The sequence below is a fragment of the Podarcis melisellensis genome (assembly GCF_964234715.1).
Source record: "Podarcis melisellensis genome assembly, chromosome: 5".
NCBI lineage: Eukaryota > Metazoa > Chordata > Lepidosauria > Squamata > Lacertidae > Podarcis > Podarcis melisellensis.
This window is the reverse complement of record NC_138537.1, coordinates 61,727,464-61,871,642: the sequence shown is the minus strand read 5'-3', so window position 1 is coordinate 61,871,642 and position 144,179 is coordinate 61,727,464. Positions and strand designations below refer to the sequence as shown.

At 40.4% G+C, this 144,179-nt stretch overlaps 1 pseudogene across 3 annotated transcripts; it reads left to right on the top strand.

The window, feature by feature from the left end:
• The first annotated feature begins 55,867 nt into the window (after positions 1 to 55,867).
• LOC309370744 (heparan sulfate glucosamine 3-O-sulfotransferase 1 pseudogene) lies at positions 55,868 to 139,005 on the top strand (annotated as a pseudogene). Of its 3 annotated transcripts, none has more exons than XR_014173481.1 (4): positions 55,868 to 56,424; positions 103,581 to 103,712; positions 117,086 to 117,261; positions 136,781 to 139,005. The product of XR_014173481.1 is annotated as a heparan sulfate glucosamine 3-O-sulfotransferase 1 pseudogene (transcript). The 3 variants fall into 3 exon arrangements; XR_014173482.1 differs by lacking the exon at positions 117,086 to 117,261 and adding an exon at positions 74,759 to 74,839; XR_014173480.1 differs by lacking the exon at positions 117,086 to 117,261.
• The last annotated feature ends 5,174 nt before the right edge of the window (positions 139,006 to 144,179 follow it).

Here is a 144,179-nt window from a genome sequence, read left to right as displayed (position 1 = left end):
TGTTTTAAGCTGGCAATGTGTATGCAGCCAAATAGTCCGAGAAAGGATATTCTATTTACTTCCTCTTCTGTGCCTCACGGAGAGCCCAAGAAGTCTGGCAGCTAAAGGTCTGACCTGAAAGCCTTTTAACCCCTCCAAGTTGCTTTTAAATGTTTCTGTGCTCATTCTGCTGTCCTGTCCTTTCGTTGAGGATTAAGTGAGAGTTACTTCAGATCTGTCGTGAGCTTTCTGAATTGACAAAAGCAGGAGGGTTTGAGTGGCAGAAGTTATTCGCTCTTTTCCAAGTATAGTCACCTCCTCGAGGTTCCCAGCATTTGCTGTTTTCGGGAATTAAGAAAGTGAAATCCACATTCATAAAGATTACAAGCTTCACAGCTATGTATTTGGGGTGCCTGATCCTGTCAGTCATCCCCCCCAATAGAGGAGGAAAACTCAGAACGATGATGTCACGTCCAAAAATCTCTTTTGCTCCACAATACCAAGGGGGAGAAGAGAAGTGATGCAGCTCTACAGTTCTGGGTGATAGCCATATGTCTCATATGGTGTATAATTTTGCTGCTCTGAAAGCAAAAAGCAAAGCCAAGATCAGAGGCAATGGAGGAGAAATGAAGCTTTAGGAGGGGGTGATACTGTGCTGAGGATTCTATCCAGAATAGGAACAAAGAAAGATTACATCTCCATGTAGTTCAGTATTGTTTACACTGACTGGCAGAAACTCTCAAGGATTTCGTAAAGGGGGATCTGCCCCTTCTAGCCCTAAATTCATGGGTCTAATAGGTGTTAGAATTTAATCAATGCTTGGAGCATTAAAACCAGGAAATAGTCAGATCTTGTGTGTTAGACACATGTGTATTAGGACAGACCCGTGTGTATTAAGCTGTGTTAGACACTTGTAAATCCTGCAATCATCAAGTGTTAGAAGTTAATTAAACTAGACACATTTGATCCTCTGAAATTAGCATGTGTTGAGGGCTAATTAAGCAAAGCTAACTTCCTCATGAGGTAGGGCCTGGGGATGAGCCATTAAAGTAGAGCTTTCCAAACTTTTCATGCTGGTGACACACTTTTTTAGACATGCATCTTTTCGCGACACAGTAATCCAGTTTTGCTAGCAAACCAGAGGTTAAATTAACCCCTTCCCATCACTGGGAAGAGAGCAGGGAGAGTTTGCGTGACACACCTACACACTGCAACTGACTGCAACGTGTTGCGACACAGAGTTTGGAAAGCTCAGCATTAAAGGAACAAAATAGATGAAAGGAACTCTGTAAATGATGGGTAGGGCCCCTTCCACTCCACAGATAAACCCATGTGAGCTAGGCACTTGGAGGAGGGAGTTTTGTGACCAGGATAAGCAGAAAGTAGCGGACAGAGAAATAGCTGTGGACTACTTGAATCCAGACTGTGGCTATGAAAGATGCAAGACTTTGGGGGGGGGTATACCGTATTTTTCGCCCTATAGGACGCACCATCCCATAAGGCGCACCTAGGTTTTTTTTGGGGGGGGAAATAAAGGAAAAAAAATATTTCCCCCCCAGGCGCGGGGGCGGGGGAAGCCTGAGCTTCCCCCGACCCCAGCCACCAGAACAGGCAACTCTCTGCAAGCGGTGGGAGCCCGGTGCCGGGCTCCCGCACCTTGCGGAGACCTGCGCGAAGCCTGGAGAGCGAGAGGGGTCAGTGCGCGCCGACCCCTCTCACTCTCCAGGCTTCAGCGAAAGCCTGCATTCACCCCATAGGACGCACACACATTTCCCCTTCATTTTTGGAGGGGAAAAGTGCATCCTATAGGGCGAAAAATACGGTAATTCTGAGGACCTACCCATCATAGGCTCAGGTTGTATATGTGTGTAAATAAACCATATAACCTAAAGACACCACAGTCTCTGCTATGCCTCATTGCTCAAAAGGAAACATAGACTCTGGGTAAGCGTGCCTGGAACTCTTACAATCTCACACTGCTGTGGAGATTGGAGTGGTGTGTAACAATATATTGTGTGAGTAAGGCAATGGTTTCTTCCAAGTAAGATAAGGGTATCTTAATTGAAATAACACATCATACTTGACCCTTCAGTTCAGATTGTTTGAGCTGTTCTTAGCGCACCCTGAATTGCTTTTTCCCTAGTTGTTTTTTATACCTGAGCTGGAATAATGCCATGTTATTTCTACTACACTGCACAGAAACCACAGCCGAAATTTCCCCTCATTTATACCTGATCCAAGACTGTTGTGAAGTCCAAGTCACTTCAGTCACTAGGCAACAACAATGTAGCTACAACAAGCAACACTATTGTGTAAAGTATCTATGGGCTTCAACACTTAGGAAATAATACTTAGGAAATGTAATTGTTTCCGCCACACCCTTCCCCCTTTAAAAAGCCACATCCTAAATATTATGGGATGCATTCAACTAACGTTTACTCAAAATAGAAACACTGAAACTTATGGGCCTAAGACATGGCCATTAATCTCAATGGGTCTAGTCAGTAAAAGTTAGCTGAATACAACACAGATAATTTGGACTGGCAATAAAGAAATCACACACACACACACACACACACACACACACGTGCATGGCCCAGTAATGGAGAGTACATTATTTGCATGCAGAAGCTCTATTCTAGCATCTGTAGTTATAGTTTTAAAAGAACATTGATAGTACAGGAAGTGAATGATCTCTGCTTTGTGAGCCTAGAAAGTGACTTTTTAATCAGGGTAGCCCATTCTAAGATAGATGGGCCACTGTTCTGACAGTATAAGGTAATGTAAAGGGGGAAATGCATGTGGTTCACCTTTTACTGCTAACCTACTTTATTCATACTTTATATGAATATATACTTCCCAAAGGCAGATATAATTTGAGATTCACATCTCTCTGAATTTTGAGATGTGGTTAAGTCAAAAATACATCCTCAAAGGCATACATTAAGGGGAGGGGAGCTCAAAAGTGTGCATATTAATGAAAATAATGCACAACAATGTATTGTGTTGGGGAAAACTGCATGCAACAATGTGCATATTAGGCAAAAATAGATTTCAAAAATCATGTGTGCAAAAGAAATGCACACACAAATGTGTACACGCTTTCATTCAGACTTTTTTTTTTTAAAAAAGCACATGCTGTTAAAGAAATGAGGAGAACTAAAATTACAAGTGAGAAACTAAGAGAAACTGGCACAGACAGATTCATCCGTCTCCAGCGTAAGGCAACTTTATATGTTTATACACATGACACTTTATTTCAGTGTTGACACTGAGACTGTTGAACTGTAGCAGCACACAGATGACAAAGGTATCATCCTGTCTGTACTATGACATCATGTAGCACAGATAATCCCTTTCATCTAAGAGTAAGCTGACTAAAAAAAAGGTCATATCAGTGGAAATTAGTATGTCTTTTCAGCTCCGGTAATGAAATTTTATTTCAGCATAGTTGTAATATAGGTCAAGCAAATTAGCTGGAAAAGATAATTAAATATCATACTAGTTTACTTAAGCAGAGAAATACCAAATAAAAAATAAAATAAAATAAAATTCATCCTGCCTGTGGTTTTAAAGAAGGGTTGTTGTTTTTTTCCATAATGATTGCCTTCCTTCAGGGGCAAAAACCCATGAGTATCACCACAGTGTTGTGGAGTAAGGCCTAGAGCAATAAATGAAAAGGGGGGGGGGAGATATTCTACGAGAAAGAGACTGCAGCTGATAAATATTTGATCAGATACACAAATTCACACAGTTTGATAATGCCTGGAGGAATTTGCCATCATTTATTAACTTGCGCAATGTAAATGTACAGCACTATGTTTCTGAAGAAACAAAACATTGATAAAAGTCATTACCTTTCAACCCTCCCCCCCTTCTGCTGCGTCTTCGCTTGGGATTTTGCCAAAAATATAAGCGTCTGAAACACTGTCAGACTTCACACTTTGGCGGATGAAACAAGGGAGTCAAACAAAAGGAGCCACAGAATCTCAGTGCAAATCAAATCACCAGCATGTCTATTGTGCCCTGGATAGGATGGGGGGGGGGTACTCACACCAAATGTTTACTCTACACAAGGAAAGTTGATTGTGGGTGTAGCGGGGTTCCATTCAGTGTGCATTGGTGTGCAAAGAGATTGTGAAAATGTCCATTTTGATAGGTGCACACTTGGCAGCAATGTATAGCAGGTTCCTGAATGTATACCAAGGACACTGTGCATGATTCTTGCTACATCGCCGTATGCATGGAAAACGTCATCTTTAAAGAAACACTTTGCATGGAATAAATAGCCCACCTAGGCTTGTGCTTTTTGGAGTTTTATAATCAGAAAACTGCTGCTGTAGCATAGCTTCTTTGGGGGAAAGAATATCCTGCTGTAAATAAAAGGCTGGCCCTGCCATTTTGGGGAAATAATGATGCAGCCAAAATAAAATTTCAGGTGTTGCTAAATAAGCGAAGGATTATGACACTGTAAATTCCCAGAGAGGATACTCTGTGAGATTACACCCCTTGTTTGCCCTGGCGGGAAAAGTAACAATGGGAAAATGATCCTTATTACCGTATTTTTTGCACCATAACACTCACTTTTTTCCTCCTAAAAAGTAAGGGGGATTGTCTGTGCGTGTTATGGAGGGAATGCCTACGGGTGGCATGCCTACGGATTTTCCTCTTCTAAAAACTACGTGTGTGTTATGGTCGGGTGTGTGTTATAGAGCAAAAAATATGGTACTTCCTTATTACCTCCTTCCTGCTCGGAGCTCAGTCTGTTTCATTGCCATGGAAGTAGCTGGTGAGAATGGAGGCTAGCCCCACGCTCGTCTGAACACAACTCCATTTTAATTTCAACTCCATTTAATTTCAACTATGTATTTTGTAATCTAGAAGTATAATCTGCCTGACTTGTTTTTCACAGCTGCTTACTGCTGAATCGATTCTGAAGTAAACAATATTTTACATTACAGACTTCTGTGGGATTATTTTTTCAAGGGATAAAATGGGAACGATCCTGTCAGATAAATCATTCTGGATGATTCTTAATAAGGTTAAACAACCATTGTCCCTGCAAAGGGATGGTAATTTTAAACTCTGTAAACTGGATGTTAAACTCAAACAAGTGAGTAAAGAAGGATAGTTAATAAATAACAGCCTATCCTACCCTTCAAATCCACCCAACACCATTTAGATAGAGTGAGACAGCTGGTGGCAGATGCCAGAGGTGGCAGAAGTCTTCCACCCTCTTCCTTGAGCGCCCTAGAGTAGCCCGCTGTCCTCAGGTACATTGGGGATGCTGCTCCATTGCTATCTTAGAGTAATATTCCAATGTGCCAGTCTGGTCAGAATCTTTACCTGGAACAGAAGTGGAGCACCAGACAGGTATTTTCCATTGGGCTGTTCCAGATTAAATATGATTTAATGAAAGCATTTCTCTAAATTCCCCAGTAAGTTTTCTGGTGGCTCAAGTGGATGGGGGCTGTCCACGTCTGTAGTGAGGTGTTACTATTTGAGAAGGAATAGAATATATATATTTACTGTTTCTAACAAACAGTCCACATAATTTGAGGGGTGGGCACATGCTCTTGTATGCTCCTTGGATGCAACAGAGAAACTGACTGCACAGAAATGAAGGAAGTAGCGCTCAGAATGAGAAATATGCTCACAGTTATTGGGCAGGCAGATGGAAATCTGGAGAATACATTCTCTGAGCAAACAGTATATCCTCAATGGTTGGTCTATTAAAAAATCCTCACACCCTTAGGTTTCCCTGTCTCTCAAGGGTCATAATCCACAATTCACTCATTCCAAGGTGGTTTCATTTGACTTTCATAGGGCTGCTCTAGAATAGATGGGTGGTGAAGTGCAGCCAAGGACACTTACGGCTTAGGGGGTTGTGTCTTTGCCCATATTTTCAGTGAGCATCTGCATTAAAAAGACCTCTGTGTATACTACTCCGAAAATTGTTCACAGCATCTGATGCTTTTTCTATTCCCAATATGGAAACTTCCCAATTTATTTCAGGAGGGGTAAGGGCAAACTCAAGAAGCCTCATTCAGCGTGCTTCCTTCAGCACAAACCCGTAAGTTTAATCCCCTAGGCTAGAACTCAGGCGGTACAAATTAGCTGGTAAGTTGCCCTGAAGAGACAGCTAGGCATTTCCTTTGTGTGTCTTTAGAGCTTCCCTTCCTGAGCTTTTGCAGCCCCATAACCGGGGAAGGAAACCTTCAGATGCAAATTCTGTGCGAGGGTGACCTTTTCCATTGTCTGCTGTAGCACAATGGCCACCTGCGATGCAGAATAAATCACATTGTTGTTTATAGAACTCCCGTAAAACCCCAAGTGAACTACATTAACGTATTATTGCAGAAAGCAAGTAAACATACAAAAGCAGCATGATTGTGAGTTATGGCCTACAAAAGCACACATTTCATACAGAAAAAAAAGAGAAAGGGCTCTTGGGAGACTTGCCGAGACGTGGGGCTCGCAGGACTGCATTTATTAATTTATTGGTGCCAACGCATATAAAACAGACAAAACTTGCACTAAGCTCCAGGCCTCCTTGACAATGACTTACAAGCCTGCAGCCAGTTCAGCGTACAAAACTAGAAGTCCTCCATGCCATGGGCCAAAGTGCACACAAAATGCCACACAAAAGAAACAGATTTTGCCATGTTTCTATCATACCACAAATGGAGTGTGTATGTGCATGGGTAGATAATTTGCATATACCTTTGCTATCTTCCTTTGCTCCAGGTAAAGGCTATCCTGTTTCCAAAGGGCTCTTATTCCCTGATGCTCTACATTGTATTAATTAGTAGACAGAGTTATTAGTGAGTTATTAGTGCCATTTGGGAAGGCACTGGTGGTCTGTTATGGTCTGTGGACTGCTGGCACTGCTTTGATTACTGCTGCTTTGGAAATATGGGCTTGTTTTATCTGCTGCTATTGGGTTTTTACTGCTTCTGTATTGTTATTTTAATGGCTTTTTTATTTTCCTGAGAGCTGCCTGGAACACCACTGCGTGGAAGAAATGCAGTGTTAAATAAATAAATGGCTAGCATCTTGTCTGCATGCAAGTGATGGGTACAGGACTACTCTAGAGTCACTGACAGCACTGGTACAGCACAGCAGCTAAGAGCACGAGGAAGCCATTGATTCAGATCTCACCATTGTCATTAACTTATCAAGCAGCCTTAAGCAGACAGCCCCCACAAGCACATTCATCCAATCTACAATTTGGCGGTGATAATACACTGGCCTACCTAACAGAGCTGTTGGGAGGATTACAGTTAGACCATGTAACATAAAGCTTTATAGGAAAGCTATGTATGTATGATGATAATGATGATGACCTTATGCATCAGAAAGTACCTCTCTGTGTTTATATACATCAAATTCATATGCACATCTATACTGTAGTATATCTTCTCATCCCCTATGTGGAAAGAAACTGGAGATGTAATGAGGTCGAGGGTATATTCTTTCATATTTGGTGGACCTGTAAAAGATTAAAAGAGTATTGGGAAATAATTTATAATGAATTGAAAAAAATGTTTAAAGGCACTTTTCAAAAAGCAACAACCAGAGTCCTTTCTGTTGGGGATAATTCAGACGGAAATTCCCAGGTGTCAAAAAAGGTCATTTATGTATGCCACTACTGCAGCCTGTGTTTCGTTAACCCAAGAATGCCAAAATTAGTGAGGTCCCAGCCAAAGAAGAATGGCAACTTAAACTGATAGAATATATGCAGCTTGCGGACCTAACTTATAGAATAAGAGAACAAGAAGAACATATGTTTAAAGATTGGAAAATGCTTATTGAATATATGGGGGGGGGCAATTGTGTACATTTGAAAATGTTGGCAGCATTAAGATAAATTCAACAGTGTAAATAAGCTTTTATGGATGTAATGATAGAATACTTAATGGTTTAGTTTATGTAAAATATGCAGGAATTTGTGTTATGCAAAGTGAACCATGGAAAGAGAAGAAGGAAAGTCACTGATATTTTAAGGTTGTTTAAATGAATATTTTAAACTGTAAACAGAATGTGTGTGTGTGTGTGTGTGTGTGTATACATACATACATACAGTCTGTGTGAGATATATATATATATGAGAAACTCAATCAACATCTCTTTATAGAGAGAGAGAGAGGGAGGGAGAGCTGCTGCATATGGGCTTGCTTTGATTTCATATCTTGGTTTCTAAGACATCAGCATATGCTGCTATTGTCTTTGAGATTTATTTACCCAGCCATGAGGGTTAAAAGCACAGCACATTTTTACATGAATTGCTCACCATGGGTCAGTGTCTATTAGAGGCATCTGACCTGCCTTATCCTGCATGGTGGAAGGCATCTGTACACTGACAGCATATGGGAATCGGTAGAAAATGGTTGTTACTATGCCAAAGATCTGGATATGGAACAACTGATTGGTTCAAAATTGAACTGGATATGGAACAACTGATTGGTTCAAAATTGAACTGGATATGGAACAACTGATTGGTTCAAAATTGGGAAAGGAGTACGACAAGGCTGTATATTGTCTCCCTGCTTATTTAACTTATATGCAGAATTCATCATGCGAAGGCTGGGCTGGATGAATCACAAGCCGGAATTAAGATCACCGGAAGAAATATCAACAACCTCAGATATGCAGATGACACAACCTTGATGGCAGAAAGTGAGGAGGAATTAAAGAACCTTTTATTGAGGGTGAAAGAGGAGAGCGCAAAATATGGTCTGAAGCTCAACATCAAAAAAACGAAGATCATGGCCACTGGTCCCATCACCTCCTGGCAAATAGAAGGGGAAGAAATGGAGGCAGTGAGAGATTTTACCTTCTAGGGCTCCATGATCACTGCAGATGGTGACAGCAGCCACGAAATTAAGAGACGCCTGCTTCTTGGGAGGGAAGCAATGACAAACCTAGACAGCATCTTAAAAAGTAGAGACATCACCTTGCCAACAAAGGTCTGTATAGTAAAAGCTATGGTTTTCCCAGTAGCGATGTATGGAAGTGAGAGCTGGACCATAAAGAAGGCAGATCGCCGAAGAATTGATGCTTTTGAATTATGGTGCTGGAGGAGACTCTTGAGAGTCCCATGGACTGCAAGAAGAACAAACCAATCCATTCTTAAGGAAATCAGCCCTGAGTGCTCACTGGAAGGACAGATCGTGAAGCTGAGGTTCCAATACTTTGGCCACCTCATGAGAAGAGAAGACTCCCTGGAAAAGACCCTGGTGTTGGGAAAGATGGAGGGCACAAGGAGAAGGGGATGACAGAGGACGAGATGGTTGGATAGTGTCTTCGAAGCTACAAACATGAGTCTGACCAAACTGCGGGAGGCAGTGGAAGACAGAAGTGCCTGGCGTGCTCTGGTCCATGGGGTCACGAAGAGTCGGACACGACTAAACGACTAAACAACAACATGTCAAAGATCATATTGATAAAAGAGGCACCAGTTTTCCCGCTTCAGCTAATAATGTGGGGGGGAAATGTGTAGATGAATAGGGGATAATGGCTCCATGTGCTTTCTTCTGGATCCAAATATTATATTTGTTAGTGGGGGGTGGTGGTTCTGTCTTTGAATGCTATACTTGCGTTAATTTTGGTCCACACTCTTAACTATCCAGGATGAGGAATGACAATAAAAACACAGGGAATTTCTGTTCTTGCTAAGGATGTACAATACAATGCCATGCATGTGTACTCAGATTTAAGTCATACCATGCCAAGTGGATCCCACTTTCATAGCACAATCCTATGTATATCTAGAGTACACCAGGAATAAGTCCTACCAGAGTCAATGGGACTCACCCTCAAGTAAGTATCTATAGGATGATACCCTAAGGCTAAAATCCTATAAATGTGTACCTGGATGCAAGTCCCACTGAATGAAATGGGATTTCTGATTAGACATGGATAGGATTGCAACCTAGGAGCCAGGGTGAAAGACATCACTGGAGAGCTTATTGTTTTCCTGAGTTTCCTTATGCAAAACAGTTGAGGTTTGTGACATGGAAGCTTGACTTGCTAAGCCAATACACCATACTATTCACAGTGCATGTTGGAAGATTCAGAAAAGCAAATCCTTCTTCTCATATAGTACATAGTTGAATGATGGAACTACGATCACCAGCTTGTCTGGCTTTTAAAATGGATTGGACAAATTCACTGTCCAATGATCAATGGCTACTAGCCTTGGTGGCTCTGCTCTGTGTGGCTCCACAATCAGAGGCAGAAATACTTCTAAATCCCAGAATCCCACAGGAGGGGAATAGCATTTTTCAGCTTGGTTCCTGATGGTGGGTTTCCCACAGGAAACTGAGTGGGCACTGTGAGAATAGGATGCTGGATTTAATGGGCCTTTGATCTGATCCAGCAGTCTCTTCTTATGTTTTTAGGTGCATTGTGTGCCACATGATCACTCCCTGTAGCATATCCATCCTGCTGGAAGATAAGCATTACCATCAGTGCTGCGGAAGTTAAGCCCTATATTTCTGGGGAAAGGGGTGTGCGAGAAATTATGTTCACACTCATGTGCATGCAGGTGTTCTGGATGCAGAAGTAAGCTTCAGGGTTTAGCCCTGAAAGGATGGGCTAATTTTTTTTATTCTGAAAGTGTGGCCCCCCAGAGAAAAATGTTTGACAACCACTCTTAGCAGCCATGTACAAATTTCACTTGCTGCTGTTGTCCCGTTGCTCTGGGACTAAAATGGTCTGCAAAGGAGTAGCTTGAGAAAGCCAAGAAACACGTGCGCACGGCCTGACTACAGAGCTTTCCAAGTAACAATTACATATTTCAGTTTGGATGAAGAGCGACAGTTGGTTGCATTGTTGTTGTGTTAATTATACTGACTTATGAATTTAGCTCTATGTAGGCAATTACTTTGTTGCTCTGTACAATTTTGTTTCTAAGGAAAAACATTTTTGTTCAGTTCAAATCTTTCCTAGCATTTTTCCAACTAAGCCTAGGACCCCCACAGGCAGAGAAATGCACGAAATTGACAGTGTACACTCCCTTTAAGTACACTACAATCCTCCAGGCTTGACCCACCATGATCCTTCTTCTTCCCTTGGATCAGAACAAGGGTTTTCAACCCCAAAGGACCATTGAAGACAGCTGGACATTACTGACCTCCCCCCACCCAGTTACAAAATGGTGGCACAGGTGCAGAGTCCATCACAACATGGTGGTGGACGGAAGTGGAATCTGTACAGATCCATTGGCAATCACTGACATAATTTTCTATTCATATCAAATCTATCTTTGGACATTGCTATTTTTTTCCATAACATTTTCCTTGTGACACAGAGTTCCATTGCTCAGCTTTCCAAGCTCTGGAGATATTGCCACCCTATTTTAGACAGAATTTGCTGGTACCTTTTTCTTACACATTTCCTGTAAGTCTTCTTTCACACTCAGCTTGTACTTTACCTTCCCTGCACCACACTCAACCTGCCAATTTCTTTTTCATCCTTTCCCCTCTGGCCCTTTTGCATTTACTTTTTTTGTTTGTAGCAGCTTTCTTCTCTTATCCCCACCTTTCTGTTCCCAGTTTTATTTACGGTATTTCCCCTTTTATCTCACTTTCAGTCACATCAACACCATGCATGTAAAGTCCACAGCTTCCCCTAAAAGAATCTTGGCAACTGTAGTTTAACCCTCTTCGAGCTATAATTACCAGCACCCTTAACAAACAACAGTTCCCAGAATTATTTGGAGGAAGCAGTGTGCTTTAAACATATGATATGGAGGTCCTTTGACATCTCTTCTGGCTCGTCTCCTTTTCCTTGCTGAAACTATTCTTTAAGCAGGCCTTAAAAGATCAGAGTCTTTCTCAAGCATCTTTTCCACTTTCAGATACAGTGATACCTTGGGTTAAGTACTTAATTCGTTCCGGAGGTCTGTTCTTAACCTGAAACTGTTCTTAACCTGAAGCACCACTTTAGCTAATGGGGCCTCCCGCTGCACCGCCGGAGCACGATTTCTGTTCTCATTCTGAAGCAAAGTTCTTAACCCGAGGTAATATTTCTGGGTTAGCGGAGTCTGTAACCTGAAGCGTATGTAACCCGAGGTACCACTGTACAGAGTTATTGTCCCCCAAGAGAAATCTAATTGAGTCCTTTCACTTATTAGGACTGCAGTGCCAATATTGGAAGCTGGAGAAAATGATTTCCTGCTTGCTCCCTATGTTGATAAAAGGACCATCCCATTCTGTAGCCACTGCCATTTGAATCAGCTGAAATCTTTGTCCAGGGCAGGAGGCTCGTCTTTGAGGGGAAGACATAAATCACTGCTGAGAGCCTCCCATTGCAGAGTAATTGCAAGGAGCTTGAATATGTTTTGCATGCACTCTCGCATATTTGTAACTAAGAGTCCCTGCCTCAGTGATTTCATGATTTAAGGCAATGCACTTATAATTGTTTATCTTAGCCTAAAGGTAAAGGAATTGGTTTTTTCCTTCAATACATTCCATTAGCGCTGCTAGTGCATCTTCTCTCCTAGCTTTTGTAGACTGGCATTATTTATAGCATATAATTTTATTATGATTAATCATTTACACAGCCTTTTTCATGTGTTAAGCGCCTTACAATCCATAGCACGTTTGTCTTCACAACAGCTCCCTAAAAGTCCGCCGTGTTTCAAATTTACAAAACAGTAACTGAACTTTTGGCCCTCCCGGTGTTGCTGAACGACAACTTCCACCAGCCCTGGCAAGCATGGTCAATGTCCAGTGATGATGGGAATTCACAGCAATGCCTGGAAGGTCAAAGGTTCTGCACACCTGCCTTAATGTGATAATTTGCCCAGGGCCAGCCAATGAGCTGAACTGTGCAAGCTAATAGCATAGCAAGCCAGCTGCCGCAGACATCTGCATAGACGTAGCAAGGAAGCAAATGTGTAGCATTACAGTTGTACCTCGGGTTACAGATGCTTCAGGTTACAGACACTTCAGATTACAGACTCCGCCATCCCAGAAATAGTACCTCAGGTTAAGCACTTTGCTTCAGGATGAGAAGAGAAATCGCTCAATGGTGGCACGGCGGCAGTGGGATGCCCCATTAGCTAAAGTGGTACCTCAGGTTAAGAACAGTTTCAGGTTAAGAATGGACCTCCAGAATGAATTAAGTTCTTAACCCGAGGTTAAGAAGGGGGAACTGTTTGCAAAAAATGTGCATCTGTTGTGGGGTGGCAACCTCATAGGAGCACATGTTTTTTGTCTCCTTTTTGCTCTGCCTTTACAGTTATAAGCAAATATTATTTTTATAAACAAACACTCATTGTTCTCTTTGCTCCAAAGGAAATGCACTTCTCCCTTTTTAGGGATATGGAGGATGCACAGCAAGATTCAACACTGAGGTGGGGGACTAGTTCCTTTCTCACAGCAAAGCTCATATGAACAACAATGCAGGAATCATCGTTTTACATGCTGCTTATGAACAGCTCTTTGGTTCTGTTCTGGACTCCTTCAGGTCAAGATGTTCTAGCAAGCAGTCCTCTGAAGCAAACTCTGACTCAGCCAGTGAAATCAAATGGAACTTCTCTGATTGCCATCCACCAAGCATCTCTTACAGCCCAAGGTTCACTCAGGAGGCTAATGAAATATTTCATATCTGGAGATGACTACACCTGGGTACAACATTTCTCTCAGATGTACGAAAGGGAAATCACCTTTTACATCCCAGTGAAATATGTTGCCTCCCACTGGGAATATGAGCTTCTGTGCTGGTTATATGTGCAAAGCTGCATTCTGAATGGTAAAATCTGTACTATTTATGTCTGGGTCAGGATGTCTCAGGGCCTAATTAACAATGTGATTAGAAATTACTTTTTTTTTAATGAAATGTCAGAAACATCTCTCCTGGAGGTGGGGGACAGTTGTCATCAGCACAACAGTGGATAAGAGGGTATTTAAACATTCCCTCCCCAGTGGCAATCTGTGTGAAAATTGCCACACCGACCTGTGGCAATTAGCACTAGGGGGGAAAATCCCCCACTAACTCCAGCAATAAAAAAGCTGTAAAAATACAACTAATACAACACCATTTATTTATTTATTTATTTATTTATTTATTTATTTATTTGGTAAAAGTACAGCTAATGACCCTGGCTTATTTGCTATGGTTCCAAATCCTGCACCCCTTCCCTCTCAACTCATCCAATCCCTACAGTTGAAGTTGCTATTTAAAACACAGAACCCAAGCACTACAAATGCTTAGACTCCTTTAATGTTATATCAAGGTTGGGTTTCCATGATAAATTGTTTGGAGTGTAGAGACCAAGTGAAACCCTATTGTTTCCTTGAGTTACCTCATGACACAAGAGTCCAATAGGATTCCCTTTGCAGCTATGCTCTTGTGGCAACTTCCTATTCCAATGAGCTACCATTGTGGCATGTGGGAAGGAAGCTGCCTGGATCCTCCTGGTAAAGTTTGTGCTTTGAGCTTATTGTCGCATCACTTATCAAATAGACTTCTGCTGCTCCTCTTGCCTTGGTACAATTACTTTTTCCTGTTCTCTCTGTTTGTAGCATGCATAATACCCAGGGGTCAGCAAACTTTTTCAGCAGGGGGCCAGTCCACTGTCTCTCAGACCTTTTGGGGGTCAGAATGAATGAATTTCTATGCCCCACAAATAACCCAGAGATGAATAATAAATAAAATAAAAGCACACATTCTATTCATGTAAAAACACGCTGATTCCTGGACCGTCCACAGGCTGGATTGAGAAGGAGATTGGGCTGGATCCAGCCCCCAGGCATAATACTTTGGTTTATTATGGGTTACATTTCTTGTTGTTGTTGTTGTTTAGTCATGTCCAACTCTTCGTGACCCCATGGACCAGAGCACGCCAGGCACACCTGTCTTCCACTGCCTCCCGCAGTTTAGTCAAACTCATGCTGGTAGCTTTGAGAACACTGTCCAACCATCTCGTCCTCAGTTGTCCCCTTCTCCTTGTGCCCTCAATCTTTCCCAGCATCAGGGTCTTTTCCAGGGAGTCTTCTCTTCTCATGAGGTGGCCAAAGTATTGGAGCCTCAGCTTCACGACCTGTCCTTCCAGTGAACACTCAGGGCTGATTTCCTTCAGAATGGAGAAGTCTGATCTTTTTGCAGTCCGTGGGACTCTCAAGAATCTCCTCCAGCATCATAATTCAAAAGCATCAATTCTTCGGCAATCAGCCTTCTTTATGGTCCAGCTCTCACTTCCATACATCACTACTGGGAAAACTACTGCTTTAACTATGTGAGTTACATAGCATTCTGTTATAGCTTAAACTTCCAAATTTTGTGTGTGTGTGTGTGTGTGTGTGTGTGTGAGAGAGAGAGAGAGAGAGAGAGAGAGAGACTGTTTAGGGTCAGCTCGCCACCCCACCATCTGCCGCTGCCGGTCGCCTAAAAAGCTCAACAACTTGGGATGATTACCCCCCCCCCAGCTTCTTAAAATATAGCAACCCTATTTTAGAGAATACTGACTCAAATAAAAGGGGTTAGGGAGGGCAGGAGGGGGAATTGTTTCCCCTTGTTTTGGGGCACATGCCATTCTTCTACAGAATTGCCTGTGTTTCTGTTTATTGTGAGATATAAAAAGTAACCACAAGAAATACTCTTGACCAGCACTACCTGTGCTTGCAATTTAATCATGAAAATACCAAGGATTTCTACTGCAAATATTATTATACTGAAAACAGCCTTGCTGAGACTTAAACTGCTGCCCCTGGGGTAAGAGTAAGGTCCCCATGGTTTTATTAGATGGTGGTGCAAAAATATGGAAGTTTGACCATGTTCCGTCTAAAAAAAATACACTTTACCTTGCAATATCCTGAAATTTGCAGCGAAAGGCATTTGATGCTTTGAAATACTACCATCAGCTTCTTAGTTAAAAAACACCTAAGCAGACTATTTTCTTTCCTGAGACTCAGTTATATGCTGTGAAGTAAGCTATGAAATATATACTTGCATCCAGCAAGAACATTACAGTAATGTGCCAATAAACTGTGATTCTGCTGCCTTGATTTGATTTTTCTTTCCACAGCACGGTCTCTCTCAAAGGAAGACTGCCTAAGGCTTATGAAAGATTAGAGGTGTTCTTTAGGTTTCCCTTTTCACCTAAAAGGAAGGCATTTTAAGTGTTAAGAGCCTAGGGTCAAATAAATCCCAGAGAATGTGTGCATTTTTATAGATATTAGTAAAATCTTTAGTGCAGCAGTAATAAAAATGGAAGTAAAAAATTGTATTTTGTTCTCACCCGGCAATACAAACCACAGTCTAATTAACTTAATGTAGGAGCCGAAGGCAAAATTCTCATACATGGTATACTCCTATATTATGGTCTTTAAAATTATAATATGAAATATAGGTTGCATTATTCTTCTGACACACTATAGTTATCATTTGCATATGCTATAGTATCACTCAAAGTCTTAACAGTTAAACCTCGTTGTGTAGTAGGCTGTTAGCATGCAGCCCTCTGTCTTTCATTTTATCTGCAAATGAAAGATAGAAAGATAGATGATGATAGATGATAGATAGATAGATGATAGATAGATAGATGATAGATAGATAGATAGATAGATAGATAGATGATAGATAGATAGATAGATAGATAGATAGATAGATAGATAGATAGATGATAGATATAGATAGATGATAGATAGATAGATGATAGATAGATAGATAGATAGATAGATAGATAGATAGATAGATGATAGATAGATGATAGATAGATAGATAGATGATAGATGATAGATAGATAGATAGATGATTGATAGATAGATAGACAGATAGATAGATAGATAGATAGATAGATAGATAGATAGATAGATAGACAGACAGACAGACAGACAGACAGACAGATTTGGTGAATTGTTGGACCAAAATCGTATTTTCCCATGCCTGTGTTAATTTCATACCCTCTTTGTCAAATATTTCTGAAGACCAAATCATCATTTGAGCCTTATCTGAATTGATGTGCATAGCACCTGAAACCATTCACAATGTATGTTCCAGTAGCTCAGTCATTTGGGTTGTGGGTTCGAGTCCCACATTGAACAAAAAGATTCCTGCCTTACAAGGGGTTGGAGTATATGACCCTCCTGGTCCCTTCCAAATCTATGATTCTGTGAAAACTATAGCCATGCCAGCGTTCAGCATGCAAACAAAGCACATCTGCCTTAATTTGAGACACTAGTCTATACTGCTTAGTATAGTCTATTTTGGAATTTAGGACATTTTAACTTTCCAAGAAGAGATTACTTAAAAAAAAAAGTTAGTCCTTAACATATTTTAATACTTTCCCCAATATATCTTGACCCTCTTTGTGACTGTCGTTTAGAAAGCAATCTATCTTTCAAAGTGAATTAATCAGAATAATAAACCAGAGTGCAATTACGGAAAGTGGAGCAGTCCCTGAAATGTGCCTGTTGTTCAGTTTCCGAGACAACGTATAGCCTAATTCAAGTCTTCATTTTTCTTTCCTATGCATGTGGAATTACATTGTTCCTCGTTCTAAGATCCATTTCAAAATAAGCATACACCTTTGCTATATAGCCACCTTTCTTATGCCTGCAGAAAGGTCCCTTGATGGTGATTCCAGAAATGTGTTTTATAATCCCACACAGAACACCGTGACTTCCAACTGTTTATGCTACCCTAATTATACACCACATTTAGACCTTATTTATTTATTTCCCTGCCAGTGCCCTGTCTTCAGATTGCTGGTGCAGGCATTCTCTCTCACTGCATCTAGCCAAGTGATCTCTCCTGTGGCTGACCCACATTTGTGAAGCTCTTTCCCCTTGTGATTCATCAAAGTCTGATTCTAAGCATATTCTAGATGCTTTATAACAAGAGAAAACTTTTTTTTCAGGGGGAGGGACATCAATGGCTGGGGTTACACAAGCAAGGGAAAATTCAATTCATTTTAGTATAAGATATATTAAAGTCTGCTGTACCAGCCTGCCCACTGACCTCTGTGTCCTGTGGTGGAGGTTCAAAGCATCTTCTCATTGCCTGCATCTAAATTGTCCTGCTTTCCTGCAGTATTTTAACATATGACAAAATCTATTTTGTTTTGGCAGGATTTTGGTTTTCATTGGATAGGTAACTTGTTTTATCTGGTGCCTTTGTTTTATTTGCTGAAACGGTTTTATTTGCTGAAATTCTCCCTGTTTTTGTTATAATGTATTTTTGTAATGATACTTCTTTTCAGAGTTCATTATAATTATTATTGGCCACCCCAAGTGGTGTTTAAGGTCTGAAACAGTACAATATAAATCTCTGCACAAATAAATAAAGTGTAGGTCCAAAATGTGGAAAATGTTGACATTTTGTAGTGGTCCAAAAGCTTAGTGATACCTTCAGTGAATGCTAAGAGTCACCCAGCTAAAATTGCTTCTTTCCCCAGGGTTTGCTTGAGAAGCAGGAACTGAGAGAATTCTGACATTTGGGGAAAAGAATTGCCACAAATTGGACAGTGAATATTCATATTCTGCCAGGCTGTGAAGGCAATTAAGGATACAGTACATATTTCCAAAATGGTTAACTGAAGTATGTTCTCAGGTTTTATATAGTTTTGTGTATTTTTGTTATAAACCCCTTTTGGCTATTTTCTATGAAATGGTGGTATATCAATATTTTTATCAATAAATGGATCGGCCCACATTATATACTTTTTCTCTGTCACACTAACACTAATGTACATCTGCAAACATGTGATGTCAAGCACATCTATGCATAATACAAATACTCCACACACACAAAAATCATGCTCAAAGCAGCTTACAAAAACCCCCCCACATTTCAATACTATAAATATATCAAGATTACTTAAACAGCATACAGCATCCAGTAGCAAAAATAACAAGCAAGCTTCACAGATTTACCTCAGTCCTAGAAACATTCAGTATCCCTGTCCTTCAGCCACTTGCAAGACTTTGAAGAAAGAACAAGGGCTGAGGTAGCTGTCCCATGATCTTACATACTGACATCCCGTGCCGGATTTACGTATAAGCTAAACAAGTTATAGCTTAGGGCCCCACTCTCTCCCCCCCCAAAAAAAAAAGTTAAAGGAAAGAAAAACCTGAATGTACATTTCCAAAATATAAGATAAAAAACAAATAAAATAAAACCTACATACAGCAGCAGTGGCAAATGGCTTTAGATACCCATTAGGTCCATAATTTACCATATAGCATATATTCAACACAAAAAACTGTGACAAATTGTTGTTGACAAAGGACAGCTGGACATATAAAGGGCCTCATGAAACCTAAATCTGGCCCTGCTGACATCTATTCATACACAAAAGACATATACTTTAGATCAGGGATGGGGAATTGCAAGCTCATGGGCCAAATTTAGTCAACCAGGCCTGCCCGTTTGGCCCACGTGCTGGTTCCTCCTTCAAAAAAAAAAAAAACTATGCCCTCCATCATATGAGATGTTAGGTGTAGAGCAGGTAGAGAGTTGGCTAGGTTCTATGACTGGAAAGCAGGATTGAACTTGTGCACATTAGCTGAAATTCAGGTTGCCTCATTTCCTGCCCCAAGTCTGCAGAATTTTACCTAATCTAGCATCCCATTTCCCATCCAGATGCTTGCAGGTAGCTCACAAGCACGACACAATGGCAAGCAGCATCTCCCACTGTTACTTATGAACATCACCAGCCTTAGGTCTTTAAACCTAAATAATTCTTCTGAAAGGAATAGCGCTCTCCCATTACTGTCCTTGGTATACAAAGAAACAGAGGTCACATGCCTTTTTCCGTGCTTGAGTTCCCATTTTGTCTCCCTGCACCGAGAACTTTCAAGACCTATTCCTTGCTTTTGAAATTTCAAGCCTCTGGTCATCTTTCTGCTTCATGTCCCTAGAATTTTCTTGGGGCAAAACATCTCACTTTGTGAGATTTCACTCCCCCCTCACCCTTGTGATTTAACTCTGGGCTCCATGACTCCTTTTCTATTTACCTTGTCTTCCCTCCCACCCCTTTAATTCAGTCTGCTTCTATCATTTCTCAAAAGCACTCATGGAGCAACACTTCCCTAAGCTTGCAGTCATGCAGAGCCTGTCAGATCCTCCTGTTGCTGTTTATTGCTTCAGTGTTATTAAACCTTTTGGGAAACAGAATTCCAATTTAGGGGTTTCTTTTGTAAATGGTCTCCCCAGAAAGGGAGGGGGCTGAGAATCATATTAAGAATGCTAATAGAAAGGCAAATTAAATGGCATGTCAGATTAATTAAACTGTCATGCTTTGTTCAGCAGAAAGGATACCTTCTGTTGTTAATGTAAGAACATAAGGTGAGAGTGCTGGATCAGGCCAGTGGCCCATCTAGTCCAGCCTCCTGTTTTCAAAGTGGCCAACCAGTGAACCATTTTGGGAAGCCCGCAATTGGGATCTGAGTGCAGTAACTTTCTCCCCTTCCAGTTGGTTTCCCAGCAACTGGTATTCAGAAGCTTAGTGCCTCTGACAGTTTGTGGAAGGTTCTGGTTTGGCTTCTATGCTCGGCAAAAGCAATGAGAAGCTGGCTATAGAAGCCTCCCTGCATACTGCAGTTTAATATTGTAGCAAACCAGCAATGAAACCTTCATTAAAATGACTTGGGGGTGATTCGTGCTTTCATGTTCTTCGCTCTATGCCTCATTACTTGATCACTCAATGGTTGAAGATTCACAAATGAATGTGTGGACTTGCTGTCTTATCACTTGATTGTGCACTCAAAGGCACACAAAGTGGGGGACAAAAATACATTCATACATGTTTGAATAGAGCCTAGGCTTGGTGAGAGTCTGAGATACTGCAGCGCTGAAGGACTCTGGGAACTGTTGGGCAAAAATGAGCAGCAACCAGCTTCAGATTTATCAATGGTGATGGAAGATCTGGAGCATTCTGGGAATTGTAGCACCCAAAAGAGCAGCAGCCTACCTGAGATGCAATAATACAGGTGAGGGAAACGAAGCATTATGGGAACTGTAGTTCAAAACATGAACACTAACCATTTAAACAAGGAACTGCTATTTCCAGCAGAGAAAAAAATCTGTTCTGGTTTTTAAAGAAAACAATGGATACTCGACTCCTTTAAAAGAGGAATGTTTGTACTTAAAAATTTAAAATTACAAAAAACATGATGCAGAATTAATTAAAATACATGTACGTCTCAGTTCTATGCATGCTCATTCTGAAACAAGCACCACTGTGTTCCATGTCCTGGGCAAAGCACTAATATTTTGTGTGTACATGTGTAGATGCTGCCCATAGCCTGAGCAATTTGCTACAGCCAGGGTGAGAGGTATGGGGCAAATATTTCATTACCTTCTCCTCTGAGCTTTTCCTCCTTGCATTGATGAGAATTCCCTATTGGCCAAAAGGCCACACATGGTATAACCCTTCAACGCCCCCCTTTGGGAGTGAATCTTCCAAGTCATCTTTCAGGAAGCGGAGTAAGGGCAAATGCACCCCTGATAGAAGAGAGGGAACGATATTCCCCGTAAGTCTGTTTAAGATTGCAACTAGGCATTCACAAGATGTTCTGAATAAACACACATCATTTATTAAGTTCATCATATAAGGAATGGTCAGCTTGTATCCACTTCTCAATATTGTCAACTGTAGCTAACATCACTTTAAAAAATAAAATAAAATACTGTTTTTATTTAGCTAACATCACTTTTGACTACTATTAGCAATTCAGGTTTGAATATGTGTAATCTTGTATGGAAAAAGAAGAAGGTGCCTTTCTTTAGTTACTTTACAATCAGAATACAACAATGGATGCCACAGTGCACCTAGTAACAAGATTATTGATGTGCTTTTGAATGTTGTAGCTCTGATTTTGTTATCACATAGACATTATTTGGCAAGGGTTTGCTAGATTACCACACAGTAAGACTCCCACCTCCCCCAATGGAAAAGAGACTAATACATATTTCAGCCTTTAATGCATTTTCTACTAGTCTGGAGCTTTGAAACAACCCAGAACACCTCTAAGTAATTCACTTTTATGAATTCAAGCCTTTGACCACTCTTGATGCATAATTGGTGCATTTCAGCATGACGTACAGCTAAGGAATATGCATAATGCTGATTCATACCTTCCTTTTCCATATGGGGTTATAATGCATTCTCCCAAGTTTTGGAGTAAAGCTCTGAAAGAATTGCAGCTCTGAATGATAAACAATGGCGCCAGGTTCCATGGTGTGAAATTGTGCACTTTATTTGCATGGTGTGTAGGTAGCCTAGGGCAGCACAATGCAAGGACCTTCCACCCATGCCAGGAGCAATGTGCAGGTTTGGGCTTATGTCCTATTTCTAACTCATCATCTCAAGTCAGAATCTGCTCCAGGATTCTTTGAAAGCATCACCGATGTTCAGTGGTATCATGGAGGAATCTCTGATAAACTTCCCAAAAGCCCAAGGGTTACTTGGAACATATTTTGAAAAGCATTGCTTTGTAGGTCTCTAGAGCTGAGACAGGTCCACCTGCCCAATTCTGTGGGCTTTTCTTATTCAAGAACAGTACTCTTGGTTCCTGGACCATTCAGTTCTCTTCGTTCCTTATGTGTCTTCTTGAGTGCATCTTTCTTGGTTGAAATCTCTAGAGTCTGTGGGAACACGGCCTGAGATGGAGCCTATGTAATTTTGTGGAAACCTGCTAAAATATGAATACAATGGTACCTCAGGTTAAGTACTTAATTCGTTCCGGAGGTCCGTACTTAACCTGAAACGGTTCTTAACCTGAAGCACCACTTTAGCTAATGGGGCCTCCTGCTGCTGCCACGCCGCCGGAGCACAATTTCTGTTCTCATCCTGAAGCAAAGTTCTTAACCTGAAGCACTATTTCTGGGCTAGCGGAGTCTGTAAACTGAAGCATATGTAACCCGAGGTACCACTGTACTATCTTAGCCAAATTATTTAGAAAAGTCAAAATTCCCAACTAATCATGCAGTTTCTCATTTTGTGCTATTTTCCATTGCTTTTACTCTATGATAAGCCACCTTTGTTCTGATAAGAATTGTCTTCATGTATGAATATCTCACCCTTGCTGTATAGAAAGAATCTGCCTTGGGATATTTGGCTAACCTCTTCTTGCAGAATGCATCAATGCCCAGATTCACTGGGGAAACCAGGCTCTGTAGTTTGCTTTATTTAGTTTCTTTTAAAAACTTAACGTTCTGGAGAACTTTGATCTGTGACTAACAGATCAAAATGCCAAAAAATAAAAAAATAAAAATTCAGACATAAAACAATACCCAAGTTAAACTGAGTCTTAAGTCACTCCCATCCAAGTCAGTCATAATTCAAACACAACAAGGAATTAGGCAGAAATCAATTGGCCAAAAGGGTCGCGGGTGGCACTGTGGTCTAAACCACAGAGCCTAGGACTTGCCAATCAGAAGGTCGGCAGTTCGAATCGCCAGGACAGGGTGAGCCCCCGTTGTTCGTTCCCAGCTCCTGCCAGTCTAGCAGTTCGAAAGCACGTCAAAGTGCAAGTAGATAAATAGTTACTGCTCCAGCGGGAAGGTAAACGGTGTTTGCGTATGCTGCTCTGGTTTGCCAGAAGCGGCTTAGTCATGCTGGCCACATAACCCCGGAAGCTGTACGCTGGCTCCCTCAGCCAATAAAGCAAGATGAGCACTGCAACCCCAGAGTCGGCCACGACTGGACCTAATGGTCAGGGGTCCCTTTACCCTTTACCTTAAATTGGCCAAAAGCCTGTTTGAGCAGCCTCATCCTTACCATAGCATCATATAGTCGTGGGGCCTGACAAAACCTGACTAGGCAAAGCATTCCACAGGGTGGGTGCCACCCAGAAAATGCCCTAGCTCTAATTGCCAGAAGCCATGCCTTGAAAGGTCTTGTGATCTGGAGCAGAGCCTCAGATGCTGATTGAACAACGTAGAAAGCAACGTATGGAAGAAGCCGGACCTTAGGGTACCCAGGTCTCATGCAACTTGGTATTTTTAAAGGGTGTTTGAGGGTACCCATGTTGACCCTCACAAATTTTGGGCTGTTATTGCTTCCTACCTATTTCTTTGGATGTTTTATGTGAACCAGCTGTAGAACTCAAGTGGAGATGTTTAATAAACACCTCTGCTTGGTCTGGGCTTGGCACACCACAGTGAAGTGAGAAGTAAAATGAAAAATGCCCAAGTGAGACTGATATGGATCTTAATATCCATGTTGATTCAGATAGATGTAATATATGAAGCAGCTTTCAGTATAGCTGGCTTCATGAGAATACTCCTTCTAGCAGAACATCACTTATATAGATAAGTAATTTTTCTTTACCAAATATTAGGCCATATATTTAATGTATGATTAAATCTGAAGCCGAGGGAAAGGGCATGTCATGGTATACTGAAAAATGTCTTAATTTCTTATAGCACCAGCCATGATCTATCCTGAGGCAGAAGGTGGGAGGATCTTCTGCATCCATCTGTTCCACTGGGAGGTTATGAATTTGCTCTGCATAACTCATCTAGCACAAGAGAAATGGTTGGGAACAGCTCCAAGAAATTCTCTGTAGGCCTTCCCAGATGACAGAAAATGGGGGGAGGGATTTTATTCTTAGCTTTATTCTACTGATAGCTGTAGCACTGATCCTGTTGCAGTCGTTCTATGCCCATGTCCCCCAGAAAGCTATAGCCATCAAATGACAAAACAAAGCACTTAATGCAATCTGCAGTTTGCTGTCCAAATCACTAGGTTGGCATCCAATCACTCGAGTATTCCAAGTCATTAGATTAGTATATGTACTTCTCTGCCAAGAAAGCTCTTTGAATATAGTAATTAGCAAGCCCTGACCATGTGTATGTGCAGGGCAACTGTACAAAGACCTGGATTCTGCTTTGCATCTTTATAGTTGCATTTTCAGACACGTGGGCAAGTTGGTGCTACTCAAAAACCCAGGGTCCAGAAGAGTTAGGAGGCTGTCAGGCTTGACCATCATAAGAACACAAGAAGATTCTATTGCTAATCTCGATCAGCATCCTCTTCTCACAGTGGACAACTGAATACTTATGGAGAGCCCAAAAGCAGGAGATGAGTGAATTCTCCTCACTTGTGATTCACAGAAACTGGCATTCAGGGACATGCTGCCTTTCATGGTGGAGGCAGAAAATCATACAAACACTGTGCTCTTATGCGACTGACTCCATTGCAGGATGTTATTTCTCGTGATCTGCATTATACAGTGGTACCTCGGGTTACATATGCTTCAGGTTACAGACTCTGCTAACCCAGAAATATTACCTCGGGTTAAGAACTTTGCTTCAGGATGAGAAGAGAAATCGCTCGGTGGCAGCACGGCAGCAGCAGGAGGCCCCATTAGCTAAAGTGGTGCTTCAGGTTAGCAACAATTTCAGGTTAAGAACAGACCTCCGGAACGTATGTAACCAGAGGTACCACTGTAGTCTTATTCTTTTAAGTGCTTCTTCTATAAGAGAAGCAGTTTTTCCAAAGATGTTTACATTTACCAATTCTATGTTTTGTAATTCAAGTTCTTGGTGCAAGTGCCCCCCCTCCCCATTTGTATTCTAACCTGAATTTTTTAAAAGGTTGAAATGCGAGTGCTTTGATATGTTGCCATTTCTTGAATGTTTCGACAACTGCCCATGATGACATGTCATAAGGTGGCAACTGGGAAATATTTCAAACATCAAATACTATTGCATTAAGGTTATCAAATATTGTCAAATACAACTGCATATCAGCTACTGAACGCTATCAAATACTAAATGCAACGCACATCAAATACACTCAAATGCGAAAACTTTATTGCAGGTCAATGCAATATACCATCAGATACTAAATACTATTTAACATTGATTGCAAAATACTTAAACCAGCTATCAAATATTGGAATGGAAGTTTATTTGACGATCTAATACGGATGTCAAATGTCAGAGGAATATCGGGGGAAAACTCAACATCAACTTTGTGAAAGAGAACTTTTTGGTGGGATTCCCCCCCCCCCCGCTCTAGATTTTTCTATTATAATTTCATCATGTACAATTTGCAATGCTCTTGACACATATGCCATTCCACAATATGATGCCTGAAGATTCTGTGTGTACTCGTCAGTAATATTTCATGGCAGTGTGGGAGAAAACCTATTAACAGACAGTATGATTTATTTATATTCTGGGGCACATGGCTGTTAAAACATACCATTCTGCGCCTACTTCTGGATAGGTAGGTAGGAAAGGGCAGTTGTTTGCAATTGACCATTTTTATCTAAGAACGGGATAAGATCTCTTCAAGGTCTCTCTCCCCAAAGGCTTTGAATTGGATTTTGATAAAAGATCATGCTAGTCAAGTGTGCAACAAAGTAAATGAAAGATGTAAAACTGTGTTATTTATACTCGGCTTCTTAATGCCAGTTGGGTGATGAAGCAGCAGCAGTCATACAAACATGATGTGTTAAATGTCAGTCTTTTTAATTTGGCATTCGAGCAAGATGGTATTTCAGTGACATAATGTGACTATCTGAAATTCATGTCAACTGCCTATAACCAGCATGACTTAGCTTTAAGAGGGAAAAAATGAGTCATTTTCCTTACCTCTTCTAGTGTGTCTTTTAGAATGCAATTGACACTAGTTATCCTTGGGTATGTAACCATAGGGTTTAGATTTGAGAAGCAGAAGTCAAAAATCTTATTGCAAATTCACTGATACCAAATGATTTTGTGTGTGTGAAAATATGTTTTAAAAACCAACAATTTCTTGAACTGGGAGGGAAGGGTAACATCTCCAAATTTTTTGGAAATCGAAATTCTTCTGCCAGATTTTCATTAATTGAATTTGAACATCATCGCCCCTGATCATTGGCTGCATTCAGATCACGTCATTCCATTTCCCCAACATTCCTTTACTTGATAACCTCCACATTTTATGCAATCTTTCACATGACATAAAAGTCACTTTTGGAAATCTAGCGGAATCCAGCAGAAGTTTAGTGCATATTTCCATGTTGATTGCTTCCAGAAAACATCCATTTGCGAAATCTGTTTTGCGCTGCCATTTTCACACAGTTTTCATGGCTTATGCCATGTGATGAAATTGGGGGTGGTATTCAGGCAGGCAGAACTTGAATCATGAAAACCACTTGCCTGAGGCTCCGGGAGGGAGGGGCAACATTTGCCACATGGCGTTGCCACAGTGGGTATGAGAAGACTGCCATCTTCCAACAGAGCCAGGAGAGGAGATGGTAACCTGCTGCCACCTGCCTCCAGCCACAACAGCCTATCAGGTATGGGCAGGCCATGCCCACAAGGCCAACTAATGGCAGGGGCTTGAGGTCTGCACTCAGCCTGCCCCTGGCCTATTTAGGAGAGCATCCAGGTACAGGCAGCAACAGAAGCACACATGCACATAGAAAGTGGTGATTTGTCCAATTACATCCTTTGTTGTGTCGTACCACACTCATTGATGTGAATGAGATTTAGTGTGACATGGCACTATAGGAACCAAAAAGCTACAGTTCCATAATGTAACAGTATAAAGGAATGTTAGAAACAAGGACCGAAGCACTAGCATTATAACCAGGAAAACCAGCACAATAATCCCCATGTTTGAAAGCATTCACTGAGAGGTGTTGAAAAATCCATTGTATGGAAATGGGGGGGGGGGGTTGCTCCTATAAAGCCAGGATTTGCAATTTTCCAAGTATTATATGTGTCAGGTTTTGTCTTTCTACCTTGTTTAATAGACAAGATGTAGGGATATTTACCAACGACCAATGCAAAAGTAAGAAGCAATTATTGGTACCAGTGTCAAATAAATATTTGTATTAGTTTGGGTTTTTGATCTTATATATATCTCCAGTTCCTCCTCCCCCCATGTTTCCTAATTGGAAAGGAACATTCTGGTAGCAATGGCAATGCCCCATGTTGACTGCCAGGCTGACAGTCTCAGAGAACTCATGTTATATGATTGGAAATTGAATTGAGCACTGACCTTTTAAAGAATAGTTATGGAATATGCTTTCCACCCAGTTTAAGAATAAATTGTCCTCGAAATAAGACTTTACAATATATATGTTTTTTTCTACACCAAAGAATCAACAAAGGTCAGTCAAGCATACGCTTTGTACAGTTTTGTTGACCATGTTCACTACAATGGGTGACAATTTTCTTAGCTCCGGAGCTAAACAAAGCAATGGGGGGGGGGGAAAGGTTATGTCCTCTAGCCATGTGCCTCAATCCTAAATAGAATGCTCAGAAGTATTAGAAACGAGAGGCATATGTTTTCAAGCAATGCATTTTGGGCTGTGCACAGTCAGTATACAATATGATAGGATAGCACCGTAAGATTAATGGAGATTTTCTTTTATTTGTTTTTTATCTTGTATTTTAGAAATGTACATCCAGGTTTTTTTTTCTTTAATTTTTTTGGGTGCCCCCAAGAGAGTGGGGTCCTAAGCTATAGCTTGTTTAGCTTATACGTAAATCTGCACTGATTACTGTACAGAATCAATAGTCTGTGTACAGGATCAGTGTAAGGTATCCAGATGGCTCTAAGCCATGATGGGAAAGGAAAAACAGGATTTTGGTCTGAAAAGTGAGACGAAGATCTAATAAAAATAAATAAATAAATTCCCAGCTATCTCATTCTGAGCTTGTGAAGCAGAAAAATACTGGCTGTAATTTTCTTAACTTGGAAACTGTTTTAGCTATCCACATTTCATTTGCCTCTGGAGCATACTGTTTTACCAAGCTAGTAGTTCTTTTCCTATTAGGGAAATCTATTTATTTTTTTTGCTACACTGCAGTGAGATCAGTTCATTTAAAACAAAACTTCCCAACTTTGCCCAAGCTGATATTGCTTAGTGACAAATGGGTTATGAGTATTCTGGATATATGTTTCATTTTGTACAGCTGTCTAATATTTGTCTAGAACCATCCTTCCTTTTCAGCTTGAATTTACTGGTACATCAAAGCCTGGGTGGAATGAGAAGAGATAGTGCTAGCAAAAACAAGCTCTTGTTTCTGACTGCTCTCCATGTAGCAACTGCTACCAATCATTTGGAAGAAGCTCTGATGAAGCAAAAAATGTCACTGGTCAAGCATGTCTGAAGCACTCCATAAATCACAAATCCTGTACATTGAAAGAGTTTGTGCATGTACACCGCTACCCTTCCACTCACCCTTCAACACAGTAAAATAAACTATAATTTGTCCTCATGATTTGCATAGTTAGAAAGCAGGGAAGCCCACTCCTTGCTGCATGGAAACAATGGCATCTAAATAAATTACTATGATAATTCAATGGGTACAAAAATAGGCCATGTTATGCTGCTGATTGAAAACCCTTTTGGCACATATACCAGCTTTTGATGTTCATCCTGCTGCTCGTTCAGCTGATTACAAGCTATGGGTAACTCTGAGCATTCATATAAAATCAATGCTCAGGGAAATAGGATCTTTATCGTAAGTAGCCCTAAGCACAGTTCTTGCTGAACTATCAGTTCCATCCTCAGGTAATATTGATTCCAGCAGTTGATGCAGCCACCAGAGGTTTGCATCAGAATCTTGAAAATCTCAGGTCTTGCTGTGGGGGGAAATGGAAATCATCTTTCTAATCATTCTTGAGAAAATGTGAGCAAAAGCTTCAGAAGTAAATCAGACTGGTAAGGAATATAGGCCCCAAAGCTGGAACTAGGGATAAAAATAGCTGTTTATTTGTTTATACATCCTTTCCAGCGAGTGACCCAAGGGGTCTTGGTTCTGTGTTGTCACATATAGGATTGTGCTAAATCCTGGGTTCATGGAAGCAAGGGTTGTCAATGGCTAGTAGCCATGATGGCTTTTGAATACCAGTTGCTGTAAACCACAGGAGGGGATATGGCTCTTGTAGCTGAATCCTGCTTGCAGGTTTCCCACAGGGATCTGGTTGACCACTGCAATAACAGGATGCTGGACATTGGCCTGATCCAGCAAACTCTTCTTATGCTCTTATGGGTGGTTAAAAGTATTATACTCTGCTAAATTCCAAATCATAAAAATATAAATACAAAATGGCACCCTAGATAAACAATCTCAAAATAGCAGGCTAAAACTGTATCTAATGATCTCATTAAAACCACCAGTGGAAGAATACTGATATGGAGATCAGACACAAACTAATACAGAGTAACTTAACGTAGCACGAAGTAACCATCCTATGAACACAAGGATTTCTGATTGTGCAACAGGATATTCCCCCCCCCCCCATATTCCCATTACCTACATGCCCCCTAAATCTATTTGGGGTTCTTCTAACCCTCCAGAGCAGATTGGAGAGAGGAACTCACAGAGGAGAAGGAGGAGGGGACAAAGTCCCATTGCACAAATTCTTGCACTGAAGGGATGAGTGAATTGGACACCTCTCATAAAATCAAAGGCCTTCTTTAAAAAAGAAAGCCTTGCCATCTCGCAGAAAGCTAGTAAAGAAGGGACAAGACAGACCTCCCTGGAGAACAGTAGGAGCCAGCATGGTGGGCTAGCACTGCAGAGCTGCCCTCCCAACACTGGCATCACTGCAGCTATCTGGGTGGTGCTGGGGCACAGCAGAACAGCAACAGAGTCAGCACTACTCAGATGTACCGATGGAGTCAAACCAACATGCCCCATTGAGCCTTAACCTCACATCACCCGGCTGTGCCCCAGTGCCTTCTAGATAAACTGCAGAGATACCAGTGCTAGGTGGGTACTGAATGGGAGAGAGTGCCACAGTCCCTGAACTACTACCAAGCAGATAGGCAAACCACAGAGGTAGATGGGCTACATAACAAGGGCCCCCCTCTGCTTTTAGAGCCTCCATATATGATCACAGACTGGCAGACTTCTCTTAGGTTCTTATTACAATAAGTTCCTAGGAATATCCTAGGAACAAAGTGCGCCTGGTGGGAAACTCATTCCAAGCTGTACTTTGGAATGAACCTGGTTCCACCAGCACTTTGCGCTGCAATGAAGGTTACATAACAAGGTAACATAGAATGGTATGCTAGGTGCCAAACTAGATATTATTTTCATCAAGGAGTTTGCTCTGAGCATGTAATTTTTATAGCTCAAATAGTAGGCATGGGAGCCCTCATCCAGTTTGGGACCCAGGCTTGGGGATCCTTGGGGGGGGGGGTTAACCCTATACCTACTGCTGGGGTTCCCCACCCCTGCTATTTCCAGGAGGAAGGAAAAGATTGAATCTAGTGGAATGCCCTCCCATCAGATGTCAAGGTACTAAGTAACTATACAACCTTTAGAAGACATCTGAAGGCAGCCATAACTGGTACATAGACCTAGTTCATGGATAACACTATGTCAAGCATACCTTGCTTGGTTTTGACTGGAGAATGTATTTACCATTTGAAATTTGCAAATCTTAGAGGAAATCTTTTCTTTCTTTTTTTAAGTATCACTACTGAAAAGTTAACCAAAGCTCCATCTCTGGAAAATAACATGGATAAGGTCAAATAATCAAACAGATTATTCACAATGTGTGATCTGCTTTAAAATTAGCATCTGACCTTGGGGCACAAATTTTTCACCCTTTTCTAGAAAACAAACCAGCCTTCTGATGTGGTTTTATATAAATGCAAATGAGCTCGGGGGGGAAATAAATTGTCCATGTATGGCATGTTTGTATTCTAACTCATATGTTAATGATGTGCTAATAAATGCCACAACACATATTATATTCTCACACCAGAGGCTGACAATTCTGCACTTCATCTTTTTCTTTTAGTTTGCAGCTATTTTAAAAACAAACAGATGCAACTTTAATACATTCTTCTATCAAGTTCTCTGCTTGATTATGACAGGTAAGCTTCCGAATGTCAGTGGTATTTGCAGTTTAGTGTATCGCACACCAGATGCATGCAGGTGAGGGACAAGACCCGCTGCCCTCTTGTGGCAGTTTAAGCTGACGAAACTGTGTCATTAATTTTGCTGTTGCTTGTAACTGAAATAGCCTAGCAGCAAAACAAGGCATGCGTGCATAATATACAGAAGCACACAAGAAGAAGGAGTATGCAGAAGAAGGCCCAAGTGTGGTCGCAAATGCAAAGTGAAAATTGATCAAATAATTGGGGTGTTGGAGTCATGCTGTTGTGTGTCCTCAGATGTGTTCGTATTGTTGAACGCTTTCAGAAACTTGTTGCCGCATGCTTCTAAGGCCCCATGTTAGTCACAGATGGCCCAGATTGTGAGAGGCCTTGAATCCCCCAGAAATACTCTGCTGGACACACTATGAAGATGCAATGATGTCAGAGGAGAACTGGTCCCTACTACTGCCACTGAGTTCTTACTACTGTTTGGTCAGGCTCAGTTTTATGCCATTTGCATTCCAACCATCTCCCTACCTGCATTATTACTCTCAGTGATCCAATACACCAAAAAGCCAACTGGCCCCTGGAGAAGATGCTTGGGAGGGATTGCGTTAGCTTCCTGAGACATCTCCAGGGTGATCAGGGCATCAACAGGAGTGTCAACCATGTCAACCAGTAGAGACCAGTAGAGTCCATCTGCTTCTGGGGTATGAACTATGCTAATGGGTCATCTGCTCCTGCAAAGAGGAAGGGCCACTGTAAGTCTAGAGTTCAGCAGGAACTGATTTGACCACAACAAAGGAGTTACTGAAAACCCTGTCCTCCTTCTGGATGAACATCCTTCCAATATACGCGTCAGGGAAGTGACATGCTGGGAAAGCCTTGAGGCTGGCATTGCATCCACGATGTCCTGGGGTGCTCCAGATAAGGAAGTCTTGGCATGGATGCTGAAGTCTCCCCAAATCAACATCCTAGTGGTCTTCAGCACCAAAACCATCTCCATCAGTTCAGGCAAGAATACTGCTGCACAGTGGAGTGGGCAGAAGCTGCAATCTGTCCCAGTTGCCCAGCCCAATATACAAACACTGAAAAGTGGTACACAATCCACCAAGAAGCCTAGAGATGGGGATGGAGAAGGATGAGTGGAATCCTTACAGAATGCAGCAAAACACCACCACCACTTTAGGTTTAAGCTGATGGTGAACTGAGTGCCCAGGTAGGCATAGTTGACCTAGGTCAACTGCACCCTGTTCGTCCACTCAGGTATCTGTGATACTTGTCCTCCATTGCATTCAGTACAGCACCACCAGGCCCAACAGCAGGTTGGCAGAACCACCATGGTCAGCATATTTAGAGAAAGGAGCAGTTAACTTCTGAGAAAGAGAGAAGGGCACCTATGCTTCATCAAACTAGGTAACGGTCCAAATTTCTCCTCTCCCTCCTTTCCATTCACTGAGGCACTCAGCACCATTTAGGCCCCCTTTTCTGAGGGTTGGGGAAACTGAGCCCTTCCAGATGTAGCTCGACTTCAACTCCCATCAGCTGCAGGCAGCATATAGTCACTGGTCAGGGATGATGGGAGTTGGAGTCCAACAACATCTGGAAGGGCACAGCTTCCCTTAACCATGCTTTAAAGGAACAAGTTCATGGTGGAACTGAATTATTGGGGAGTGCGGCTGGAGAAACCCGTGGAGCTGTATGACCAGTGCCTATGAACAGAAATAGTCACATCACTTATCAAGTGGTAAGTTCCCACCAAGAGCATGTAACCATCCTGTATTATCCTGCCAGATTGTGAGAGAAATCTTTCAGCTCCTCCTGTGCTCCTACAGTTCTGATCTGGTGTGGAAATCTACAACTGGAATTGCTAAGTACTATAGATGTATGGTTGCAACTATTTACCTCCCAAAGTATACCATACTTTTGCAATCTGAACAACTGTGATAGAATGTGAAAATCAATATAAGATACCTCATTTTGAGTGTAGCGCAGATTAATAACAAACCAGCATAATGTGAAATGGGATTCCGCTCCTCAGGTAGATCTGACATTGTCAGACGTGAATAAAGATACTTACTGCTATTAGTGTAAGTTTCTTGAATGAAAACATTATACAAATACACTCTCTATTAAACTCAATGAAGGTGAAAAAATACCATTCAAACACACACAAAGATACAACAGGTGGAAAATAAATAAAAAAACCAAACAAACTCCTGTCAGTGGAATTATACTGCAAGGTTTAAATAGAAGGTTAGCACTGAAAATACATCTACAAAGTACAGGATGATAATGTACTCTAGATTTAATTTCTGCTATTTCATCATTTTTAATGGAAAATGAATTAGGGAGAACCATGGCCATTTTTTACTATTTTGGAAAGAATCACCCAGTTCGTTAAACGAAGGAAATTTGGAGTGTTTCCAGACTGTCGTAATTTTCAGATGGGATTCAATCACATAGTGGCAAATTTAGGTTGTACGGTTAACAGTTGATTGGGAGGTCTTGCACAACAAATTTGCTTCCCTAAAAGATACTAAGGAAAATGGTGAGAAAATGCATGTGGAAGTGTGGGACAACACTTTCCTTCATGCTGTGTAAGAACATAAGACTGTAAAAGGAGCCTGCTGGATCAGGCCCATGGCCCATCTAGTCCAGCATCCTGTTCTCACAGTGGCCAACCAGAAGCCTGTGAGAAACCTGCAAGGAGGACCTGAGCACAAGCACACTCTCCCCTCCTGTGGCTTCCAGCAACTGGCACCCAGAAGCTTAACTGCCTCCAGCTGTGGAGACAGAGCATCTCCATAATGGCCTTTGATGACCCTCTCTTCCATGAATCTGCCTAATCCTCCTTTAAAGCCGTCTTGGTTGGTGGTTATCACTGTCTCCTTTGGGAGGGAGTTCCATGGGGTAATTATGGGCTGCATGAATGTCATCTAACCTCCCCACAAATAAATGCGTAGGGATGCTGATGAAACAGCCAACGCCATCTAATCTCCCTGCAGTGAAAATCAGGATGAATATTCATTAAACAGGTCATCTGGAAGAGTCCTCAGACTTATTCAAAGGAAAAGAAATTCTGAGCAGAATAAATTGAAATGATACAGAGAGTTAATGTAGGGGAGTCTAAAAGCAGATAACAGATCTTTTTCATTTAGTTTAAAGCAGGATTTTATTATACCGAATTTGAAACTTTCGTTTACTTGTCTTTTGTGAAACACAAATTTTGCATTGTTTTCTCTGAAGTATCCATGGCCAGTGGCTAGTACAAGAAAATTGCTGCTTGTCCATGTGACTTATACAATATTGATAAATTATAACAGGACGCGGGTGGCGCTGTGGGTTAAACCACAGAGCCTAGGACTTGCTGATCAGAAGGTTGGCGGTTCGAATCCCAGCGACAGGGTGAGCTCCCATTGCTCAGTCCCTGCTCCTGCCAACCTAGCAGTTCAAAAGCATGTCAAAGTGGAAGTAGATAAATAGGTACCACTCCAGCAGAAAGGTAAACGGTGTTTCCATGCGCTGCTCTGAAGCGCCAGAAATCGCGTGGCGGCAGTGGGAGGCCCCATCAGCTCAAGTGGTACCTCAGGTTAAGAACAGTTTCAGGTTAAGAACGGACCTCCAGAACTAATTAAGTTCTTAACCTGAGGTACCACGGTATGCTATTCTGGTGTTTTCCCCAACCCTGCAAAGCAGATTTGGGAGAGAGTGTGGGGCAGAAATCCTTGTACTGATTGAATGTTTACTTTGTAGTACAATGGAAGCAAGCCTTTTTTTTTGTATTTCAGGTTCTCTCATGCCTGCTGATATCTCCCTCTTGCACGTGGATGGTGCCATTTTCGCTACATAAGCAATGACGTGCACGTCCAAAACGTTGGAATTATATGGGGTGATTTCTGAACCTCTTCCTGCTCACCTCTCAAGGCAGAAACTTTCGTCTGTGTTATGAAGAGATTTCCCCTGTATTCAGCTGATCGGTATCTTTTCCATTGTTGATACAAATGACTAATAAATACAAAACAAGGTATGTTTTGCAGCATAACTTTATAACTTCCCCCAGCCTTGTTATCTTGAGTGTTCAGCCACCATTATCAGTTAACCTACATTTTTTCGAGCATCAGCGCTGAAATCCCTGTGACTATTTGCTTATAAGTGGCACATATTTAATATTTAAGCACTTTCAGCAAATCTTTGAGACAATTATCTGATAATGAGCAGCCCACATGCCAGCAAGCTAGTCTACAGTACTTCACAAATGCATGAAAATATTAACCTTTAACAAGGAAGAAAAAAGGCCACGCAAGCATCATCTCACCCAAAGTACTTTCAACAACTGAATGTATTATATTTACAGAAATGTCTTAGGCAAAGATGCTGTTTCTATAGAAAGTACCAAGTAGCTTTGCTACAATGGAATTTGCTTTGAAAACAAAAATAAATGAAGAAGAATCATGTTTCTAGAATACAGTTACGGACACAGATAAGCACACATATAATTCCAAAATCATGCCAGGTCATCTGTGTTCTTGTATTTTGAATTCCAGCAAATCAAGCCATTTTTATTTTTGTGGCGTTTGAACTCATTCATGCAAAAAATAAATTCATGCGTATGAACCATGGTTTATGTAGTCTTAAATCCAAGAAAACCTATGCTACACTGCAGCTGTAACTATAAAAACATGTGTGCCCTTATACAGAAAGGAAGTGAAGAGGGAAAGCTGTGCTTGCCTGTTACACAAGCTGTTAAAGGCACAAAACATCTGTCTGGCAGAAAAGCACTGCTGTATGCCCTTCTGAAAGCCGAGGGATTTAGGGGCCCATCCAGGGCTGGAAGATTTGCCAGTATAAATATGTCACCCTCACCTTGTCATGTAATTGATCAGAAAAACCTCCAGGTGACCAGCGTTGCATCCTCTTGGCTCAGCAGGCAACACAGGCAATCTATTTTAAAGTGTAATAACTGGCTGCTGTCTACCATTTCAAATAGTAGTATAGGTGTTTGTTATCCTGCATAATGGCAAAGCTTAGGTACAAAAAGGAGAGATGGATTTAGACTCGTTGACATAAAATCTTACTGATGCCGTTGAAAGATTCACAGGTACGGGCTACTTTGAACTGTTGAATAGACAGGCATGACTGTGATCTGATGAATCCTATCCTTTAATGTAGAGGTATGGGAATAAAGCCCAGAGGAAGAAATATTTTTAAAGAGGGGGTACACTGGGACATAAAAAGTATTACTGATTTAGATTATAAACACAAGTTTAAGAAAGCACAAGAATTCAGGGAGGAGCTGCCTATAAAGTGACTATTACTGGTTCTCCTGGGGACCAGCACCATTGGCTTACTCTAGAAATATTAAGGGCAAGTTGTGACAAGACTAAGGCTGCACTACAAATCCCCAATCTGCCATATTAAGGTTGGGGTTGGGGGGGGATCTGCCTGCAGAGTGATGATTGGGGCCCAATCCTAGCAGAGCATGATTTTGCCCTCCCTCGCTACCCCCTCCCCAGCCAGCATGAGAGGTGCAGGTGTGGGTGTTGCAGTAGCTATCCTGCTCCATCACACCCCAGTGCTGTCCAGCTGGGGTTAGGATGGCTCTGTAAGGCTGAAAGCTTATACAGACCTACCTAGGTGTGAGGCTTTCTCTTCTGGGATGAAGCCTAGCAGCTGCTGTTCCCTCTCTGAACAGTTAGCCAGCCGCTTGCTCCAATCGGCAGGAGAAAAGAGAGGGGAAGTTGGAAGGGCCTAACATGGCTTCATCCGCCATCTTCCCTTCCCCAGTTGCCCAGGCGGGCCTGTTCTGCCTTCCTTCTCCCCCTCTTCCAATTGACCTAAAAAGGAAGGAGAGCACTATAGGTGTGCGAGAGGTGTAGCAGGAGTGGGGGCATGGAAGTAGGTGCACTTCATTGATCACTGGCTGGCCTGCTGACTCACTAACTCTGACAGCAGCAGGAGTAATGAAGAAGAGGAAGAGGAAGAGGAAGAAGAAGAAGAAGAAGAAGAGGAGGAGTAGTAGTTTGGATTTGATATCCTGCTTTATCACTACCCTAAGGAGTCTCAAAGTGGCTAACATTCTCTTTTTCCTTCCTCCCCCACAACAAACACTCTGTGAGGTGAGTGGTGCTGAGAGACTTCAGAGAAGTGTGAGTGGCCCAAGGTCACCCAGCAGCTGAATGTGGAGGAGCGGAGACGCGAACCCGGTTCCCCAGATTACGAGTCTACTGCTCTTAACCACTACACCACACTGCCTCTGGTGTTGAGCAGCTGGGGTGTTGAGTTGCCATACCGTGGGAGCACATCAACTTGCTTTCCATTTCCATCCTAGGGGTACTGAAATGGCGGTGATGGGGGCTAGAGGAAGGGGGATGTCCCTTCCCACCTACCATGTAAACCATGTTTTCAGTGAGCCATCACCTCACCTCAGTGACACAGCAGGTAGGGGCCTACCCAGCAGAAGTAGCAGCAGGTAAGGAGGTAGAAAAATAGGGAAGTAAGGAGACATGATGTACATAGGTGTGTGCATGTCAATGGATTAATGGGTATGTGTGAGTGAGTGAGTGAGTGAGTGAGTGAGTGAGGGGTGTGCTTCTCTAGAGTATAACTTACCTTGCGACTGGTTCCACCCCCACCTCACCACCATTTTGTGACTAGCTCTGTTCTGAACCACCATTTTAATTGTGTGAAAGTTCAGCACTCCCAAGTGACCCCTCGCACCACAAAGTTTGAGAACCCCTGCTACCAAATAGAACAGTTTGGCAGAACAATGTGGATTAAGTCTTTATTTTCTATTTTACTGCATTTCTGAGTCGGCAAGGCATCTATTTTTCTTTGAACAAAAGGCAATTGATTTTGCATATTAAAAAAAAAAACTCCCATTGAGTTCAGCAGGAACTCACACACAAAATCTATGCAACCTTGAAGGTTACATAGATTTTTTTTTTTTAAGTTTGGAAGTTTTTTTTTAAGATGCCATTTGGACAGAAGGTTTTACAGAGGACAGCTGAAATAACAAACACTTAAGCAAAAATCCAAGGATATACAACTAGCATAATGGCTAACAGTGCAATCCGAAGTCAGTCCAATTGAATTCAGTGGACTTTGTTTCCATAAAAGTGAATAAAAGATTGCAGTCTAAGAGGCTGGGGAGTGAAAAGGAAGCTCCTGGTTTAAATCTCCTATTGTGGATTCACAGCATTTGAGTATTTCAAGCCACTCTCTTTTAGCCTTGGATTCCCATCTGAGGCATCAGAATAAAAGCTGTGAACTGCTTTACAGGGTCAGTGTAAGAAATGCAAAAATATAATGCACATGAATCACTTTGAAAGTGATCTAATTGCTAAGCATTGTCATTTACTTCAGAGTGAAGGAATAGGTAGCTCTTTGTTTGACTCCACAGTCCAAGGCAGTAAGGCTTCTAAATATCAGTTGGAAACTATGGCAAGGAAGAGCAGTTTTGTCCTTGCGTCCTGCCTGAAGGTTTCCCACTGGAATCAGGTTGGCCACTGTGAGAATAGGATGCTGGACTAGATGGGGCATTGGCCCTGTTAATATTGTCATTCTCCATTGCTGTTGGATCTTGTGATCCACCATTTACATTCCATTGTGATAGGAGTAAGAACGGAAGACAGACACTGTACTCCCATCCTATGTGCTTTTGTACCTGCTCTCCTTGTTCGTTGCTTTCGGACAGAGCAGACCTGTGTGAAGCTGCTGCTCACGCTAGCCAAGAAGGCTTTTCCAAGGCTCTCGTGTTCTTACATTCCAACTCCCATCAGGCCCAGCCAGCACGGTTAATACAGTCGTACCTTGGAAGTTGAACGGAATCCACTTCGGAAATCTGTTCCACTTCCAAAACATTCAGAAACCAAGGTGCGGCTTCTGATTGGCTGCAGGTAGCTCCTGCAGCCAATCGGAAACTATGGAACCCGCGCCAGACATTTGAGTTCCAAAGAATGTTCGCAAACTGGAACACTTACTTCCAGGTTTGTGGTGTTCAGGAACCAAACGTTCGACTCGCAAGGCGTTCAACTTCTGAGGTATGACTGTAGTCAGGGATGGTGGGAGTTGGAGTCCAACTGCAACATCTGGAGAGCCATAGGTTCCCACATCCCTGATTTAGTTGACACAAGACATGTCTGCCAAAAATATTCAAGTTAAGTTCACATAGCATGCTGCCTAATAGATATTTGTGGAGGTTTAATCACTGGCTACCTGAAGTGTTAGTGAGAGATGAGAGGAGCTGATAAAAGCTGGGGTCTCCTAGGTTATAGACCTGGAGAGAGAATTCAACCTCCTGTTGCAGACATGTATGGCCTTTACATTTGTCATTAAGGATGTCAGCTTTCACAGCATTCCTATCATGTGTGTGCCTGTGTGAAAGTGGATGAACTGGCAAATTCACAAGAAACAACAACACCATCAAACATCTAAAACTTCCCAAAATAGGGCTGCCTTCAGATGTCTATGGAAAATTATATGATTGTTTAACTCTCTGACATCTGCTGGGAGCTTATTCCACAGGGCGGGTGCGACTGTTGAAAAGGCCTTCTGCCTGGTTCCCTGTAGTTTCATATATTGCAGTGAGGGAACCACCAGAAGGCCCTTGGTGCTAGACCTCTGTCTGGGCTGAAAGACAGGGGTAGAGATGTTCCTTCAGGCATACACGGCTGAAGCCATGTAGGTCTTTAAAGGTCAGCACCAACACTTTGAATCGTGCTTGGAAAAGATTTATATACCACTGTTCTAATGCATTCAGATTGCTCACAGCACCTTATAACAGACATGAAAATAGTGGCTTAATTTTGGGAGGGGGAAACAGGACTTTAAACCCAGCATTTGCAAAATCTACCATGATCTGTCGTGAACATGCCCTGACACACCCCTTTCTCCCTTCTATCACCGTTGGCAAAGGGGGAAACTTCCATGGCTGCACAAAGAAGTGCCCATGGGCAGATATCCTGCTCTGTTCACAGAGCTCCATCTACACCAGCAGTGGGAGGAAGAGGGATCACAACAAAGTCCTATGGCCTTGAAAACACCATCCCATCATAGTGTTCCTGCAATTAGTGTTTTAATTAGTACTAAACACAAGAGAGAAACTTTGGTTTTTTTTAAAGTAATAGTTCACCTTTTTTAGGTCAGTAATGTAGTTTTGTTAGAACTTCAGCACCACCCCCAACCCCACCCGCAAATGTTGATGTCTTGTTGAAGGTGTTAGCAGCTCCAGCTTCTATTTCCAGATCAGGAGAATGAAGCAGATGGAGAAGGGGAGAGAGAAAGGCAGGAAAAGAAGAACAAGCGAGGTGAGGTGTTGCTTCACAGCGGGGAGGATTATAACAGATAAAAGAACTGATGCAAATGTTAGACAAGCAGGAAGGTCACAGCTAGTCACACAGGTAATAAACACCTTTATTTATTTATTTAAAAAAATCAAGGTAAGCTAATTCCACATCATTCCAACATTTCTAGGGTCTGCTTTCATGTCTAGAATTTCCAACCCATGCAGTGGTGTAGCGTGGGGGGTGCAGGGGGGGCCGGCCGCACCGGGCGCAACATCTGGGGGTTAGGGTTAGTGGGCGCAAATCCACGGGTTAGGGGGTGCAAATTACTTGCCTTGCCCCGGGTGCTGACAACCCACGCTACGCCACTGAACCCATGGCAACCCCCTTGGTTCCCAGTGAGGCCTCTCCGTATCCCAATTTTTAAAAAGATGAAATTGTGTTGTTGTTTGTGGAAGGTGCAAGGGATGCCTGGTTACTGCTATTTAATATGAATTTGCAAAAATCCAAATATCTATTTGCATATGTAAATCAATTTAATCATGTGCAAATTTCATAAAATTGATGGTTTTTTAGCATTGCTGTTGAGACGAAATAACAATCCCCATTTATGGAGGGGACACACACACACACACACACACAACCTGCTCTCACTCTCGCTCAGAATATATATATATATATATATTTAAATTAGGACATTTGAAGCCTTTCATGTAGCAATCATAGCTGTGAGATATTTTTCTCATTATCAACTTTCAAAGAAGCAATCCATGTGTTTCCTTGCAGGCAGCTTTGAACCTCATGACCTGTATTAATATATGGTTTGTTTTTCAGTCGGAAACTCAATATAGCTCAGTTAAGCTAAACTTGTTCTCTTGCAATCTAGCATGTGAAAAGACTCCGTGGCCGTATCCTTTCGCAGCAACGAAAGCTGTTTGTGGTTTAGCTGCCAGGGCTAAAGCCCATAGGACAGCTTTTACCAAGCTGGTGCCCTCCAAATGTTGCAGTGTGTGACTCCCATCAGCCCTAGCCGACTGTACTGCCAGGGACTGATGGGAATTTTAGTCCAAAACAAGGTTGGGTTAATGGTGGAGGGTGCCACAGGGAGGTGATTTAAATTTTTGTATCACCTTGTATCAGGTAGGACAGGATGCAAATGTCAATCAGTAAAGTATACCATCATGCAAAGAAGACCTCTTGCACAACAACTGACTTGTGTACATTTCATGTAGAAATCAGGCAATATATTTTCATATATTTTTAAGGGGATAGGATTGGATGGGTGGTCACTTACTATAAAGGACATTCCTTAAATCTTTTTTTCCCCCCAAAATACATTTGAAAGTCTCCCAAAAGATGTTCCGCCAAGTTCTGTCAAATTGCCAGCAGTTTTTAAAAGAGTGGTAGAATAATCTGAGTCTCCAGCTCTGGCCACTGAAAATAATTCCATCCCAAGGACATATATTGTTTTCAGAATCAAAGTATAGCCAGATTGGTGCATGATGCTTGCTTAGTTACTGTGAAGATGTATGTTGATCTGCTTCCTTCTCAAAGTGAAAGGACAAAGTTATTACGTAAAGGCATGTACTAATTTTGCAGGAAGGCCTTAAAATGACACCGATTTCAGTCAACTAACTAACTAACTAACTAACCCATTCATTGTCATTATTTCCCCTCCCATCATAGTATATTCATAACACTTCACAATTTCTCACATTCCTTTAAATTAAAATGGGTATATTTGTGCAGGAAGCAAAGATAAAGCCTTTGATCTAATGGAGCCTACCATTTACCTTTTGATATGCATTATTATTATTATTATTATTATTATTATTATTATTATTATTATTATTATATTTTAGGAAAGAGATTTCTTTCAAAATATACTTCTTCTACATATCCAGTCCTGTTGCCAGGATCTCCCAAATGCTACCACAAAGAAATTCAAGTCTTAAGCATGTCAATCAAATCCCAATTTTTACCTTTTAAAAAAATTAAACGATGGTAACCCAATCATGAGGGGACGCAGGTGGCGCTGTGGGTTAAAGCCTCAGCGCCTAGGACTTGCCGATCGAAAGGTCGGCAGTTCGAATCCCTGCGGCGGGGTGCGCTCCCGCTGCTCGGTCCCAGCGCCTGCCAACCTAGCAGTTCGAAAGCACCCTCGGGTGCAAGTAGATAAATAGGGACCGTTTACCAGCGGGAAGGTAAACTGCGTTTCCGTGTGCGGCTCTGGCTCACCAGAGCAGCGATGTCACGCTGGCCACGTGATCCGGAAGTGTCTCCGGACAGCGCTGGCCCCTGGCCTCTTGAGTGAGATGGGCGCACAACCCCAGAGTCTGTCAAGACTGGCCCGTACGGGCAGGGGTACCTTTACCTTTACCTTTACCTAACCCAATCATGAAGATAAAATGGGAAATCAAAATGGTGTTCTGTTTTTTCATGTGGGAACTTTCCTACACGTGCTAAGATTAAGCAAACAAAAGTCAAAACAAATAAGTTGAAGGGACAGTATATTAGCAGATTCAAAAATATAATCATTTATCAGTCAGCCTCTAGCCTACCTCACTGACTGATGGGCTCTACATTCTCTTTTCGAAAGCAGTAATGCCAGCAAGCTTTCCCTTTGTTCTCCGCATTTCTTTCTTCTGCAAGTATCCTTGTCATCTGTTACACCATAATGAATCTTTTACTTGATAAAGAGGATAATGATCATTCCCCAATGCCTGGATAAATAAGATTCCCAGCTTCAATTTTCTCAGCAGCAAAAAATTAATGTGGAACAGTTTTTAAAATAAGATATCTCTTCCATAACCCTCTCACACAAAGATGGAAATATGTGTCTCCTTCATGTCATTATACATACAGTCAGTCTTGGACTTAAATTAGCTCTTGTGAGACAAGGTGACCTCTGGAGAATCTGGAACAGCAGAACTACCAGTGGACTCAAAAGCAATTGAGTCCCCTCCTTCCCATGCCAAGGTAGAATCCTTCACCACCTGGATGGTGGGCTTGGGGAAAGTATAAATAAAAATGTGTTTCCTTATTGGAAGCATGTTTACCCCACTCACAGAGGAACTTACAAACATCAGTAAGAAGACAGCCGTCAGACTTCCAATTGAAAAGGGAAGGCACAAAAGGGAAAGGTTTGGGGAGGGAGGGAGGGAGGAAAAAGCAAACTTAGAATGCTAGTTCTTACAATAAACTTTGCAACAAATAACTAGTGTTTGTTTTCTTCCTGTCTCCCAAATCCCTTTTTTTTCTTACCCATAAAGAATGTAACAGGCAAGCAAACACAATTACACTGAAGAACTGAAGTGTGCTGCTAACCCTGGTTGTCCTGCTTGGAAAGATATGCCTAGATAACTGCAACAGCCCAGCCTAACAATGCAAAGGATGCTGCTATGATAATATAGGTCATCTCTCAGTGTGACTTGAAGGAAATCCCTCTCTGGCCTCTTAGTAACATGATAAAGTATAGTCTGGGTATGTAAACAAGACCAGCTCCTCAAGGCCCAACAGACAAACCCTAAGAACTTTGCTCTTTTTGCAAATCCCCAAAGTCTACTAACGTTCACAGTCCCATTACTTTTTACCAAGAGAGTTCATGTTCCTTCTTGCGATTTCTCCTTACCTTCCTGAGTCATATTCTCCAATCAGGCCAACTGTTCAATCAGGACATGCAATTTTTGTTAAGGATATGTGTTTCCTTTGTGCTTTCTTAAGATCCAGGCTGCAAAATACATCCTCAAGAGATATTTTGAAAGGCAGGAAAATAAGGGTTTCAGGTTAGGAGGAGAAAGAACTCTTGCTCTACTCCTGAGTCTTTCCACAAATAACGAATAATTGGAGGGGAAATCACCTCTAGCCAGGGGAAGTGCTTTGCCAACAAGACTGGATAATAATCCTTCAAGGCCTGCATTTGAGACCCTTCCTTTAAAGTTGCTATTACACTGCAATTATTGTATGATCTCCAGTCCCTTTCTATGAAATACCTACAATTGTATCCCACCTACACACCTCTGTCACTTAGCAGCATTAGTGACCAGGACATGCACATTGCTGCTTACCTCTTCATAAGGCTAATCACCATTCAAGTGATCCCATAAATATATATATATCCATAGACCTATATCACTCATATGAATTGTTATACTGTATACAGTATCTGATAGAGCCGAGAGGTGTCAAGTGCCCAACTATGTATCAATAGGATATGGACCTGAATATATAATTGGTGGTCAGACACAAGGTATGAAACCATGGTTTTGCTGCTCTGTTTCCTGTTCTGAATTCAATGAGCTCAGAATTGGGCTGGATCTAGACACATCAATGAAACGTTTCAGTTTAAAGCGTTGTGAATTTAAGCAGGGAAAACAGGGAGAGAAAAACAGGACTCCACACCGCCGTCTGGTGGCACAATGTTATATCGCACATACAACACATATAAATCGCTTTTTCTTTACCAACACTGCTTCCTCACTTACCATGACTAGAGGATAAGGACAATAAAGAGTACAGCTCATGCACTGAATATCCTTTCATTTTTAAAAAGTAGGTTTAGAACAGAAATACCACGAAATTGTGATTTTCTAAAGAGATGAGCAGGGGATCGTACAGACTGATATTATCCAGACAGCATACACCAGCCTGGACTACAATTTTCATCAGTCTAGTTGTAGACTAAATTTTAGACTCTAAAACATCTGGAGGGCACTGGGTTGGCCAAGGTTGGCCTATTACACCACATTACCATGGGAGTGCTTCTTGCCAGAATACACAAAGAGGGTTATAGATTGATGTAACATTTAAACCAAATCCTAATGTAGATGGAACCTCTGGGCAGCACTCCAAGAGCTTCTTCTCGCTACTATTATTCCGTTTGTTCTGGACAGCAATTAAACAGCTGCTACTGTGGCAAATCTTCCAGTGCTAAGCAACCATCCCTCTTCTATGTGTCCAGAGAGTGTTTAATGCCTTGTTTTCATATGCAAACAAAATTCTATGAGCTGTTACCCAAGGACTATCTAGGAGAAATTTGCTTGGTTTGCATTTCAGGGAAAACCTACTTAAGTATATGCGTTTTCCACACAGACCAAACAGCAGCTATCCTCTGAAATCCACACGTCTCCAAATTCTGCTCTGCAAGTTCTCCAACCAAAAATGCATACAGAAATGTGTGGAAAATGCACACAATAGTAAAAACAATGTACACAATAGGAAACCTAAATACACGAAAAGCATGCTTATGAGAATTGTGCACAAAAGTGTGCATTTTTTACTGAAAAATTGCAAACCGATGTGCAAACGGGGCAAATGGAATTTAAGAGTGAAAAAGAGAGAGAAGCTGAAACTGATAGATTCTTCACTCCTAGTGTATATGTGCTGTCTTACATCATTAGCTTGGTGTGTATGCAGCTAACACAAAGTGCTGGACTGGATCAGGAATATGGTGTAGAAGCAGGGGACTTTAACCCTTTGCCATCTGCTGGAGTTCTGGTTGGAATCCTGGCCACCTCTGCTATTTACAACAGGAGGTAAGCCTCTCATTGGTGCCAGAGAGAGCTTTTCTCTCGTTCTAAATAGCAGAAGTGGGCAGGAAACCCTTACCCACTATGGTACATAAATGGCTCTCCCCTTGCCAACTTTCCTTTAAAAGATGTTGTGTGCTGGGGCATCCCATGTGGCAAATATCTTCTCTAATTTGGACCTAATTCACTGGGGAAATCTACTCAGTAGCATGGTTAATTTCAGCAAATTGCACTGTACCAGTTCTTGCCTTCTTCCTTTGCTTATGAATAAATTAAGAGCAACAGAGCCACAAACAGGAAAGAAAACATAAGGCATCATAATGATACAACAATTGGCAAGAACATAGCCTGACATTGAGTACAGTTGGGATTCTTCCTTGCCAGTTACATTGAGTAAGCTTCAGGCACCTGATGCCATCTAGTCTGATCTTGTATTGCAAAGGCCAGTTCAGTTTCCCCTTGTTATTGAGATGTCAATGAGCAATGAAGAGACAGCAGAATTCTGCCTATCATAAAAGACAAAATCCAACCATATCTCATTGCAGGAGATAGATATATTCAAAACTGCCTGATGTTGAGCATTATTAACAGAATCTTTTATCCTTTAAATTGGTGTTTTGCAAAACCATCAGACCAGTTTAAAACCAAAGAATTGGCACATCTGTTAACAAGTCAAGTTCATCTTCTTACCCTCCTTGCTTTTCTCCTCCTCCTCTTCCCTTTTCCACCCTTTATTTTATTCTCTCTCTGCCTGTGTTTGTTAGGCAGTTAAATTTTCAAATAGCTACCCTCTTTTGAAGTGCTAATGTCAGCACTGCTGTTTCTGTTGCATTTAACTTTGCCGGCTGTCAGGTTTCACTATGACTCTTTTGTTTTGTGTTTGTTATTTTTTAATTATCAGGAGAAAAGCAACACAACAAAAAAGAAACTCTAATTAAGATTTGTGAATAAATGCTAAATCCCAGCTGCCCTACTACCTCAGGCTATGATCTTTTCAGATCTCACACGCAAGGAAGGTTGTGCCCAGCTAAGTAATTGGATTGGAGGCCTTACAGGGAAACCAAGGGCATTTGATGTGGAGCTGAAGATTTGAAACTTTTTAGCAGATATCATGTAGTCACTATAAGTGGGAGCCACTGAGTCCCTGGTTCAAATCCCATCTTAGCCATTAATGGGGCAGGGATCACAGCTCAATGGTCTACCTTGGCATGAAGAAGGTTCAATCCTTGGCATTGCCCACGAACAAGCAGCAGGTGATGGCAATGGCCACCACCACCTGCAAAATATGGAGAATAATGCTGCCCTCAGCATTTAAAAGGTAAAGGGACCCCTGACCATTAGGTCCAGTTGCGGATGACTCTGGGGTTGCAGTACTCATCTCGCTTTATTGGCCAAGGGAGCCGGCATACAGCTTCTGGGTCATGTGGCCAGCATGACTAAGCCGCTTCTGGTGAACCAGAGCAGTGCACGGAAACGCTGTTTACCTTCCCACTGGAGTGGTACCTATTTATCTACTTGCATTTTGATGTGCTTTTGAACTGCTAGGTTGGCAGGAGCAGGGACCAAGCAACAGGAGCTCACCCCGTCACGGGGATTCGAACCGCCGACCTTCTGATCGGCAAGCCCAAGCCCACTGTAGTATTATTAAGCTAAGCCTTAGAAACATAAGGATACTGTGACTGAGCTATCCCCCACTGATGTTAATAGATTGCATTTTTGCTGAGCTGTTCTCTATTGAAATGATGAATGTGTATATTGTGATTCTCTCCCTTTCTCTCTGTGAGTGCAATAAATATCCCAATTTTTAAGACGTGTGAGTGTAAATCACTAGGTAAATTTGCCAAGACGTGCTATTGCCAATGTCTAAAGATCTTAATTCACAAATCTCCTAGAACATGTGTATATAAAATATATGTCTGCTGAAGTTTGCTAACAGAATCCTACCTGCACTGGGGTGCAAGGGAAGAGAATTCTCACATATGCACTATGTTCAAGGGTCCTTACCTGGGGAAGCAGGAGCAGCACAGACCCTCTAAGCATCCCTATCTTCCAGGTGCAGTCCCAGATTTGCAGAAGCTGTCCCGGTTTCTGATTTGATTCTTGAATGTCCTGCATTTCCATAGGATGTCCCTCTTTTCAACAGTGAAATGTTGGAGGGTATGGCAGTGAAATGCCATTTGTATAACTTTTCTGTTGCCTCTGCATAGCTTTGCTTCTGCTGTACTACCAGTAACAACTATGCTGTAGGGTTTACATAGCTAAACAATACATCACCTGTGGTATTCAATAAAATCAGTGACATTTGGACATCGAAATAAGACCTTAGCCCCTAATCCAGCCAACACTTGGAGTTAATTTTGCTGTTGTGGTAGAACATTCATATTCACACTCAACAACGGCATAACTCTTTGAGCAGACTATTCTTCCAGCAGAAAGGCTATACAATAGTTATTTATATGTTAATGTGTATAGCACTTTGGGGACTTATGGATTAACTATAAACATGTGGTTTTATTAAAGCAACTATCATGGTATAAAGTTACTACATTAATCCACATTGGCAGGGAGTGCAAAGGTTGTGGTAGGAGCTGCATTCTAGCAAAGCAAGAAGTGTAATTCATGACTGTGCTATGCTGCTAATTTTCAGCAGCACAGAAGAATCTGCTCAGTAAAATGGAAAGCCTGTGATTGTGCTGTGGGCAATTTATCAGGGAGCAGCTACAATTCTCATTTGTTAATATTGTATGCTTTACAGCCCCACAGTAATCATATTGCAGAACTTCAGCATTTTCCAGTCTCTTCAAATTTTAATTTATTATGGAAGTTTAATCAGTTAGCTTGCTGCAGTGATTTCACAGAGGAACTGGGTGAAAAAGGTCATACAAGATACTTTCAGATCTTGTGACATTTTCTCAGGCTATATGGGAACCCACATATAGAAGTGGAGATAGAACCACCTTATATGACTGAAGACCAGGATCATTCATGGGGTGCATATTCTTCCCACATAAGAAACTGAGATTGCAAAAAATTGTCTTGGAATGCATTGTAGGATTGCAACTAGGACTAATCAACTGCAGGCTAATTGAAATGTACATCTTCATTCCCTTTGCTAATGATCCATGAATGAGAATAATAGGTCATGTTAAAGCAACCATTTTTGAGAAAAGGCCAGGTGTTATCTGCATTTGGTGCTCCGTTTTCGGACTATATCTCTTGTTTTCTTTTACTTCAATTGTTTCCCTCTAATAGCAAACTTGGCTTTCTGTGTGTGTGTGTGTGTGTGTGTGTGTGTGTAAACAGGGAACTTAAGGGTTCAAAACGATGACAAAACCAGCACAATGAGAATTGGGCGTGCTTAGTAGCCCCCGAAATGTTGAGTGTCAGGTCACATCCACACCAGATATTTAAAGCACTCTTATACCACTTTAACAGTCATGGCTTCACCCAAGGAATTCTGGGAACTGTGGATTCCTAAGGATGCTGACCTCACAGAACTACAGTTCCCAGCACCCTTAAACTACATTTCCCAGGGTTCTCCATAAGTGTTAAAGTGATATCCAAATGCTTTAAATATATAGAGTGGATGTGACCTCAGATGGGGGGGGAGCAGAGAAGAAAGTGGAAGTGGAAGGGCCCTGCTTCATCCCCTTATATCTTATGGGATCCAAGCAGAGGCCGTAGCTTGCCAGGCTCTTACCAAGAGCCAGTGGTGTAGCGTGGGTTGCCAGCACCCGGGGCTGCATGGAGGGGGGAGTACACATGTGCATTCAACTGCCCCTAATGACATCCAAGTCACCCAGGAGATCACAGTCACAGAGATAAAAAAAGAAGCGTCGTTCTGTTGTCTTGAGAGGTCACTCAATACAGCACTGTATTGAGGCAGCACTGGGTTTTGAAATTTTGCACCCCTAACCACCAGCCGTATGGACCTCCACCCACTGCTATGTCACTGCCTAGAGCACATGCTGCAGGAGAGATTTTACACTGCAGATTCCACCTGCTTTAAAAAAATTCCTTAATTTCTTACTTGACTCAACATTGAAAATCTTGCAAGGATAATTTTCCTTTAATGTTTTGCACTTGGGTGTGGATATCCACATATATGACAAGACTGGCACATGGAAAATTTCCACTTGGTTGGAAATGTACAGAACTTGGCATGTGCAGCAGCTGTCATTAAATAATTTCCACACACATGCAGTTTGATCAGCATATATCAGGCTACCACCGATAATATAAGATTGCATTTTCTCTATCCATCTAAGCTGCCCAGGAATGCCAGTTGGCATTGAGAGTACAGGGTTTATTTATTTAATTATTATACAACTAAATTAAAAAAAAAGCTGTTCAAAGTAGACTGTATGAGTTACAGAAGAAATGTAGGTTGGGTCAACCACCTTAAAACCTGCTGAAGCAATTGTATGTCTATTTTTATGGCACACACTTAGCCATTGAACTACATTCTCAGTGCAAATTGGATGTGAATTTGTAAAATCGGGAAGGATCTTTTTGTTAAAAAAAATGGGAAGCAGAGTAATTAAAGAACTGTGTGACAATTCTGAAATTGTCCCTAATTTGACAGCGAATGTCAAATTTTATATCATTAACATTAACCATTCAAGACAGGCATAAATCAACTCAGAATATATGTTTTTACTGGCATGCTCCCAGTATTTCCAGTCTGTCACTTTAATATTAATAAGACTTTCTAACTGGCTGCATGTCTTCTGTGGAAAACATTATTTCATTATAATTAAGAGGTCAAGGATTATAGTGCTTAATTACTAAAGAAACATTATACAAAATGTATTTCTCTGGAGGCGTTAAAAGGTTAGTGTTGTGTAAATGCCAACTGAAGTAGAAGCCAACCTCTTGGGTTCTGATATTGTAAAGTTCATCTGTCTTTTACAAAATCTACACACAATATTTAGATATCAGCTTGAAGATACAGAGCTGTGCTTTAGGAAACCTAGGCCAATATAGTGTAAATTCCACTAGCTCCCATTAGATTACATCAAAAATTAATTCCAAAGGAACACCCACATTAGGGTCTGTCACAAGATTATCTTGAGCAGTTATCTTTTCTGCTCAAAGTCCATACCAACTGAAGGGTTAACAAGGCTGATTTCACAATCTTGTGCATGTCTACTCAAAGGTTCACTGGAATTTATTTACGGATAAGTATGCACAGAGCTGCAGTCTCAGCTTATCTAGTCCCTTAAACTTTAGAAGAACGTCTTACTAAAGCAGGCAGGATGAGGGATTGGGGAAAACACCTTCTGAAACTAACATGTTGGTAGTGTGACCATCAGTATTATAAGACTTAGAGATGTGGGAACATAAAAATTCATTTAAAAGAAAAATATATGAGGAAGGAATAATTGAGAGAGATTTTTTCTCTCTTTCTTTTTCACCACTGAATAATGTTTGGAAGGTACTTGATGATAAGGTAGGGTTGGGAATTTGCAGCTCTGCAAATGTTGTTGGACTACAACTCCCATTATTCCTGACCATTGGCTATGCTTGATGAAGCTGATGGGAGATGGAATCCAGCACCATTTGGAGAGCCATAGCTTATCCATCCCTGTTATAAGGACACTAAAATCCTGTTCCCACTTGTTTGAGAGTAAGTCCCACTCAATATAACGAAGCTTACTTCTGAGTAGAAATTCAGTTGTTAGTTACCAAAAGCCAAACCCAGTGTAGGCTGTAAATCTGTACCTAAATAAATCATATTCCCAACCAACAGTGGTTCAGTCTTATCTGGTTTAAGTTTCAGCTTAATCATCCTCATCCAGCTATACTGTTGGTCTTTGATGCTGCTTCAGAATTTAGTCTGTTGCACCAGATAAAATATATTCTGTGGTGCCTTTGGTACTAGAGCTTCAACTGTATCAATTCCAGGTGACAAGATGCATCAAAGATGAATTATTCCTGTTTCCTTCTGGAACTAGTTTTAATAAGTCATAGTTCATTTCCCAACCTAGGAATTTATTTAAAACATTTTTACACTGCTTTTCCTAATAATTCAAAATGAATCACAGCATGAAATAACAAAAGAAAGATACCTTCCCTCTTGGTTAGTTCCCTGTAGCTGAATTAGACTGGTTTTCAGGGATTATCAACACATTATTCACACAATCATAGGTGTCTGGATGTCTGGAACTTTTCATACTGTGGTAATTCATCTTTCCAATGCTTCTTCATTGTCATGTTTGGTCAGCATTTAGAAACCAAATCTCTCCTGCTACCCAAAGCCATATGGTTTGTAGTTCGTAAGGTTCAGTTTCAGCTGAGAAAATATAGTTTTATGTGCAGAAGTCATAGATTTCCATATCCAAAAGAGGACAGGACTCCAGCAGCTGTAATGGTAGAGGGAATTTCAGCATATGGCCATCTTATTTCTGTACTTGCCTAACAGCATAAGCCTTTCCACATCAATTCAGGTGTAAGGTCCATTGAATTCAACATGGCCAAACAGGCCAAGTGGGGTTTACTTTGAGTAAACAGGCATGCAGACATATACAGCTGTGTATGGGATGTAGGGATGAGAAACCTGTGGCCCTCCAGATGTTATTTGTCTGCAACACTCACCACTGGCCTCATTGGTTGTGCCTTATGAGAGCTAGAGTCCAACAACATCAGAATGCCACAGGTTCCCCACTCCCATTCTAAAAACTCCTCCTAGGAACTTAGTTCTGCTGAAAGCAATGGAAGATATATCCAGATGAAGGTTTTCGTTAATGTGTTTGGCTTAGGGTGTGACTAAAGTGTATTACTGTATATGTATGCTTAATGTCTACAGCCATATTTATTCAGTTCTCTATCTCAGTTAACTTCATGGCTTGTAGATTTGTAGGACATCGGCTGCAACAAGAGGAAATTAAAGCAAAAATGTTGAGGTGGGGTGAGGAGTAAAAAAACTCCTCAACAGATTACACTTTTTTAAGTGGATCATTTAAAACCTTCTTCTCTATCTACAAGAATTTAATTGTCCTCGGAATAACTGCTTTCTCAAACTGGGTTTAAATTTAAGCTTTCAAGCATGAAATACAGAGTTTTGAATTTAACAATACAAGTAGAAGTGAAATTTGACTCTAAGATTTCAAACCATAGCTGTCTTTTCTATAGGAAACAAATAAAAATTTATATGAAAGGGCGTGGGAGAGAGAAATGAGAGAAAACTATAAAAAGCTAATAAATACTGTAGAGGCAAATATCCTCTGAGAGTAGTCCCTCCCCGCATCTAATTTTGTGCTTTTTGCTACCGCCTTACAATGGAATTTAAATATGCAATCATTAAAAGTACTTCACATGTTGCTAGACTCCAGCTTCCATCATCCCTGACCACTGGTTGTGGTGTCTAGGACTTAAGGGTGTTGGGAGCTCAGCAAACATAAGGAAGACCACAGGTTCCCTATTCTTGGCCAAGGTTGAATAGTGATTGGTTTGGGGGAGGGGGAAGGACAGCTGACAGTTACTGCAGATGCGGGTGGTGCTGTGGTCTAAACCACAGAGCCTAGGGCTTGCCAATCAGAAGGTCGGCGGTTTGAATCCCCGTGACAGGGTGAGCTCCCGTTGCTCGGTCCCAGCTCCTGCCAATCTAGCAGTTCGAAAGCATGACAAAGTGCAAGTAAATAGGTACTGCTCTGGCAGGAAGGTAAATGGCGTTTCCATGCACTGCTCTGGTTCTCCAGAAGCGGCTTAGTCATGCTGGCCACATGACCCAGAAGCTGTATGCCGGCTCCCTCGGCCAATAAAGCGAGATGAGTGCCGCAACCCCAGAGTCGTTCGCGACTGGACCTAACGGTCAGAGGTACCTTTACCTTTACCTTTACCTAAGTGCACTGCACTGCAACAGTTTTATAGCTCAATCGTATGCAAGTCTACTCAGAAGGAAGCCCCACAGACTGTAGTGGGAAGCGTGTATAGGATTGTAGCTTAGGTCAACCAAAGTTGCTGAGAAGGCAGAGTGCCAATTGTATAGGAGCTAAGACACTGGGACCTGCTTGCTGGATACCTCACACACAACCTACAAAAAGAAAAAGAAAATACTTTCTGGAAAACCAGCATCTTAACTAAGACCAGCAAGGATGTAGCTAGCAGAGAGCTTTTTCACAGTGTGGTTGCCGCTCCACCATGGACAATGCAATTGTCTTATAAATGGGACATGGAGGACCATCTTTTCCATGTATCTGAGACAGAAGAAGGTGGTACCGATGAAGAAGGTGTACCTTAAGGTCCACATGGCCCAGACTATGTTGGGCCTTAACTCTCATCACCAGCACTTCAACTGTGCTCACAGGAATAAGATGCTGAAAGACATGTTTGGCCATTGTTGTTGGGAACAGGGCCCAATCATCACTTTTGGGGGACGGGGAACAAACGTGCAACATGGCCACCCTCCCAAACACATTCTGCAACCCCACCCCATAATACACTCATGATTCATAAAAGTTTCTATTTCAGTTCTGAAATTAGGTTTTCTACATTTCTGAAATGAAATCGCACATTGAGTCCAATGGAGCTTATTCCCGTATGTGTGGGATTATAGTTTAAGTAATACTGCTACCTATTGACATCAGGCAGGTGCCTCCATTGTACTTATTCTTTCTGGTACCTGCTGAAAATCTTTGTTTAGGAAAGCCAATCCAAACCCGTCAAACGTGTTTTAATCTGGTTTTCAGTTTATCTTTAATTTCATTTTTAAAAATGTTTTAAATAACTGTTCTAACTTTTTATTTTACTGAGAATTTTATTCTTTTTGTAAACCGCTTTGAGGTTTTATTTCAATTAAGTGAGGGACACTTCTCCCAGATGTTTCCCTGACGCAGCGTATTCTTATTTTATGCCACGGGCGGGAAAGAGAGATGGGGGAACCTGTGGCTCTCCAAGTGTGGTGACCACTGGCCATGCAGGCTGATACTGAGGGGAGCCGGAGTCCAGCAACATCTGGAGGGCCGATTCACTTGCAAACACCCTATCTAACACTCCGCGCTCTTTCCTCGCTGACCGCGATCCTGCCTCTGATTGGCCGCCCAATTTCGCTTCACCCCCTTGACGAACCTTGGACAAATCCGCGCTTGCATCGAGTGCGAGGCGCTGCCCTCTTTTTCTTTCTCTCTCTCCCCTCACCCCCCCCCCCCGCAAGAGCCAAGCTCTGCGCTCGTTTCCCAGGAGGAGCCGAGGGCGCCTGCGAGGGAGTCACCTGCCCCCGAAGCTCCTCCCCTTTTCCCAGCCCGGTCCCGCCCTAGCCTTAGCCGGGCAAAGGAAGAGGCGAGGCGCCCCGGTGTGCGTGCGTGTGTGTGGCACGCGCCGGGCGCCGGCCGTCAAGTGCCGCGCGCTCCAGCTGGCTGGCGAAGCGCGAGGGCAGCAGCCGGCACGCTCTTCCCCTCCCGCTGAGCGCCAAGGCGGGAGAATGCGAGAGTCATGAATCCATTAATGAACTCCGCTCGCGTCGGAGTAGTTTCAGCGGGGACCACGCTCGCGTTTCCTCCGAGCCCTTCGCTTTCCCTCTCTCTCTCTCTTCTGGTCCCCCCCCCCTTTCCCCCAACCCCAGCACCCACCGCTTTCTGTGGTTCTGGTCACTGGGACTGATTAATGAATCATGAGGTGGCTGCTGTTAATGCATTTATCTGGGACAGACTGTACCGCAGCCTTCAGCCTTCACACGGCGGGGTGAAGCGAGCGCGCGAGAGAGCGAGGCTCCCGCTTTCTCGGCGGGCTCCGACACCTGCAGCCGACCCCGCTGCTCTCCTCGCCCGCCTGCCCGTCTCCCGCCGTAGAGACAGAGGAGCTGAAGAACCGCCGCTCTCCATGGCTCCTGAGGAGGTAAGAACGTCAAGGGTCTTTCTTTTTGGGGGTCTCTTCCCCATCCGCCCCCCCCCCAGGAAGGAAGCCAGATTTCTCTTCCAGGGAAGGAAGAAGCTGGAATTTCGAGGGGAAGCCACGGAAGGGGTGCTTGGCATGGGGGGCGTCGTCGACGCCAACTGCTTCCCTCAGGGTTTGGCTGCCTCTAGTCACGGGGAGGGAGAGGAGTCCACGTGTAAATGGGTCGCGCGGGTGTGTGAAAACGATGTCCGCTCCCCCCCCCCCAATAAAAAATAAAAATAAAAAATCCCTCCGCGGAGCCTGGCGCAGGTTGAGTTTCGACTTCTCTCCGCTGGTGCTGCCAGGGGACAAAAATACCTTGTCCCTTTGAAATGGGGATGGGGAAACCCGGGGCAAACTTGCGGGTCATTGGGCGATGGCATGGGGTGGGTGGGAGGCTAGGAAGTGTACTAAACGCAGCTGATGCTCTCTGACTTCCTGTTCCCTTCCTTACACAAGAGTAACGAAGGCTTGCCAATGAATCTACCTACATACTGGGAATTAGCTTGGAAGGAAGAGGGAAATGCCAGTTCACCTCTCCATCCCATAAGAATGACACCCTGTAGAATCATTTTATTTTTGGCGGTGATGCTTTAGCCCCCTCTCCCGCCCTGCAGATCTCCAGAGAACTGTGTTAAAATTCCTACTTGGGGGGGAAAGAGTGGTGCCGTTTGAAGTGGTGTCAATTGCAGGCTAACTAATTTAGTTTGCAGTAAGCTGCAGTCATTTGTTGCAAGCCTGGAGTGAGCGAGAGTTGTCTTTTCTAATCTAAGCACAGATAATTTACTTCACTTGCTTAATTTATAAGAGGTCAACTGCCCCCGGGGCAGTTGTTGTTGTGCATCCTGATCCAGTAGCTTAACTCCTTCCAGATGTGTTTTGGATGGGGCTGCTGGTTCTGCAGCGTGGGAAAGGAACTCTGCATGTGCTCAGATGTGTGCTATGCTTAGTGCTTCACGTGTTTCATGGCTGAGCCCCCAGCACTGAAATTAGTTTCTCTATTTGAGCTATGCTCTTCATTGAGCACCGATTCACATACATTAGTCCATGTAAAATGGGCTGCTACTTCTTTTTTTAAAAGTGAAATCTGTGTCAGACTTAAACTATAGCATGATTGTCATTAAATATGTGATGTGTTGAATTTCAATTGTTTCTTTAAAAGGTAATCATGTACATTCAAGCGCTCTATTCAGTATAATGGGTAAGAACTTGTAGACACTTCTAGAAGTGCTGTCTTGTAAAGCTGCCATATATTGTTCAATATCATCCTATCCATTTAATAGGTCACACTCCTTGTGTGTGTGTTTTTTTTATCATGCATTCTTAGTTCAGTTTGTGATTAAACTAAAATGGATGAATTTGGCAGTGCATTTTGCTTCTGGTTAAACTGTGGGTTCTTTTGGTGGTCTGACTTTTTGACCTGGTCATTCCCTTAAAATCTGTTTTACAAAGCCCATTGTATGGGGAAGGGATGGAATGTACCGTAATTGAACATCAGCAAAACTTGTGTTTGTTGTAATGGCATATTTTACAGAGAAATCTGCAAAGCATCTGTTAAAAGCAGTGGCACAAAACCTGTCTAAAATGAGCAATGTCAGTTCAAGTTTGTTTGTGCAGCTTTGCAATATCCAGTATTTATGTCGACACCTGAGAGAAGAGACTCTGAAAGTTCTTCCCTAGTGTTACAAAATCAGCCTTTATCTTGGAGCCAAATATGACAGCCAGTTCCTTGGTGTGACAGCAAAACCCATCCTGTCACCTTAAGAAGAAAAACTTATTTAACATGATCCATCTGATATGTCACCTTTGGTTGTGGCCATTTCTAATTCTTGAAAGGGAACCATGAAAGATGAACATAAATAACTGAACATGTCAGACAGTGTAATTCTTCCTAATTTCAAGAGGCTAGCTGCTAAATTATGAGTGCCATGTGTAACTACCTTCCTGAGAGTAAATTCATTTGCTCCAGTGGACTTTATTGCTTGGTAAATGTGGTTAGGATCAAGTTACAGAGTCTATTGTACAGTGCTAAACCTCCTTTCGGTTTGTGTCTGTTTAGATAGACAGCTCCCAGCTGTTTACAGCTGTACTTCACCAAGAGGCAAAATTACAAATAGTTTCCCCAAAGGACATTTTCAGGTTGCTCTTGATGCATTAAATATGCCACTATTACCTATTCATTGTAGACAATCCAGAATCTCCTTTCAATGTTTGCAGAGACAACACATTTCCCTTGCCAATGGTGGATGTGATGTGCTTTATAGCTGGGGAAATGCAGTTCTTCTGCCACCTTGCAAATGCATTGCTTGTGGCATCTGTCAGCTGTGGTCTATGTTGCCATAAACGATGGCTGCACACAACTTTCCCCTTCATGTGCCTATCATTTTGTGAACTCCAATTTTTCAGTCTTAAAAATGACCCCAGTGACTATGAACTGGTATGCTACTAAAGAACGTGTGAAGAGCCCTACTGGACCGGAACAAAGGCCCATCTAGCCCAGCATTCTGTGCTCACAGTGGCCAACCAGATGCCTGTGGGGAGACCCAAAGCAGGACATGAGCACACTGGCATCCCCCTGCACTTTATTTCCAGTGGTTGGTATTGAGTGGCATACTTCGGTGTTGGCATGCTCATCCAGTGGTGCTTTGAAAGGGTAAACTGCTGTATTTTTCTAACTGCCCCTGTTGTTTCTATTTTAACTGTAAGCCACCTTAAGTCAATTTCAGGGGGAAAGGTTGGATATAAAAATCGTTTATGTTACTGTTCTTGGCTTGGATTTTTCATTGTTCGTTTATGGCTGTCGCTCCCTTGCTTTGCATAGCCAGTGCTGAAGTCCTTATGGTGTGTGTGTGTGTGTGTTTAAAGTTCCAGACAGCATGACAATTTCCCCCTTTCCTTGCAACAAGGGTGAGTTGTCCCCATTCCAATCCATCATGCAGGGATGGGAAATTGGAACTGACCAGAGGACTGGATTCACAGCTGGCCAACCCTCTGTGAGCTACATTGATCAGTGGGTGGGGCTTCCCAACTGTCAATCACCTGATGTCATGTGGCTGCAGTTCCTAACCTCTGCGGCTACAAAGGAAGATTCTTTACAGTAAGCCCAATAAACAAGCACACAATTCTCCTCTGTTTCCCAGCTTTCAACAGTCAGAGGTTTAGCAATACCTTTAGCACCATTATTAACCTTGTGCTCCAGGTGCTTTATCCTAGTTCATAATTTTTAGAAAGTGAAGGAGGTTATTATTTCACATATATTGGCCATGCTGAGATGTGAGTTTCTGGAAGCCCTGCTCACATTTTTCTGTCAAGAAGGGAGACAAATCTTGTGACAGTGGGGGCATCCTGGAACTTTATCACTGAGAGAGGTGTTGTGGCAATGACATGTATGTTGCTACCTTCCTGTGGCTGCAGTGATGGGACCACTCTATGTGGGATTTTTTTTAAAAAAATGGGCCAGGGCTGTGTCAATCCAGGAATGTTGGGGTTCTTCTGACCTAGAAGACCATGCACGGGAAAGTTGCTAAACTCAAAACTCTGAATGATACCTGCAAAAGTCTTCCATTCATGTCTGAGGCATAATCTAGACCAGCGGATGGAAGGAACCTGTGACCCTATAGATGTTGCTGAACTACAGCTTCTATCATCCCTGATGATTGGCCATGCTAGCTGGGGCTGATGGGAGCTGGAGTTCAGTGATGGAGTTCAGAGGGCCATAGGGTTCCAACCCTTAATCTAGACAAACAGTTAATCGTGTGATAAAACTGGACCAGGGATTTTCTCTTGGGTGCACTTCTTGAAGTTCCCCTTCTTGAAGTGTGGTGTAGCTACTTAGGTTAGTAGCAAAAGGAACCATGTTCAAAATGGTAATCATAAATCCCACTGCACATGTAGAAGCTCCCCACATGTTCCCTCAAATCTTAACAGGGTATTTTTTAAAATAAACAAAATCACAAGTGGTGATTTTGTAGAACGTGCCCTTTGTTACTCCTAATTTCCCCTATCTAACAGTGGTGCAGTTCAGAGCATTGAAACAACATGGCAGATCACATGGGGTATAACAGATGTGAGGTTTGTGATTTGTTGTAAGCCAGTTATAATGAAAATCTTCCACTTTTGATGTCTCTGTGAGTTTTGCACTTAAAAAAAAAAGAGTCAGGATTTCATATTCACACACAATACAATGAATGTTCTTAAAGAATGAGGCGGATCACCCTACAGACACACAAGTTTATTCTTGTTTACCTCCACCCATTTCTTTCGTATCTCATAAATGGGTTAGAATACAAACTGCAGTTCTACCTCTCTCTGCTGCCATATTTTAATAACATGATTGTTGGTTTGACTGTACCCGTTTATTATGGTATTTAAAAGTTATTGGAACCCACTGGAAAAACTGGCCCTGTTTATGCTTGCTTGCTTGACACACACTCTCTCTCTCCTCTCTCTCTGTTTCTTCCCTTTTGCTGCTCTCCCTGCCCTAATGTCTGGCATGAGAATATACTTGACTCATTTGAGTTTTGTCTTGGTTATATTTGTGAAAGGATGAAACCCCTTAATTTCTTGCCTTTGGGGAAATTTGCTGTGACAGTGTTGGAGAACTTTGTAGCTATTGAGCTTTTCAAGAGACTGGAATTTAGTCTGTGAATTAAGTTGAGTGTGACTGGCATATGCTGTACTAATATGCCAGGATGGGGAAACTTAGAGGGTTTCTGATGCAGAAAGGGGGCTGAAAACTTATTTTTCTTATAGTAACAGAACAAAAAAGCAAACATGACTAGTTGGCTAATTAGTGTGCTTTTATTTTAGTGTTGTTTCTCACATTTTGTTTTCCATGCGAGTTAGAGCTCATTGGACAACAAGAATAGTGGAATATATTACCTTTTGTATTGTTGATCAATCCATATCAATACCTTTCTGTAATGATGTGTGACAAAACAGTTCTATCTTGCTTTATCAACTCTTGCAGCTTTAGTTTTGCTTGTCTTTTTAAATCTTAAAAACCTGGTGCTACATGTTTGCAGATGATGCATGGTTTAAAAGGAGCTGAGCAGGGCGAAACTAGCCACAACATTGCTCAACAAACTGTAAATGATATACAATTCACCTTAAGACTACCGGTCTGTTTGATATGATATGAGCATGTTCTCTCTAGCTATCTAGTTTTGAGTTGAACATTATTCACTGGTGCTTGGCATCATAAATTGTACGTCAGTATGTTTAGAGATTAACATGTCAGTAATATGTTTCTCAGGGGTCAGCTGCAGCCATACATTTTTTAAGAATTGTGTGTGCACAGAACCTTACTAGATGGCATCATCTGTCTTCAAACTGCAAACCTGACAGTTCAGGAGTGCTTAGCTGAGCTATTTACTCTTTGATAGCTTTTCTTTTTACTGTCTTACAGTATTTCAACTTCTGTTGCAAAACAAAGTTGTCTGCTATTGCAAACATTTCTTACAAAAACATATTAAGTCTGTGAGCATGTTAACTGTACAGAGTGCTCATTTGTAGGCCAGCAAGTCTGCACATGGGTTAGGGAGAAAATGCTTTGAAACTTGCAATTTAAGTGATCTCTCTTTTCCTTAGCTGCTGGTGCCTGCTTTTACTGGCACAATCTCCAAACCCTTGTTCACATTCATTTCCTTTGGTCATCATAATCCTGTGTTTTTAAAAAGGTTGAAATGCATTAAGTAACCTAAGTTATAGAAGCAGAATGTATACAAGATGCGGTACTCAGATTTTATAAAAAAAATATTCTTATTAGAAAGTAGGATTTTCATAACTTGTGGAGATTTTATAACTATATAGGTAAGCCGCCTTAGCAGTTAATGTCTATGCAACATTCTTTCTGTGTTTGTGTAACATTTTAAAATGGTTCTAGATTCAGGTAGGTAGCTGTGTTGGTCTGATGCAGTAGAAATATATATATGTACATATGTGTGTGTGTTTGTGTATATATATATATATATATATATATATATATATATATGCAGGTTTTGGTGTCCTCGGGTGTCTTCCCGTGTAAAAGTTGGGGTGTCTAGGCGACGTTTCGACGAGGTCTCACTCGTCATATGTATACACACATATACATCTCTCTCTCTCTCTCTCTCTCTCTCTCTCTCTATATATATATATACACACACACACACACATAATAAATTGTCAAGCAGCACTTTAGAGGCCAACTAAGTTTGTTCTTGGTATGAGCTTTCATGTGCATGCACACTTCTGGTGTTTCCTGTCATTTAGTGGGTTGAGGCAGGGAGACCCAGCCGTAAAGTTTCCTAGTACAGTACTGTATTCATAACAAACCATGAAACAACTGTAAGCCATAATAAGCTGTTCCTGAGCAAGCATCATAAAAAATCAAAGCAGTTTACAACAACTGTGTATGAGTTATAAAAGCCACATAAAAAAATATAAAACGTATCACCAGCTATTATAGAAACTTTGTAGCCTAATTGTCTGCATAAGACTGGCAGCAAAGGGAAGTTTTCAGCAAATGTTTAAAGGTCAATATAGAAGACAACTGCTGAGTCACTATTGGGAGACCATTCCGCAGGACTGCGCCAATGACACTAAAGGCTCTATTTCTTGTCAGTGTCAAATGAACCTTACTAACTCAGGGTTAAATGGAGATCATTCACTGTGGCGTGGCTCATAGAGTGTTGAATCAGGAAGCCTGATATAAAGCTCCCTCAAGGACCTTGGGACTTTTTTGCAGGCTGATCTATTTCATATGGTGATTTTGTATGTGTGTGTAGATATAGGGATTGCATTCAGTGCTGAACCAGTGGGGTTACGCTGGACCAGTGGAACTTCCATTCCCTCTCTTCTACTGTGCGCCGCCAAAATCTACTCCAAAGGGTGATTGTGAGCTGATTGTGAGGGTGAATGAGAGACTGGAAGGGACAGGATATGGAGAGGATGTCCCATTGCAGGCACAGAAGTCACTTGAACCAGCAGAGTTTCAGCATTGGATCCCTAGATATAGATCAGTGATGGCCACACTTGGCCCTCCAGCTGTTCTGAAACTACAGTTCCCATCATCCCCATCCCTGACCACTGGTCCTGTTAGCTAGGGATGATGGGAGTTGTAGTCTCAAAACAGCTGGAGGGCCAAGTTTGGCCATCACTGATATAGATGATATAGATGATGGGGCAGAAGAGAATACCATATGCACAGCTGTGAAATATCCCAGATGGCCCAGCTTGTATTTAGCCATTTAATGGAGAACTCTCCAAATAGAGAAGTCTCCAAAGAGGGTCAAGGGAAAGCCACTTTGGTATCCACTTATGGACAAGTGATGTGATGGAAATTTTTGGGAGGCTGCTAAGTTTAAGTGTTATCATGGTGCCTGATGTAAAAACCTTCAGCTCAGCCTGGCTTTCCTTGCATAGCTGAGTTCCTGGCTGAATAGGGGTGCTCGTGTTTATCTGCCTGCCTGCTTTAATATTAAGTTGTTAGGACTTTTAGCAGAGATGGGGAAGGAATGGATTGTATTTTTATGGACTATTGATTTTTGATCCATCCTTACTCTTGACTTTTGGATCCATCCTGTTTTATTAATATACAAGAAAATCTATTTTTATAATAAAAGGCTAAAATAAGGAGAACAGCTCCTGTTCTTAACTGTCTTGGCAGTGCTCTTTATTAATAGACTCAGCCTGCTTGAAGTAATGACTAATTAGCCCTGGGAATTTGGAAGCTAGTAATGCTACCGGCTTCCCACCTTCCATGGGAAAGCTATCATTCGGGTAAGAAGCCTCAGCCTCTGACACAGCCCTTGGAGCAAGGCAGCATAATACAATTTACCGTATAGCAGTGATATAGGCAGTTTTCAATATATAAGTCACTGTGCCCATTTTCCAGATATTTTGTCTCTATTGTTTCTCAGTCATAGCAATGCTGGTGCTGGCGCCTTTCTACATTACAGTGGTACCTCGGGTTAAGTATTTAATTCGTTCCGGAGGTCTGTACATAACCTGAAACTGTTCTTGACCTGAAGCACCACTTTAGCTAATAGGGCCTCCTGCTGCTGCTGCGCCGCTGATTTCTGTTCTCAACCTGAAGCAAAGTTCTTAACCTGAAGCACTATTTCTTGGTTAGCGGAGTATGTAACCTGAAGCGTATGTAACCTGAAGCGTATGTAACCTGAGGTACCACTGTACCAGCTTTTCAGGCTCTGTGGGTAGAAACACACCTTCTAAGTTGAGATACCCAGAATATGGAGCTCCCTCCCCCGAGATGTATGCTTGGACCTCCTCTTTCATCATTTCCGCTCTGTTTAAGTAAATTGTGGATATACGATTCTTAATTTTATTTATGAATTGCTTTCTGCAAAGCGTATCAAAGCCATTTCACAATAAAACAATCACATAAATAAAAACAGCTAAAGCAATTACACGTTTTAAAACAATTTAGAATTCAGTACAGTTACTGACTGTGATAAGAAAATTATCCACTTAGAAGGTTTGTTGAAAGAAGAAAATATTTGACAGGCACCGTAAGGACAACAAAGGCAGTGCCTGTCTGATGTAAAGGGAGAGAGCTCCAAAGGGCAGCTGCCACCACACCAAAGGCCTGATTCCTACATTCTGCAGCATGGACTTCTTGTTAAGATGATATGGTTTTAGGGCTCCCTCTCCTGCAGAGTGCAGTGGTCAGTTGGGTACATAAAGGATGAAACTCTCTTTTAGGTGTCCTGGTCTCAAGCTGTAAAGGCCTTTGTACACCAGCACCTTGAAGTTAGCTCAGTGGCTACTTGTCAGGGCCATGTAATTCTTACAGCAGCGGTATAACATTTTGACAGTATTCTGCTCTTTGAACCCCGATTTGTTGTTGGCTCCAAATTAACTGCTTTGTTTGCTGCTGGTTTGATTGTTTTTGTCGTATGATTTCATTATTGGTGTTAGGCACCTTGAGTACTGCCTAGGAACATGAAGAGCACTTAAAGATGGTGATAAAAATGGCTACCAAGGCGGAGTGAAAAGTATGTGGGTAGAAAGAACTTAAGGTGGAGCTCACCTATTTTACCTGTCCCTTCTATGACCCTCTGGGCCCAAAAGAAAAAAGAAAGTCACATGAGTCCTCTGGAATCAATTTGATGAGATAGAAGATAATCTTGCTGTGGGTTGGCTACCTTTTGGCTAACCAATTTCCTCAGATTACTGCCAAGGTAGCTAGCTTTTGTGCCGAAAGAAAGAAAGAAAGAAAGAAAGAAAGAAAGAAAGAAAGAAAGAAAGAAAGAAGGAAAGAAAGATGGTAGATAGAAGAGTACTTGAAAATTGAGAGGGGAATCTGCAATTCTTGTTCAAACAGAATGGGATATTTGGATGAAAGTCATTGTTTTTAGCATAAATCAGTGTATATACCAATTTATAAGTTTAAAGGACAATATTGAAGATTGGTAGAGAAGAAAATATGACAAATATTAAACCTGGGGTTTTGTTCTTCCATTTATTTATTTTTGCAGTATAGAAGTTGTTTAGTATACATTTCAGCAGGTGTGCTTCTACAGCATTACCCTTTGCAAAACAAGCTTTCTTCTAACTTCCATGAAATTATTTTCTTAGCTATAGCAGGAACAGTTTTGAAGACTTGCAAGAATAACTATTGTTCTCTCCATTGCTCTTTAAAATGTATACTTATTGCAGCTGCTCTCAGCTTTGTCTTCATGGAGTGATGCTGAAAGTGCTTCAGTACTTTGATAGACTTTTGTATGACAGCAGGTAAAAACAGAATAGTCTCAGTCAGTTCTTTTTCTGAGGCTTTGAGAAAGAACTTTGTGCAGCAGCGAGAGAGCCTTTGTTCTAAACACCCTGGAAGACAGTCCTGTCCTTTGTATTTCCAAGATTAACTTTCCAGCCATAACACAATCTTTCATAAATTATACTCTGTGAAAGTAAGTGAAGTAGGTTTTGTTGATACAAGCAAATGAGTAAGCTTTTGAAATGCTGACGAATGATGATTACATAGAGAAATGTTTCTTAAGTCTGCTTGTAATGTCTCTTCACAGATTCCTAATTTAGATTTTACAGATCACTCATTCTTTCTTGGTATATATGATTGTAATGTTCAAACCTCTCTGACAATAATGAGACCTGATCTAGGATAGGAGAAGTCCTGGTGCAGTGTGTGCACTGAACCAGAGGAAATAGGTCACATTCATGTATTGTAGGGACACATTTGAGTCCAGATTAAAATCATATCAATTAATAATCCCAAATAACAAGCCCCAGTTGAGCAGTTGCAACTCATTAGTCAAATATCAAGGTGAAAGAGAGCCTTGTATACATTAATGAACTTGCAGGACCTGAGGCATCAACTCCTACAAGGGTTGTTCATGTACAGTATTTTTAAAAAAGAATAGCTATATGGTCATCACAGGATAGATAGCCTTATAAAAACTATTAAGTTGTACATAGTGTATATTGTCAATGGACAACATGGAGTCTATGCCTTGTGCACCCAAATGTCACTTTTAACTTCGTTGTCAGAGACCTGACATAGTATATTTATAATCCATAGGCTCTCAACTGGTGCGTGAAGTAGTATGCAATGTGGGAAGTCTATTCTTTCCTTGACATGTAAGGAAACAAAAATAATTGGGACTGAAATGGAGGATAGCAATTTTTTTGAGGAAATTTAGAGAATGCTGACAAATGCAAGAGCACATGAATATGAATTGGAACTGGAAGGCGAAGGTGACAAGGATACAAAAAAACTCACAGTTGGATATGCCACAGGAAGAAAATGGTGAAAGGCAATGTACTTTTACTACAAGACCTAATAGAAGAAAACAGGAGTTATATAGCTATTAATTCCATGGTGGCAACCGCGGTTAAGAAAATTACTTGGCAAATCTACCTTTTAAATCTTATTATTGTCTTCTTTGCCATCATGTTTATTAGAGAATGTTTTACAGTAGTTCTCCAAGACTACAATCTCAGGCAAGTTTATCCCGAAGAAAACTGCATCAAGACAGATGAGCCTTTCTTTCTAGTCCCATTACGTAGGCTTCCATCACACTCTTTCTCTCTTATTGTATTTATACAGTCCTTTTCAACTGCTTCCATTCTCTGCACTGTTTGAACCTTCTACATTGCTGTTTGCATTCTCTTCCCATTTGACAATACACCTTCAAAAGTTTTTGTTACTTTAATTTTGGAAACATTTATAGTTCTACCCCAGCACACACACTCTTTTGTGTGTATTGTACTATAATTGCTTTTTCATAACTGTACTTAAATTCAGGACTGTTTTCCTTCTTCCTTGCTCGCTGCTTTTGCTTTAGATTTAGCACTTAGCATGCTAAAAAACAACAACCCCAAACCCTTCTTTTCCTCATTGAATTTGTCATAAAGAAGCATATTTATTTAGAAAGAAAATATCACTGCGTTTAATGGTGCATATTCCCTACAGTCTGCTTAGAAAGTTAAGCCCACAATCCTCAATTGTCAGTGTTCCCCTTTCTTCAGTGATAAAGACCCCCCCCCCGAAATTTTTTTATTGTCAAGGTATCATTTTTGTGTGTATGAATGTTGTGGGGAATGAGAGTGAAGGTTGAACAGAGTGAAGGGTTTACTTCTTCAACCCCTTCCCTATTATTGAATCCAGATAAGTTTTCCTGTTCACTCCAGAGCTTTTTTTAAAAGCAAATTTGTACCAAAACCTCCAAGTCCCCTTCTCTATCAGTCCCACACTCTTTGTTGGTTCATTTTGTTGCTAGCTCATTCATGCATGGAACACCCATTTTACTAATTTGGGGTGGGGGCAATAATTAATGCATGCTTTCTGAACAAGTCCTTCAAACACCACAGATCATTTACACACAAGTTACTTTATTTATTTGCTTATTAAATTTGTATGCCGCTCTTCATCCGAAGATCACAGGGCAGTTCACAACATAAAAATACAAAATGAGAAGACACAATACATAATAAAACAAAACCAAAGCAATACCCCCCATACATTTAAAAGGCCATAGACTGTTAATCAGCCAGAGGCCTGGTTATAGACAAACGTTTTCACCTGGTGCCTCAAGTTATACAATGAAGGTGCCAGGCAAGACTCCCTGGGTGCATAAACCAATCTGCACCTTGAGTGCCTGTTATAATAACCATATGTTATTAGTCGATGTTACCAATAAGCTTGGATTAATCGGAACTCTTCATGTGCCCCAAGACTCTGTATGTAATTTAGCTTTGCTTGGAGCAGCGAGTGCAAGGATAGTGTAATTGTGGTCAAATCAGAGACAGCAGGTATAGTCTAAGCCAAGTCTGATCCTGACAGGATGATGGTAAGCCACAGGCATGAGCAGGTCTTCATAAACCTAATTAACCCCCCAGAACATGGGGCCATATCCAATGCAAGGAATTCCCAAGTCCAGTAATTAATAATCTCTAGTAAATGATGGCTTCCTTCCAGCAAGCATACACCTAGCTAATTAAAGTAAGCACCCTGGCTAGCTTCTTCTGAAGAATCAAAGCTCACTCCTTACCAGGATCACAGGGATACTTGCTAAACACAACCTGATTTGTTACAATGTCCATGTAACTCCTCCACAACTCTTTGGCAGGAAACACAATTGCTATAACTCATAACCATACAGGGTAGCTCATTAATCATGTCTCTGTTATTTAATGTTGCACATGCCCAGCTTAGACACTAATGAGATCAGTTTGCAAATTTAGATTTCTGCCTGTAGATAAACCATATCCTATAACTAGACACCCTGAGTTTTTTCAACTTTTAGGACACATCCCTAGGTTGCTTTATACTTCTCCTTTTGAGATGCTCTGACACTGTTAATTGTGGCAGGAACATTCCTCTTTTTTCTCCAGCTTTAGTTAGCATTATCACCCTCTCCCTTGCCTTTTAGTCCACGTTTGTTGTTTTACCCAGGACTAGTCAGTTAATGGTATAGAGGGCTCCAGCCAGTGTCTTTCTACAAGGAAGTTGCCCCGTTTCCCCCCTAACTATTTAGGACTCCAGAGGCAAATATAAAATTTGGCCCCCAAGTTGGCTTTTCATCTGCCCCTTCCAGGACTTTGGCAAGGAGAAGGATTATCTTAACTTTAGTCTCATACAACACATCCTGCTGACATTTTCAAGTCCAGCTGTAGCCATCTATGAATTGTGTACAATAAAAACATAAAAACCTGAGTCTAACCTCTTCCTTCTTTTCCCATCTTCTCAATAGACAAGTAACCATTGTGTTCCATCCATCTCACTTCTGTCTGTGTTTGTGATTTCAGAAGTCTTGCTCTAGTGAGAAGCAAAGCTGAACTATTTGCATGTGAACTTTTAGCCTTCCTTGTTTATTTAATCTCCTGTTACAGAAATGCATGTCAGGCACATCTCTGCTTACAAACTGCTTAACTGTATGGTCTGGGCAGTGTGGGGTGGGTGTCCTTTACAATGTGTAACAAATAATCTTTTTATTCTTTCATATTTTAGTACTTGCACTTCAAGTCACAAAGCTGTCTTTATTTCCTGTCAGTCATTTGATGTAAATATATATTACACTAATAACAAATTCTCTAGTTCTTGTTAATTCCCTTTGCTTATTCCCCATAGCTTGTAAAATAACATTGGCATTTATTGATCACAGTCTAACTCTCCAAGTTTGACCATTATGATACTGGTATATTTTGAAGTAATCTTAGGCTGTGCAGTAACGTCAACTACAGGAGAGGCCCCCAAATTAGTACTTCGATGTGTAAGACATGGGTCCACAGAGAGAGAAGGAGAGAGAGCACTCTGGTAACATCAGGGATTTTCCAGTTAATTGTTTCAACAGGGAGAAAAGCTTTTGGTGATCTGTGTAGTGTACAATTGTATGCACACATGAGATTATTTTATGTTTCAAGCAAAGAAAGGAAGGAAACGGTGTTTTGCTGCTCAGATCAGAAAGAGTAGCCTTTCATTTCTGAAGATCATGGATATCTCAGTCAGTTCCTTTGTAAGGGAGAGAAAATAATTTAAATAAGAGGACCAGATGCACACCCTTCCAGAATATGTGAAACTAGAGAGATCTTGACAGCTGTTTTTTCTCCCTCATCTGTATTATTTTTTTGGTCATTGTATACCCTTTTTAAAAAGTGATAATAACCATATTTGAAGCCCAAGTGTTATTGTTCCAGTTCATTTCTCAGAGACTGTGAAATCTCTTCATGAATAAGCTGGAGCAGAGCTTCCGATTCTTCACTTCAATATCATTTTGTTTAAATGTCTGGAAACTGGTGCATAGTCCTTTGGGGAGAACAAAGAGTGTTGGTGTATTTGCTCTTTACAGCAGACAAATCTCTTTGGAACGTTGAAACGTGAAGAATTGGGGAGAAATGACTATAAGGTTGACAGCAATGGCAATCAAGTCTGAACTGAAGCACCGCTAACGGTATAGAACAAAGCAACTTCCAGTCTTTGATCTTTAGCCTTATTTTTCCAAACTAGAAAAAATATCTTCCCAAAATCTTATGAATGTATCTTGACAATGCTGCATTTGATAAAAGAAAATGCAGTAGTTTTCATCTGTTTCTTAAACAGAGGTGTTTGGTTGTGCATAAAAATAATAATCGTGATAGTGTTGTATCTGTATCTTTGGCAGGAGTCAATGGTTGTCAGTTGGCCTTGTTGGCAAAGCCAAAATTTGTGGTTGTTAGTGCCCCTCCCCATATTTCTTGGGAAAGGCTGGACAGGGCAATTCAGGCATGGCTGGTCACTGCTTCGCAAAGGTGAGTAGAGCACTTTTGTACAGCAACACCCAATGCCTGTGGTCTTTCCTTAGAGAAAAGTGGGCAAAGGGGGAGCCTGAGGAAAAGGCTTTGTAGAGGTAAGCATGCATTATTGGCACTGCTGGCCAAAGGCGGACTGGGTAGCACCCTTAGCATCTTCCCCACCTGCCACTACAACTTTTTATTGGAGGGAGGGTTATTGATTTGTCTCTATGTGGTTAAGTAATGATGCCTTCACCATATACCTGCTTAGCAACCTCCCTAGCCTTCCTCTCAACCTGGGAGTTGGCAGGGATTGCTACACAGCAGCTCAGATGATTCCACCCATCTTTGCATCTCTAGTGTTTAGGGGAAGGACAGTTAATCCCATTTAGAGGGTAGTGGCTTATTTGCCATGACAGAGTTATTTGTTGAATCCTGGTCCCTTGATTACTATAGGGAAAGCGCAATATTTAAGCTCCTACACAGCTACTGGTCTTCAGCAAGATGCAGGTAAATATGAAGTGAAACTAAACTTCATCCTTTTCCAATTTTTAAAGTTGAACTGCCTTGGTATAGGGAACTGTCCCCCTCATTATATACGTGGATGGTTCTATATAAGTAGTAATAAATCATTTCAACAGATGTTTGACCTACTTGTTCAAGAGTAGCAGCATGTGTTTCTGCTTGGGCATTATGCAAGCGATAGGCATTTGCTTATGTTGCATCACAGTACTGCACTTCATAAATTACGTATTAAAAGGCATGTTGCCACTAGCAGACAGTATGAGGCTTACAAAATTGTCAAGGTTGCAGAGGATAGAGTCAGTTGCCTATGTGTTTTTTTTCCTTGCTGTGCTTGGAAGAGTGAAAGATCGATGCAACTCAGTAGTGCCTCATTGAAGCTTCCACCTTGGAAACACATTGAGAAAGAAACATTTCTCATGACTGAGATATGAGAATTCTGTGTCTGGGGTAAATCATATATGCCTCCTATGGAGTGAAGTAGTGAGAATTGGAGTGCGGGGTCAAGTTTGTCTTTCATGGTCAGATTTGGAAGATGATGAAGTTGAGTGGAAACTTTGAAGCAGTTCTGATGGTGTACAGCTTTGATGGCACTCAGCAAATCATAACCATCTATAAGAAGCACAGTAATGTCACTGGGTTGTGTATTCTGCCATCACAACTTAGTTCTAAATATTATGGCACTCGATTTAAGAAAATATGGAAGGATAGAGACCCAAGAAGGCTTGGTGGAACATATTGATGCTGGCTGTAGTTCTTGAGGTACAGCCTCAAGCAGGGTTATGTACAGGCAAGTCACTCCATCTTTGCTGCTGTTTGCTTCTTCTCACCAGCCTGGTGAGAACTCCTGGGGAAAATATCTGGTTCTACAGCTTTCTCACCTATTTATCATCACCCGACATTCACTGGCCCTTTCTGGGAAGGGCAGACAAGCAGGTTCGTAGCAGTATTAAACCACAGTACTAGGGGCAGAGTACTCACCTGTAGTGGTAGAGGCCTTGATGAATGGCCAGCTAAACCAACCCTGCCATCAACCCTGCCAAATGTGTAGGAAGTGCATGAGTTGGGTTTATATGGTGGGTGTGGACAATCCCTGAATATTTAACTTCCACTGAAGGCTATTGAGCCATAAGTAGGACAACAACAACAATATTTATTACGGCCGTAGGCCCATACCGGTAAAAACAACACATAAATAACAGCTTGTGCACGTGGGGGAAAAAAACAGCCGCTAAAACACCACTATAACAATAAAATACTATAAGATAGAATGGCATACTACGCCTTAGTTAGCTTGTAGTGCTCCTTGGCGTCGCTTTTGGGTAAGGACAGCGACCAGGAACCTAGCCACTTTCAGGGTCGTATGAGTATCCTTATCCTGCAGGATTTGGGCATAAGTAGGACTGATTGTGACGTTCTAGTATGCCATGTTATTTCAATTGTTTCCCCTAGTTTAGACTGTAGAATCAAGTCCTCAGTATTATCAATGTGCATTATATTTTGTTCAAAAAAACAGTGCCAGGAAGAAAGAACACTGTATATTTGTATTCAAGGTCTTCAATTCTAGGAAAGCTTTCACATTTTAAAGTACATGAATCACAGGTGGTCTTTTGGGGTATCAGGATTTATTCTTAAACTAAAGTATGTGTTTAAATTACCCTGGCTGAATATAGCAAGTATGTCTATTGTTTAAAACTGAAATATGAAGTGACACATTTTTATTAGAACAATGGAACTTTACTGCCAATGCAAATCCTGTTTTCCTCTTCATTTCAGTGAGACATGCTGGTCCATTCTATTCTGGAGGATTACCCTAGTTCTGTTGAATCTCAGAGCAGTTGTTTCCTAGCCATAGAATCATAGAATTGTAGAGCTGGAAGGACCCCCAGGGGTCATCTAGTCCAACGCCCTGCAATGCAGGAATCTCAGCTAAAGCATCCATGATACATTTATGAATAGCTAATCTGAGTTTACTTGTTTTTACGTCTATAGTAATAATATATATTCCTAACTTTATTATTGGGTCCCTTTTATTTCATAACTTTTTAACAAATAAAGGGCCCCGGTTATATCCAAATAGTACCTGTACCATACCAATATAAATTTTCAGTCATGTACAAAATTGCTAAATAGCAAAGAGTACCAACAAGAGATCACCAGTAAAACGTCAATTTCACCAAGTTACTCCAAATGAATGGTAACTTCTAAATCCTTTGGGGAGAAGCTCACAATGAGAAATCTGTTTGAATGAACGATGAAGAACACTAGTCTTTCAGGACAGTTTGTTAGATGACATTCTTCCCGTTTGCAATGTCATCTTCTGTAACAATGTTGTTTACAATGTAGTGTATAAACACAAAAATGTAAAAATGAAATTACACACACAGCTGTGCTTTAAACCAAGTTGTCTGAAGCACTGTCTTTACTCTACCAGTCCAAGGAAAGACTGAATTCATTGAAGATCTCTTCTCAGCTGATAACTGCAGCAGTCTTCAGCAACCCATCTCTAGGGGCAATGTCTCATTTGTGCCATAATTGCATTATAATCATAAACATCCCACATATGTAAAAGAGACTTTGCTACTTGGACAGTTTCTAAAGCTGAAACACAATTGTTTACATTCAGACATACATATCCAGTACGTGAACATATATACACAAGATTTTAAACAACTTTTTTTTAAGGAAATCATTAAGAAGGCTAAGTATTTGGCTGCAGGAGCTCCCTGCAGCCAATCAGAAGCCATGCTTTGGTTTCTGAATGTTTTGGAAGTCAGATGGACTTCTGGAACATATTCCATTCGACTTCCAAGGTATGACTGTATTGTACTAAATTCTGGCGCTTAATGCAAAATATTCTAAGACACTTTACCTATTATAGGATATTGGTGGGCATCTGCACAAAGTACTACATTTAGATATAGCTTACAGTAAGAAGGGCCCCTCTAGTTACTAAAGGCTGTTTAAAATGTGGTATATGCTTATGTTGCTTGCAGTCTTTACAAAGCAGTTAATTAATCCTAAGTAAGCTAACATTTTTGCTTTGCAGAACATCATGGCAAATGTAACTTATATGATCCTATGCCCTTGCCCAGATGTATGTGCCAGGCACACAAATAAGGCTTTAAAGGTAAGATCAAAGCTAACTTACTTGAAGCTCCATTAATTCTGTATTTTTAGAACGTAGTCATTTACCCGAGAATTTTGTCAGCCGTTCTGATGCACTGTGCACGCCGGTGCAATCCTGTATAATCAAAACCTATTGAAAAAGGCTGCAAAGACCCTGTTCTCCCCCCGCCCCACCCTTTTAGTGACATTTCAGTGACATCTTTGTGATGTTTCTAGGTCCCTTCCAAGTTCGGCACAATTCACGTATACATGGTCACACACATATTGAATGGGGACTGCCTGTGTTGAGAAATACAGCTCCAAGGCCCAATTCTGGGTGATGAAGTAGAAATTCCAAAGTACCTGAATGTCATCTTAGTGATGCCACTGCCTACACAATCAAATTACTGAAGTAATCTAATAATTTGAATCATTGCTTGTGATATTCATGTCTGTTTAGCACATCTGTAGTAGATATAATGTAATAATATGTCATTGGTAGGAGAAAGAAATTTCAAAGCTTTATACCCTAGCCTTGGGGAAAATAGAGGAAAAAATATTAGGAGTCTCCTGCATTCGGAAACTTTTCTAGATAAGCCAATCATTCTAAATCTCATCAAAATATTAATAAAATCCAATTTTGATGGCTGTGTATGTAGAAAATGGTATTGTACCTTTCTTATACTTGCATGGTGCTGCACTGAGAAAATTGTCCTTCGATCCCATAGGGAATTGTTCTACTTTGCTCCTATAATGAAGTAGTTCCTTTAATCAAGTGAAAGCCAATGGGGATACAAAAACATCTAGCATGGTTTTATTTTGCCCAGTGGGGTACATTTTGGATTAACTCTGTCATGTACAACCAAGAAATGCAGTAAAAGCATTTTTAAAAATCAAAGTTGTAGAGCATATAGAGCTGTACCCCCCAAACCCTCCCAGAAATTCAGCTGAACTCTTTTAATCTAATCTTGAGCAGTGTTTGTGCTAAAATTAAAAAGTATTATTATTTTCCCCTGGAATACAGAATTAAAGGCAGTAGCAACAGCAAGTCTCATCCCTACCTCTGGGAACATTAAAACCTCCTTTCACATGTTGGAGAATGAATGGTAAAATCCAAAGTTCGATTTGGAACTCCCACCCATTCTCCCTGTTGCAATACTGTATTGCTGTATGGTTTCAGACATCAGCTTAACTTTGCATAGCAGTGCAAGGGTGACTATGTTTTGTGGTCTGTGAGTGTTTTGGCATATTGAAGAAACTAAGGTCAGCACTACAACACTCACTGCAACCAAGCACAACCCAAGCCTGATCTATTGGCTACAGCTGAATGTTTCTATTAAGCCTATTTTCAGCAAGCGGATGGGGAGAAAGCCTATGCAAGGGTATATGTGCCCTTCAATACCATGTTGGTGACCCCCCATAGAAGGATATCTATTCTGTGGCAAATGTTGCTTCCTTGAAGCCATTCAGGTATTTCACAATTGTGGAATATCAAGGAAAGCAATTGTGAATGCTGAAAGGATATGGTTTTCTTTATTTTCATATAATATGGAAAGCAATTAATCTGTTATATTTAATTATGTGGGCTACCACTTCTGTAGCACTAGTAGTGTAGTTCTGAGCTATTCTGCTGTATGCTCTCTCTGTCATCATCCTCCTGGGCCATTAGTAGGCTTTTCTGCTATGGCTATTTCACTAGGCTGCAATCCTATACAGACTGAAGAGTACCATTAAACTAAATGAGATTTATTTCTGAGTAGACATGTATAGAATTGCATTGTAAGTGTCACTGAGTTTTATTCAGTCCTACACCAGTGGGGTTCTGCTGGTGCAATGGGACTTCTATGTCTTCTCATCTTCCCAAATCTGCTCTGTGTGGGGGGGAGGTCCCCCCACTCCCCCCCCCCACAGATGGCCGCACCTCCTCTCCCCACAACCCAACTGAGCCAATGCCTAACCGACACCTTACAAGTTGTGACGATTTGCTAAGGGGTAGGCAAAAACCAAATGGCTAAAGCCAATCTGCCAAATGGAAAAACTCCTACCCAGCCCCTGTTCCAAAACAGGCGACCCAAACCAAAGCAATGCCAAGCGACTCTGCCTAAACTAGGGAGGGTGGGTGGGTGTTCAACGGTGTGAAGCTCCTTGCATCACACTGCTGTTTTTAAAGCCCCCGGGATCATGCCACCCACTGGCTATTGGCTAAAATCGCCTGGTGTGATCCCAGGGGAATGGCCAGGACTTCTTGCTCCTCCCCCCCATTTTAACCCTATCAGGTGAGCTCTTGGGTCCCACGCGCAACCAGGACCCTCTGTTATGAGGATCCCATATGACTGAGCCAGCCCATGACAATAGGAGAGAGCAAGGAAGTTCTATTGCACATATTTTATTTTATTTATTTCTTCCATTTCTATATCACCCTTCATTTGGGGATCACTAGAATACATATTTTACATGTTTATACATATTTTACATAGTAATAAACAAAAACAATAACCCCCCTATCACAGTTTAAAAGGCCACAGATTGTTAAATTAGCCAACGGCCTGTGAGAAGAGGAATGTTTTTGCCTGGTGCCTAGAGATATGTAACAGAGACAAAAGGTGAGCCTCCTTGGGGAAAGCACTCCACAAATGGGGAGCCAGCACAGAAAAGGCCCATTCTTCTGTTGCCAGCCCCTGGAACTCTCATGGAGCAAGCACATAAAGAAGGCCCTCAGATGATGATCGCAGGGTGCGGGTCAGTTCATATGGGAAGAAGCAGTCCTTGAGGTATTTGGAAGTCCCTTTTGCCATCAGAACTGCAGTGTTGGATAATAGACTATTGTATTCAGCATTCTTATGGCCTTATTTATTTCTTCTTGGGCTCTAGCCATGACACCCATCCCATTTTCTGTTGCTGCTTTGCCAGCAGTCACGTGGTTTCTGTGGAATAACCTCTTGGGTTGACTCTTGTCTGTTCTGACATGATTTCTGTTGATTACTCTGACTCGCTGCTGTGCCTTGCAGATGTCCTTCCCAGCTAAGATATCTGGGCTAGCTGACTGAGATACTTCTTAATGTATTCTGACTCAAAAATTGAAGGTTCAGATAGAAGGATTGAGAGTTTTAAATATAGACATCCTGGTTAATGTGTAAAATGTAGAAATCCGGGGAGACTTTAAAAAGGTATATATCACACCTAAAAAGGAAGCTTAGTGACTTAAAACAGGATCAATAAATCCTTTTTAGATAGAAAGGGAAGATGCTACTAAAGTTGCATAGGGAAAGCTTTTGTCTTTTTTATGGTGTTAGGCTTGTGGTACTGAAAGAGAGGCTTCCACGTTTGCAAATTCTCCTAAATTAGAAGGAGCAATGAAGTCACATTTCGAGTTGAAGAACTTCAGTTCAGGTTAATAGCTGCCATATGCAGTCTAATATGTAATGGCTCTTGGGGGTAAAGATTAAAGTGAAATATGTGCTTAATGGAAAGGTATGAGAATTGGATAGAAATGGAATATGAAAGATTGTGTTTTTTATATTTAAAAAACCCCATAATGTGCATTATAATTGCCCTGCCCAGTATGACTGTGAGTATATTATAGGTTATGATTCGCATTCGTGCCTCCTGAAGATTTACTTAGATTAGTCAGATTGTTACAAACTTAACCTGCATGGTTTATGGTTTGTGCCTTCACTTTAGTCAATTACTTCACACAAAAGAACCTTTTCCTCAAGAGATATTCTGCCTATCAATCACTACTAATTGCATGGGCTTGGCTAGGATTTTTGTTGGGGGGGGCAGGACTGATGTGATTGGTCAGTTAGTTAAGTATTTCTATTGTTTTACTTGACCTGGGCGGCAGGTGCCCCCCACCCCCCACCCTTGGCTATACCCATGACTAGTTGTGATGTCTTATTCTGTCTCCAGGATCAGAGGCAGCAGACTTCTGAATAATAAATGGTTGGGAACCACAGCTGCAACATAGGTATCTGCCCTGGTCAGACCATTGTTCCATCTAGCTCACTACTGTTGACACTGACTGACAATGACTCTCCAGAGTTTCAGTCAGGAAGTTTTTCACAGCCCTACTTGGAGATACTGTGGAATGAACCTAGATACCTTCTTTTTTTTTAAAAAAAAAAATATATATATTTTTTATTAAGGATTTTCTTGTTTTACAGAAGTGTAGTGCCTCGTATTTTTTTCTTCTTCTTCTTCCACGTAGCGTTTTTACAAATCTGTTTCATTTGTTGAGGCATTAGGGGGAGAAGAAAAAAGAAAGAAAAAAGAAAGGGGGTGGAGAGAGGGAAGATGGATGGGAGTGGGGTCGGGTGGCGGTGTTTCTATTATGCTTAATGTATGTAGAGTTTGGTGTCAGCGTGCTTGCGTTGTTCACTTGTGTTTCTTTGGTGGTGAGAGAGGTTGGGGTTGGCCTGCATGCGAAATGTGTGCTTTACTACTAACCCATGGACCTTTCCCAATGGGAGAGTGCTGCTGCATTCATGTACTGGCTTGTAGGTTTCCCATAAACATAAACTTGACCAGCGTGTAAAGCAGGATGTTGGACTAGATATAGGCCTCTGATCTGATCTAGGAGAATTGGCCTTATGATATTTTAAGGAAATTAAATAAAAGCCTTTAGATGCACACACTTAACTTTTTTGTTCACCTCTTAGAAATGTAAGAGTCAGTATCTAAAGAGCTGTATAACTGGTTCTTGTGGGTGGTAGGATATTGAAAACATGACAAAATACAACTAATATAAATTGAATAAAGTTGAAACCAATCCACAGATGTTGCTGGTGTCTACCTGTCTCAGGTGACAATGGAGTGCACCTCCAGGGGTGAAGTCAAACCACTGGAGAATCACAGTACCTGCTGTGTTTGCAGAGACCGGTAACTCATAATTGCTGTTTCCCATGTTGTTTATGCTGTGTTAGCAGAACCAAAGTGACGTCTCGGGGGTGCACGCTTTCGCAGTGTATATGGAAGTACTGGGCTGCCCAAATGGCAAGACCGTTCTCTTAACCTTGCTGATGTGATCCAAAGGAAAGCAGAGCAATACATTTGGCACCAGCTTGGCTTCAGCAGTTGTCAGAAGGAGGCATACAAGACACCATCCAACCTCCTTAGGGACTCTACTCCAGATTTGTGTGATATTTACCCCTTAGCCTTTTCTTCCCCTGAGGATGTCCCACAAGGCAGTGGGTATGGATTTTTCCTGGGGTTTGCTCCATGGATCAGTATAGCCACAAGGCAGTGAGAGTTTGGATTTGATTTTCCTTCTCCTAAATGGGCTACCTTCCCAGGTAAATCCACATATAGATTTATCCTAATACCATAGCAATGCTCATTCTCTGAGGCTGCAATCTTATAGAAACTGGAAGTCCCATTGAACTCAATGGTGCTTACTTGATTTGATTTTGATTAGACTCACATATCACTTTATACTTAAAAAAAACTCAGTGATTTGCAATGTGTATAGTACAACAAATTGCAAATCACTCTGAGACTTTTTTGAATGTATAATACAACAAAGGATGCGGGTGGCGCTGTGGTCTAAACAACAGTGCCTAGGACTTGCCAGTCAGACGGTTGGTGGTCCAAATCCCTGTGACGGGGTGAGCTCCCGTTACTCAGTCCCTGCTCCTGCCAACCTAGCAGTTTGAAAGCATGTTAAAGTGCAAGTAGATAAATAGGTACCGCTCTGGCAGGAAGGTAAACGGCGTTTCTGTGTGCAGCTCTGGTTCGCCAGAAGCGGCTTAGTCATGCTGGCCACATGACCCGGAAGCTGTACGCCAGCTCCCTCTGCCAGTATAGCAAGATGAGCGTCCCAACCCCAGAGTCGTTCGTGACTGGACCTAACGGTCAGGGGTACATTTACCTTTATAGTACAACAAAACACAATAAAAACATTAAATAATGCACATTATCAATACAGTAAACTTTAGAATAATGCATACTCAAACCCAAGTTAAATAACTTTAGCAATATCATTAATGTTGCCCATATTCCCATGCGAATAAAACATTTTTACCTGGCATAGAAATTAGTAAAGTATGCGTCCATGAGAGAGTGTTCCAAGGGTAGAATTGCACAGTAACTTTTTCTGTTTGCCTCTTCCTACTGAGGATATAATAAAAGGATTCTATTGTTCTAGGAATGAATAAGTCTTGTTGTCCTAGAGGCTTTTTTTTGTATGTAAGCTCATTCCTTACTCTGATGTGTCATAGTTTCCTGGTGCTTGCATCAATTGTAGGTAATTATCTATTTACCAGTATTTAAAAAAAAATCTGTACAACTAAATCTGTGCATCCCACAGAAATTCCACCTTAGGTTTTGGGGGTTGTTTGTTTTGACAGCATCACGCCACCTTCTCCAATGTGAACTTCCATGATGCATGACGATATATTGTAGGAGTCTTCATTTCAAAGAAGAAAATGCTGAATCCCTCAAGGCATTCAATGGCACTAAAGAAGCTCTTTAGTTTAAACCACTAAGAAGAGGATAAGACTAGTCCACAAAAATGGTAGGAACTCCTCCAATGAGCCTTAATTGTAACATGGAGTTGTCTTCTAGGCTGCTGCTGCTTTTTCAAAATATTGACTTAAACAAAATGGTCCCCACCTAGACTTCTGTATAGCTTGATAGCTGGAGGTACTTTGTTGCAACATTAGGATGTAGAAGGAAAATTTGTCACCTTAAGAACTGCTTGGTTTGGGGTTTTTTAATGGAGATTAACTCAATATTTTTGCTATATTAAATACACACACACACAACCACCACAAGAGTAGAACAATAGAATTAACACTTGTATAGGATAATGATTAATCTTGCATTACTGTAAGAATTGTTTTAGTGTAGAGAGGAAAGGGGAAATTAAATAAGATTAGAGAAGAGCAGGATATGTTTTAAAGCTAACTTTGAAGTAATTTGATCTTCCCACACACGCATTATGCAGAATAAAACTGACAGGGATCATAGCACCCTTTTCGTAGAGATTTTTTAAAAGATGAAATCTACACCACCTACGTTGCAGATCTGAGATGCTCCTGCTTGTTATACAAGAACTACCTAAATCCTTTTAAAGTCTTATCTTCAGCATTCTTACCCATAAATATATACATATAATTACTGAACAATAACACAATATGCATATATGTCAGTCATAAAAACAAATTGGAATGCACCTGTTTTACCATACAAAGAACCAGATTGGGTGGTAGAATAGTCTTTATTTGCTATCTACTTATTTTGCTGAAGAAGTAAATCTTCAGTGCAGTTATGTATTAGTAGTTTGCATCACAAACAGCAATTCCACAGATAGTTTATTCCCCTCCCCTCCAAAAAAAAAAAGTTTACAAGAATAGGAGGTAAACTTTTTGGTGTGCTCAACCTGGTTGTCAGGTTGTAGCTGGACAAGCTGTAGCTGGACAAGCCACAACTGGGGTGGGGGGAAGCCTGATTCTGTCACAAGCAGCGAGGCCAGAGACAGAAGGCATGGTCAAAGTCTGGCTGATGATCAGGTTACAGGGGATTTAGATAGGAATCACAAGGGACAAAAGCAGAAACATAGCTGAAGTCAGGCCAGAAGTCAGGCTCAGGAAATATGGTCTATATTACCAGTTGTAGTAACAAATGGTTCATACTAACAAACAGGCTTGACCTTGGGGGTTTTATATGTTCTAGGGTATGACATTGTGAAAGCAGGGCAAGGTTTCTGTCAGCTAATGCATTTTTGGGTGGAATTCTGAGGCACCTGAATATTGCTGTCCCAGGAGCTAAGATGCAAGAGATTGGCTGCTGGAAACCCTGTCTCACCTTATAGTAGGACCTGCTGAGGTATTTTTTTACTAACACTTGGGGTGTGGTTTGGATAGAGTTTGATAGAATTGTTTTCTGGTGGATTGCTTCACTGTTCATTCCACAGCATCACAAATTCAGGATCTTATACTAGTCCATGAAGATAGTCTTCTCCATATGTATGAAAGGGAATGCAAATATTTTTTCATTTTTCAAGTGATGCAGTGCAGCATCGTGTCTTCCCCTATGGGCATCACTTCACCACATTCAGAAACTAATTTAATAAAGCCTGTTGAAGTGATATTATTCTTAGTTTCTGTGGATCTGCAACAAAGCTCATTGCATTTTGTTTGGCTTCATACCGATATTACAGTACTCGCATTGTGTAAATGTCTCTTCCCCCTTTCCCCATTATATTACTTATATAAAGTATGCAAAATTATCAAATTATCTTAGAATTCTTTTATGAGAATGTATTAAGTTTTTCCTGTCTTTCCCTTCTCATAGTCATAAACTTGGCATACTGCTAATCCCTTTTCATATAAAAGCATTAAACCTGTTTGAGCCATCTGACTGCAGAGCAACCTCATTCAACCAAATGACCTTGAGGGCATTCAAGTCATGGATGCTCCTGAGAATTCCTTTCCTCATCTCCCTTCCAGCCTCTGAAGCTGCATCTTTCACTGGTTCTTAAATCCACGTTTGGGATGTGCTGCCTGTAATCCATAACTTGCTAAGCTTCTGCTTTTAATTATTCTGCTTATGTGGGCAAACAGAAACATTCTCTTTTAGCAGGAATGATGCAGTATGAGATAATTTGCATGTCTACATGCCAAATAGGAATGAATTGGATATCAAATTGGAGGATGGGTACACATTAAGTGGCATCAGTTATGAAATCAGTTTTATATCACTGATGATTTTTTCCACAAAACAATTTATCACATTATATAGGACTATCATAATTTTCTGCTGAGAATGCTTTATGCCCTTTTAATCCATTTTTGGTAGGTATTGGTGGAGGGCTTTGGGAATATACGGTATATTGTACTATATATTTTGGGAACATGTTTGCTCACCTTGCAGTTGGACAGCACTTAAGATATAATAACCAGTTTTGCATTATGGTTCCTAAGATCAAGGAGCAGATTTTTGTTTCTTGGGAGAATATTTAACATCATTTTGAATAAAGATTGTGCATTGATTCTTTCACAACTACACTGATTTCAAGCACTGCTTCCCAAACTGCACTGCTTCTTAGAATTCTCATGCACCAGATACAAGGCTGCTAGTATTTTCATAAGAAAAGATTTGCTAGTCTTTTCTAGCAGGAAAATCTTGCCTTGAATTTCTCTACCAAGGTAACAAATATCCAGATTGGAATAATATTCAGGTAGCTTTATTATAAGCATCCATACATACAGTGGTACCTCAGGTTAAGAACTTAATTCGTTCTGGAGGTCTGTTCTTAACCTGAAACTGTTCTTAACCTGAGGTACCACTTTAGCTAATGGGGCCTCCCGCTGCTGCCGCATCACAATTTCTGTTCTCATCCTGAAGCAAAGTTCTTAACCCGAGGTACTATTTCTGGATTAGCAGAGTCTGTAACCTGAAGCGTCTGTAACCTGAAGCATCTGTAACCTGAGATACCACTGTACAGTGAATTACACAGGGTGGCGCTGTGGTCTAAACTGCTGAGCCTCTTGGGCTTGCCAATCGCAAAGTCAGCAGTTTGAATCTGCACAACAGGGTGAGCTCCCGTTGCTCTGTCCCAGGTTCTGCCAACCTAGCATACCGGTGCAAGTAGATGGATAGGCACCACTGCAGTGGGAAGGTAAATGGCTTTTCCATGCACTCTGGCACTTGTCACGGTCCTCCGTGTGCCAGAAGTAGTTTAGTCATGCTGGCCACATGACCTGAAAATCTGTCTGCAGAGAAACGCTGGCTCCCTCGGACTGAAGGCGGAGTTGAGCTCCACACAACAAAGTTGAATTCGACTAGACTTAACCATCTAGGGGTCCTTTACCTTTTGCTTCTTGCAGATTCTTGCATCTTAAAACAAATGGTTTTCATCTTTTATTTAGTTATTGTCTTTCAGGCTACAGTTTTTATAGGTAAACTCAAACATTGATTGTATGAGAACAAATATTATTCTAAGTACACCTAAATAGTATGAAAAAATGACATGCAGCATTAGTTCCAAATAATAATGTTACAGTGTATTAAGGAAATAGATAACATTGCAAAAATGCAATAGTAAATGGACTCGTTGATCCAGGGCAATGCCTGATCAACAAACTAACATGACTATTATATAATTAATGAATCATGCCTAAGATCAAATGTGTTTCAACCATGTGGATTTTTCTCAGTGGTCAAAATATTTGTTTAACATGCAGCTTGCCATGCAAAATGTCGCTACTTGGTTAGTCTGGCGTGGTGAGCTAACTACCCATAACCACAAAATTTCAATGCACAAGTGGCAATCTTGATGGCGTGCAAGCTAGTGTAAAATATTGTTTTTTTCTAAAAGGTAGTGTTTTCCAGTTGCACTCCCTTTTTGGGATATCTTCCAGATGTCAGCTACCCACCACCAGTTTTAATAGCATAACCTTCTTATTGACACACAACCTTGTTTGTGCACTGTTTGTCTGGCTTTCACCTCACTGCGAACCTTATAATGTAAGCTAAAACACTTGGTTCAGGCATTCAGAATTCTCTTATGGAATGTCTAGTTTTCTCCACTCTACAGCTAACCTTTGGCTGTCCAGGTGTTTATATACTTTGGCTGAAACAGGCACCTGTTGAGATATTGGTGCAGCACAGGTTAACTAACCCTGCCCTACTTAAATCCCTGGGTTTCCCTCCCCATCTATACATATAGTTTTTCTCTGCCCTTTGGTGATTTCATTATGTTCCATGGTTTACAAATGGTGCTGACTGTCAAAGTCTATTTTCCTGTTTCTGACTTATTTTACCTTATGTTCATTTCCACTGCTTTTGTGTCTTGTAGGTTTCATTGTGCCAAGGCCCTCTCCTCGAGCCGTTACACCTTTACTATTTTTAAAGTTCTTCTTTAAATCCCACTTTTCCAGCAAAGCCTTTCCTTATTATCCCTAGATCTACCCAAATTGTGCTTCTGCTACCGCTTGATCCCCCATCCCATGGATACTATTGGGTTGTCAGTTTCTTGGGAATTGTCTTTCAGCTATAACCACTCTGAAGAGGATTGTGTTACTCCTTTAAAATACAGGTGGCAGCCAAGATTGCTGATAAATATATTTTTCAAAAAAACAAACCAGAAATGGTATCTTTGTTGCTCATCCTTGTGGTGAGCAAAGAGAAAATCTCCAGAGTTACCGGTACTTCACTGTACAAGCTGCCCCTTGCCAAGCATGCATGAAAGTTCTCATTCTGGAGAGCTACTGAGCAGTAGTAAATGCTGGTTCTTGTACACCTTCGTTCGTGGCTTAAAGGATAAGAAATGAAATTGAGGGATATCCCAAATGTTCAGTCTCATTGCTATAATCGTGTTAGCTGGGGATTTTTATTCACATTTATAAGGTACAAAAAGATATAGTCTGGCAGGACTTCCTGATGATAGTATGTCTTCTGGCAAGGATTCATTCCAAAATATAGGCTTTTGAAAGCAGATTGTCATTCCCTGCTTTGAGGGGAAATGTGCCCACAACAGAGTTACTAGGACAGTGTTTTGTGGGCATAAAATCAGAGGCAGAGAGAGAGAGAGAGAGAGAGAGAGAGAGAGAACCCTTTCAGAAAAGAAGCTTTTAATCCTTGATTAGTTGGCTAGGAAAATTGCAGACAGTTAATCTGCTGCCACCATTAAAAATTATGTCGGTTCTGACCTTTCATTTTCCTTTAGGGTAACTAGAACCATGAAAATTGGCTTGTCACACAGAGCTGCCTCCCTGGCCAAAGAGTAATACCCGTCAGTTTCCTTTAGGGATATGAATTTTTTCATTACAAAACGGAGTTACTGTGTACAGTTGTAGACAATGTTTTTAGTTTATAATTTCTTTGTACAATGCAAGTTTAGTTTTGTGCACAGTCAATGCAAAGGAAAAATAATAATTATACGGTCGTGCTGTTTACATTATCTAGATCATGAGCAAAGCACAAATTCCCCTTATAAGGAACATCCACTCAGCATCCATTGTAACACTGAGCCAATGATGCTTCAAGGACTAGAGAGGAAATTTTGCCCTCAGTAACATCAAGTGTCAAAAACGTACTAGATGTAAGAGTGCATCTAGGACACAAATTTCTACTTGGCATTCTTCCTCTTCTTTGTTATGTTTTCAGATGACTTAATATCAGATTTGAGCCTTGTTTTGTTGTAATTTGATTTGATGTGACATATATACATGAGGAAAAGAAGCAATTCACATTCTGCATACCTTGATAGTACATTTAAAATAGATATTAGGAAAACATTAGGGGGGAAATGGAAGGGCATGCTGCAATATTCTGGATCTTATTCTGTATAGCTGATTCTAGGTTAGAAATATTTATAGTGTAGGCTGCCTTTAGGAGATGTAGGCCTGACTTCATCAGTCATTAATAAAGATTCTGTACCTGCAGGTCACTACTATGGTGATGGAATCTTTCTAAAATAATATTCAAATAAGGAAAAGAACGAGTCAGCATTGATTTATCTGTGATACTAGATGGCATAATTTATTTTTCAATAATAGCTATATGAAGAGGAAATTGTGACCTTAAGACTATCATTTCCATGTGTGCTACTAATTTTTTACTATCATTTCCTTATACACAAACATGATTTCAGTGTAGAATCCAAAGAGTGACTACAGTGATGCACCCTGTGTTATACTATCTCTTAATGGTTCTGTGATTCTATCCATGCAGAGTAGGTTCTCTTTCTACAATTTATTTGCACATGTCTCTCACCTTTAAATTTGCAGGCTAGTTCACACATAAGTGTTCATTACTTGATGATTGCAATTTCAGGTGGTGTCAAGCCTTGACTTAGCTCCAAGGCAGGATGCAACTAGAGTTCAGGCTTAGGTTGGAAAGAGCTGGCAGGGCATTAAATTGAGTACAGGAGGTCAAGCACTGGCTCAAGAAGATGTGGGTCAAAGGGTACAGAGTCAGAGGCAGTTGAAAAGTTGAATTCCAAGGTAGCAGTAGATGGTTAGAGGGGCAAGAAGCAGATAGAAGATCAAAAGGCAAAAAGGGGTCATGAAAAGCAAGGCAACACAAACAAAACAGCAGTCGCTATGTAGTTTTTTTTTAGCACCTTTTACATTAGGCATAAATCTAGTCAGATTTAATCATATATATTCTTCTGCTTGTCTTAAATCATGTCCAGTATACAGAATGAAAATTCATATAGTACCATTTGTTAGGACAGTTGTCAGAAGCAGAACCATTTTAGCTTTGGTAATTCATTTCGAAAAGCAAAATCCTTTTGTGGTTGGCAAGAAAACTGAAAAATGTGTGAAGTTTGTGCCCTGAGCACTGATTCTCTCAGATGCAGCATTCAGGATGTAGTTGTTAGACACAGAAGATAGACAATAAACTTAAAATATAAATCTGATTGTAGTTTGGTCTACTGACATAGACTTTCATAGAGAGATATACATGTGATATAGGATTGTCAAATATTTAGTAAATTAGTTGATTAACTACACTCAATCTTGTTACTTCTGCTGTTCTGACAGTCCAGCTTCTTCCTCCTTAGAACTTTTTCTTAGTCTGTGTAGTTTCTATTCTATCCATCCCTGTACTGTTTTCTGCCTACTGCTTGTTGCTTCTGCCATCATGGCACCTACATGCACCCTTCCCAAATCCCACCCTTATTTACTGGCTCCCTTTTCCTGCTTCTTGTGAAACTGCTCCTCTTTCATCAAGAAAGTAATTGTCCTCCATTATATTTTCATCTCTTGATCTCCATCTATTTGTTCTCACCAAAATTCAACTCTTCCCCTTTAGATATTGCTTCTTCTGCCAGGCACCTTGCTTTGAAGACCACTGCAGTGGCAGCAAAAGCCATTACTGTCTTTCTAAATTGTAATAGTTCCAGCCCCTTTTCAGCCTTTAGAGTTTATTCTATACGAATCTACTCCTCCTTGTTGCAGTCATTCACTCTACTCCATATTACAGTCTTACCTTGCCTCATAACCCCATCTCTTATCAGATCTAATAAAAGGATGGTGATACTTTTTTACAATACTTTCAAGTGTCCAAAGCACTTTACGTGCATTATTTAGTTACAACACAACAGTGCTAAGGTATCATTCCTTACATTGCTGATTGAGTGTGAGAGAAGACAGAGAATGACTTGTGATTGCATGGCAGAGGTAAGATTTGAACTGAGAACATTGTTTCATAGTTCAGCCTCTTAGCCTCTATGACACACTAACTCTCATCTGGATGCTTGACTCACCTTTTTCTTTTTTGACAAGACCCCCCCCCCCAATTGTTACTTCATTATTTTAAGATTCTTCTCTGACCAAACTGCTCCTCAACCTTTGCCATGACTCATCTAATTGTCTTGAATTTTCACAAAGAACTGCTTGGCCTCTGTCTGATTCCTCATCTCCACATTAGTATAACAGTATTATACTCCCCACACTCTGTTGCTGGTAAAGTGGCCCTCAGTGGACTATAACCTTCAAGGTACTAGGACAACTAGGATATGGTATTTTTGCCATGCCTATAATCAATAAAATTTTGAACTTACCTCATAGATGCAAATTTTAAATATCCAGGATGTATTCAGTTGCTCCCTGACAGGGCTATCAAAATTATGATTCTTCCACAATGCATAAAAAGTTGTAATTTGATACAAATAGTCCAACAGATCCTGATTATTAGTAAACAGGATAAGTTTACTTCTCTCCCTGACATGAAGTGAGTCATGAAGTGACCAACAGATTGTTACAGGACGATCTAAAGCATGAAGAAGAAATAAATGTGCGAAGAAGCTAGGAGTATAAGTATTTTTTAAAAAACCTATATATGACTTGCCACTTCACATTCATTAACAATATTCATTTTGGAGGAAGGTGGATTCTGTAGCAGCCTGTGCCATATTAAAATATAAGTTTCACTTATTAGTATACAATAAAACAGCAATCATACCATATCTCTAGAATAAAATATGTGGAACTTTAACTGCTTTTGCTGGGTTTTAATATCCATGCAATTATATGAATAATGTATGCAAGTTGTAAATGCCATCAAAGAAAAAACTGATGCTTTTGCGTTTTCTTCTAACTTTTATCTCTGAAGAAAACTAATGTTAACAATTGTTTTTGAAACATCTTGAAAAAAGGAAGATCCAAATCAGCCATCAAAGAAGGCTAGAAAACAGTGTTACTTAGCCATATGAAAATGTTGCTGGATTTATTGCAGAAATTCTAAACTTACACATCAGGTGTTACCAGTTAAAAGATATCCTTCCATTTGTTACATTTACAGATAGGTAGCCGTGTTGGTCTGCCATAGTCAAAACAAAAAAAAAATCCTTCCAGTAGCACCTTAAAGACCAACTAAGTTAGTTCTTGGTATGAGCTTTCGTGTGCATGCACACTTCTTCAGATACGAAAAAGTTAAACACTGAAAACCAGTAGTTCTAAATCAGATTTAAGGGTACACCATTAAACTCTTTCACCATTGTTTAAATGCTGTTAGAGTTTATAACACCAGCGTGGTGTAGTGGTTAAGAGTGGTGGACTCGTAATCTGGTGAACTGGGTTTGTGTCCCTGCTCCTCCACACACAGCTGCTGGGTGACCGTGGACTAGTCACAACTCTCTGAAGTCTCTCAGCCTCACTCACCTCACAGAGTGTTTGCTGTGGGGGAAGAAAGGAAAGGAGATTGTTAGCCGCTTTGAGACTCCTTAAGGGGAGTGAAAGGCGGGATATCAAGTCCAAACTCCTCCTCCTCCTCCTCCTCCTCCTCCTCCTCTTCTAATATACAGATCAGCAACTGTTTGTTCAAGGTTCAAGCCTTAACCTCAGAGGAGTGCTACTTAGCTCAAAGGTTGGGAGCCTGTGGCCCTCCCGATATTGATGGATTCCTATCCTCAGAGTGGCTGGGGAAACTCAACCAGATGGGTGGGCTATAAATAATAATGTTTATTATGAATATTAATATTTATTATCATCCCATTTTCTGACAGGAGAGAATTTGGATACTGATATGTGATATTGCATTCCATGGCGGATTGGTAGTATTGGAACATTCAGATAACATTATGTATGAAAGAGAGGGTGAAAACACATGAAAATAGTCAAATCTGAAACATAAAGCACTGGAAAACTTAGAGGATATTGTCCCTTTTCAAAATGCTTAACAAGTGAGGACTCTCTTGGCCAAATTGTCTGAAATATGGCAAGGATGATGCAGTAAAACAGCACCTGAAAATTCAGTGTTATAAGGATGGAAAACTTTGAGTGTGGGCATCAGAAGAAAGGCTGGGTCTTCCCAGTAATCAAAGTGGAAACAAAACAAATGAGAAACAAACAACAATAACAAATGAAACAATAATGGAAGTAAAACAAAACAAATGAGAACTATAGCAAATGAAAGACAAAACAAATGGGAGTGTCACAAATAAAATGATAAATGAAACAAAAATGGTTTGACTTGAGGTGCATTTCCCTACAGCTGTCTCTGCTAAACTCTTTCTTTACCTTTTCCACTCTAAAACTGCATCAGCATCCTGTATGGTCCGAATACATATTTGTAAACATCTATTTGGAAGCCTATGGTGAGGCGGGCGGGGGGGGGGGGATGTCATGGGGATTCAGGGTACAGAAGTAGCAAAGAAAAATATTTAAATATTTACTCTCCTGCCTCTACTTATCCACAACAAATCAACCCTTCCTGAGGAGTGAGGGAATAGTTAGGTCTTTAGGAACAGTTTACTGGACAGTTCTCAAAATCTAGAACTATTATCAGTTGTCTTTTGCTTCTTCAGTCTTTATGCTGTGGTGCAATTGGCTGGATTAGGAGAATACCCTGTGGGAATTTTGCTTAATAAAGGCAAATGAATTACACTAGATTATAACGTACCTTCCTTGCCTGTCTTATTTGCTTGTGTAAGATTTTGAAATCACCAAATATCTACAAGTTGGCTCTTCACTAAGCCCACCCATACGTTATGATGGTGTTGACAATGTGAAAATTGTGTTCCCTAGCAGATCTGTCTCCCTCTCATGCTTTCTTATCTGTAATAGAAAAGAAATACAGCATTTGTCCATGAGAGAGAGGGGAGAATGTAGAAACTTAGTGGTAATTGCTACTGATCAGCTATTGTAACCTACTACTCATCCAAAAAATTTTTATATAGCAATGTTATCAGTTGTCAGGAAATTATGAATAAGAATGTTTCTGGAATACTTTCCAGAAGATTTTGCTGTGCTGTATCAATCAAAGCAGATCTAGTGTGTCATGTTTAGTTGATATATATATATATGAAAGCATGTCATGTTGATTTAAAATGGCCTATACAGCATATTAAAATTTTCTACAAGCTAGCAAGAAGTAAGTGAACTAGAATATATGAATATATAGGGAAATCAACACTTGTGTAGTTTTAACTTTCAAACAAATTCAACGTTTTATGTAGGAATTCCAAGTTTTACTGTAATAGTTCTAAATATCTTGTAAATGTAGGACTTCTGTGCTGGGCATCTTTTCTATACTTTAAAGAAACCATCTACTTTTTTCTGAACTCGATTAAATGTGCAGACATGATAACTCTTTCCAAGGAGATGAATACGGCCAGCATTTAAAAGGGTGGTGGTTTTCCCTTACACTAAAAAGTATTCACTTAGTTCCTTCTTTTGTTTTTTTGTGTGGTTTTAATTTCAGAAAAAGAGGTGTGTGGGTGGTGCATATGTTCTAGGAGCCTTTATTTGGGGGTGGGGTGACCTAAACGGGATTACATGTATTCCTTCATCATTACTAATCATTTGAAGAAACAATAAATTTCTGAAAATTTAATTATTTTTTGTAGAAAATCAAGCAGTGGGTTTTGTTTAGTTTTTTGAAAATGTGTCACCCTGTATTACTGAAATAAACACACCTGGGATAGCAATTAATTGTTTTGCATTTTATCAGTTTTCATGTCTGACTGTTTTCCCCTACTAAAACAAATCTCTATTGAATTTTGCCTCCGCGATTCACACTTTTGCGTTAAACTCATGCAAGCCTCCTGCTGCTTGGCCTTTACTTACTTGAGATAATAGACTGTAGGAGTTGATCAGGACAATTTGAAAGATCTGTGTTCAGCATAGTAGGGGGTGGCATAGACACTGAGGAACATATGAAACTAATGCTGTACATTCAGTTTCTTCTCTTCACATTCTGTCCTGCATTAACATTCACAGTTGGCACAACTAGCATGACAGAGCCTCAGAGGCAATTTTTATTTTCTGAGTTCAAGCAGCTGCATGAAACTGGGTTAAGCTATTACAGTTCTCTTGTTCTGCAACTCACCCCAAGGCTGGAAAGGCAATAATGGGATGACTTTGCTGGTCCAATTTCTGGTTCTGTCACAAGATCTTTGATTTCTTAAATCACCAGGACTATCGCTACATAAATTTTGGGAATACAAATACGCTGCCGTAGAATTTCCTCTGACAGGGAATGATAGAGCAAAATGAAAAATGAGGCTATGCAATGACCATGAAGTCCCACACTGTACAATCAGAATGGCATGCTACAGTTCTTGGTTGCAAGTGACATGGGGAGTGGCAGATGCCTGTTTGAATGCTTCAGCATTTAAGCAGTTTCCTGCATATCGAAAAGTAACCAGAGGGACAGAGGGATTACATGCAAACACGCCTGGCATAAGTGATCTGCCTAAGATGAAAGGTGGCAAAATATTTAGCCAAGTTTGGAAAGATCCTACCTCCATGCTGTGATTTCTGATACAGCAATTTAAGTGCCTTCTTCTTCTTGCACTGAAACATAACATTATCGATAACCAATTGGAAGCGCATAAGAACAGATGGAACGATCAATATGAGGATGGTTTGGAATAAAAATAGGCATTTTGGGACTATTTTCATTTGGACAGCAGCAGTTTTCCCTTAAAACCGACAAATTTTTATTTTACCATTTCTTCAGATATTTCTTGATCTGTTTTGTCGGTGGCAAAATGTGAATTTTTTTTTGAGATTGGGGGGACTTGAACTCCCAAGTAACAAAAGCATTTATGGCAAATGGGTATCTTATGTCAGATACAAATCTATTCTGTGTTCTCAGGCGTGGGTTAATGATCATTTCAGATCTTAAATAGTATGGAGGTTTGCCACTGGTTCAAAGCCAGGAGTTCTTCATTGAGCTTAAGGAGCACTGCAATTGAATCACAGAACATTAGGGCCACATCTGTGGCCCTAATGTTCTGTGATTCAACTGGTGCACAATGACCTTCACCTGATAGTGATGCCTTAAAGGTATTTCTGGTTTGCGGGGCAGCAGAAAGAGATAACCAACCTGATTTGTGCCACAGTGCAACCATGGTTTTCTGTCCAGGCCAATAGTCTATATAGTGGACCTATTACGCTGATACAGTTGAGCTGAAGCTTATACAGAATTCCTTCCCAAATAATACACTTCCAGGGTTTAAAAAAGATAGCCCCACTCTAATGTATCAAAGGCTTTAAAGGTATCTAATAACAAAGTTACCAAAGGATTTTTGAATGCTTCCTATGGTGGATAAGTATGAGCACAATATCAAAATTTGGCAGCTAGAGACTGTTCTGATCTGCAAGGACAAAGGAGGGTCTGGGTGTGCGGTTTGATGCAGGGATACCCAAGGAGGATGCTATTATAGTAATAGCATCAACTCTTAGCTTTTCTGTCAAGTGGAATTTTGAGAATTTCCGTACCAGTTTATATAGTTTACCATACCAGATTATGTAATTGTTTTAGAATATGTTTTACTAATTCTAAACAATTTTACTTTATAATTACATTTTATGCAGATTAATAATCCTTAAGACTAATGTACAGATGCCAGTTTGGTGTCATAGATTGCCATATATAACCAAAAGAGATGCAGTTTGGTCCCCAGTTACCACTTACTAGAGTCAGCTTAAATTATCTAGGTATATCTAGGTATATATCAAATTATCTAGGTATCATCTCTTTAACAAAAGTGTATTTATTCTCTCACATATAGAAAAATAGCATCCCAAGTTCAAAGTACATTTAGAGAAGTAATTACAATAAATACACTTTTGATTGTTAAAAATGTAGCTTAAATATAGGTATACCTCTGTTTGATCTATATTGTGATGACCTTGAATTTTAACAAATTCATTTGTGCAACATTTTATTGACACATGAAGTTTTAGTAGAAATAATTGGTTTCTAAGTAAAAATAATATTATTCATATATGATTATAAAGCACCTGCTTTCTTAAGCTTATCTATTAAAGAAAATTTAGTTTACAATCATCTTAGTGATAATTAAAGGACAACCACGATTTGGTGTGTAAAGCAAATGTTCCCTAGTTTTTTTGTAGTCATGCTTGCATAAGAAAGATAGCTTATGACCTGGGCATAAGGAACATAGTTTTCTTTTGTTATCAGCTTTCCCAAACTAATTGGACATTTGGAATGGGCTAGTAGGTTGAGGTCTGGCTCAGCAGCACCATAGAGTTCTCCCCGTAAAGGTGGGCATCGTTTCAATTATGATCTAACCCCAACATAGCTCCTGGAAAGGAAAGCAAAAGTCCTATGAAGAAGACTTTAAAATACCCTGTTGAATAGCAAACACCAATGTTACATTTCACACTTCACTTTTGCAACTCTGTTAAATTTATAAAAGATTTGCCATGTGGGTGGAAAAGAGGGTTACTTTTCAAAACTAATGAGTTAAAAGCCCCACTTGTCTTGCCTATCTTAGTCCCATAGTGACTAGTTATCTGGATTGTGGCCTCTGCCTTGAAAATATCACCAATGTCATTTTATTCCCTGGCATTTACATAGGAGCAATTGATATTTAAACCACACTTTAATATAAAAAGTGCTGTATTAGACCTTGCCACTACTGAGGTTCATTGTTCAAAAACATCTAGGAGCATGTCAGATATGAAGCAAATAAAGTTCAGTGTGACATTGGGGAGCTGCCTTCAGGTCAGTTCTGGTATTATGAAGTACTCGAAAAAGCATTACTTGTTAATACTTTTCACAGGTGCAAGTGACTGATGTAGATTCACCTACCAAACATTTATTTTGGCTTCCAAAAAAACCATAAAGGAACATTTCACATGGAAGCAGCTTAAATAGCTTTGCATTTATTTACTGTGCAAATACAGTATTGTAATACAAATTTCCAGGAAAATCTGCCTTTGATAGTCTTTGTTTTTTTTTTTATAAATATTTTATTAGGTTTTTAATAAACAAATTTCCACTTTCAAATACAAACTTCCATAGATCCAATGGACTCCCCCCATCTCCCGAGCACTGCATTCCCTGTGTAACCAAAACCTCAGCAATTTGTTAACTTATTTTATACATAGCAATATATCTTCCATTTTATCGTGTTATCTGATGTAAACATTTCAGTACAATTGCATTAATTTTTAATTTCCACACAATAAAAATATTTCATTATCTCACTTCTGTCTTATAGTGTCTTATTTATCAATTCAGAAATTTGCCGATACTGAAGCTATACCTTCCTAGAAAGGAGCATTTTTTAACATTCATACAACTTATAATGCTTTTTCAAGTAGTCCTTAAAATTTTCCCAAACTTCCTCCGTTTCTTCTTCTCCCGAGTCTCGAATTCTGCCAGTCATTTCAGCCAACTCCATATAGTCCATCAGCTGCGTCTGCCATTCTTCCATTGTGGGTAGATTTTGTGTCTTCCAGTGCTTTGCCAACAAAATCCTCGCTGCTGTAGTAGCGTACATAAAGAAAGTTCTATCTTTCTTGACCATCCTCTGGTCTACCATGCCCAGAAGGAAGGCCTCCGGTTTCTTAGGTAAGGTGAATCTCAGCACCTTTTTTAGTTCATTATGTATCATTTCCCAGAAGGCCTTCACTTTCGGGCAGGTCCACCAGAGGTGTAAAAATGTCCCTTCCTCTTCCTTACATTTCCAACATTTATTATCGGACAGGTGATATATCTTTGCAAGCTTGACTGGGGTCATGTACCACCGGTATATCATTTTCATAATGTTTTCCTTCAAGGCAGTACATGCCGTGAATTTCATTCCGGTGTTCCATAACCTTTCCCAGTCTTCAAACATAATGTTATGCCCCAAGTCCTGTGCCCACTTTATCATAGAGGATTTGACAATCTCATCCTGTGTGTTCCATTTAAGCAACAAGTTATACATTCTCGAAATTAGCTTAGATTTTGGCTCAAGCAACTCTGTTTCTAGTTTCGATTTTTCCTCCTGAAAACCCACTTTTTTGTCTGCTTTAAAAACTTCCTGGATTTGAGCATAATGCAACCAATCTCGCACCTTGTTTTTTAACTTTTCCATACTCTGTAGCCTCCATTTATCTCCAATTTTTTCGATTATTTCCCAATATTTAGGCCAGTGGGCCTCCATATTGAGTCTTTTACGTGCTTTGGCCTCCATCGGTGAGTTTTACTCTCCAATAAGTCTTTATATTTTGACCAGACCATGAAAATTGCCCTTCTGACAATATGGTTTTTGAACAATTTATGAACTTTAACCTTGTCATACCACAGATATGCATGCCACCCAAAAGCATTATCAAATCCCTCCAGGTCAAGGACATCGGTGTTCTCCAATAAAATCCAATCCTTCAACCAGCAGAGGGCTGCTGCTTCATAATATAACCTCAAGTCCGGCAGGGCAAACCCCCCTCTTTCTTTCGCATCTGTTAGTATTTTAAACTTTATTCGGGGCTTTTTGCCCTGCCAGACAAATTTAGATAGATCCCTCTGCCATCTTCCAAAACATTCCACCTTGTCCACGATCTGGAGGGCCTGAAACAGAAATAACATTTTCGGCAATACATTCATCTTTATAGCAGCTATTCTACCCAACAAGGAAAGTTTCAGTCTTGACCATGTTTCCAAGTCTCTTTTGATCTCTGACCAACATTTCTCATAATTGTCCTTAAACAAATTCAAATTTTTGGAGGTCAAGTGCACCCCTAGATACTTTACTTTTTTAACCACATTTAATTCCGTTTCTTTTCTGAACTCCTCTATTTCAGTAGTTGTCAAATTTTTTGCTAGAACTTTAGTTTTTTGTTTGTTCAGCTTAAATCCCGCCACCCGACCAAAGTCAGAAATTAATTCTAACGCTCTTTTAGTACTAGAGGCTGGCTCCTGTAGTGTTAATACCAAGTCATCTGCAAATGCTTTCAGTTTATATTGTTTCTCTCCGACCACAATTCCCTGTGCCAACCGGTCATTTCTGATCATGTTCAATAGCACCTCCAGGACAGAAATAAACAACAGAGGAGATAGAGGGCACCCCTGTCGTGTCCCTTTTTCAATTTTAAACTCCTCTGTCACCACGTTGTTTACTATCAATTTAGCTTTTTGTTCTGAATAAATTGCTTCTATTCCATTTTCAAACCCCCGCCCTACTCCCATCCTTTCCAAATTTTTCTTCATAAACAGCCAAGAAATGTTGTCAAAGGCCTTCTCCGCATCAATAAAAATCAACACCGCTCTTGTGTTTGAATTAATCTGTAAAAACTCCAAAATGTCGATGATGTTTCTTGTGTTGTCAAATAAATGCCTACCAGGGAGAAAGCCTGCTTGGTCCTTATGAATCACTTCATTTAAAACTTTCTTAAACCTACTTGCCAAAATATCTGCAAAAATTTTGTAATCCACATTTAGGAGTGAGATAGGACGGTAGTTTTTAAGTTGAGTTTTTTCAGATTCTAGTTTTGGGATCAACGTGATGAAAGCTTCTTTCCACGTTTCCGGTGCCTTCCTCCCCTCCATAATCTGGTTGCAAACTTCCAGCAATGGTTGTATCAATGAATCCTTCAATACCTTATAATATTTGGAAGTAAGTCCATCAGGTCCCGGAGATTTGCCCAGTTGAAGGTTCTGAATGGCGCATTCAATTTCTTGAGTTGTAATATTACAGTTCAGGATTGCTCTCATTTCCTGGGGTATTTTTTGTAATCCATTAGTTACAACAAATTGGTCCACCTCTGAGCTTTTTTGTGGCCTTTGAGAATAAAGTTCTTTGAAATATCTCTGGAAGGACTTTCTAATTTCATCGGGTTTCTGAACCATTCTCCCTTCAATCTCCAGATTTGTAACTGTGTTAAGTTTTTGTCTCTTTTTCAACTGCCAAGCCAACAATTTTCCACATTTGTTAGCAGATTCAAAGAATCTTTGTTTCATTTGTTTAATTTTCCATTCCACCTCTTGATTTATCAGTTTCGAATATTGTGCCTGGAAAAACTTCACTTCTCTCAATACTTCCTTTGATTTAGGCCTGGATCTCAGTTTTCTCTCTCCTTCTCTTATTCTCTCCAAGATCTTCTCCTTCTTTTCATTCCAGAGTCTTTTTTTAATCGTGTTCTGTTGTATTAGAAACCCTCTTATAACTGCTTTGCTTGCGTCCCAGATTATTCTTTTTTCCACATTTGTCTTTAAGTTTATTTCAAAATAGTCCTTTAAAACTTTTTGGGCCTTCTTAACAATCTCCTGATCTCTTAACAAAGCGTCATTCATTCTCCATCTGAACGATCCGGTTGTATTTAGTCTCAGTTCCATTCTCAAGGCGTTGTGGTCGGAGCAGGTTTTTGGGCAGATTTCCACTTTTCTGGTCTTAGGTGCCAGCCCTCTAGTTGTCCATATTTGGTCGATTCGCGTCCATGTCATATGGGCCTCAGAAAAAAAAGTTCCTTCTTTCCCTAGAGGGTTCTTGATCCTCCATATGTCAATCAAATCCAAATTGTCAGTCATTTCAAAAAAGGTTTTTGGTAGTCTGCCATCTTTCGTTATATTAGCACTTTGTGACTTATCCATATTCACTGAGGCGACACCGTTCATGTCTCCCAACATGATAATGTTATTGTAGTCCAAATAGTCCAGCATAATCTCGTGCAGCTTCTTAAAAAATTCCGATTTTCCATCATTTGGGGCGTAGATTCCTAGAATTAAAAACTTTTCTCCTTGTGTCTGGATTTCAATTGCCAAGATTCTGCCCTGTTCATCTTTAAATACAAATTTTGGGGACAAGTTCTCCTTTGCATAAATCACCACTCCTCTTTTCTTAACTTTATCCGATGAAATAAATTCTTGGCCTAACCTTTTATTGATTAACACTTTTCTGTGGAGTCTTGTCACATGCGTTTCTTGCAGGCAAATAATGTCCAATTGTTCTTTTTTCAAAATATGAAATACTTTTCTGCGTTTTTCTGGAGAATTCCCGCCATTTATATTCCAACTAAGAAGCTGTAGAGACATCCCGGCCTACTTCTTGGGTATCACAGTTGGGTATCTAATTTGTCGTCCTTTTCCGGAAGCTGTGGTGCCGGGCCGCCTCCAGATGGTATAGATCCTGGTGGCAATCCCGGTGGTGGAGGCCAGGAATCTGTAGCTCTCTTTTGGAGGTCCTCCTCGTTGTCGTGTAGGAACTTCTGGTGGTCTTCTGGTGTTTTAATTCTTACCTTCTTTCCTCTATAGGTGAATGACAGACCTTGAGGAAATTCCCACCTATAAGGGATTGCGTTGTATCTTAACAATTTGGCCAAGTCTGTGTATGTGGCTCTAAGGTCCAACAGATATTTAGGAATGTCTCTATAAATTTCTGCCCTTTTGCCTTCAACTTCCAGGGATTTTTTAAAATGTTGGCCTAATATCTTGTCTCTTTCCTCTCTTGTTCTCAAACAAACCAAACAGTCTCTGGACTTATCTTTCTTAACCGATCTTCCCAGTCTGAAGGCCGTCACAATCCTGAAATCTTTATCTTCTTCAACCCCCCAAAATTTAGAGAACAACTCCGTCAAGAATTTCTCTAGGTTGCCCTGTTCCAACTCTGGGACAGCCCTCAGCCTAAGATTACATTCCTTACTTTTCAGTTCCACCATTGACAGGTAGGCTTGCTGTTCTCCTACCTGTCTTTTCAAAGGTCTTACTTCCCCTTTGATCTCTTCCACCTTCTTGCACGCTTGCTCAGCTTTTTGATTGGCTTCCGCAGCTAGTTTGTAATTCTCCGCCGTAGCTCCTTGCAGTTTCTCAATAGCCTGAGTGTGCTGCGAAACCTGATCTGTTAACTTGCTGATAGTAGATGTAGCTCTATCAATTTTAGATGACTGATCGTCCACCTTCTTATTCAGAAGTGCCAGTTGTTCCAAAATTTGTTTCAAGACTGGATCAGTTCCTCCAGCTGCCATTTCTTCTGTAGCAGGCGTTTCAACTTCTTCCTCCTGCGCCGTCAGCACAGTTGGCACCGAGGATCTACGATGATGAATCAAGGTTGTTTGGACAAGCTGCCCAGCTCTCTTATCTTCTTTCTTTTCTTTAGCTTCCTCAGCTAAAGCTTCCTTAGCTTTAGCTGCTCTTGTTTTCGCTGGGCCACTCATTCCCCAGCTGCTGTTCAAGGTCAAATAGTCTTTCAATCCATGAGAAAGGCAAGCCCAGAGTATAAACAATTAAACCACAAAAAATCCCAATAGGATACAGTTCCCAGACCTCAATGCCTCCGCAAATCCACTAGGGGGGGTTTTCATAGGAAAGAAAGTTTCTTTTCCACCATCAAAGCTCCTATTTCAACTGAAGTCCCCAAGTTCAGAAAGGAGGCTTTCAGAAAGTTCTGTTTCAAATTAGTGCCACAAGGTAACGGAGAGGTTTCAATGACAGTATTAAAGCGATAGTGTATCCATCAATGCAACAGTTTATGTTAAGGAAAAAGTTTCAGCAGCCTGACAGTACTCCTTTACAACACTGGCAGTCCAATAACTCGGTTATCCCCTTCAATTCCACATCTCTTCACAGTAGGAGGAGGATTCTCTAACACAATGAACCAAAAAATTTACTTCTTCACTCTTTTCAATTTCTAAAAACACACAGTCTAATGCCCCTTCTTACTTCTTTCAAAATCTCTTTTTAGCGCTTCAGCCCGCATCGGGTTCTTTTGCTTTGCTCTGATTAGCAGGACCGGAAGGCGGACTTCCTGTTACTCGCCTCCCGTTTTCAGCCGAAATAGACAAATTTAAATTAATCCTTAATCAGTTCTTTGATGCCCCTTACTCACGGGTAGATTGCAGCCAATTTCGATGTTTTTCAAGAAGAAAGGTCGGCGCTCATCAGCAACAGCAGCGCGGCTTCACTTCCGCGAAAAGAGCGATGAACTCACAGCGCCGCTCCCCCGTTCACGATCCGGAGCCTCTTACGAGGTCCCTTCCTCGCTTCTGGGGGGGCTTCTGGCACCCGCCGAGTCCCACGGCCACAGGCTCGCTCTGCCTGCGGTTTGTCTGAATGGGTCTCCGCTTCGCCGTAGCGGACGACCCTTTTTCGCGGAGCCCCTCTTCACTGAGTAAAGAGGACCGCCATTGCCGTTTTGCGCCGCCTCCGGAAGCCGCAAAACATTTATTTTGGCTTCCAAAAAAACCATAAAGGAACATTTCACATGGAAGCAGCTTAAATAGCTTTGCATTTATTTACTGTGCAAATACAGTATTGTAATACAAATTTCCAGGAAAATCTGCCTTTGATAGTCTTTGAAGCCTTTTGAGCAGCTCTCTCTCTCTCTCTCTCTCTCTCTCTCTCTCTCTCTCTCTCTCTCTCTCCCCCCCCCCCTTGATTCTCTGAACTTTTGGCACAGCCACACATTCCAGCTATGCAACAAAGTTATGTGATTTGTGAGTTATGCTCCCATTTTACTAAATAAATCAATAAAATCTCTCCTGCAGTATGATAGAAAGCAAGCGTTCACTCAGAGATTAGGGTCTTATGATGATATGATGATGTATCTGATGTTCTGTTGTTGTTGTTGTTGTTGTTGTTATATGCTTGAATGGTGGTATTGAAATTTTAATCCTGAATGGCTATTGTCATGCTTAATTTACAAGCACATCACAACAGAATCTACTTCTCCACCAACTGCTACCAGCAGGTATTGACAATAAAGCCATGTAAATTCTACAGATGACTGCTGATATCCTTAAAGGAGCAGAAAAGCATGCTCTTTTTCAGCATCCCACAGGGTGGGGTGGCTTTGTATATTAGACTGCAAGTTTTTCTGAAAGATGCAGTTAGGAGATTGCTGAAATCTATTGCTAATGTTCTAACTGCTATTGTAAAAAATATCCTATCAACCCCATGTTGTCAGTTTCAAAATTGCTATTATTTAAAAAGGAATAATTTCTAGGAAACTCCAAGATGCGGGGGGAAAACTTACGTTGAATGATTCTGAGGAAATAGTGTGCATTTATAATCCTACTGTTGTGCAGATGATTTTTCATGCATCATGGCTGTACCCTTGAAGCCGCCGTTTTCTCATAATAGCAAGATTCTTTCTTGCCTACCTCAGTTGAAATTTTAATTGGCCTACTAAAACTTTCTCATGGGTAGAGGGAAACATATTTTTGGGGGTATTCTAGTAATCCTACTTAGTCTTGATCACCCACTAAAATATAATGTGGCCCATATATAAACTTCAGAATGGATATATATATATACACACACACACACACTTTTCCCCCTAAACCCTACACAAGGAAATGCTTAACATTTTTATCCTCTTCAATGCCTGTGTGTTAATATCCCAAGGCATATTTTAGCATATTCTTGCTCAGCCAGGATGCACTGTGCATTAAGACAGTGGGCGTTGCTCACTGAAAACAAAAGTTGCTAAATCAGATGTTCACATATTGTTGCTAAGCACATCACCTGGAGGATTTCCTCTGACCCAGAATTCTATTAAAGATTACCTTGCCCAGTAGGTGAGGGTTTTGTGGGGTATGTTGCTGTGTTTTAAGACATTAATGTGTATATTTTCCTTACAGGTCTTAATAAATTCAGAAAGAAACATTACTCTATGGGTTGATGATGTGATTTCCTCCTGTCACAGTACAGTTCCTGGAACAATTCTCTATCATTTCCAAGAGTTTCTAACAATTGCTACACAATAAATCCAGGTAAGCACACTTTTGAGCTGTCCAAATAGTTTCCCCCCATAGATTCACAATAATTATCAATAAAGTGTTAATTAAAAAAATCTCTCACACAGTGACATAACTGTTCCACATATTCTTTGTCTCCTGAATGGATGTTGTGTTATATCAGGGAAATGCCGTATGTAAAGCAGACACAATCAAGGATTGGTCTCTTAGTTCATACTTAGATTGTTCTCATCTGCAAGTGTCATGAGTTCTGTGGAGACGTCTTGGAGCAGGTGGTCAACTGTGGAAGATGACCGGGGGAAGATGGGGCAGTTTGAGCTGGATTACCTGAGGAATGACCTAGCACAGTGGTGGCCAAACTTGGCCCTCTAGCTGTTTTGGGACTACAATTCCCATCATCCCTGACCACTGGTCCTGTTAGCTAGGGATGATGGGAGTTGTAGTCCAAAAACAGCTGAAGGGCCAAGTTTGGCCACCACTGACCTAGCAGGTTGTGGGAGGAAAGACTGGAATCCCAGAAGTTGTTTGGCCCTGAAGAGGGGCCCAGTGGCCTGGGAGGTAGAGGTTCAGATCTTGGGGAGGGGCCAAGCCTAAAACCACCTGCAGTGGAATTGCCTCTGTTGGAGCCTCCTGTCAGTGAAGAGTCCCTTCTGGGTAGGCAAGACTTGGACTGCTTGCCTTGCAAATAGCTGTGCCCACCCTGCACTTTGAAAGGAAGATGCAAGGGAGAGATTACTCATTGGATCAATGTCTTAGCTTCCACTTATCCACGTATTTTAACCTCTACTGTAGCATGGAACCAAGACATTGTAACCTGACTTATGTATAGCTCATTAAGTATTGGGCAGCTGATCTTAAAGAGTTCCCATTCTTTGTCCTGTATTGATAACCAGGGCAGAAGTTTAGAGTATCCATGCAGTTTCATAGCAAGCTACTATAGCAGCATGTTGATTGCTTTGTGTTGCCATTTTTGCCACGGTAATTTGCTATCTTGCATCTCCACTTCCACAAACATATAAAGACGGGGTGTTTCCTTTCCTTCACTATGTGTCCAGTGCCCTATTGCCCTTGTCTACATCACTGCAATTAACTAATTAAAATCCTATTGTGCAATAATAGTAACCTTCGTCAAATTATATGCTTTGTCCTCTGCTTTTCTCCTGTTGTGCATTCATATGTTTATTTGAAATACAGCTCAAGAATAATGTCTCTTTTTTAAAACAAAAAACAAAAACCTCAAACTACTCAACCATCTAAATGTTAGATTATCATGCTGTTAGTGTGTGGGCACAATGCAAACCAAACATAATTGGTTTTTTTTAAAAAACCTAGAACTGATACATTAAGAAAAATATTCTTTCTTATTTAAATAAGAATGGTATGGGGGCGGAATAGAGATTCAGATTCTATTTTTTTTTTTTTTCCCCGATATAAATTTTTATTAGTTATTCCATGAAAAAAAAAAAAAAAACAAAGGTTAACACACAGGTAAAGGAAAAGGTACACAAAAAGGGATAAAAAAAAACAATATACAATCAAAATAAATAAAAAATACAAAAATACACAAAATTATTATTTTCTTAACTCTCCTAATTCGTGGCTATATCTTTCAGGACTTCCTTCAGCTTGGCCGCAAATCATTCGAAGCAGTAGATAGGGTTACACGTTTCATCGTTGATATTGCCATTATACCTACTTTTGTTCTCTATTTTCCTTACACAATATCCCATAATCTATCACAGTACATCTTTAAATCCCTTTAGCGTTATTTGCCCTTCACTTATACATTCCAGATAATCTACGTACTTTCCCCAGTCCTTAGTGAACACTTGGTCTTTTATATATCTAATTTTCCCCGTTAATTTATCGAGCTCTGCATATTCCGATAGTTTAACTCTCCACTCCTCCACTGTTGGGGTTTCCTGCTGTTTCCACCTCTGAGCTATTACAACCCTTGCTGCCGCGAGCGCATAGTATACCAATCTGTGATCTTCCTTTTTTATCTCTTGTCGTAGTATCCCTAATAGGAAGATTTCCGGTTTTTTTATAAACGTGTACTTTAGTATCTTTTTTAATTCCGTATATACCTTCTCCCAAAACTGTTTTATTTTTCGGCATTCCCACCACATGTGGTAGAAGGAGCCCTCCACCTCTTTGCACCTCCAACACTTGTTATCCACCTTGTACATTTTTGAGAGTTTCATAGGTGTCAGGTGCCACCTATAAAACATCTTCATAACGTTTTCTTTTATCACAGTACACGCCGTAAAGTTCAACCCGTCCTTCCATAACCTTTCCCAATCCTCGAATTGTATACTATGGCCTATATCTTTCGCCCAGCGGATCATCACTGATTTGACTTCCTCATCGGCTAGATTCCAGTCTAACAGCATTCTATACACCTTAGATATATTTTTCACTTTGTTGTTTATTATCTCCGTCTGAAATTTAGAGTCTTTATCCGCATAGCCTCTTTCTTTAATATCCTTGCTAAGCATCTGGTTTACCTGTTGGTGGTGGAGCCAATCGTAAACATATTCTTTTATTTGGTCATAAGGTTTGGTTCTCCACTTTCCATCTACCTTTGTTACTAGTTGGTTGTATGTTGCCCAGTTGCTTCTCATATTAGTGACTTTTATACTTGTTATTTCAAGGGGTGACAGCCAGTGTGGTGTTTTCGGTTCCAGCAGGTTTTTATATCTTTCCCACACTTCAATTAGCGACCCTCTGAAGATATGGTTACTGAAACCTTTATGTACTTTCATTTTGTTCTTCCACAAATAGGCGTGCCAACCGAAGCAGTTATCGAAGCCCTCCAAATCGAGTAGCTCCGTATTTTCCAGTTTGACCCAATCCTTTAACCAGCTCAGGCACGATGCCTCGTAGTACAATTTCAGATCTGGCAGGGCAAATCCCCCCCTTTCCCTTACGTCTGTTAGTAATTTGAATTGAATTCTGGGTTTTCTGCCCTGCCAAATAAATCTCGAAACTGACCTCTGCCATTCTCTGAAAATCCTACTCCCTTTTATTATAGGGATAGTCTGGAATAGGAACATTAATCTTGATAGGACGTTCATCTTAATTATATTAATCCTTCCCCACATTGACAGTTTTAACCGTCCCCATTTTTCTAAATCTCTCTTTATTTCCCTCCACACTGGCTCATAATTATTTTTATATAGGTCTATATTTTTAGATGTTAGCCAGATGCCGAGATATTTAACTTTTTTGGCCGTCTCTATCTGCGTTTGCTGTTGGATTGATTCTATTGTCCTTGGGTCTACATTTTTACATATCATTTTTGTTTTTGTCTTGTTTAGTTTGAACCCAGCCACTTCTCCGAATAGTTCTATCTCCTTCAGTAACTCTTTTGTTGAGGTTACTGGGTCTTCTGTCATCACTACTAGGTCGTCCGCAAAGGCCTTGATTTTGTATACGTTATGTCCTAAAGTCAGATTCTAAATCCACTTGAATGCAAAGGATTCCAAGAGAAAACTCTCATAAAAATTGGCCCTTCACAATAAATAGTTAAGAAACTGAAAGCATTGCAGAATCTTAGCTCATTCAATCTCTGACTTAATTATATGATCAGAGGGTGACACTGAGATGGAAGTGAATTAGCAGCATGGAGAAGATAAGAACAATCGCTTTCCAAGGCTCTGTTAAGGTCTCATTCTTTATGCCAGTCGCTCCCCAACTCCCCACCACCACCACCACTTGAAAATTGCTGAAGGTCTTGGAAGACCACTAAATGATGTTTTTTGCCTGTTGTAGCAATTGTAATGTTCTGTGCTAAGTGATGTAATAAAGTGGTACCTCCAGTTGAGCATGGGATCCGTTCCGGAGCTCCAGTTGGATCCTGAGGAATTTGTAACCGGAGGTGCTGCTTCTGTGCATGCACATGGCATGGTAGAGCGCTTCTGCACATGCATGCGTGGCGAAACCCAGAAAAATACTTCGGGGTTTGCCGGGTTTGTATCCTGAAGGATACGCAACCAGAGGTGTGCATATCCAGAGGTGCTACTGTACAATAAAATGCAATATATATAAAAAATCATACAATATGAATTCCATAGAGCTTTACACTGTTCTTCACAGACAGACATACTGTGGACCACCTGAATGAAGCTCACAGATCACTGGTAGTCTGTGGGCCACAGTTTGGGAACCCTGCTATAAGCTGCACAAGCAGCTTTTATAAATTGATACCTAGAACACCAGAGATCATATAAGGTGCACAGCAATCATGGAATTAATTGTAGTAACACAGAATTTGGTTAACTAAACCGGGTTGCTATCATATATTTTCGTATCAGAAGAATCGTAAATAAATAAATACTTTAATACTGTAAAGGCATAATCTGGTTTAAATAGTATATGTGGTGTCATTTGATGGTTTGTTGAAAAATGATCTATTGATGCTTACTGATTTATAGAATATGCAATCATTGCCTCATAAAGTATTTTTATTCAGAAAATTCTCATTCCTTCAATCCTTACAAGTAAGATGTTATATGCAAAGAAGATACTGGTTTTTAATTTAAACAGGACACCCTTTGAAGGCCTTATAAATAACAATTGAATACTTAGTGGTATCTAAAACATATAAATAATTAATGGATGTTAACGCTATAGAAGCGTTGAAACAAAAGGGAACATGGATACACATTTCATATTTATTGAAGCATAAATTATGAAAAGATATTCATAAATATGCCCATAATTTTTATAATTTTAACAGTGGTCTAAATTCTGGCAGTTTAAATGCTTTGGAGTATAGGCTAATTGAAATCAAGAAATTATTTTTCAAAAAGGGTTGATGAAGAGTTATGCAGACATTGTGGAAGAAACAGATAAATAACATATTCCTTTATTTCAGTATTTACAAATCAGACAAAATTTAGTATGGTTCTTAAGTTTGCACAATTTTTGAAGTGGTGATATGATATAACTCAGCTAAGAAAATCTGGATACGGTACATGGTGTAGTGCAACCATATTTTTTATTTGGAGTAATCTCATCAGCTGCTGTTTATGTTACACTCAAGTTAAGGATACTTAGCATTTTAATTATTGTATGCTGCATGTTTTCCTTTGTACATATACTTATTCTATATTATTTTTGTTTGTTTATTATGGAATGGTTGTTTAATAACTAAATATGGCCTTAATACCAATACTAGGGAATTTTTAAATAAAACATTATCATCATATTCCTTAAAAATTAAGTTCTATATTTAAGATGTAAATGATTTAACAGATAGCATTAAAGATGTTATTTGTAGAAAATACTATTTTAGTTTCTATTTGCTATAGTGGGCTATCTGAAGGATAATAAATTGAAGCTAAACCTTGATAAAGAGATGCTGTGGCTGGACAATTTCTGGGTTTGGAAATTAGGAAACAGCCTGGTCTTTATAGGGTTGCACTATACTTGTAGGAGCTGCTGTGTAGTCTGGGATTGCTCATTTACTGAAGGCTGAGGTACCTGCAATGGTTCAGAGTACTGTTTCCCAGCTATTTCTAATTATGTACATAAGGCTTCTCTGAAACAGGAGCTGACCCAAACTGTGATGGCTCAACTTCTAAGTGGATTCTAGAGCAACATTGCACCACTCAGTCTCCTCTTTACCAGGCTAGCTAAAGGTAAAGGGACCCCTGACCATTAGGTCCAGTCGTGGCCGACTCTGGGGTTGCGGCGCTCATCTTGCTTTATTGGCCGAGGGAGCCGGCGTACAGCTTCTGGGTCATGTGGCCAGCATGACTAAGCCACTTCTGGCGAACCAGAGCAGCGCACGGAAAACCATTTACCTTCCTGCCGGAGCGGTACCTCTTTATCTACTTGCACTTTGACGTGCTTTTGAACTGCTAGGTTGGCAGGAGCAGGGACCGAGCAACGGGAGCTCACCCTGTCGCGGGGACCTTCTGATCAGCAAGTCCTAAGCTCTGTGGTTTAACCCACAATGCTACCCGCGTCCCTCTTTACCAGGCTACATATATCCAATTCCCTCAAAAGGTTTGGTTTCCAAACACTTTATCACCTTGACTGCCCTCCTCTGCACACATTTCAGCTTGTCAATATCCTCTTAAATTGTGATTTGCGGAACTGGACACAGTACTCCAGGTGTGGTCAGACCAAGGCAGAATAAAGCAGTACTATGACTTCCTTTGATCATGACACTATACTTCCATTGATGCCACCTTAGAATAGCTTTAGCTGTTTTTGCTGCTGCATCACACTGTTGACTCCTGTTAAGTTCGTGGTCTGCTAAGACTCTTAGATCCTTTTCACACATAATACTGACAATCCAGGTATCCCCAAATTTATATTTGGGCAGCTGGTTCTTCCTGCCTAGGTGTTGAAGCTTACATTTGTCCCTATTGAAATTCATTTTCTTAGTTTGAAATGAGTTCTCCAATATGTTACTGTCATTTTGAATCCTGAATCTGTCTTTTGTGGCATTAGCTATCCTTCCTAGTTTGGTGTCATCTGCAAATTTGATGAGAATCCCATCAATTCCTTCATCCAAGTCATTTATAAAGATGTTGAACAACAACGGGCCCAGGACAGAACCGTGCAGGACCCTGCTTGTCATTTTCCCCCCAGGATGTCAAGGATCAGTTAGTGAGCACTCTTTGGGTTTGGTCAGTCAACCAGTTACAAATCCATCAAACGGATACCTCACCCAGTCCACATTTTACCAGTTTCTTCACAAGACTGCCATGGGGTGGGGGGCTTTGTCAAAAGCCTTGCTGAAATCAAGATACATTATGTCCACGGTATTTCCCTGATCCACCAAGCTTGTATATTACAAAAAGAGAGATTTGTCTGGCATTACTTCAAGTCGAGGGGCCTAAATAAATAAATAAATAAAATTATCAATACATTTCCTTTTCTCTACCTACCATATGTTATTAACATGTGTATTTAAACACAGAGTTGATAGACTGACTACGGTTGACTCTGTGTTTATGCTTTACTATTATAATACACTGCATGTATTCAAGGATCTGCTTACCTTTCTTTAAAAAAAAATTCCTTTTCCATTTCTTGCAAATTTCAGTGTAAATAAAGGTGCTTGACTCATTATACTCATTAAAACTGAGTATACTCATTAAAACTGAAATGAGAATTTACTAGTTTGTAAAAAGGAAAAAAAATGTAATTGTAACAACTCTATCTCTGCATAGTTTGCCAATAGCTTATTTTAATATTGTGCAATCAGATTGTCACAGTTGTGGCACAGAAGAGATCCAGGACATATTTCTTTAGTGTTCAGAATAACAATCAAAACTGAGATACCACTCTAAGCCCTAATTTAAGAACCCAGGTGTTTAGACTAATCCCCTTACTTTACAGATGCTGGTTCCCTCTGTAAAAGCAGGTTTGGAGACAGGCTTCAAGAAATCTGCAATATATAAAAAGGAATTCTGCAGTCAGAACTACAGAAATTGGCATATTTCTGGACTCTTAGCAATAGGAATGTAAGAGGGCAAACTGGAGGACACTTCTCAAGTATTTGACCTAATTGGAATATAAAGAAAGTAGATAGAAAGAAGCTTTTGTCCCAGGCCCATCCATTGAAGATTAACATTGGGAGATTAAGTACAGACAAAAGGAAATATTTCTTCACATAGCACATACCTAGCTAAAATATGGAATTAAATACTACATGGCCTAGTGATGACTTTAAAAGAGGACCAGACAAATTCATGGAGGATAACACTATCAATGACTACTAGTTGCAATGGCTGTGTACCACTTCCAGTATTAGAGGCAGTACGTCTCTGAATGTCAGTACTGGGGAGTATGTGTGGGAAGTGCTGCTGTCCTTACCTCCTGCTTGTGTGTGGTTGGCCACTCTTGAGAACAGGAAGCTGGACTAGATAGGCATTTTGGTCAGATCCAACAGAGTGATTCTTAGCTTACACACTAGGGACAAGCAAGCATCCCCAGTCATTGGCTGTGCCAACTGGGCTGATGAAACCTGAGAACAACAAAACAGGGAAATTCTTTCTGTCATGCCCCATGGGAATCCCACAGTAGGCTAGCAAATAATATGTCCGTGGTGGACTGGGTGATCTTTACAAAATATAATTTATAAAGTAGCTCTGCATCACGAAGACCAAGTATGTAAAAGTGGCCAAACCCCACCCCACCCCAGATCAAAAAAACATACTGGGTTCTTCATTTTCAAGCATTTGTAGTGCTTTTCTTAGAATGGATACCTGCAAATGTAATGGCCCACATTTTCTCATTTATTCTTAACTTTGAATTATGTCATGTATTTATAAAACAGTAACTTATTTTAAGAAACTACTAAAATTGAGTTAATTAACTTCTCTATCAGTGCTAGCCTTTCGTAGGTGACAATTCTGTGTGATAGATAAATGATGAAACAATTCGCAAAGTTCTTCCCAATATTAATTAAAAAGTGACCAAATGCTGAAAATTGCAAACATGTCATGTATATTGTAAGGAATATTAATCAAGGTCTGACAAGTTCAACAGTGGTGAAGTATCACATTTGGAACAGAGAATTAAAACAGCCTCTCGGTGATTTTGTTGTACAACTGACAAGAATATGTTGAAATAATTAATATATATGCCTTTTTTTCCCTTCGAGGAACAGAAACCACTTACTGAAATAAGAAAGATCTGTCCATTTGGTACAGTAGTACTGTGAATTTGAAGAAACCTAATGGCACATTAAGGGACGCAGGTGGCGCTGTGGGTTAAAGCCTCAGCGCCTAGGACTTGCCGATCGAAAGGTCGGCGGTTCGAATCCCTGCGGCGGGGTGCGCTCCCGCTGCTCGGTCCCAGCGCCTGCCAACCTAGCAGTTCGAAAGCACCTCCGGGTGCAAGTAGATAAATAGGGACCGCTTACCAGCGGGAAGGTAAACGGCGTTTCTGTGTGCGGCTCTGGCTCGCCAGAGCAGCGATGTCACGCTGGCCACGTGACCCGGAAGTGTCTCCGGACAGCGCTGGCCCCTGGCCTCTTAAGTGAGATGGGCGCACAACCCCAGAGTCTGTCAAGACTGGCCCGTACGGGCAGGGGTACCTTTACCTTTACCTTAATGGCACATTGTGCAATTTATATCTTTAGGTCTTTGTACAATTGCCTGTGTTTTGTTTTTGTTTTGTTTTTTTAAAGTCTGGAGTTTAAATTTAGTATTGTACTCAAAAATGCTACATATGATAAGCATACTTACCATTGTAATAAATAATATTGTAAGATGTAATAAGAACTGCTGGGTGTATTTAAGAACTATAGAAGCTGATGGAAAAATAAAGCACCATCCATCCCTTCTTTGTGTACGAGAGGGAATCCCCATAACGTCTGAACGTGCTGCTACTGGGTTAGGTTCATTGCAGCTCACCTGCTTAGCTGTGAGAAGTGCATGCTTTTTATGATGGTAGCCTGCAAGCCAATGCTTGAAGATGACTGGGACCTCTGGATACATCTATAAAAGGCTTGGTATACTTGGTATTTGGAAAGGGTTGAATTGTACCCCATATTTGTATATTATATTGAATTATTATACGGAGTTGTAAGGTTAAAATATGAGGTGGCCTTAGGAAATAGATTTAAAGGACTGTGTACTGTATACTAATGAAGATGCAGTATTCTTCATAATTTCAAGATAAAATATTGAGCCAGTAATTTCATTTAGGCTGTTCATTTCACTTGAATCTTCTGTCATGCTTGGCATCATAGTTTTGTACATCAGCCTGTTTTTGCCTGGGGGAGGGTCTTTTTAATTGTTAACCACTTAAAACATACAGATATTTAAAAGTGTGCTCAGGAAAAAATGGAAATTAAATTGTGGTGGTGTGTAAGTTGTGTCATTTTGAAAAGATGCTGCCCAAGATTGAAGTTGTTTTGTTGAATGCATTCTCCCCTGTCATGTTCCTTTGTAAAGCAAAAAAACAAAACACTAGTTTATCACAGTGGCTGGTTCCTGGCTAGGTCTGAAGAACAGACAACGTAATTTCAGTAATCATCAACTAATTGGCCCTTGTTCTTTAAACATTTATAATTACAGAAGTATTTTCTTCCTTCAATCCCTGAAGTGGTCTGTTATCTCCCGCATGGATTATGAACATTTAACTATTATCTTGTAGATTATCAATACATAATTAAAATGCTATTGTAGATAAAGCACCATTCATTTCCCCCCCAAAGGGTAAACACAGTGGGGAAACAGATCATTCTGTTAACTGCAAGTTAAGTTTAAAAAAAGAATATCAAAACAATTTATGCCAGGGAAGGGCAGGGTGGTGGTGATGATGATGGAACACCTCTGGAAATGATGGAACTATCTAGTTAATATGCTTGATAATTTTTCATTTCATTTCACTTTTAATTTGTATACCACCTAGGTGGTTTGTAACCACAGAATATAAGAATCACACACCTTATAAATAATCTGATCCAATACAAAAGAGTTGTAATCTAATAAAAACATAACTTTAAAATAAACAACTCATATGAAATAAAGTAATGTTCAGTAATCCATTTCCTCCATTGCCTCGCTGACAATTCCATTTCCCAGAAGGTGGAAGAAGCAACAAGGGGTTCATCAACAAGGGTCTTGGACCTGGTCCTCACTAACTGATCAGGAACTCATTAATGAAGTTGAAGAATTGGGAAACTTGGGAGGAAGTGACAGTAAGAGCTGTTAAATAGTGGAACAGACTCTCTTGGATAGGGCTGCCATATTCTGAAGAGCAAAAAAGAGGACACATTTGCCAACTTCTACCTTAAACTATGGATCATTATGACAACTCTACCCATGAAAAAAGAGGACGTGTCCTAAAAAAAGAGGACATGTGGCCACCCTACAGATGGCAGCATTAGAGGTTTCATGGTTTCTGTCACTGATGTTTTAGTTGGGTCCCTTCCAACTCTGCAATTCTATTATTCTATAATACAATAGTCCACAGTAAAAGTAAATATAAAAATATTAGCAAATAGCTATACAGAAATTCAGTCTTAACAATTACAATAAATAATTACTAAACTATAATCAATAAAAAACAGCAAGTCGCAATGCATGAAATACCACAATACATACAAAACCATGTAGAAGAATTAAATTGAGAAACTATACACAACTATTTTTTTAAAAAAATGTATCCTAAACTCCTCTTCTCCCTTCCCAGCTTCTGTTGTTCTTAAAGCAATGACTTGGGAGAGGCTATTGCTCAGATAGACTTGATTGAGGGTACAGGAGGTGAGGCTCTTTTGCCCTTCTTTGCCTTTCCTTACTGAGGGAGCAAGGTGGCAGCATGCTGGGGCAGAAGTACCAGTAGATGTTAAAGTTGTCATTTCTCTTAAGTAGCCCTTTCTTCTCCTCATCTCTGTTTCTGCTCCCTATTCACTCATCATGTCAGACTAGTTGAAACCTCAATATAATGCACAGGGCAGCAACTTTGTTCTGAAAGTTCCTCAGGCTGGGGGTGGGGGCTGCACAGGTGAAACCAGTCACCCCATGAGAACAGACAATGTCTCACACCCCTTACAGTTCTCCCTTTGGAAATACCCCCCAAGGTTCCTGGGGCTGGAGAGTAGGGCAATAGAGGTGGGGAAAACCATGGCCAGCACAAAGTCTCTTGCCCCTCGCAGAATAAATGTTCCATTTCTTCTATTAAGAGCCTTCTACAGTGAACCCATTGACACTATTATATTTTAATATATTCTAAAATTCAGTTTGATCTAATTATTAAGCCTGGTCCTGAATAGTAAATATAGCTTTACAACACTTTGAACTACACATTAGAAAATGCTGGTTCTCAACATTCTTCTCACGTGATATTTTGTACTTCAGATTCAGATTCCTGAGTACAAAATACAGTGCCTTGCATCTGTTGTAACTGGTGTACTTGCGGTTAAACATCTGCTTTTATCTGCCAAAAAAACTGGTGACAATTGAAACAGGATCAAGCCTCAGCTGGGATTTTTGCTGAGAACTAGCCTTTTAAGCAAATGTGTACAATTCACGTTGACACAGGGCATATGTGTTAAACATCATTGGAAACCCCCTATCTGTCAAGCCTGCTTTGTTCCTGCTTAATTTGATAGACAAAAAGGCACAAGATGCACTCTTCAGAGAACTAATTCTATTTCTAATGCTGGCTGTTCTGTTAGTCATTGGATCAAACTAGGAAAATAGTGCTGAAATAGTCAACTCCACCAAGGACGCATTTAGAAAAAATGTAGGATAATCTGATGATGGGGAGGAAATTACATACCAAGGAAGACAAACCTGTGACCAAGGCTGCCCTGCAAATTACCCCATTACTTGTTTACTGTTTTGAAAGAGGCACTTTATAACCATCAAATGTACAGTACATTTTATTCAAGTTCTATAGTTCATTTGAATTATATGATGAGCAGCTAGTACAGCATATTTTAATTAGATTGTTAGATGAAGGAAACAAGTTACTCTTAGAGAACCAAAGAGGAGAGACAGTGAATTCTGTCTAGGGTACATATATGCAGATTGGAGTAATAATACAGAGCCATTGTCCCTAACAACTCCTGCTAATGGGATTCTAATGAGTGAAAGGTTTGGTGGATAAATTTTGGCTAACATTATAGACATGTTACATGAATGTAAGGGAGCAGCTACACATAACTGAAGAGAAAAAGAGGTGCCAGTACTCACCATAAAGTTGTTACAGTTAAGTGCCACACTTTTTAACAAAAAAAAGGTGCCATCACTGCATACCTTTGTGTACCCACTGAAGAAGAATAAAAGTACTGCAGAAGAGCATTCTGGAAAGCTCATGCTTGATCCCGCCAAAACAGGCATATTAGTTTAAGAAATGGCTTCTCTTACCTCTTTGTCTGCGGTAGTGAACAGTACAAAGAAAGTTATGAATTGGAAAATAGTTCGCTTGCATTCATGCAAATTGCTGCTCTGGGTCACAACCTTTTTCTCTGCAGGGAGCTCTACCACACATAAACATTCCGTATATGATACACTGTTGGGTTTATGATATGGTTCATGATCTAATTTATACACCCCAAAGGCTGCTTTGTTTCCTTTCTTTGGCCCCTAAATATAGCATCAACGTTTCTATAGTCTTCTCATAACTAATATTCAGAGAATTGTAATTAATGATTAAGTACAGTCTTTATGGATCTTGCTGCCTACTCAGTCACATAAAGAGACTTGCTCTGAAACCCATAAGCAGCTATATAATATGCAACTGTAATGTGAATAATTATTCCTCTGAAAGTCCTATAATTATGGTTCCTGAAGCAGTCTTATTATTAAGTCATCTTAATAGAAACTCAAAGCAAAATTGCCTTGAGTTTTGTGATGATATAAATATTGTTCACTGAAAACTTGAGTGCTTTGTCTCTCTTTACAATGCAGCAGAATAAATACGTGGTTGCAGGGATTTCATAGAAAACTTCCAGTGTGGTCTTTTGCCCAGCTTAAACCCACTAAGGCAGGACAGAACTGCCACTATGATGGAGGACAACACCCCAACTAACTGAGGAGTACAAATCTGTCTTGCCCAGAGATTCACTGGTGGAGCATGATCAAGGGTGAGACCTCATTAGCTCAGTGTTACCCTAACCATTCTTGTTTCCCTTGTTGGTTCTGCTCCTAGGACAAGCTGGGTAGCCAGTTGGGATGATGTTTGAAAGAGGACATGCAATGGAGGTCTTACTGGAACAATGACCAGAAGACACTGGCTGTTGATCAAATGTTTATAGGAGAAGTGTGTCTGCAAAGAGTGAAGGGAGGATGTTGAAGGAAAGGTGCCGTGGAGTAAGACTGAGTCATGAGTCAGCTAATTACCTGCATTGGTCTTTTCATTCATGCACTTACATTTCTGGCTACCTAGATTCAGGGTTATGTTTCTCTTCCTAGTCTTAGTTCCTAATAGCCCATAAAGGCTGGGGTGTTTTCTGTGCTAAATATGTGCTTTCTCACACATCCGCAGCTGCTTGGGACTGAGAGGAGGGATAAAGAAAGGGGTGCTAAAGGAATTTTTGGAAACTTTTAAAGCAGGTTAAACAGTAATGAAATTAAAGACAGAGTGAAGCACTTTTTAAAGTGTCTTTTGGAAAGGATGGTTCAACCATCAGTTCATTTGCAATTCTAGTGTTAAACAAAAAGGTAGATAATTGGGGCACATTCCTGATCCTTAAAGCATGGAGGATTAAAAAAGTTAGGTTTGAACTTCCCCAGTAAGTTATGTGTTGTATTTTTATATTATTGTGGGCTTCATACTGATTCCAGGGATTAGCTGGTCTTCACAGGAGCTAGTATGATCATCTACTCTTTCTTCCAGCTACCTGAGTTTTACAATGTGGAAAAAGTGGGCCATTCTTGACATAGTTATATAGAGGAGTCAAACATTTTTGCCCCATTTGATGGCCTCAAAAGATTATCAAGATGGGGAGGGTAGAGGGTGCACAGGGGCCAAACTTTTCTGCAAGAAACTGTTCCCCTTTTTAGTTTACTATTGAGTTTCAAAACACTATGCTTTGCATATTAACTAATCCTGATACTAGCTTCATGTTAAATGTTAAATCTCAGCAAGGGGGATACTCTGATGGTTCCTTTGTCATTCCTCTCTAGCATTCCTGGCCCTTCAGAGATCTTAGGCAATATTTCCTGCTGCTTTGTTAACAAGATAAATCTGCTGGATTTCTATTGCCCTATGGCTCCCACACATTTGCATGTGGGAAAGTGGGAGTACTTACACTTAAAACAGTTCATGGTTCCTGAATTTTCAGTTGATGCAGTTCTTGACAGCAGATAGCTTATTGAACTTGTAAATAAATTGCTTCTCCCAACAAATGTCCTGAAGCAATTTACAAAAATAATTTGCAAAATAAAATAAAATGCAGTAATAACTTTTTAAAAAATACATAGGCATGAAAATAAAAAAAATCATCGGTGCTGCCCAAATGCCTGGGAAAACAAAAGGATCTTTGCCCATGCCCAAATGTTGACAAAGTTGGTGCCAGGCAGGCCTCACTGGAGACAGCATTCTATAGAAAGGAAACTACTACAAAAAAGGCCCATTCTCACCACTTATCAGCAATGAGGTGCAAGAACAAAAATGGTCACCAGTACCCGTCCTTAGAAACTAAAATTCATCCATTAACCACAGACCAGATAGCACTCTGGATGCTTCTGGAACCAGGGGTGCCAACTTTAATAAAATATTGGGGTGGGGGAAGGTAAGCCCCACCCCACATATTTTATTGATCACAAGATGGAGCGCGCGTGTGCACACACACACACACACACACACACACACTATTTGAATGGCAGTGCCCATCAACTATGAGGGGGACGGCCCCCTCAAATATTTTTTTTGGGGGGTGAAGGAACTTTGTTGTCCTCTAGGAGTTGGCTCCTATGCCTGGAACATTACCTGCTACAGTAGCAGACTCCAAGCCCCTATGAAGCTCCTCTTTATTTTTATTATCATTATTGACAATGTATCCTTTAGTCAGTTTTGCATTTGTTTAATTTAATTACTCTTTCGCATGCACACTCTGAGTAGCAAGCAGGACCTAACCATGAAACTGGTTTTACTTAGTAAATGTAAATGCTACCACCACAATGTATCTTGCAATGATAATACAGCATTAGAAAGAATAGCACAACATACAAAAGTTAAGGTTTTGAGAGAAGGAAACTGCTCTGTCTTCTTAAATGTATTTTTGGGAAATATCCATATATATACACACTGTATTCAGAAAGAGCTGTCATCATTAACTGATAGCCTGCATTCTTCAATTTCATTGCTTTCTTAGTGAGTTATAAACAGAAATAACTCTTTCTGTTTATTGTATAACTTACAGTTCAATTTCAAATTTGGATTTATTGTCCCCTGTATGTATGTTTCTGAGGCATGGAGATTTCACATTTTATATATAATTCTGAAAAAGAGAGTTGGTAACGACAAAAATCAACATAGCATTTTAAAAGAATGATTACTGGAGAGGGAGATAGGCTACAAAATATATAGCAAGTTTTGCCGATCATAAGCACAAAGGGAATAAAAAACTCAAAACGTAAGAGGTAGTCAGATAATATGATCAATGATGATTTCTAAACAGACGTTTTTACCAAAATAGTTTTCACATTTGTCTTTTTAATGTTTAATGATTGCTATAACCCTGGTCTTTTGATCCAAGAAAGATATGAAGAACCTATGGAAACTACAGTATTTGAACATATATTTAGCTGACCACTAAGCCTTTAATCCCTACATTTTTATGTTCAGATAAAGAGGCACAAAAAAGCAATTTTAGCCCAGAAAGGAATACTGAAAATAAGTGTTGAAAGGAATAGTATGGTAAATCAATCAGCACTAAATCAGTTCTGAAGGCATTGGATTAAAAGAAGTTTCTGTATGGCCTGTTAAATGAAGGACAGCATGTTACCTTCTTGAATTACCACAAGGGCACTTCATGATAATAGTTAAGTTATCATTCACTGCAACACTTTTCATTAATCTCATAAAATGAAATATAGTAGTGAAAAGGCCAGTGGTCATCAACAAAGAGAGCCATGCACGAGCATCTGCAGATCAGCCCTAAAGATCTATGGAGTGACAGATGTCACAGCCAGATTTCATTCGCTTTTATAAACCTGAAACAGTATACTGTCAAGGTGGGTTAAAAAAAAATCCAAATTATATTACAGTATTAAAGTTTAGATAATTTGCAGTTCTAAAAATCAATATGTTTTTAACTTGCTCTTGGATTGGATTGCTTGTTTGTTTATTGTTTATATTGTAAAGACCTTTGACTACAAACAACAAAGCTCAGACAGAGATGTGCTCTTGCATTTAAACTCCCTTGAAGCCTTTAGCTTTTCTTGCCTCTTCCTTCCTTTTGCAATTGTCATTATATGGGAAGAAAGGCTAATTTTACTTTTTTTTATTAGCAACCAGTGTGGTGTGGCACTGTGAGGCCATACTCATTATATTGGGATAAGACAAGGCCATGGCCCAAGCAGCTTGGATTTATCATTCCAGATGTACACCCCAGGTTCCCTTGAACTGTTTTGGATGATACTGAGATGCAGCTTTTGAAGCAAGCGTAGTCATGTGAAACCTGGGAAGGATGCTCAGTCATCTGGGGTATATCTGGGAAATTCTGGGGTATATCTTTCATATTGCATACTGCTTCACTGGTGCCCTTAACACTATTCAAAAAACACAGAAGCTAGGACCAATTAAAATGTCACCAACTAATAGGCAAGTGATTGATTTCTGCTAAGCGGGAATGTTAAGCAAAACAACAGTGGCTGGGGAGCTAGGCATGATGTTGAAGCCCCTAAGTCAGCAGATTATTTTAAATCTTATAATGGAGCACAGGAGGTGTTATGCAGACTTAACAGTGCAGTTCCATGCAAGTCTGCTCAGAAATAGTTCTTAACTGAGTTCAATGGGACTTACTCCCGGGCAAATGTTCACATAAACTGCAGCCTTAATTAGATCAGACCCTGCTAGGTGCTAAACTGAGACATACTGGGAGAAGGAAAATATAAACACTAATAAGTGCTTTGATCTGACTCCAGCACTCAGCAGAACCCACAAGCTATGACCTTTGCTAAGGTAGAAAAAAAGAAATATGGCATCAGCAAAGCTGGATACTAATTTTAGGTGGTACACCAAGTTAAGAATTAATAAAAGACAAATTAGGTGCATTTTTGTGTGTGTCCACTGCCAATGCTTAGCCTTTTCTTTTCTCCCACCCATATCATTTTACTGAACTTCATGTCAGAAGAAGAGTTCTGGAGAACCTGAAAGCTCACTAGTTTGTGGTTTTTACTTGGTCCTAGTAAAGGTATCATGCTACTGGGGATATTTTTGGAATTTTTTTTGTTCCTAATAGACCAACACAGCCACCTACCATTTATGTGTTCTTTGCTATTGGGCTGCCTGTGGCAAGGTAGAGATTTTAAGTCATTTTGAGTTGCTCTCTTTTATAAATGTATGGTTGTTCCAGTTTACTCAGTTGTACATGGGTGCCAAGTTTATTTTACTGTTAGACTGTTACCTGTTTAAGCACTGGTGCATATGACCAGGTAGCTACACAGAGACCATTGAAAATGCAACAGTTTGTGTGACACAACTTGAAAAGCAAAGAAATGTTCTGTCTCTTCATCATCATTAAACCGTGCTTTAGTTCATACAGTTGTAAAATGATGCTAGCATGAAGGATGCCAGCTGCTATTTCAGTACAGCTACAATAATGGAATTTAATGCCAGCTCCTTCGGTATGCATCCCTATATGTCAAGCGTTTACATCAGCCTTCTCTGTCTGATCCTCAAGACTCTCTCAAAGTTGTACCACCTCCTCAGCCACGCCCATTATCCCCAGGCCACACCCTCAATGAACCCTCCCTTGTATTGGACCCTGAATATGTCTCTTGCCTGTCTGGGTGAAGGATTGTATGTGCAAATCTATTCTGATGTATGGAGGTAAAATTTACCTTCCTTGCTCTGCCCACATTTTCCTCTGGCCCTGCCCACCACTGGGATACAGCTCCTAAAAGGCTGCCCACAAAGGTATGCATCCCTCAGGCTGAAAAGTTTTCTCCATCCCTGGTTTACATGGTTGTGTATTTGTGTGTGGTGGTGGAATTTGTCAATATAATCCAAGGATAAAATAGCTCCTTTGTCCTCCAGATGGCTTGTCGAAGACTTTGTTAAGGGGTACATCAAGTAGTAACACATTCTGAATTAATCTTTATTGCTTCCGTTTCCTATGTTCACATGAAGAATGTAAGCCCATTGCTCTGTATTATGTTCCTTGTGTATCTGATTGAGCTGGTGCCATGTAATTTTTGTTAATGAAAATGTATTTCTGATCTCAGCCTGTTGCCTTTCAGCATCAGCATTAACTTCTGTGTTTTCTTTCCAGAAAGGCAGTAGTCAGTTTGTATTAGAGCACCTATGGCATGTGCTTTTGTTTGACTTGGCTGCTTTTCATCCACTTGTCATCTTTCCTCCAGCTTCTAGATTAAATTGTCTTATATCACATGTATCACTTTCCTTAGCAAAACAAAAAAACCCTGAGTGCATGTTAGTTGAGGTGGATTACAATCAAGATTGTTCTTTTCCTGATGTGTTGCACACAAGAAAAGAAATTAAATGACTCTAAATGATTTGTTGTTTTCCTGTCTGCTGGCCTAAATTATGAGATCAGAGGCATTTTATGACAAAGTTTCAGTGTAACCAACCCAATTAATCGAAATGAAATAATCTTAAACATTTTTTCATGCATGTACACAGGTTCTTTTTTAGTGTTTACAAATGAGCTCCTAGCCTGGAATTGCCATTTGAAGATTTGGCAATTGTCATGAATTGTTGGTTTCATACTTCAATGTAGTAAATGAGCAGTTCACATTTATTTTTTAATAATATTGTTACCCATTTCTCACTATGAGGTCCCTGGGTGGGTTACAACAATTTAAAAACCAAACAAAAATGAAATCAGTTAAAACATGTCACAGATGAAAGAATTTGAGTGAGCCCTAAAATATTTACCTCAGGTGTCAAGGGTCTTTAATTCCCCAAATTATGATCTAACCATATTATAGCCAGGGCAAAAATGTGAATTCAAAGACTAAAGAAGTTAGTTCCAAGTGCTAGACATGTTACCTCATGAAAACTAGGTTCCCAGTGCAGTGTTTCTAGTAAAACAGGAAGACATGGGAACATTTTCAGGAAGGAAGGACAAAAGTGGGAGTGGCTTTCCTTCACCTTTGCCCAAGACCAATTGCCAACTGTGGGAACCTAACTAGGGAAAACTGGGAGTAAAATGGATGGGGAGGAAAGAATGCAGCAGAAAAGGAAGAGCTGTAGCTGAGTGGAAGTGTGCATGTTCTGCATACCAAATGTTCCAGTTTTGGTCCCTGGCATCTCCAATTACAACTGACTAAATTGTCACAGGGCCACTGCCAATTGGAGCAAACTTCAAATTACAGCCCATTTGTTCTTCTTGTTGTTGTGTTTGCTGAAGTAAAGTACTGCTCTGCCCTAAAGTGCCACCACAGCCATGATTGTGATAAAAATGTAACTTAAACTTTTTAAAATGGACAATTGGATATTTAGGACTATTGATATGACATATTTGATTCCAAATTCACAACACTTGAAATCATTAGTCAGATGTTCTACAGAACCAAATCTTCACTTTGTTTAAAAGTATAAATCTCTCAGGACAGACCTGCCTTTGTTCCAAACTACACTAAGGTCAACTGTCTAAACTCCAAAAAGAGACCACTGACCCATGTATCTTCAAGGAGATCAAACGTCTAAATACAAATAGAATAGTTACATACAAATGGATAATGACTGTTGTGACATTTCTGTGTCCATAGTTTTTAGGAGCACTAATCTGTCTCCTTAACTGAAATGTCACATTGAAGACTTTCTAGGCAATCGGGCAGAAAATTCCTATTTTTCATGACTTACCCTTGCTTCATAGGAGAGGCATGGCGGATAAACTTTCAGCTATCCTTTTTATATAATGTCAATGAAAAACCAAGGCCCTTCCATAATGGAGACTTGTACCCTTTTAAATGCCCATTTGTGAGGATGAATTGAGATTTAAAAAATTGTAAAGCCCTTTGCATCCTAGAAGTCCTTAAACACATACCCAAAATGTTGGTTTGTAGTCGCAGGGTGAAAGGAGCCTTTTCTGCATGTCAAGTCACTGTAGATAAATGGTTCTCCACAGGAGGGCAGTCCTACAGTGTAGACAATAGTTAGCTAGATGGACCTTTGTCTGAGTTGGTACAAGATATCTTCCTTCCAAACAAAAATAAATAAATGGTGCATTAAGAAAAATGACCAAAAATTTTTATAGCAATAGATCTCAGGGACCAGATGCAGGCAGGAAAGGAGACAGAAAAGGAGAAAGTACTGATAGGGGAACAAAGAGACACTATGGGTAGAGGAGAGAAAGGAATTGTCTCAGATCCAGAATGTCTAAGTACAATTGCATACATGTTTCTTCCATGATAGTACATATTTGATTTACATGTGATTATCAGTGCTGCTCCTTTCCACTGATAACTACATCAAATTATACTTTTTGTAACTATTTATTTACTACATCCATTTACAGAAGCATTCCCTAAGTGGATACATGCCATTAAGTTTCTAGGCACATTCAAAGTAATGCTATTTTAAATATGATGAATGTGGATTTCCTCCTATTGGTTCTTGAGATTAGCGTGCATTATTGTATTGTTTGTATATACTTGCATTATTGTAACAGAGTGGGATTGCAACCCAACGTGTCTACAAGAGTGCTTTTCTTCCCTTTCCCCAAAACTTTAGTTAACATCTAAGAGTTTGATCATCAACAATCCTAATGTGGTGCAGTGCTAATCTGCAGAAACATTGTAGTAAAATGTTACTGGAATGTATTGATTCTTAGGTTGGTTTCTACCAATATGATTTTAGCAACAAGAAAAGCAACTACACAGGTGTGGAAAGTTACTAAAGTATTACTGCTGCTTTGTCCAGCTCCCAATTTCACTCCAGATTCTCCTACCTCAATGTTAAGATGTATCAGTGTCAGCAGAATTATTTGTCACAGCTAAAACGTTTCCAAGCTCTAATTATATTGCACCCCATGGATTTCATGCAGCTGGAGGCCTTTCTTAACATTTTATAAACTCAGTTTCTGAATAGTTTTAAAATTCCACCATATTAATTCAGATTGAACTGAAATTCAGCACTGAAAGTAGTTCAGCTGACAGTGTTGTAAAGTGAGAGAAAACTCCCGTAAATAATACAGGTGTCATTGCTATATGCAAGCCCTTAATTAAATTTTAAATCTGAAGTGGGCAGAACACCAATGTAGTTGATCTTTGGATGATATGCAGAAGAGCACCAAGGATTTCTGATTCTCAGTTTTTTAAAAATGTAAATAACCTTTTTCCAAATTAAATTGCTGGAACACATGGCTTGGGGTTTTTGGGGTGTGGTGAGGGGCAGGATCAAGAATGCATTTTGAGTGAAAGGATTGTGACCTCAGTACCAATACAAAATCCTGTGCTAAGATTCCTTAATTCTAAGTGGATGTCTGCCCCTTGTCCTAAGCCACTATTTTGTCTCCAGCTGGTGGATCTTGGGGTCTAGCAAAATAGATCTCTCAAGCTTGAAGTTCATCTGCCTCTGTTCTAGAGTGCTTGTTTTTTGTTGTTTTTTTTAGCAGTGGCTTCTGAACCAGGTGCCCCATAGCATTTCAGGGCTTGTCCCAGGTGAGACAGGGTTTCTACAAGGTCCCATAAGTTGAAGTGGGGAATCCCAAAAGCTTTGTTCTATTCTGATGACTTGGTTGCAACCCACCCACCTACCCATTGCTATCATTTTTTTGTGACAAAGGAAACCAAGTTTACAAGAAATGCCCTTGAATGTGTGGGAAAGTGTGGGCAGAGAGGGAAGGAGGGATAGGCCATTTTGACTGAGAGGTTTAGAATTTAAGAGGGCTGTCCAATCACAATGCTTCATGAGAGAGAAGTTGAGAGAAACATATGTGTATTTGTCTCAAATGCTCATTGTTCTTTAGCAAGTTTTCTCTCCTGAGCAGACATAGAAGAGTTCTGCTGAATTAGGTGGTATCCCTCTTCCTACTGACTATACTTCTGAATCATTTTCAGTCTACCAGAAATAACGCATTACATCTACCACCTTTATTTTCATTCTGGTTTTTTCTGTTCCAGTACTTCTGCACAATTTTTTTATTTTTGTGCAGTCTTATTCCTCTTTTCTCCTACTTTCAGTTTTAGGGCTGGTATTCATCTGTGATGTTCAGTTTGTTCTTCCTGTATTTTCCTTTTTAGTAGAGTTTTTATCCTTGCCCCACTCTAGATCTGGGACTTTGCATGTGAATCTTTTTCAATTAAACTGAGCTATTTTATCTTATTTTTCACTCTGCTTGTTTCTCTCGTGCACTCAGGCCCAGCCCCCAGTTGTGTGCGTGCCTTTCTCTGACTCTGCCAGAATGAAATTGTTAATTTAAGCCCCCCCCCCCCTCTTATTCATGAGAGGCACATGCACCTGGCAACCCATGGGGTGCCCTAGCCCCCAACCCTACTGATAGGTTTAGACAAATGACTGGTGGGTCTGGTAATGGCAGTAGCAGAAGTATTAGCATCAGCAGCACTGTGTGTTCTGAATTCTCTCAAACTCAAACACTGATGTAGGCAAGAGGAGCAATTCTCAGCTTCTTTCTAAAGCTGGCATGAACAGTAGTGGGAGCAAGAGGCAGAGTATATTCTAGCATTGCTTTGAATCGTCAGTGGATCTGAAGGCATGCCATCTGCTTGCGTTACAGGAAACAGCTTGCAGGAAACTAATGGTTTAATATGTCACAAATATACTATAGATAGTAGCCATAGGACAAAGGCCCCAGGTAAAAGGGACTGTTGAATTGAAAAAAGTTTGGCATAGAATAAATCACCTAATGATCTCGGTGCAGTAAAGGTTTCAGCTGGTTCAGGCATAGCAGAGGCTTGTGAAAGTACAAAGGAAGACAGTTGAGAGGAAGTACATAAACAGGAACCCAAGACTGTACAACTACAGCACATGAATCAAACTTGCGGTTAGCGCAAGTGGTGTGTTGAAATTTCTCAGTAGTTTTCCTATCCTGCAAAAGAGGCTTCAACAATAGAGATGGTAAAAGTTGGTTCTTCCTGAGGCAGAGTGGGATCCGGACCCTGAGTCAAACCAGGAAGACTATGGAAGCACCTCAGGATGATACGAGCTGCTTCCCAAAGTGCAATATCGGTATCTGAACTGAATCTTGATGTTGGTGCTCCCCCCTGGCAACTGTTGATTTGAGGGCTAATTATGCTCAGTGCAAATACTTCCATACTGGATGTGCCTACCAGCCTTCAAGCTAGAAAGACCTAGAGTTTTCTAAAATTACTATTAAAGATATACTGAAAACTGTTTATTCAATGTGATACTTTTTTATTTTCAGTACATCAGACACTTGGCATAAATATGTTCTTATACTGTGATTGGAATATAGACTTTTCTTTTGAAAAAACAACAACCAAAAAGCCTAATTATATTTAAGATTCATTATGCATTTTAGCACAAAGTACTTAAAAGTACACTAAGATCCTGAGGTGTTTGGTGTGTGATTTTTTTTTTGTTTTTTGCTCAGTACTTTCATTAACCCTTCTTGTTTCATGCAGTCGAAAGATTTCAGGAATGCAACACAGTTTTAGAAATATTGATTTCAGACTTCTGAAATAAAGTCCTGTGTATTCTCTTGTCCATTTCCTTGCACTCTCTGTGGTACATATCAGCAACTACTTAATCTTAGTCAGTTAAAGCTGACAGTTGGCTGATAGGCAAGAGCTCTGTTCAGAGAAAAATCCAATCAGAAAAGCCTCTGTGGAGGCATCAAGTCTAGTTTAGGAGCCAAATGTTATTCTACAGCAATTCCATGGAGCACAAATGTAAAGGTTTGCCAATAGTCCATGGATCTGATTAGAGAAAGAAGTGAGGCATCCATCAATTGCCTTGTACTAAAGATGGGTCAAGACAAGAGTATTATGCTAGTCCAACCTTTTATGCTCAAAGAAATCTCAAACTTAGGAAACATGTTGAGAAGGAAAGTACCAGAGCACTAAGGCCAGTCAAATAAAATTTCATTTTGAGGAGGAGAGCCTTATCTAAAGGAAGCATGCAAGCCACAGCTCATCTTGGCAGAACTGGACTGTCTGCAAACAAATGTAAGCCATAGTGCAGGCAATATATTTGATTCCTTTGTAAATGTGATAGGAAAACATTAATAAAGAATTGCGGGAGGGTCAGCCAAAAATGAATCTGTGCAGTGTACTATCCTCACCATTCCAAATTAGGCAGGAATACATGTGATTTCTCTACCTTATATTGGTACTCTACTTATACAATGGGTATTGTGCGCTGTGCTAGTGTTAGGTAATAGTTGAAATAACTTTCCCATCACATATACACCTGTGAATTGGAGGTCACAGTTAATTACACCATAGATGTCACCCAGGAGGCAGAAAAATGGCACCCCCTCTGGGATCTGCAACCTGAATTGAAGAACTTGAAAGCTTGCCACATACTTCTCCTGATAAAGGTATTGCCCAACTGCAGATTTGGAAGTTGTTGTTTTTCCTTACAGAGCAACACAGTTTTCTTCTTTTTTCATATGCCTGAAATGAGCTGTTCCACATTTGCTTGATGTGCTAAGGTGCTAGCCCTTACTGTGAGAAAAAGCCGAATGTATTAATATAGCGATATTAGCAAGATGTTTTATTATTTTATCTATTTAACCATCTGTTCATTTCTTGCATTCAGTACTGAAAATATGCAATGTGCTTGGCCAAAAAGACCAAGAATAGATGGCATCAACATGGATTTAAGTACTTGTTAAATTATTGGCTCTTTGGCTTTTTTTCTCTCTCTTGACATTTCCCCGCTCCCTTTGCTAATGGAAAATGATTCACAATCATTTCACAGATGACAGGATTTCTATCTTTTAAGTGCAGAATGCTCAGCAGTATCTGCCAGAGTTGAAGGTGTTTTTTTTTATTTCTGAGGAGTTGAGGACCACCCTTTCAAGAATCTGTTGAATTGTCTAACGGCCCAGTCTGTGAAACCCTTAAAGAACCCAGCACTTTTATTGCAGGAAAGACAGCTTCAGCCTGCTTAAATATGGGAAACTGCATTAGCAGAATGTGAGAATTAGCAGCAGAGCACCTGAGTCTCCTGGCAGCAGGTTTCCTGGCTATACCTTCCTTTTGCTAGAAAAGCCCATTAGTTACTGGGTGAGCCAGGACAACTCCCAACACTCACATTCCAATTTGTTGGGCCAACATAGTATGAAGATCTGGGTCAGGCCGTGTAGGAAAAGCCATGGAAATCTTGCTGGTCTTTCTTCACTTGAAGTACAGTAGGATTTTAAAGACTTCTACTTTATCTTAAATAAATTTTTTTTAAGTTGAAAAAGGGGGGAAATAGTGTGTCTCTTTATCTTTCCCCAAATCCTTTCAGTTACAGAACCTGTTGTAGATCTGTATAATTTACTGCCGTATATAGCCTTTATTGCAATAATATACGACATGTTTTGAAACTGGCATCGTTTAGAGGACTGAATCTCATTAAACCAACTTAGCTTTTCTAGAATGTGACCTGTACAGGGGAAAGTTCCCTTTCAAATGGCTTCAATTATCATTTGTTCTTTGTTGATTGCATGGAAACCACAAATCAATATTGAAAGAATGATTGATGTACAACCATCACACTTGGTCTTTTGAATTTGATACACAACTCTGTGGGCGTATACATGCATTTATTTTGTGACAAGGTGGCAGAGAAAATGAAGATAATTTTCTCAAAGCTATACTTTTTCATCAGGGAATTTTACACCTAAAGTTATCAGGAATAGGGAGGGGGGAATAATTCTAGCCTTGGGGAAAATAAATCTTTCTAAAATGCCTATCTAAAAACATCACCTGCTAACCATTTAATGTAGTTATAGTTTATGCCTTCCATAGCATTACTTTTTAATCTATTCTAGTCTGTGTACCTGGTAAGAAGGAAGCCTGGAGCCAATTGCAATTGCTTTGCAACTCATATCTTTAGCCACCAAGTTGTTGGCTTTTTTCCCTTCCCTTTATTCCTCAAGGTTCCTGACTCTTGAGCTTTTAATGGAAATGATGCCTCATTAACACAAGTACCAACCATGTAGCTTCACTGCAGACTTTGGGTGCTTGAGTTTACCACTTCACTATCCTTTATTGTATCTGTAATACTCTCTGGCAATGTCTAAATAAAAGGGGAAAGCCTTTAAAAGAAAAATAAAATAAGGAATTGAAATGTACATTAGCAATGTTCCAAAGAGCCATGCACATGCGGTATCTGAACTTTTTTCTTTGAGCAGCAGATGTGTATGTATGCAAACACGCCTTATTATTATCATATAATTATTATTGTTATCATTATACCTCTTTTCTGAGCAGGAATTTATCCAAAGTGGGTTACAAAATTGGGGGGGAACAGAAGAAAAAAATAAAACAATTTTTAAATGATAATGTGGCATTGCTCTACTTAAAAATGCATTAACATAGCCAGAAAGAACACAATTCAACTTGACCATCTCCCACCTAATAAACATGCTTGGAAGGCTAGTGGGAGTGGAGGGAGTTTTTCTGGGCCGTCTGAAAACCCTGTAAAGTATCAATTTGCCATATATCCAGTCAGGGATGCCAACTTGAATAAAATATTTGGGGATCGCATATAAGCCCCACATAATCACGTGATGTGATACAGGTACACCATTTGAATTACCGTTGGGAGGCAGGCCCTTCAAATACGTTATTGAGGAAGGCAAAGGGACTCCCATAGCATGTTTGTAGTTCTGATCATAGAATCACAGAATTATAGTGTTGGAAGGGACTCCGAGGGTCACCTAGCCCAACCCCGAGTAAAACAGAAATCTCAACTAAAGCATCCATGACAGATGGCCATCCAACCTCTGCTTAAAAACCTCCAATGAAGAAGAGTCCACAAACTCCCAAGGAAGTCTGTTCCACTGCTGAACTGTCAGGAAATTTTGAGTGACAATAATAGCTTCATAACACACAGAGTGACCATCTATGCACTGGCTGCAAAAAAAGGGGGGGTGAGAATCAGGAAAAAGAATTTAAATATGGTAAAATCGCTATAAATTGTTGTGCTGATTCAGAGGTTTAATCCGAAATTAAGCTGGATTTGGGTTTGTTGGTGTTTCTGGTAACATTTCTCTTACATCATGGTTGTTCTTCCATTGGGGATGTTGGTTATTATGGATGTATGATCTGTATTTTATTCATACTGTTGCTGTGGGTTTGTCATGGCCATGGCTAGAACAAAAAACTTACACTGAATGGTGGAATGGATATTTGAATATTTTCAAACAGCAATGGCTGCCTATTGCACCTTGTGCAAAAGGCAGATAACATTCTGCATTTATTTATGAAAGCAAAGTAAGTTCTAGTGATCTTAGCCAAGCGACTTCAATTCTTTCCTCCACAATTTCTGTTTTCTGTGCTCAGTTTTGTTTGGCCTTCTATGTGAATATTCATTTACCTCATGAGACCATTGCAAGGAAATAAGGTTTGGCCAGCAATAATAAAAAAAAGTGTCATCATATAAACACTTATTAGAGGCCTACAAACTTCAACGCAGCAAAATCTAAACTATGAGATCTACCAAACTGAAGGGTTCCACAATGCAAATTTAAATTGATTCAGCTTCTGTTGTCTATGTAGTTAAGATCATTTGTTAGGCCTCATTCTTACAAACATTGTGATTAAAATTTCCTGCAGTTCAAAATATCTTGCCATCTTTCATTCATGAGCCTTGGTTTCTTAATATGTGTTGCTTTTTCTTTTTGCCTAATGTACACAATATCATTTTGTATCTAAGCAACAACATTACCAAATAATAGAAAAACATAACATGTAATAAGGTGCTATAATTCTGATGCTGTACTAGGGAGCTGGGGGGTGGGAGAGACAGAACTAATTTTTTAATTATGCACCATGGAGCTATTGCAAATGTACTGTGAGATAGGGAGAATGTGCAGTGTTGCAATTTCAAATCCATTGTTTTTATTATACAAACTCATTCATATTGCCTACTGAAACTGTGCATTTAATTCCACCAAGATGATAAAATACAGATATTATTTAGATAACACATTTCAATTAGCTGCTCTAACAGCACAGTCCTACACATGTCTACTCAGAAGTAAGCCCCATTGAGTTCAATGGGACTTACTCCTAAGTAATAGGATTGTAATCTAAATCTAGTTTAAACCGTCTTTATAGTCACATATCAATTATAACATAACCACAGGAACTAACATCTCTGAGCTTCATCAAAATCAATCAATTCTCTTAGGCTGAATCTGGAATGGTTGTTTCAATGGAATTGCTCCCACAGGCAGTTTTGATCCATTTAGTCTTCAGCTCTATAATGCATTCCGAATCAGATTATCCCTCATAATATATTCCTACGTAATGTTTTATTTCAGCAGCAACTTTTGCCATATAGAATAATAAATGAATCTGCAAACTTGCTAGAGCTGTCTGTGACAAGGGTGGAATCTACACACATATAAAAACTGCTGTGAAAATACTTTTTTTAAAAAAAAAAGGTTTGAAAAATACACTGAATTTGGCATAGCTCACTGTCACCGTCTATTGTCACATTTGTATACTGCACCTTACAAAACATTTAAAATGTTTTATTTGTTGCTGTATAGCTGAGTCCAAGGACTGAATGTATTTCATACTTCCATGGTTAGCCTATGGAAGCACAAATCATACTGGGAATCACAGTTTTCATTTACAAAGAAATTGCAAGTGGGTCATGGTCTGAGGACCATCTTGTTGGTCTGGGTCTGGTCAGAGCATTCTACCTTAAATTTCATTATGGAAGAAAGGCAGGCTATAAATAAAGTAATCCTTTATTTATTTGCATTACTGTACTGCTCTTTTACCTTTTTACTGCTCATTAAGAAAATGTTATCTGGACAATGCAGATAGAAGTGAAAATCTGGAAGTATAAAAATAAAGCATGGACATAAAATACCATATAAACAGTATGTGTGTGTGTTTAATTACAATAAAAGAACATCAAAATAAAACCAGCAACAAAAAACAATAGTTCAGAAAAATTTAAAACAACTAAAAATGATAAAAACATGTATAAAATATTGAATAGTAAAACACCACTATATGACTCCCAGTGCTTTTCTGAGCACAATTCAAAGTGTTGGTGCTGACCTTTAAAGCCCTAAATGGCATCAGCCCAGAATACCTGAAGGAGCATCTGCACTCCCATCGCTCAGGCTGAACACTGAAGTCCTTCTCCAGGGGTCTTCTGCTAGTTCCCTCAATGCGAGAAGCGAAGTTACAGGGAACCAGGCAGAGGGCCCTCTCAGTAGTGGCACCATCCCTGTGGAACACCCTCCCTTCAGATGTCAAAGGAACAAACAACTACTTGACTTCTAGAAGACATCTGAATGCAGCCCTGTTTAGGGAAGTTTTAAATATCTGATGTTTTATTGAGTTTTTATTATTCTGCAAGGAGCTGCCCAGATTAGCTGGGGAAACCCAGCAAGATAAATAGGGTATAAATAATAAAATTATTATTATTATTATTATTATTCCTGTCCAGATAGGGGTGCAGCTGGGCCCATTGATGTTCGTCTGAGAGGGGGCGCAGAGGCAGCTGCTTCAGGCACAAAAATTATTAGGGGCGTAACCCAAGCACTGCAGCGGTCCCAAAGGTGCTGCAAAACTGGGAGGGAGATGTATCCTTTTTCAGCAACACAGTATGAGCGTCTCTCAGGCAGCCAGTTATCTCGCTGCCCACTCCTTTCAGCACCTTAGTTCCGCATCCTTTGCTCAGAGGCACATGCACCACATGCTTCTCACATGCTATGGCTGCCACCACTGCCATGCACCCTGGATTGCTTCTGTGCCAGTTGGCCCCCTTGGCTCTCTCATGCTCCCACTTTGGTTCAAAGGCAAACAGGGCCCCTGTGGCATCACAGAGCCCCCAGTCCAGGCCTCTGTATGGGAGCAGGCAGTTGCAGGGATGTTGGGACGCTGCCAGAGTGTCAGCTGTGTGAACCTTGACTGACAGTGCACCAGCTCGTAGGCTGCACTGGCGAAGCTTCCTGTGAATATCCTATAGAGAGCTGAAATGGCTGGTGCAGGGTGAGCCACAGCGATGGAGGGGCTCCAGTTGGGCAGTTGGAGTCTGTGTCCAGCACCACCTGGGAGAGCCCGCATCTCAGAGGTTGTGCTAAAAATTGGGGGAGGAGGATCCACCGCGATATGCTAGCCCCCTTTCCCATGGTGATGCCGCCCCCTTTTGTGTCTTGTCCTAGGCACTGGCAACTCACGCTATGCCACTTCTGGGCTACCAGCCAAAACTGATGAAAGGCATATCATAGCTGTGTGTGCGCTCAGTACTGTAAGGTGTGTGTGTGTGAGAGAGAGAGGAATTTCAGATAAGACGCAAAGCTGTTCTCAAGCACAGTGTGTTTACAGATGACACTTGCAGTCAATATTTTGTATCAGTACCCATATGATTGTGAGTAAACATTTTGTGTTAACATTCATGATGATGTTCAGTAAATAATAATTTGAGTTTCTAAAATGTGTGTGTTACAGCCTGTGGAGTGGAAGTAAAATATTCCTTATTACAGCAAGAATACTTGCTTAGTCTGACTAAGAATCATTTTATTTCCATAGTGCTAGATATTGAAAGGGAACTGTTTTCCCATGTGTAATGATTTGCCTTTCCATAGACTTAATTAGGACATTGTGAATCAATATGAAACCAGATCTTGTTTACACTTAAAGTCATTGATTGAACATTGTTTTCAATGGCATTTCCATCTTCCTTTGGAAAATTGTCATTATTTTTTTAAAAACATGGCATTTATTTCCATTTCAAAGAAGTGCCTTTCATTTTGCATAATATACAAATTTTCAAGCTGCACAGACAAAAGATTCACTGCTTGACAGCTGGCATTATCTTTGGACTATTGTTCAGGTAGTTGGAACCAAGTTAGCTTTTACCTATTGCTATTTTATCATTTGCTTCACACCTTCAACAGAGCTACAGTCTCAACCTGACCTGCTGAAATTGAAAATGTAACCTTCCCAAAATAACAGATGAGGGATTCTTTGTGTTGACATTTTGTGTGGGTCTTATTCTCTGAGCCTGTGACCTACCACATGGAGAAACTTCTAAAAACTACCAACTTGCAATGCCAAAGACAGTTATATCCTCCTGGGGGCCTACATCCATTGAACTTCTATTGCAATGTTAACTCTAATGATCATAGAGGTTGAAAATGATAGGGGAAATGAACAATAGAATACAGCCAACTCTCCTAAAGAGTATTGTCTTGACAGTTCAAGGTGCTCATAACTTTGTTCATACACTGCAAGTCTAAATTTCAATAAGGGGTGGAAATAATTGCCCAGGGATTTCTAGCATAGTAGGGAACAAAAAATTGGTGAACGGATTAACTGTACAAAACAATAGAACACAAAACAAATATGTCTATAACTTTCATATGTTGAACATATTTAGTAGGAAACATGTGAATATATGAAAGGACACCAAACTGGAAGAGAAACTTTGTAATTACAAACTCTGGATGGGAACTGCACAACTAGTTCAACACATCTAAGGGAGCTTGAGCTTGTTTCTTAAATGGCAGCCTCCCTCATTCCACAGAGCAAATTAATTTTAATATTTTGGAGATGATTGAAAGCTGCTTGTGATATGATATGGAGGTCTCCCATTAGATCCAAAAGGAAAAAAATAATTACTCTGGTCTCTTTTCTGGGAGGGAGGTTTTTTTGGGGAGGAAAGCTAACTAAGACTTGCTGAACAGCCCCACTTCAACATGTTTACAGAGTTCTTGATTTCCCAATAAATGAATAATTTTATTTTTCGCCTTTTTTCATTCTGTCAGCTGCTCAGGGCCCAGGGACCAAACTTGGCCCTCAGGTTCTCTCTATCTGGCCTCAGAACTCTCTCTCTAGGCCACACAAACCCTGTTTCACATCCCAAATACTTTTGCCCGACTGGCCTGTGTCCTTGAACATTAATAATGCCTCTTGCTTGTTTCGATGTAGCCAAGAAAGTGGTTTGTGAGTGTGTGTAGAAACTAGCTTACTGTAGAATGGTAAAAATTTACATTTATTGCTGTAGCCCTGACTTTTGGCCCTCAGAAAGTTGCCCAGAAGGGAATGTGGCACTTGGGCTGAGAAGGTCTCCCCATCCCTGGTCTGTAAAGTGGTGCTATTTTGAACAAAATGACCAAACCTCACTTGCCTTCAAAACTTGCAGGTGAAAGCACAAGTCTCACTATTTCTATATGTATGTATGTTGGGTTGTTTTTTTCTGTCATGGCTTTTTAGAGGTGTCAGGTTCCATATGCAAGTCTTTTGCTATAGAGTTCAGGTAAACAAGATGCTGATTGCTGTCCTGTTCTTTCTGTCCCACAGATGCTTGAGAAATTTGTCGCTGCTTTGGCCCCAGTTCCATCAGCTGCCTCCTTGCGGGGACACGTGCTCATTGCTTCATCAGACCAGCACAACTGCATTTTGCACTGAGAGTTCCTTCTTCTCCACATGGCCTTTCTACTGGTGTCAGCATACCTTCTGCTGACTCATGCCCATGGCGCTCCAGTTGAGAACGGGGCTCTCATGGAGACGCTGAAGTCCCAAGTGATGCTGTTCAGCAATAAGAGTGAACACTATTCAGCACAAGTGAGACCTCCCGGAACGAGCAGACGGATACCTCACACAATCATCATCGGAGTTCGCAAAGGAGGGACCAGGGCCTTACTTGAAATGTTGGATGTTCACCCAAACATTGTGGTAGCGGCTACTGAAGTTCACTTCTTCGACTGGGATGAGAATTACGTGAAAGGAATTGACTGGTACAGGGGCCTGATGCCATTTTCATATGAAAATCAAATAACTATTGAGAAAACACCAGGCTATTTTACCTCGCCACAGGCTCCCGAAAGGATTCATGATATGAATAGTTCCATTAAACTGCTGCTTATTCTAAGAGACCCCACAGAGAGAGTTATCTCTGATTATACCCAAGTCTATTACAACAGGCTGGAAAGCCACAAGCCTGTTCAGCTCTTTGAAGACATTGTTATTAAAAATGGAGCACTTAATACCAAATACAAGGCTATCCAGCGAAGCCTGTATGACATCCACATGGAGAGGTGGCTTAAACATTTCCATTTGGATCAGATTCACATAGTAGATGGAAATACCTTGATCAAGGACCCTCTTCCTGAATTACAAAAAGTGGAAAGATTTCTGAACCTGCCATCCAGAATTATGTCTTCAAATTTTTATTTTAACCAGACCAAGGGGTTCTATTGCATTAGGAGTGATGGAAGGGAGAGATGTTTACATGAATCAAAAGGACGGCCACATCCTGTTGTCAACAGTACTGTTTTAGAGCAACTTTACTCCTACTTCAGAGAGCACAATGCAAATTTTTACAGAATGATTAATCATTCCTTTGACTGGCATTAGTAACTTGCGGGGGGAGGCAGTTTGTTTGTTTTCTAATGTCCTGCAGTAATTTATTTTCAAGCACTTCTCATAAACTCTGAGTTGCATCCAACTTGATATGAAGACCAGAGTTTTCTTCCCTGGGTTTAACACTAGAAGTCAATTGCATTAATGGCGGACACTCTTTAGTGTACTTGGGGGCAATAGGCTTAGTGTTGGCTTTTAACTACAATAATGAACTTGATTGCACCAGTCCAAGTCCACTGACTTCAATGGAGTTATTTCAGATTTACACTTGTATAGCCAAGATGACTCATTTGTCTCTCTTTATTCAAAGTTATAAGCAAATGGAGTTTCACAGAAAACCATTCCTTAACCGATGTATAACAAAAAAAATAGGGGTTGTGTAACTGAAATGGTATTATTCTAACCTTCAGGTTTTGTTGACTGCTTTTATTTTTCTATCTAGCTCCATGACAGTGGGATTGATTTCTATAACTTTTCATACAGTGAAATAATTATATATTAGAAGAAAAGATGACTTGAAGTGGTCCCATTATATAATTTAAAATCTTTGTTGTGAAATAATGATTGTAAAAAGTATATCTCACTTAAATGAGCCTCAAGGCTGCTCCCTGTTATGGCTCCCTCTATGTAGGGTCTTTATATTAAGTAAGACATTCATCATGTGCATGGGTATAAAGCCGTTTAACCTGTTCATACAAGTGTTAAGCGTTTCATATCTCCAATGCAAACAAATGAGGGCTCTAAAATAATCCCATTTTACACAGTAGACATCAAAAAGTACACAAGTGTCCATTTAATCACAAAAATCATGAGCCACTTACTTTTTTTATATAAAAAAATACCCTTCATCAATACACAATTATTGGTCTTGTTTGTATTTTGTAACCATTTGTTCCAATAGTTTATATAACTAATTTGGCACAAAATTTATTGCAAAAAAAAAAGTTTAATTGCCTGCTCTCCAAAGTGTGGAGTAACTTTTGTAATATCTATTTGCAAATCATAAGATGTACTCAGAGTGCAAAGTAACTTCATGTGGTATTGTATACTATACACACAATATTCAAAATATCAAGTATGGGTTTCTGGTTTATCTATAAAACTATACATCTACATGAATGCATTAGAATTTGTTTGTTTATAATATATTTTTACTTGATAAAGTAATGGTTGTCTCTCTTTTTAAATATGCTACTTTTCGTACCCACCCATCCACCAAAATGAAGGTTATTTTGCTCTGGACTTTATAGAACTGCAGGCATGGCTCCATATTAGGGCTGCCATATGTCCAGATTTTCCTGGTCATTACCAGGATTTCAAAGGCGGAATTGACGTTGGGGGGGGGGATTTCTGTTCTTCTGGTGTCCTGGTTTTTACTATTTGAAATATGGCCACCCTACTCCAGATGGAGCAGACTAATGTAAATAACAACTTACATGTTCACTTGCTTGGTCTCCCACCACAGGGCCCAAGCAAGAAAACCTTACAAAAGTTGGTTCTCTTTAAATGGCTGACACAAATAGGTGTAAAGGAAGCTGGCTAGTAAAATTTAGTTGGTTACTTTAGTGGATTTGATAGGTGCATATAAATGCCAATTGTTGCAAGGGAATTGGTGATAGCTTTAACTAAGACACATGCATTTTTATGCCATCCAAATATGAATATGGTTGACTAGCTTCTGGGCAGAGCATCAGACAGAAATCTTAAGATATGTTTTAGTAAAAAAAGAAATGTTTGAAGTATGATTGTTACCACCAGTGGTGAAAGAGTTTTTTAATAACTTGTTGAAATATGTCAAAACTATGAACATGAATAAGATCACCAAGAATGGGTAATGCAAGGTGCCAAAGGAAGTTGGAAAGATGAGAAAGAGAGAGAGAGAAGTCCAGTCAAAGACATGGAAAGGAGGCTCGGTACTACAGACTCACTACATCAGCTATACCAAGATGGAATCTACACACAATTAAAAAAACGCTGTGAAAATGCTTTTTAAAAATTTTTTGAAAAATACATTGAATTTTGCATAGCCCACTGTCACCATCTGGTGTCACATTTGTATATTGCCCTTTACAACACTTAAAACGTTCTATTTGCAGCTGTGTAGATGAGTCCAAACATAATGTCTACATAATGTCAATTGATCCTGTGCACTGCCAGCAGCTAGGCAAACCAGTCAAACAATGCCAGTTGAAACAAGTGATAATGCAGCAACATTGGCAGGTATGCATGGAAGGAACCAATCAATGAATGCATGGTGACAGAAGAACAAGCTCAGGCCATCACCCTGCACACCACATATGCAAAACAGAATGCAACAGTTAAAAGACACCATAATACTCCTTAGGATAGACCTCCGTGGTATAGAAACAGGAGCTATGCAACTAACAGACTTTAGGGCTATGGGCATACAGGGGTTCAAGTCACCTGGCTGCAAAAACACAGTCAGAAAATAGCCATCATTCCTCCAGACAAACAGGTGGCTTTTTCCAATCTCCTTCCACACACATGCTCCAGATTTGTATTTTTTATTTTTTGGACTCCACATTATTTGTGATCATTGCCCTGATGGCTGGAGCTGATGAAGGTGGTAGTCTAAGATCTCTGGGGTGCTTCAGTTTGAGGAAGGCTGATATTGAAAAACTTGCATGCCTTTTCTCTGTCAGGAAGAAGCATGATTGTAAACCCCCTTGGTGCTGCAGAGAATGGCTGGAGTCCTGTTGTAGAAGTGAGGCTGTCAGGGAAACACTTCAAACAATAGCATTGCACTGGGGAGCAAGCTTCTGCCAGATGACAATAGCAAAGCTAAGCAGGGTTTGGTATGGTTTCAAATTGGATGTGGGGCTATGTGTTGTGATTCCTGCTTTGTGGGGGTTGGGGGGACTAGATGAAACTCAAACTCCCTTCCAACTCTACAATTCTATGATTCTGTGATGTACTAGGAAGAGCAGAACTATGCTAAGAAGCTGCGGGACATACCTGCCATGGGAAAACATTGAACTGACCACCTTTTGGCTGCCTATCAATAACAACCAACAGTGCTACTGGATACAAAAAAATACTGAAGGTTGGAGGCAAAGGCTAATGCCTATACAGTATAGTGAAACCTTGGTTTTCGAATGTAATCCATTCAACTTCCGAAATGTTTGAAAACTGAGGATCAAAGGGAGGCTGGCAAATCTAATTTTTTAAAAATGAGAAATGTGCCTCACATTCAAAAATGGAAGCAGTCACTTCCAGGTTGTTGGCGTTCAGCTGCCGAGACGTTCAACATCTGAGGTTTGACTGTACTTTATTCACTACACATCAATGGCCTGCTACAGAACAAGCAAGTAAAAGACATATGTATGGACTTTATAATCCCCCAAATCACAATTTAGCTGCATAGACCCAGGACTCAATGGGCTTTGTATGGAGCAGTAGCCAGCAGTGTTGTGATAAACCAACTTGTCCTGGTTGTCCTCACTCTTGCTTTAAATAAAAAGAAGCAGCTGGGAATTGCACTTCCTCCTTCCTGTTCCACAGCACCAACTTGTGTCCTGAGTGTCTGGGAATTTTTAACTGTTCCCTGAAGGGAGTTCTGATGGGTACCATATATCCTAATGACTGAACTATGGCATCAGCTATGCATTGGACTCTTCCAGGCAGCAAGTAGAAGGGGCATAGAATGGCTTAAGGGGCATCATCCAGGCATTTTTGTATGTTGCTGCTTATTGATTAGTGCAACCATCATCAGGAGCAACATCAAGTCTATCATGGGCTGCTCTGTTAGCTCTGTTTTCTACTTCTACTATCATGCTTTTGATAAGGGGTGGGAAGCTTGTGGTTCTCTGAATGTTGTTGGACTCATCAGCCCCAGCCAGCATAGCCAGTGGTCAGGGATGATGGGAGTTGTAGTTCAGCGTCATCTGGAGGAACCCAGGTTCCCCATCCATGCTTTTGACAGTGCCACTAGGAACACATAGGATCCGAACCAGATATACTACTTTAAGCTGCAAAGAAAGCAACAGCCATATTAGCTGAACCTTAGATTTGCACTGCCTGGTGCAGCAACACTAGTTGCCAAAAAAAAAAAAACAACAACAACAAAAAACCTTGTCTGCAACTGTGAATATGTTAAGTGTCTGATTTTTCTTTTTAAAAAACCCATTTCAAGGAATGCTGATCTGGATGGTTTACTAATACATAAATCTACCAGACTTGTCAGCCGAGCCTTCATCCATTATTTGCTCAGCAGTTCTGGGGAAACTGCTGAGAGAATGAACTCAATTAAATAACAGACTAATACTGGAGACTGCTCTATTGGGCTTAGTATAACGGCACCAGCCACCTTTTAAAAACAACAACCTGTTCCTTAGGCTGCATTTTTGAATCCAATTCCACAGCAGCATAAGAATGTTAGAAGATGGCTGCTAGATTAAGGCCAAAGGCCCATCAAGCCCAGTAGCCCTATTCCTACAGTGGCCAACCAAGCTCTAAATTGGGAAAGTTACACTGGGTTAGGTGTATTGGGAAAGTTAGGTTTATTGGGAAAGTTACACTGGGTTAGGGTATTGTTGTAGGAATGAGAATCAGTTTCTACATGTAAATGTTATCCTCATTTTCCCTGGATATTTGTCCATGATGTGTGTCCATTAGGGATGTCAGAGAATTCTGATGGAAACAGGAGTGGAAAATCCAAGTGCTTGCTTATTCGTTTCATGTCCAGAACAGAAACCGATCCAGAAAATATGCAAACAATGCGTAATTAATTACATTTACCCCCAGTTGCTTTGTGTTCCCTTTGCAATGAAGTGGGAGAATTTGAAGTTTTCTATGGCTGAGACAATTTTAACCATTTCTGAATTTGAACTTTTCAGCCATTTCCCTATAATTCATTTCACAACAAAGACATCTGAGCAGCAAAATGGAGAGCTGACATTTTTGCTAACACTACAAGCCTATATAATCCCTCTGGTATTGTGGTATGTCCCCCACCCCACCCCACCAAGCAGGACTAGAATTCGCCTCCCTTCTCTTTTGGATTGTTGACAAGATTGTTTCCCCTTTGATCTGATCTGATTTTATTCATTATTCTTGACAGCGACATATACACTTTTGGGCATGAGGCCCAAGCTACACCCAAACAATTTTCACAAATGATGCTCTGAAATATCTGAAACAGGATGCCAGTGGAAGAGGAACCACTTCATGCCACATGCAGCCAGCCAGCAGTAGCAAAATTAATTTTGAAACTGTACCAGAGATGCCAACTGCATGGGAGTCAAAAGCATTGAGCTACTGCAGAGGGAAAGTGAACCTGTAGCCTTCCACATGTTACTAGTTACTGAAGGTTCACCATCTCTGCTCTAGCACAGCAAGACAATTCAATTTGGGTTTTATGAACTGAGGTCTACTGAAAACTTTTATCAAAGAATGTTTTAGATAGGGGAGAATTACTACACACACACACACAAAAAGAAAACACAGTTTTGAATTAGTGTACAGTTCTAAAAGAGTGTTTGACCATAAGACATTGCTGAACATATAGACTCGTCCTAAGAATCAGGTATGTAAAGTGAGGATATGCTCTTGAGATCAGAGAGAGGGGAATGGTTCACCATACTGTATTCATTCGAAGGACACAAAGGAGTGGTTTAAAATAGAAGATGGCAAAATGAGGTTAAGTATCGTGGACAAGCTTCCCTCCTGCAAGAATAAATCAGCACCATAATTACCTGCCTGTGGGAAGCATGTGCAGAACCACCTTCCTTGGAGGGGGATAAAGAAAAGCTGGAAAAAGGCACCTGTCCAGGAATGATGCAGGTGTAGATTTTTTTCTGATCAGGAGAGAAGTTCTCACCTAATCACCCTTGGGCTCCCTTTCAGCTTAAGCTTCCACAAAGAAGAAATGTATTTCTAAGCTTCTGCCTTCAAGAAGTCTCTGGCACACTGAAAATTTAAGCTGTTGCTTATTAAAAATTAATTTGATCCCCTTTCTCGTTGCTAAGATACAGCCATCAAGATGCTGCTTGCCTTTTTCACTCAGTTTGCAGAAAACTGGCCGTGGCGATAATAAAATGATCTCTTTTCCCTTGTGCGCCTATGTTCCCTGCAGACAGACTTGAGGAGCAGCCTAATTTAACACTCAAGGGGCCATTCTCACAACTTCCAAGTAGCTTTCATTCCCATCGGTTGCTGCAAAAAGCAGTTGGTTAATTTTCCCTTGGAATGCAACAGTCTTGGCTACTATTGATTAGCGCTTCTGAATATTTTATTGGGAGTCTTGTGCTATTTGCCTTTCTTAAAAAATTAGGGTTGCAACCCTATACATCCACACACTTACTTGGAAGTAAGCTGC